Source organism: Cornus florida, unplaced genomic scaffold, assembly GCF_030987335.1.
Source record: "Cornus florida cultivar Cherokee Brave unplaced genomic scaffold, ASM3098733v1 CherokeeBrave_3.0.0_Hap2_Chr02, whole genome shotgun sequence".
Lineage (NCBI taxonomy): Eukaryota > Viridiplantae > Streptophyta > Magnoliopsida > Cornales > Cornaceae > Cornus > Cornus florida.
Window position 1 is genome coordinate 99,191,104 of NW_026775572.1, and position 144,179 is coordinate 99,335,282.

The following is a 144,179-nucleotide window of genomic DNA, read 5'->3' on the forward strand; positions in this document are numbered from 1 at the left end:
AGGTCATGTAATATGCAAGAGTTAATAAGAGAAATAACAACTAAAAGCAGATATTGAAAACAAATATTATTGGCTAGTGACGCAACATATCAGCTAATGCAGTATGCTATTAAGTATCTGTTCTTAACGCAAAAGTATCCGCAGACACTAGTATTGAAAATTTAATAGAAGAATTAGTAGAAGAAAATCTTTGGCTAATTGATATTATTTCTTATTCTTAAAGATTTGGTGTTACTAGAGGAATCAGTGGAGAAAAATCCGTGTCGTGAATGTAGGCCCTAATAGTTGAGCCACGTAATATCTATTTGTGTTCTACTTGTTTTATTTATCTCTTCGCTTTCGTTTTATATTTTTCAACATGGTATCAGAACATAATTTATCTTCCTAAGCTATGGCTCAAGGTATTTGTCAGCTCCTTTGGCTTCAATTGATTTGAGAGTTGGGTTTTGGAGGGAAATATTCTTCAAGGCTTTTTTGAGACAACAAATCAGCCAATATGCTTGCTTCTAACTCTGTGTTACATAAAAAGTCGAAACGTATTGAGGTAGACATCCACTTCATTCAAAAGAAGGTTAGGTTAATTTGGTATCATTAGTCTTATTTTTGTTCCCTCTTCAGAACAAACTGCAAATGTGTTCACAAAGTCTGTTGGCCCTTCTCTTCTTCAGTCTTCCATAGTCAAGCTGGGCATGGTCAACATAATTGCTCCAGCTTGAGGGGGAGTATTGGAAATCATATCTTTGAGTTAACTCGGTGATTGTGACAGATTTATTTGGTTTTCATTTTAGGCGTATATTTAGGCTTTTGTTTAGGGATTTGTTTTTGGGTCTATTTCCATATTTGTAATTTTCTTCATGTATATAATGATTATCAGACTTTCAAACTGAGTATGCCAATTTTACTAAATTACTTTTAATACAAATACAATTCATAAGAATGGTTTATTAGGGAACTCTGAAACTATAAACAATATGTGCTAATGCATGTGATTTGTTTTGATGCGATGTTTTAAAAACATGGTGCTTTTAATTATGAAGAGGAAGCTGTTGTTTGGACTTCTATTACTCTAAACAAGAATAAGAATAAGAATATAACAAAAAAAAAATTGATAAATTGGTTATGAAAAATCTAAAATAACCCTCAATCTTCTTGAACAGACTTGTGCTTAGATTGAAAAAGTAAATGCAAAAAGAAGTTGTTTAATTATGAAGGGAAATCTGGTGTCTAGTCTCCTATATCAGTTACCTGATTTTTTTAATAGTGGCATATCTTTAATCACAATCTGAAGCATTTGTGTGGTCGGTTGATTAGTTGACCTCTTTAACCATATTGTTTTTAGTTAAAGTAATTTTTTCTGATATAGTATTATATCAGGAAAAATTACATTTAACGAGCTTATGGATTTTCATAAAAATTCCTACAAATCCAGGAAAAAGGAAGAACAGAGAATAACAGTTTCAAGATTTTCATCTTGAGTTAAACCTCAATTATTTTTGGCATGAAAAATAATTCACATTTACTCACGTAAGGTAGAAGGGTAGACAATAGCTTTAGTTTCTATAGAAAATACTCCTTCCAGCCAATGAATCTTTGCATGTCACATCTATCAGGGCGGTCCTGGGACAGGGCGACTAAAGCGTTGCCTAGCATCTCAAATTTAGTAGCATAATGTAATATAATAGTATATGTATGATATCATAATTAAACGTAATTAGCTTTTTAATCAATTAAAAGACATTCATTTCAAACCATAATTTTCATAATTAAAAAACCATACACAATCATATATCATGTAAATTTATGGCAATAAAAAACTTCCAAAAAAAAAATAAAATTATGACACAAACACGTACTTATAATATCAATTTATATATGTAATACAATAATTTGTATGGTAAAAATAATTTGTTTCAATCACTTTCCTTCAAAAGAAAAAATAATTTTTTTATATTTAAACAAGAAACTGATATATTTTATTATTATATTAGTTTTGGGCTCACGTGCATGGATGAAAGTTAAGTCCAGCTCAAAATTATGACAGTGATTGGAATATTTTAATTTATAATTTTGCATGTCAAAATATAAGACGGCCATATTTACTTTGATATGAAGTTGAGTATTTTTAATATTTTTAATTTTTGTGACTAAATTGTGTTGAGTATTGTTAATATTTTTAATGTAAATTGGATTGTGCTCTTTATAAAGCACCAAGACCGATTTTTGTTTTGTGTGTTTTCAACCTTAATATATTTTATGTATTTATCGTCTGATTTTAATGTAAATTTTGCACTCATATAATTTTTTTGCTCATGTGAAACTTTATATATAAAGGGCCTTGCATTTGAAAATTCACCTAGGGCCTCTCAAAATTTTGGGAATCTCACGGCCGGCCCCGACAACTACTCATGAGGAAGTACTATATCATACTAGAGAAGGGTAAGCAATTCTACTGGATTGATCAATGCATCACTAGGGACGATAATTTCTTCCAACCCGATGGGTTTTTGTCTTGCCCTACCCTAATGGGGCGGATTTGGTAATCCCTAAAATGGGTTTGTGGTGGATATGATAAAATAATTAAAAATTCGAAACAGGTTTGGAGCGAAGACAGATTTAATGATAAACCCACTCCGCCCCGCCCCGACCTTTAAATTATATATATATATATATATATCATATTTAATATTTTTAATACTCTTGTTACTTTGTTTCAAGTGTCACTTAATATATTAATATTAAATACTTAGTAATTTAAAAGTCAGGCAACCTTATTTATCAGCTCAATTTGAACACATTGGGTTAGTTTTTTTTTTTTTTTTTGGTTAGATAATAAAAGTAGCATAACCCACCCGTTCCGATAATTAAACGGAGTACACGAGGAATAGTCGAGACTTTGTCTGTCGAAATAAGAACGAAAATAATATACTAATTACAAACCCGTCTCAAAATAGGAACGAAGTTAGTATGACGAATTTTCTAACGACTCCGGCCCATTACCATTTCTATGCATCACCTCCTCTTATAATACCACGAATCAAACATCTGTGTTATAGAAAAATAATAAAAACCTTGGACTGGATGGTATAAACTCACTAGATGGGACGTTATGGTTCAAGCCCCACGAATTATGTCGTTGGGCTTCATCAGTCTGTATACAAGTGCATGTATGTATATGAATATAATTATATGTGTGCGTGTGTATATCAAGGTCCAAGAAAGGCTTAGAGATGGACAGATGGTAAGACCAAAAAAGCAAAATTAGAAATGAATACATTCATCAGGTAGTTAAAATGCCACCAATTGGATTCAAAAGAGCAAAAATGGACTAAGATATATGGTTTGGTTATGTACCACGAAAACCAATAAATGCAATAATAGGAAAGAGTGATACTCCTTTACCCTTGTCCTAGTATTTTAATATTTGGGTCAACTTTCTAAATCTCGATACGGGCAAAGAGAGAAGAAAGAAAAATAAATTTAAAAAAAAAAAAAATAGAAAAAAAAGAAGAAAAAGAAATTGAAAAAATAGGAAAGAGTTATGTGGTCCATATTGTGGATAAATCTGGGGAGGGAATATGATAGTGTGTTGATAACTGTGGCTTTAACCCTAGATAGAGTAGAACGACTAATTAAGACTCGTGGAATAGCTTGGAAAAAAGGCTTTGTCGAGTCAAAAGATGAGTATCAAAGGTTTCCAATACACACTTGATTTCCTAAAAACACTGATTTGGAGCAACCATTTAAAATTTCAAAACAAAGAACAAAATTAAAGGACAGAAAATTTAATTCGAATGAGTCAGTGTTAATGCAATGTATATTAGAGTGGCTCCATCCACACCTTCTCTTGTCTCCTCTTTTTCTTTTTCTTTTCATTCAGAATTAACGCGTAATAAATATTATGGAAATCATCAATCTCTTCTAATACTCATATCATTGTTAGGATTTTACACATAATTGGCAAATAGAACAGATATAAGCATATACACAAATAAAAACCAGATTTACCTGGTTCGATAAATTGCCTGCGTCCACGGACCAAAAAACACAAACCCAACAAGAATTTCTTCAATCAAACAACCACAGTACACAGGGATGCTCTGTCAGATTGCTGAAAAAATGCCTAAAAAAGAATGAAATTGAAGATCAAAACATAATTTTCAACGTAACACCCACTGAGTTGGGTACATTACAACAATTTCACTTATATAACGGGATAAACAAAAAAGAGCGAACAAAACTTCAAAAATTTCTAAAATTCCTTTTGCTTTCCTCTGTATTTATCAGCAACCAAACAGAGGGTTGATGATACATACAGTACAAAGGTACATAGCGCTCTCAATAAATATATCAAGCATTGTAAGCAACAAAAGACACAAAGATTATCGCAAATATGCTGTACATTTTAGAGAGAGACACTATCAGTGGAAGTAAATGCAAGAGGAGAGAGAGATTCTAACAAGAGAGCGCAGGGACTTCAACTTTTACTATTATTACACACAAACAAACCCAACTTGAAGCTCACTCGATGTACTAAATATATATCATTAGAGAAACACCGGAGTCTTCGCAAGGAAGTTTCTATTTTCAGAGTTTTATAAATATAAACACACATATATATATGTGTGTGTGTGTTTATATATATATATATATATATATATATATATATATATATATCAGGGACTCGCTATCTTACACTCTTACAGTACATCATTCTTTTGAACTTCATCCAGCCATCCAGTCACTCACAAGCAGACATGACCCACAAAGAGAGGAAATATTTTTTCTACTATGATTAAAGTGGGGTCCCCTCCATAAGTATAAGTAAATATATATACCTAGGAATATATAAAACAGTGTATATTCTAATCCTCGATCCCTAGTCAATCTCTGTCTCCCATTAATACGGAACCCCCCCGGCCCACATTATCTGTATAAAGAAAATGTGAAGTACTTATATATAAGTGTATCACTTTAATTAATATTAGGTCATTTAAAATAAAATTCAAAGACAAAATTGTGCGCCCTCAAACACAAAGAGGACAATATCATACCATCTGCCTGATCCACATCAATTATCCAAAACCATATCCTAAACCATAATTAAAGTGATATCGCCCTCTTTGCCTAATCTAAAACATCATAATTGTATAAAAACGAAATTACCCACATCAATTATCCAACGACGCCAATACCCTCACTTAATATATATCATAATTATAAATATACAAAGAATTAAAGGATCTATTTTTTTGGTTTTATTTATCTATTTTTTTTTATTTTGTTAAATTTATTGTAAAAGTATATATATATACACACATATATTTTAATAAGTATTTTGATCACTTTGTATGGGTCTAGTAGAAGTAGAAATGTCAATTTATACATCAAACAACACTTTAATAAGTCTAATATCTTTTTACATATAAAAAATGGTGTCACACATTTTAAAAAATAACTTTTAAGATGTGAATAAAAAATGAATCAAACATTTACATTGTAAATAATAATTATTTAAAAAAAATATTGTAATATGATATATGACCAAAGTGATTCCAATCTTTATTCTCAAAGTTCATTATCATCATTATCTTCTTTTTGTTTTTAAATAAAAAAGAAGAAGACGTGATTGGCTACAAAAATTTATTTTTCCATACACTAAAAGCTTGACTACCCAAAGTCTATCCTTGTTCACCAAACAGAGGCCGCACGCAAAGTAAGTGGTAATTAACTGTTAAATGCGTTTCATTATGATTGGATGCTTTTGCATTATTGAACTTCTTTTGTCTTTTCATTTAGTACACTTTTTGGAACTTCTTTTGTCTCTTGTTTTTAGTACAGTATAAAGCTGGTCCATTACACATGTTCAACTAGTAACGCGCTTTTCGCTCATTTGGCGTTTATGAATTAATAAAATACGGATTGAGGATTCTGAACACTACTTGGAGGTGGGACCCGAATTCGTTTAATTGCACATTCGTGTCACATTTTTAAATTTTGCATCTCCATAGTGTTACGTAAATATTACATATTTTTCATTTTTAAAATATAGTGTGTAAGTACACAAAATTTCGGATCAAACACTGAGATTCAATTTAAGAATTTCAATGCTCGAACACTCACTCACGAACAATGAAAAATCGCTAAATACTCAAAAATATTTAGAAGAAAAAAAAATACATAATATTATTGAGAACAATTTATGAATGAAAAAGTAGAAATAATGAGATCAAGGAAGAACAAAATCAAATAGAGTTGAGTGTTTCTTTCATTTGAGTCTTACCCTCATATATATATCTGTACAGGAAGATCTTCAAGGGACCGTTACTGATCTTTCCATTCAATGTGCATAGTTGTTCATAATTTCTTGCCTCAACGTTACTTCCCGTAGTGGTGATCAGGACTTTGTTTTGGGCTTCTATGGGCTCGTTGATCTTGGGCTCGGGTGATGCTTGGGATCTTGTTTTTGGCTATTGGGTTCGGCTATCCAATTTGGGCTTCTTTCATTCAGGCCTGGCTCTTTGGGCTGGCCATTTTTACTTAAGTGAATACACGTGGAGTTTTATAAGTAATGGAGAAAATTTTCTCCACACTTTGCCCTCAATTCCGTTTATAAGCCAGGTTCGTGCAAGGAATTGTAACTGACTTTTGGAAATGGAGAGATTTTCTATTTAATGCTCATCATTACCATTTTGGGGTTTCGTGGCTTAGGGTACCATGCTGCCGCCTCTTCATTGCATGCATTGTGCCTTTTATATATTGAACTAATTGTTGTTGTGATGAACTGTGCTTGTGAAAATATTCACCTTTGAAAATTTCGTCTGCGATAGTTCCGGTGTCCGCCCATTGCTAAGGTTAGTCCTTTTATTCTGCTTTTACTTTGTTCATTCTCTATCTTTGCTCCGTTCTTCCGTCATGAGTTATGAAAGTAGTGAGTGTACTTCTACTATTAAGATGTCCAATTCTGAATTGGAGACGCCGGAAGTTAGTGTGAACACTTTGAGTTCTGTTGAGGGCCCTATAGTCCTTTCCGTGGATATTGCGGAGAGAAAATTTATTTCTGCCCGTTAATCGAGAAAAAAGAATAGGGTTCCTCGGTATGTTACCTTAGAGGAAAATCCTCATGATTTAAATTTCAGTATTGGTGAGGGTTTAGGAGAGGACAAAATGCCCTTCTCCGCTGGTCAATTGTTTGCTTTTAGATTTCCCCTAAATCCTTTCTACCTTCGGGTATTTTCTGTTCTAAATTTAGCCATTCTTCAGGTGAACCCTAATTTCTTCCGCATCCTTTCTTGCCTTCTGTTATTGAATTGAGTTCAAAGGTTGACCTTGAATATTGCTGACCTTCTCTTCTGCTATTTAATAAATAAAATAAAGGGCGAAGAGGGTTTTAAATAACAATTATGCCCCTGGGGTCTAGTGCAAATAAATAAAAGTTCTTATAGATTAAGACTTGAACGACGTCATCTTAATAATGACATGAAACGGCTTCTATGTAAAAGTTGAATATTAATTAGGAAACCGTCACCACCACTACCATAACCACTATGACCACCACCACCACCCAAAATTCCCAAATCCACCACAACCACAACCACCAAGAACGACGACAACACCGATCATCAACTACAAAAACTTGAAGTTGCATCTACATCATCAGCAGCATGAGAAACCCTAACCCTAATTGACAAGATGGGCATCTGTGGTAATAGAATCCAGGTGACCTCACACGCAGAAAACCAAATGCATGGATATGCAACATTTTGCAACATAATTCAATAAAAATAATTTTTATTTTTATTAAATTCTAAGTCAACTTATTAAGTAATAAGTAAAAATAATTTAAGTATAATATAGATACAAATTAATACCATATATAAATATGAGAAATAAAAATAGAAAATAAAAAAATAAATCTAAAAAATTCAAAATATAATACAAACCAAAGGTACATGAATCATAACATATATAACATGTATATCACAAAAGTTACTATTTATGAGTCATCAAAAAAAAAAGAAAAAAAAAAAAAAAGAATATTTTTTGAAAAAGTGAGAGCGTCTCTAGAACATTTATTTTTTGAATATAAGATAATTTATCCACATGATGCATTATCATATTAATTTACTATATAATTTAATATTTAATTTTATTTAAGCATTACAAGACTTCCAAACGGATCATATAGTTTCAAATAAAGAAAATAATTGTTCAAAGAATTACAAAAAGATGTTGTGTGGTTGTTATAGCTCTACTTAACCCTTTTCAAATAATAATAATAATAAATTTGATGATTTCTTCTTGGTTAAATAAAATAGTATTACAAATTCAAGCATAAAGGATTGCTGGTTGAGTGGCAAAGAGCTTGCATTTTTTAAAAATGCTCTAAGGGTCGATTTTCAAGTCTTTGTTTAGTATACTTACTCAATCAAATATAACATATTATCTCGTTATTAGCAATTTTAGAAGTAGGTGGACTAATTTTTTTTTGAAATAGTGTATTATGCATTTTTATTGGATGGATTTATCAATGACGTGGTATGCATAGAGCACCCAATATCTATTCCCCAAGATGGGCATAATGGAAGCCCAACAAGCTCGGCTTCACAAACGGCCAAAAACAATCAGCCTAAACATGAATCATAAATCATATCCCTGCAAAATGAAGCTCAAACATTTAGGCCCAACACAGAGATTTAAACTTTGAAATAGCCATTGACAACGTGTACCAAGCTGAACATGGGTGAAACAAATTCACACTCAAACAAGAGATGGGAGTGGAACTCAGAAGTGTTGAACATAGGTATCATTGATTGGTTGAAAAACTTCATCGAAGGCTAATCTTGATGGATTTCCAAAGACGGCGTAGTAATAGCTGTGGAATAAGACAACCCCTGACACACTCAACGTAAAATGACAGCCTTGAGACATTGAAACCGACCATTACAATTTACAACCGGCAAAGTTTCAGGACCGGGAAGATCAAATAACCATAAATACAGTGCATATATAAATGTAATATCCCAGACAAATATACACCAGAGATAACAAGCAAAGGTAGAATAGATATATATATATATATGAACATGCTAAGGTGGTTGAGGAAAACCATACGGTTATCTTCATATGCTTCAAATTCTAAATCAGGGAACTGATGTGATCCGAATTTCTCAACCCAAATTCAAACCGTAACTGAATTGTTGTTCAAGTGAATGCATATTAAGAGCCCTTCTACATTTATCCTTCTTGATGCGGACAAGCTTGTCATAGACACACCATGGAAAACTAAGGAAATGATCCCGATCCATTCCCTCATTATAGCAGCCCCAATAAGTAGGATGATATGTAACAAAGTACCAAGCTGATGCTTTCGCATATACATCATCATCATCGGAGTCTATTCCTTTCTTGTTGAACCAGGTTCTGGCTTCCTTTCTCAAGGACCTCACAGCCAAACCAACTGCTTCCACATCCTTCTCTTGTCAAATGATTTTGACATTTTCATGATACTACCACTGAGTATTTCACCCTCGGTTTTAATGCCATAATAATTCATTAGATTCCCCAACTTGTAATCATATTCGCTTTTGTAATTGAAAGCATCATTAATGTAATCCTCAAAACCATCGATTTCCATGTCAGGATCATATGACCACCTTGCCACTTCCCTGGTGAAGGACGTAAGAGAGCATTTGTCTGGCGCAATGTCTTTCACCTCTCGAAAAAGCTTTCCAATCACACGTGGCGATTCATAGGTGGTCTTGTCAGGCTTTTCCATAAAATCTGGATATTCTTTGACACGTAATTGAGATGGTATCTCAGCTGGAACACCAGTCTTTGGGAAGTCAACCGCGATAGAAAATAGCTTTGCAAGCTCTATACAAGGCTCGCTCATTGCCTTGTCACGCTCTTTATCTGCAAAAACTGTATGAGCATTGGCAATGATTCCTAAGCTGTCATTGACGATATAGTTGGTGAAATACTCCTCGACTTCCTGTAATGCAGAAATAAAATGTGAGAGAGAAGGAGAAGTAGTCAACTATAAGTTTCTGGGAGAAAAAATGGAACAATATAGGGAGCAACTGACATCGCTAACATAAAATTTATATCAACCATCTAAAAGTGTAAATGGAAGTCAGTCAAAAATCAATATTTCAAGGCAATTTTAAGGAGTGTCCGACCAACTTGTCATCTAATGCTATCAAGTCAGCTAGAAGGTTTATAGCATTTGTTTATGTTAGCATATATGATACCACGATTTATGGTATGACTTACCATAATAACAGAGATTTGACTATACTATAGAATATACTTTAGAATTAGTTGTGACTTGATTTTGATTTAATTTAGTTTCATTTCTTGTAATATGAGCATGTGCTCATTTTATCTATAATACTAGAGCTGTGAATGAGTACTTCATATTATTCAAGCATTTACGCAATTATCTCATCTCTCTCTTTTTAAATATATTTCTACTTGGTATCAGAGCCAACACCTTTCCACACCTTTCAGCAGCCTTGCTACTTGTGCGACAACTACCTGAGGCTGTTTGTGACATCGTGTGACGTTGCCTACACATATTTTTCTGTGTTGCTGTTTTGTGATCGAAAACAGGTATTTTTAAGTTTTACAATTTCTTTGTCACTCTTCTAGGGTTGGGTAAATTGGGATAGTTGGTTTCCAACACCTAGAAGGGCTTGGGTAAAAAAAAAAATTACTCTACAAAGAGGTTCCGGATATTAAGAAGGAGATTGTCTGGCTATATGAAAGTGGGCAACGCTCCTTAAAAAAAGTACGTATTTGGATTTTTTAGGAATGGTCTGAGTAGACATTGTTATTGTTTATGGTCTAAGGAGACCCTTTGATTTATTAACAGAATTTGTGGTGTTTTTAGAGTTTTTATTGTCGTGTGACAGATTATAGCAGATTCAGGGTCCTCAACTGTTAATTCTCTTGGCTCACGTTCTGTGGGTGGTGGTGCCATTTTTCCCACCAACTCATCAGAAAATCCAGGACTTCAAATCACCACAGTGAAGTTGGATGGTTCCAACTATTTGATTTGGGCACAGTCTGCCAAGATGAACAATTGGTGGCAAAGGCAAGATTGGCTATATTACTGGTTCTAAGAAAGAGCCAGCTGAGTCAGAGAAGGCATATCCATAGTGGTTTGCAGATAACGCTATGGTTATGTCTTGGCTAGTCAATTCGATGCAACCAAACATAGCTGTTGGCTATATGTTTATGAAGACTGCTAAGCTAAGCAGATTTGGGATTCAGTTCAATACACTTATTCTCAGAGACAGAATAATGCACGAATTTTCCAGCTGGGGTGAGATATCACTAGGATTTCTCAGGGTGACTTGACAGTTTCAGGTTACATCGCCAAGCTTCGTGCTATTTGGGAGGAGATGTCATATTATGATTCCTTCCACTCTTGGAAGGATCCAGATGATGCAATTTTATATGCAGGACTTGTGGAGAAGAATTGAGTGTTTCAGTTTCTTACCAGGTTGAACGAGTTTGAGTATGCTCGTGTTCATTTATTGGGCTTATCTTCATTCCCTACTCTTGAGGATGCATACTCCTATGTGTTGTCAGATGAGAGCCACCAGACTCATCCATTAGGTGTTGCTTCTATTGATCGTTCTACTATGGCAGTTCGGGTTCCCAACCTTTCTGGAACTTCACCATTCCAGTCAGTTCAAAGCACTGGGACGACAACGTGGACAGTGCGACCATTGTGGAAAAATTGGTCACATCAAATCTCGTTGTTATGCTCTACATGGACGTCCACCGCAGCAGAAACAACAGCCTCGATCCTCTGCACATTCTGTTACACAACCAATCTCGTTGTCAACTCCTGACAACCCTGCCTCTACATCTTCTGCCACGGTTAACTTAACTTAAGCTGATTTGGATAAGTTCAAGCAATTCTTCAAACAAATGGAGGCATCATCTCAGCCAACGTCCACTTATGCCCACTTAGGTACTATTGCGTCTGCATATAACGCATCTACATCTTCAACACCATGGATCATTGATTCTGGTGCTTCAGACAATATGACTGGTATGTCCTCACTCTTCAAATCTTATGGTATCTGTGCTGGCCAACGTAAGGTCCGCCTTGCGGATGGCTCTATCTTTCATTGCTGGGAAGGGTCACATATCTGTTACTCCTTCATTAACTTTGTTAAATACACTTCATGTTCCAAAGTTGACTACAAATCTTATTTCTATTAGTAGCGTTACCAAACAATTAAATTGTAGTGTAACGTTCTTTCCCACTCATTGTATTTTTCAGGATCTGGTGTTGAAACGGACGATTGGCAGTGGGCGTGAAGTGGACGGTTTATACCTATTGGATTCTCCTTTGTCACCTCAAGCACATTCAGCTTGATTTTCTAATATTGTTTCATCTAATAAAGCCCAACTTATGCATTGACACATACGTTTAGGACATATTTCTTTTGGTTATTTGAAACATTTATTTCCTTCCTTATTTTGTAACGTGGCAGTGTAAGATTTGTCCTGTGAAACATGTCATATGGCTAAACATGTTCGTTCCAATTATCCTGCTAGTAGTAATAAATCTGCTTTAACACCTTTTGATCTTGTTCATTCAAATGTGTGGGGTCCTTGCCCAGTTACTTCTAGTCTTGGATTTCGATATTTCGTGTTGTTCATTGATGATCATAGTCATGTTACTTGGGTTTATCTTATGAAAACCAAAAATGAGGTATACACCATTTTTAAAAATTTTATGACAATGGTTCAGACTCAATATGGTTGTACCATTAAAAAATTCCGATCTGACCAGGGTACAGAGTACACTTATGGGGAGGTACAACGGTTATGTACAGAATTTGGGATTAAGCATCAGATGGCTAATGTTAAAACTCCTCAATAGAATGGTCGTTCTGAGAGAAAGAATCGCCACATCCTTGACTTAGCCAGAGCAATCTGCATTGGCATAAATGTTCCCCAGTCATTTTGGGGAGATGCAGTTCTTACCGCTGTTTACATCATTAATAGGACTCCTTCTAGGAATCTTAACTTTACAACCCCACTCTCAATCTTACATCCCAATTCATCTCTTTTTTTGATTCCTCCACGAGTCGTCAGGTGTGTGTGCTTTGTTCAGCAGTTGGGGCAGACTCGTACAAAGCTTGACCCTAAGACTTTGAAGTGTGTGTTTTTAGGCTATTCTCACTCTCAAAAAGGTTATAGGTGTTACCATCCTCCCAGTCGTCGGCGGTTTATATCCATGGATGTTTCTTTCTTTGAGCATACACCATACTATAGTGGTTCAGTTGGTTCTCAGAGTGAATGGTTCCCGTTGAATATAATGGATGATCACCTTCTTCCGTCTTCAACTCCTCTACCATTACCTATTTCTTCCTCTATGATTCCTCCTCGTAGAATTGTTCCTTTTTCACAGGTTTGTAGTCGGAGACAACAGGTACAAGCTTCTACTCCCATGATCGACTGCCCTGTTCCTTCGGTAGCAGCTCTGCCTTCTCAAGCTATTGTTTCGCTTGATGATCACCCCATTGCTCTTCGAAAGGGTAAACGTTCTTGTACTTACCCTATTTCTAATTTTGTTTCTGATTATGCTCTCTCACTCTCGTTTTCTTGTTTCTGTTGCCTCGGTTCCTATTCCTTCTAGTGTTGCAGATGCACTAGCACAACCTCAATGGCGTGATGCTATGACAGAAGAACTACAAGCACTTGAGAAAAATCAGACTTGGGACATGGTTCCACTTCCTATTGGACGAAAGGCTGTGGGTTGTCATTGGGTGTTTACAGTTAAGCATAATCCAGATGGATCCGTTGCTCGTTATAAGGCCCGATTGGTTGCCAAGGGTTATGCTTAGACTTACGGAATAGATTATCAGGAGACTTTTGCCCTTGTTGCCAAGATGAATACCATCCGTGTATTATTTTCCGTTTCTCCAATTCGATCTTGGCCTTTATTTCAGTTAGATGTCAAGAATGCATTTCTCAATAGTGATTTGCAAGAGGAGGTGTACATGGTTCCTCCTCTGGGCTTTCGTTCTCCTGCTCATTCTGGTATGGTATGTCGTCTTCGTCGTTCTCTGTATGGCCTCAAGCAATCTCCTCGAGCTTGGTCTGATCGCTTTGGCACTGTTACGCTCAAGTTTGGTTTCCATCAAAGTGCAGCTGATCATACCTTGTTTTTACGTCATTCAGGCGGTAAGACAGTTGCTCTCATTGTGTATGTCGATGATATTGTTCTTACCGTCGATGATACTACCGGAATTGATGAGGTTAAGAGCTATCTTGGCCGTCAGTTTGAGATTAAGGATCTTAGCCCCCTACGGTACTTCTTGGGCATTGAGGTGGCTCGCTCCAAGACTGGCATTTTCATCTCTCAACGCAAGTATGTTCTTGACTTGCTTTCTACTTCTGGTCAGCTTGGCGCTCGTCCTGCTGATACTCCGATTGAGCAGAATCATCGGTTGGCTGATTCTGAGGGGGAGTTGTTGTCAGATATTAGCCAGTATCAACGACTTATGGGGAAGCTCATTTATTTATCCATGACTCGACCTGACATTGCTTATGCCGTGAGTGTTGTGAGTCAATTCATGCACTCTTCTCGTGCCCCTCACCTTGATGAAGCTATTCGGATCCTTCGTTACTTAAAAGGGTGTCCAGGCCGTGGTATTTTGTTTGCCAATCATGGTCACTTACGTGTTGAGCTTTGGACAGATGCTGATTATGCAGGATCAATTTCAGATAGGAGGTCTACTTCAGGTTATTGTACCACTATTGGTGATAACTTGGTTACTTGGCGCAGTAAGAAGCAGGATGTTGTCGTTCGATCTAATGCAGAGGCAGAGTATAGGGCTATGGCTCTTGGGGTAGATGAGTTGCTTTGGCTGAAAAACTTGATTATAGACTTGTGCCTTCCAGTGTCGCTTCCATTCTCACTCTACTGCGACAACAAGTCTGCCATTAACATAGTAGCAAATCCCGTTCAGCATGACAGGACTAAGCATATAGAGGTGGACCGTCACTTCATTCGAGAGAAGATCATCTCTGGTCAAATTTGTACTTCATTTGTCATAAGCTCTCAGCAGCTTGCAGACATTCTTACAAAGGGCGTCAGCAAAATCGTGTTTGTGAATGCATTGTCCAAGTTGAGCGTTTCAGATATCCATGCACCAACTTAAGGGGAAGTGTTAGCATATATGATACCACGATTTATGGTGTGACTTACCATAATAGCAGAGATTTGACTATGCATATGTTAGCATATATGATACCACGATTTATGGTATGACTTACCATAATAGCAGAGATTTGACTATACTATAGAATATGCCATAGAATATGCTTTAAAATAAGTTGTGATTTGATTTTGATTTGATTTAGTTTCCTTTCTTGTAATATAAGCATGTGCTCATTTTATCTATAAATACTAGAGCTGTGAACGAGTAATTCATACCATTCAAGCCTTTATGCAATTCTCTCCTTTCTCTTTTTTTTTTTTTTATATTTCTACTGTTTATGTTAGGACAAACGCAACGAATCCAAGTTGAACCAAGAATCATGACAGAATATTAAACATGTCACACAAAGAACACAAAGATTTATACGTGGTTCGGCAACAGCCTACGTCCACAGTTGGGATCCGGCGAAAGTTTTCACTATGTGTAAAATCGGAGATTACAAGTTTTCAGCCCCTCTGTTTGTGTACAAATTTCAGTCTTTCTCTCTTACCCCACTCCAAACCTTAAGCGCCCTTATATAATAAGCCACAAGAGACTAATTAGGGTCCACGACCCATGAGCAAAAACCAAGTAAAAAAAAATTTCATAGCTCATCCAACGGGTCGTCGAGTCAATAAGAGGGTCGCAACGTTCGGGCCACAATATCACAGTTTATTATTTGTGTACATAATCTATTTCACAGGGCGTCAACTATTCCTCATAATAATAGTACAATACATCATAATGAAGAACCGGGCTTGGCCCAAGAGCTTGAAGTCCATAAAGCTCACACCTATTATTGTTGACGTGGGAAGGAAAGATAGAATTAGGGATTTTGATTTTTATTATAATTATTTGATTTTAGGATTTCTATTTATAGTAATATTTTGATTAGGGGTTTTCTTCGATCTCTATATAATGTTAGTTAAGACATTGTGAAAGATTGCTTTTGATTATTATTATTGACATTGAATTTTGAGATTATCGTTCTCCCTCTATTATACTTCTCTTCTAAATTCTTCTTCTCTTTTGATTTCTCTTCCTCTATTATTCTTCCCTTTCTCTCTCAATCTCGTTCTTATTCTACTTGAATTCTGATTTCGAATCTCCTCTATCCGCTGCTGCATCAATTGGTATCAGAGCAAAAGATTCAAAATTTAATTATTTTAGCAAAGTTTTTACAATAATCTTAAACCCATACTACTGTTCATCAACAATAAGCCCAAGCAACCAAACAAACCCCACTACCACTGTTGCAAAACCGAGAACCACACCACCGCCTCACCGAATCCCAATATCGGCAACCAACACGCCATTAATCCCTAGCCTTTACTGCCACCATCTATAAGAAGAGCCAAGCCAAACTTTACCAGTGCCATCAGAATCTTCACCATCCGTCAAAGCCCTCAACCCACTGTTCATCATCCGTAACCAAACGACCCCAAACCCAAGGCTTCTCAGCGACCCAAAGCCAAACCCCTACCAAACAGCAAGCCAACACAGGCTTGCCGCTACTTCAGCCTCCTTGCCTGAATATTCTTTGCACATCATTGCCAGAATTTGCAACATTTGCTGTCGTTAGAGAATTTCTTGTTTTTTGCTGTCATCTTCAATCTCCACCGGAACCAGCACCTGTCCTAACTGTCAACATTGAAGATCTCTTCGTTGTCACCGGAATATTGCCAGGTCGTCATTGTCCGTCAAGTTTTACTTCTGTTCGTATGGGAAAGAAAGCACAAGATATGTTAGAGGATCAGATTTACACGGTTTGGCTACATGTTCAGAGTTATCCTAATTGTGTACCCAGGCCAGAATTGAACCAGTTTTAGCAGTAAACCAGGCCCAGCAAAATAAATAAATAAATAAATAAAAATTAAAACTAGAATCTCTATTTCAATCTTGCAGCCAGTTTACTGCCTCCTCCTTTACTCGGGATCTACTTAGTACTTCGGTTAAGTGTTAGCATATATGATATCCACGATTTATGGAATGACTTACCATATCAGCAGAAATTTTGTTATGCTATAAAATATGCCATAGAATATGCTTTAGAATATGTTGTGATTTGATTTAGATTTGATTTCTTGTAATATGAGCATGTGCTCTTTTTATCTATAAATACTAGAGCTGTGAATGAGTGATTCATCTCATTTAAGCCTTTACACAATTCTCTCCTTTTCTTTTATTCTTTTAATATTTCTACTTGGTATCAGAGCCAACACCTTTCCACACCATTCAGCAGCCTTGCTACTTGTGCGACAGCCACTTTAGGCTATTTGTGACATCGTGTGACGTTGCATACACATGTTTTTCTATGTTTCTATTTTGTGATCAAAAACAGGTATTTTTAAGTTTTACAATTTCTTTTTTACTCTTCTAGGTTTGGGTAAATTGGGATAGTTGGTCTCCAACACTTAGAAAGGCTTAGGTAAAAAATAAAAAATAAAAAATAAAAAATTAGACAACAAAAAGGTTCTAGATATTAAGAAAGAGGTTGTCTGGCTATATTTAAGCGGGCAGCGCTCCTTAAAAAAAGTATGTATTTGGATTTTTCAGGAATGGTCTGAGGAGACATTGTTATTGTTTATGGTCTGAGAAGACCCTTCAATTTATTAACAGAATTTGTGGTGTTTTTGAAGTTTTTTATTGTCATGCAATAAATTATGGCAGATTCAGGGTCATCGACTGTTAATTCTCTTGACTCAAGTTCTGTGGGTGGTGGTGCCATTTTTCCCACCAACTCATCAGAAAATCCAGGACTTCAAATCACCACAGTGAAGTTGGATGGTTCCAACTATTTGATTTGGGCACAGTCTGCCAAGATGTTCATTGGTGGCAAAGGCAAGATTAGCTATATTACTGGTTCTGATAAAGTGTCAGTCGTGTCAGAGAAGGCACATCCATAGTGGTTTGCAGATAAAGCTATGGTTATGTCTTGGTTTGGCTATATGTCTATGAAGACTGCTAAGCAGATTTGGGATTCAATTCAACGCACTTATTCTCAGAGGTAGAATAATGAACGGATTTTCCAGCTGGGGCGAGATATCACCAGGATTTCTCAGGGTGACTTGACAGTTTTAGGTTACATCGCCAAGCTTCGTGCTATTTGGGAGGAGATGTCATATTATGATTCCTTCCACTCTTGGAAGCATCCAGATGATGCACTTTTATATGCATGGATTGTAGAGAAGAATCGAGAGTTTCAGTTTCTTGTCGGGTTGAACGACGAGTTTGAGAATGCTCGTGTTCATTTACTGGGCTTATCTTCATTCCCTACTCTTGAGAATGCATACTCCTATGTGTTGTCAGATGAGAGCCGTCGGACTCATCCATTAGGTGTTGCTTCTGTTGATCGTTCTGTTATGGCAATTTGGGTTCCCAACCTTTCAGGAACTGAACCATCCCAGTCAATTCAGAGCTCTGCCACCGGTCCTCCTCTGGGACGACAACGCGGATGGTGTGACCATTGAGGAAAAATTAGTCATATCAAATCTCGTTATGCTTTACATGGATGCCCACCGCAACAAAAACCACAACCTCGATCCTCTACACATTCTATTACACAACCAACCTCGTTGTCAACTCCTGACAACTCTGCCTCTACATCTTCTGCCACAGTTACCTTGACTGAAGCTGATTTGGACAAGTTCAAACAATTCTTCAACCACATGGAGGCATAATCTCAGCCAACCTCTACTTATGCCCACTCAGGTACTATTGTGTCTGCACATAGCGTATCTACATCTTCGACACCATGGATCATTGATTCTGGTGCTTCAGACAATATGACTAGTATGTCCTCATTCTTCCAATCTTATAATATCTGATCTGGCCATCGCAAAGTACACCTTGCAGATGGCTCTCCATCTTCCATTGCTGGGAAGGGTCACATATCAATTACTCCTTCATTAAATTTGTCAGATACACTTCATGTTCCACAGTTAACTACAAATCTTATTTCTGTTACTAACGTTACCAAACAATTAAATTGTAACGTAACATTCTTTCCCTCTCATTGTTTTTTTCAGGATCTGGTGTCAAAACGGACGATTGGCAGTGGGCGTGAAGTGGACGGTCTATACCTGTTGGATGCTCCTTTGTCACCTCAAGCACATTCAGCTTCATTTTCTAATTTTGTTTCATCTAATAAAGCCCATATGTGTTGGCACATGCGTTTAGGACATATTTCTTTCCGTTATTTAAAACATTTATTTCCTTCCTTATTTTGTAACGTGACAGTGTCAGATTTATCCTGTGAGACATGTCATATGGCGAAACATGTTCATTCCAATTATCCTGCTAGTAGTAATAAATCTGTTTTAACACCTTTTGATCTTGTTCATTCAGATGTGTAGGGTTCTTGCCCAATTACTTCTAGTCTTGGATATTGATATTTCGTGTTGTTCATTGATGATCATAGTCGTGTTACATGGGTTTATCTTATGAAAACCAAAAATGAGGTATACACCAATTTTAAAAAATTTATGACAATAGTTCAGACTCAATATGGTTGTTCCATTAAAAAATTCAGATCTGACTAGGGTACGGAGTACACTTATGGGGAGGTACAACAGTTACGTACAGAATTTGGGACTGAGCATTAGATGACCAATGTTAAAACTCCTCAACAGAATGGCCGTTCTGAGAGAGAATCGCCACATCCTTGACTTAGCCAGAGCCATCTGCATTGGCATGAACGTTCCCCAGTCATTTGGGGGAGATGCAGTTCTTACAGCAGTTTACATCATTAATAGGACTCCTTCTAGGGTTCTTAACTTTGCAGCCCCACTCTCAATCTTACATTCCAATTCATCTCTTTTTTTATTCCTCCGCGAGTCTTCGGGTGTGTGTGTTTGTTCAGCAATTGGGGCAGACTCGTACAAAGCTTGACCCAAGGGTTTTAAGAGTGTGTTTTTGGCTATTCTCACTCTCAAAAAGGTTATAGGTGTTACCATCCTCCCAGTCGGCGGCGGTTTATATCTATAGATCTTTCTTTTTTTTTTTAGCATACACCATACTATAGTGGTTTAGTTGGTTCTTAAAGTGAATGGTTCCCATTGAATATAATAGATGATCACCTTCTTCCGCTTTCAACTCCTCTACCGTTACTTGTTTCGTCTTCTATGATTCCTTCTTGTAATGCCCCCTCCAGCAGGGGGAATTATTCCTTTTTCACAGGTTTATAGTCAGAGACAACAGGTACAAGCTTCAACTCCCACGGCACCAGCTCCACCTTCTCAAGCTATTGTTTCGCTTAATGATCGCCTCATTGCTCTTCGAAAAGGTAAATGTTCTTGTGCATACCCTATTTCTAATTTTGTTTCTGATTATGCTCTCTAACCCTCCTATCAGAGTTTTCTTGTTTCTGTTGCCTCGGTTCCTCTTCCTTCTAGTGTTGCAGATGCGCTAGCACAACCTCAATGGCGTGATGATATGACAGAAGAACTACAAGCACTTGAGAAAAATCAGACTTGGGACATGGTTCCGCTTCCTATTGGACGAAAGGCTGTGGGTTGTCGTTGGGTGTTTACTATTGAAGATTTAATGGAGGAATCAGTGGAGAAAAATCTTTCAGTAATTGATATTATTTCCTATTATTGAAGATTTGATATTACTAGAGAAATTAGTGGAGAAAAATCCTCCTTGTTTCCTATTTTCTAATTCTTTTCATTCTCATAATTTGTTCTCCTATATAAAGGAGCTCCACCATTGTATTATATATGAGTTGAGTGATTATAATAAAAGTGATGTAGCTCTTTGAGCTCTTTGGGCCGTGGATGTATAGTAGCTTTTTTTTTTATAAGTAACGTGGATGTATAGTAGCTGAACCACGAAATACCGGTGTGCTCTTGTTTTATTTCTCTCTTTGCTTCCGTTTTATTATTTACAACATGGTATTAGAGTCTAATTTCTCTTCCTAGGTTCGGACCCTATTTTGAGGTATTCCCTTAGCATCTGAAATGTTGCTAAGGGTTTCTCGGTGCTATTTGTGACTTGCTTGGACTGCCGGTGTGTTCGGTAGTTTTATTCTTCGCCTTTTCCGTGTCTCCAGCAGTTTGTGTTGATTTGTTTGGACTGCCGGTTTGTTTGGTAGCATTGTCTTCGCCTTTGCCGTGTCTCTGACAATTTTTGTTTGACTTGTTTCGGCTGCCGGTGTGTTTGATAGCATTGTCTTCGCCTTTGCCGTGTCTTCAGGAATTTTCGTTTAACTTGTTTGTGCTGCCAGTGTGTTCGGTAGCATTGTTCTTTGCCTTCCCTCATCTCTCTTCATCATTCACACGTGTTAACGGTGTTATTACTCGTCATCTCGATGGCAAGTTAGGTATTCATGCTCTAACTTGAGGGGGAGTATTGAAGATTTAATGGAGGAATCAGTGGATGAAATCTTTTAGTAATTGATGTTGTTTCCTATTATTGAAGATTTGGTATTACTAGAGGAATCAGTGGAGAAAAATCCTCTTTGTTTCCTATTTTCTAATTCTTTCCATTCTCATAATTTCTTCTCCTATATAAAGGAGCTCCACCATTGTATTGTATATGAGTTGAGAAATTATAGTAAAAGTGATGTAGCCCTTTGGGCTCTTTATGTCGTGGATGTAGGCCCTAGTGGCTGAACCATGTAATACCGGTATGTTCTTGTTTCATTTCTCTCTTCGCTTCCGTTTTATTATTTACAACATTTACAGTTAAGCATAATCCAGATGGGTCAATTGCCCGTTACAAGGCCCGGTTGGTTGCCAAGGGCTATGCTCAAACTTATGGCATAGATTATCAGGAGACTTTTGCCCCTGTTGCCAAGATGAATACCATCCATGTATTATTTTCCGTTGCTACGATTCGATCTTGGCCTCTATTTCAGTTAGATGTCAAGAATGCCTTTCTCAATGGTGATTGGCAGGAGGAGGTGTACATGGTTCCTCCTCCGGGCTTTCGTTATTCTGGTATAGCATGTCGTCTTCGTCGTTCTCTGTATGGCCTCAAGTAGTCTCCTCGAGCTTGGTCTGATCGTTTTGGCATTGTCATGCTCAAGTTTGGTTTCCATCAAAGTGTAGTTGATCATATCTTGTTTTTACGTCATTCAAGCGGTAAGACAGTTGCTCTCATTGTGTATGTCGATGATATTGTTCTTACCGGCGATGATACTACCGGAATTACTGAGGTCAAGAGCTATCTTGGCCGTCAATTTGAGATTAAGGATCTTGGTCCCCTACGGTACTTCTTATGCATTGAGGTGGCTCGCTCCAAGGCTAACATTTTCATCTCTCAATGCAAGTATGTTCTTAACTTGCTTTTTGCTTCTGGTCAGCTTAGCGCTCGTCCTGCTGATACTCCGATTGAGCAGAATCATCAATTGGTAGATTCTGAGGGGAAGTCGTTGTCAGATGTTGGTTAGTATCAACAACTTGGGGGGAAGCTCATCTATTTATCCATGACTCAACCTAACATTGCTTGTGCCGTGAGTGTCGTGAGTCAATTCATGCACTCTCCTCGTACCCCTCACCTTGATGTAGCTATATGGATCCTTCGCTGCTTAAAAGGATGTCCAGGCCGTGGTATTTTGTTTGCCAATCATGGTCACTTACCTGTTGAGGATTGGACAAATGTTGATTATGCAGGATCAATTTCAGATAGGAGGTCAACTTCGGGTTATTGTACCACTATTGGTGGTAACTTGGTCACTTGGCGCAGTAAGAAGCAGGATGTTGTCTCTTGATCTAGTGCAGAGGCAGAGTATAGGGCTATAACTCTTGGAGTATGTGAGTAGTTATGGCTGAAAACCTTGATGACAGACTTACGCCTTCCAGCGTCGCTTCCATTCTCACTCTACTACGACAACAATCTGCCATTAGCATAGCAGCAAATCCCGTTCAGCATGACATGACTAAGCATATAGAGGTAGACTATCACTTCATTGGAGAGAAGATCATCTCTAGTCAAATTTGCACTCCATTTGTCACAAGCTCTCAGCTTGCATTCTTACAAAAGGCATCAGCAAGATTGTGTTTGAGAATGCATTATCCAAGTAGGGCGTTTCAGATATCCACGCACCAACTTAAGGGGGAGTGTTAGTAGAGATCTGATTATGCTATAGTTTATGCCATAGAATATGTTTTAGAATATGTTGTGATTTGATTTAGATTTGATTTAGTTTCCTTTCTTGTAATATGAGAATGTGCTCTTTTTATCTATAAATACTAGAGCTGTGAATGAGTGATTCATCTCATTCAAGCCTTTACACAGTTTTCTCATTTTTCTTCTTTTTATATTTCTACTTTAAGGAACGTATCCTTCGCTTCAAAATTGTTTTAGTACTTTATATCTATTTGATTATTTTAAAAATGTGCAAAAGGGTCCTAAACTCATTTAAATTTTGCCTTTAAATTGCCTTAGTTGCACCTTTTAAAAAAATAATAATAATAAAATAAATAAAAAAAAGAAAATCCATCTTGATTTCTATCTATTTAACCACTTTTATTTTGCTATCATCTCCACCTTATTGCATGAATTTTGGTATAATCACTTTAGGCCACCATTTGTTGTTCTTGAACTTCTCAGTCTACTTGATGAGTTAGAGCTTCTTTAATGCAATGTGAAACAAAATCTATCTGTTGAAATATCTGTATTATTATTATTTTTTATTTTTTATTAGTTGTTTCCAGTTTTTCGGTCTTATGATTTTTCTTTTTAGACTTTAAATTTACGGCATGCTCACCTTGGGTGTGTAAACTTTCAATATTTATGTCTGCTTTTCCCTTCATTAATAACGGCTTGTAAGGATAATAAGTTTCAATGTGAGATTTGTGAGCTTTCTAAACATACTAGAACTAGTTATATTTCTCATATGCATCGTGCACCTAGTACGTTTGATCTCATACATTCTGATATGTGGGATCCTACTCCTGTTACCGCTTTTTCGGGGCATCGTTATTATGTCACATTCATTGATGATTATTCCCGCTACACATGGGTATATTTACGTAAAAAGAAATATGATGTTTTTCCCTTTTTCACTCAATTCCTCCAAATGATCAAAAATCAATATAAAACTGTTGTTAGGAATATTAGGTCTAACAAATGGTCGTGAATATGTTTCCAATGAGTTTCGGTCTCAACTTAACCAACAGGGTATTCATCATCAACTTACTTGTCCATATACCCCAAAACATAATGGTGTGGCAGAGCGTAAAAACCGCCAACTAATATCAGTTGTTCGATGTCTTTTAAGTGGTATGAATGTGCCAAAGTCATACTGGCATGGCAATTCTTACAGCTACTTTTCTCATTAATCTTACCCCTAATAAAGTATTTTAAATGGTAAGGCCCCCTTACAAGTGCTTCAGCCTGATATTACTCTTTTTTCCATCATGCCTCGGGTGTTGGATGTACATGTTTTGTTCAGAATCGTAGCCCTTCTTGTACTAAACTTGATGACAAGGCCATTAAATGTATCTTTTTAGGATACTCTTCAATGTCAAAAGGTTACCGGTGTTATGATCTTGTACATAAACACATGTATCACTCTCTTGATGTCACCTTTCATAAGCATACCCCTTTTTATGGTTCTAACACTATCTTGCAGGAAACTATACTCCCGATCAAGAGGTTTCTCCTCTTGCTCGTCCTCTTCATATTTTTCAAGAAGAGTCTTCTCTTGTGGTTTCCTCACCCACTTTGCAGGTATATTCTCGCCGCCCTCGTGCTCCACCTCCACTCCATTCATCCTCCTTAGATACAGGTTCAGGTATATCTCCTCTCTCTCCTTTACATTTCCCTAACCCTGTTCCTGAGTCTCGGTATCCCACTCGGGACCACAAACTCCCTGATTGATTTGAATTCACTTGTAGTATTGATCATCCTATTTTGCAGTATATCTCTTATGATGGTCTTTTAAGGTCTTATCGAGCCTTTCTAGGCAAACTTGATTCCATTTCCATTCCCAGAAATGTCTCTGAGGCTCTCCAGAAACCTAATTAGATGTCCACTACGATGGTAGAAATGGATGCTCTGCAGCAAAATGAAACATGGGGCTTGTACATCTCCCTTCTGGTGAAAAGACTGTTGGTTGCAAATGGGTATTCAGTGTTAGTAGAAATCTTATAAGAAGAAAAATGAGAGAATTGTGTAAAGGCTTGAATAAGATTTAATAATATGTAAAGGCTTGAATGAGATAAATCACTCATTCACAACTCTAGTATTTATAGATAAAAAGAGCACATGCTCGTATTACAAGAAAGGAAACTAAATCAAATCACAACATATTCTAAAGCATATTCTATGGCATATTCTATATCATAATCAAATCTCTGCTATTATGGTAAGTTACTCTATAAATCGTGGATATCATATATGCTAAAACTCCCCCTCAAGTTGGTGCGTGGACATCCGAAATGTCCAACTTGGACAATGCATTCTCAAACACAATTTTGCTGACGCCCTTTGTAAGAATGTCTGCAAGCTGCTAAGAGCTTGTGACAAATGGAGTGCAAATTTGACCAGAGATGATCTTCTCTCGAATGAAGTGACGATCTACCTCTATATGCTTAGTTCTGTCATGCTGAATGGGATTTGCTGGTATGCTAATGGCAGACTTGTTGTCGCAGTATAGTGAACACGGAAGCGACACTAGAAGGCATAGGTCTATCATTAAGATTTTCAGCCATAGCAACTCACATACCCCCAGAGCGATAGCCCTATACTCTGCCTCGCACTAGATCGAGAGACAACATCCTGCTTCTTACTGCGCCAAGTAACCAAGTTACCACCACTAGTGGTACAATAACCCGAAGTTGACCTCCTATTTGTAATTGATCCTACATAGCATAATCAGCATCTATCCAAGCCTCCTCAACACGTAAATGACCATGATTGGCAAACAGAATACCACTGCCCGAACACCCTTTTTTAGTAGCGAAGGATCCGAATAGCTGCATCAAGGTGAGCGGTACGAGGAGAATACATGAATTGACACACAACACTCACAGCATAAGCAATGTTAGGTCGAGTCATGAATATATAGATGAGCTTCCCCACAAGTCGTTAATACTGACCAACATCAGACAACAACTCCCCCTCAGAATCAGCCAACCAATGATTTTGCTCACTTGGAGTATCAGCAGGATAAGCGCCAAGCTGACCAGAAGTAGAGTTGTCGGGAGTTGACAACGAGACTGGTTGTGTAATAGAATATGTAGAGGATCGAGGCTGTTGTTTCTATTGCGGTGGGAGTCCATGTAGAGCATAACAACGAGATTTGATGTGACCAATTTTTTTGCAATGGTCACATCGTCCGCGTTATCGTCCCAAAGGAGGACTGGTGGTAGAGCTCTGAACTGACTGGATGGTGCAGTTCTTGAAAGGCTGGGAACCCGAACTGCCATAGCAGAACGATCAACAAAAGCAACACCTAATGGATGAGTCCGACGGCTCTCATCTGATAACACATAGGAGTATGCATTCTCAAGAGTAGGGAATAAAGATAAGCCCAATAAATGAACACGAGCATACTCAAACTCGTTGTTCAACCCAAAAAGAAACTGAAACACTCCATTCTTCTCCACAATCCCTGCATATAAAACTGCATAATCTGGATCCTTCCAAGAGTGGAAGGAATCATAATATGACATCTCCTCCCAAATAGCATGAAGCTTGGCGATGTAACCTGAAACTGTCAAGTCACCCCGAGAAATCCTGGTGATATCTCGCCCCAGTTGGAAAATCCGTGCATTATTCTACCTCTGAGAATAAGTGTGTTGAACTGAATCCCAAATCTGCTTAGCAATCTTCATAAACATATAGCCAACAGCTATGTTTGGTTGCATCGAATTGACTAGCCAAGACATAACCATAGCGTAATCTGCAAACCACTGTGGATATGCCTTCTATGACTCAGTTGTTTCTCAAAACCAATAATATAGCCAATCTTGCCTTTGCACCAATGAACATCTTTACAGACCATGCCCAAATCAAAAAGTTGGAACCATCCAACTTCACTGTGGTGATTTGAAGTCCTGGATTTTCTAATGAGTTGGTGGGAAAAATGGCACCACCACCCACAGAACTTGAGCCAAGAGAATTAACAGTCGAGGATCCTGAATCTGCCATAATCTGTCACACGACAATAAAAAAACTCCAAAAACACCACAAATTCTGTAAATAAATCAAAGGGTCTCCTCAAACAATAAATAATTACAATGTCTCCTCAGACCATTCCCGAAAAATCAAAATACATACTTTTTTTAAGGAGCGCTGCCGCTTACATATAGCCAAACAACCTCCTTCTTAATATCCGGAACCTCTTTGTAGACTATTTTTTTTTTTTTTTACCCAAGCCCTTCTAGGTGTTGGAAACCAACTATCCCAATTTACCCAACCCTAGAAGAGTAAAAAAGAAATTGTAAAATTTAAAAATACCTGTTTTCGATTACAAAACAGCAACACAGAAAAACATGTGTAGGCAACGTCACACGATGCCACAAATAGTCTAAGGTAGCTATCGCACAAGTAGCAAGGCTGCTTAAAAGTGTTGGCTCTGATACCAAGTAGAAATATAAAAAGAAGAAAAATGAGAGAATTGTGTAAAGGCTTGAATGAGATTTAATAATATGTAAAGGCTTGAATGAGATCAATCACTGATTCACAGCTATAGTATTTACAGATAAAAAGAGCACATTGTCACGCCCTTGCGTATATAGGTTACGCCACGCAGGCGACACGCAGGCGCTGAGTAAGACACTGTATGGCTAGAGGAGTTTCTAGAGTCTTCCGGAGTTATTTGGAGTTGTGTGGAAGATTCTAGATATGTGTAGAATATTGTAGAAGTGTGTGGAAGGTTCTAAAGTTCTCGAGAGTTGTATGGAGTAGTATGGAGAGTTCTAGAATGTTATGGATACTTGTAGATATATTTGGAAGTGTGAAGAAGGTGGGAGAAGATTCTAGAGAATCAATCTCCACCGTCGGTTAGAATACATCTTAGCCATCTATTAGGGATGGGGGTGCCTATAAATAGGAGTATAACTTCATTTTGAAGCCATCAAGTCCTAAAGTGGATTTTGAAGTAATAGAAGTGTTCTTTTCTTGCCAACTTAAGTGCCTTAGTGTGTGTGAGTGTGCAAGCCAAGTGAAGGTGAGGGTGAGGGCCACTACTACACTAGTAAGCACACAAGGGAAGTGCATTGGCTAAGGTGGGCACGGGAGTTATGCTGACCAAGTACTTGCGAGAGTAGAAGCAATGTCTTGGTGCCGCACGGGAGTAGCTAGAGTGGTGCTGAAACTCTAACCCTGTGACAGTTGGTATCAGAGCAGGTTCTTCAAGGAGCTTTGTTGGAGTAAGACATAGTTAGCGAAGGAGACCACTAGGTCCACGTCATGGAGTAGAGCTTGGAGGAGCAGCTCGCCACACACTTGGTCTACACGGAGACCAAGTTCAACAGGCTCGAAGGAAAGATTGTAGAGCTCTATGAGCTGATCGACAGCATGGCCATCAAGGCGCGAGAGAAGGAAAGGGACTTGCATAATCGAGTAAACAACATGCGCGTGGAGATTGCTGAGTGCAAGAAGTTGTTCTCCCAAGCGCGTGAGGTCGTGGTGAAGCCAAGGAAGAAGAAGGCACTGGAGCCCAAGGAGTATGATGGGGCAAGGAATGCACGCCAGATTAACAACTTCTTCTGGCATATGGAGCAGTAATTCGAGTGCATGAACATCAAAGACGATGAGGAGAAGGTGCAGACAGGCACTATGTACCTCACAAACACTGCCGCTCTATGGTGGAGACAGCGCTTCACAGGTAGGGGCGCAAGAGCGGTTGACACATGGGAGGAGTTCAAGAGGCAGTTCTACCCCAAGTGCATCGAGGACCTCGCTATGATCAACCTAAGGCGCCTGAAGCAGAAGGGCAGCATAAGGGAGTATGTGACAGAGTACTCCAACTTGATGGTGGAGATCCCAGAGATACCGGAGCAGTAACGCATGTGCTTGTTCATAGATGGTGTCGAAACAGACGATTGGGAGTGGGCATGAAGTGGACGGTCTATACCTGTTGGATGCTCCTTTGTCACCTCAAGCACATTTAGCTTCATTTTCTAATTTTGTTTCATCTAATAAAGCCCAGCTTATGTGTTGGCACATGCATTTAAAACATATTTCTTTCGGTTATTTAAAGCATTTATTTCCTTCCTTATTTTGTAACGTAGCAGTGTCGAATTTATCCTGTGGGACATATCATATGGCCAAGCATGTTCGTTCCAATTATCCTGCTAATAGTAATAAATCTGCTTTAACACCTTTTGATCTTGTTCATTTAGATGTGTGGGGTCCTTGCCCAGTTACTTCTAGTCTTGGATTTCGATATTTCGTGTTGTTTATTGATGATCATAATCGTATTACATGGGTTTATCTTATGAAAATAAAAAATGAGGTGTACACCATTTTTAAAAATTTATTACAATGGTTTAGACTCAATATGGTCGTACCTTAAAAAAATTCAGATCTGACCAGGTTTCAGAGTACACTTATAAGGAGTTACAACGGTTATGTACAGGATGAGGGATTGAGCATCAGATGGCTAGTGTTAAACTCCTCAACAGAATGGCCGTTCTGAGAGAAAGAATCGCCACATCCTTGACTTAGCCAGAGCAATCTACATCGGCATGCATGAATGTTCTCCAATCATTTTGGGGAGATATAATTCTTACAGCTGTTTACATCAGAACCTGTGGTTTTTTGAGTTTCGATTTTCCATACAAAATTATCTCGAGTCTCTTTGTTGCTTTGTGGTTATATTATTTACTGCTTATTTGACTTCTTGGTGATGTTTGATTAATCAATTAAAGTGAAAATCGCAACTACATTGTGCATTGAATAATAAGCAAGTTGCAATAGATTATCCACAATTTCATACAATATTTCAGCCTTTCAATATGTATGTTTTATACACGCGCGCGCGCGCACACATATATAATATCACATCAACATAAAAATTTCAAAGGTAATATGCTAATTCTTGATTAAATTTAGAAGGGGCAATTAACAAAAACAAAAAGACAGATACTAATTCATGTGCAGTTAAGATATATTAACCCACATGAAGAACATGTGATAGGAAAGAAATGACTAGCTTCAAAACTGCTTCAAAAATGTAATCAAGAGAAACAGCAATACCTCAATTGTAACGTCGTGATCTAACTCTATACTTGGTGCTGGGGTATAATCCATGGGTTGGATTTGCTGGGGTGGAATCATATCAGGATCCCAACAGACAAAGTAAATGTCTCCATCCAAATCACTACCAGAGCATTCATTTGGATGAGGTCTGTTACCAAAATTGAACTAATGTTGGTCAATATTCAACAGAAAAGAAAACTACAAATAACCATCTGCTAGAAACATGGGAGAAGCAAGAAGAAATCAAATCAATGTAACCGATAGTCATTAAATAACATCACAAAATAATTACAACTAATTTAAAGTGTCCCAATTACGAACATCGAAAATATAATGTTTGAGCCTCTTAAACAAAGAAAATAATTATATAGCCCATTTTTTTTTTTTCCTAGTTGGTACTCACACACACTTGTCTCTTCTGAGACTTGAACCTCTGACCTCCATTTGGGAAGTAAGAAGCTGATACCGCTAGGCCACTAACCCATTGGTAATTATATAGCCCATTCATCATTCAGCTTCTACCACGTTGGTGTTGGCAGCAGAAGCAAATTCAAGGTTGCTAATATTGTTACGTAACATATATTGTAGGATAATCTACGATGTAGCAAAATCCATTTTATTGGACATATATAAAATAACATGTTGTATTCATGTTATTAAAAAAAAAAAAAGAGTACGTGGCGAAAGCTGAAAGGAATTCACAGCAATAATATTCTTTCATTGCATTGCTAATGCTAACAGAAGAACTAATATCATTTGCTTCTTGTGTTTCATTTTTCCTTCTTTTCTTTTTCTTTTTTGCCTAGTAAAATTTTATTGCCAAAAAAAAGTGAAATTTACAGTAAGATCCCAAAGAAACTCGAAAGATTTTTTTTTTTTGACAAGTAAAATTGTATTAGAAAGCGTTCAAAAGGGGAACGCGTCCCAAGAGCTATACAAATACCGAAACCAAAAAAGCCGATGGACCCAAAGAACCCAAAAAGTCCAAGATTTCATCTAAAGATATACAATTTTTCCCCCTAACCCAACTAAAAAGATAACAAATAATAGAAAACTTCAACGCCCCAATGGAGAATTCCTCCCCATCAAAAGATCTTTTATTCCGCTCTTTCCAAAGACTCCACCAAACACAAAAGGGGTCGCCCTCCAATAGTCACGAGCATGAGCCCCCACCCTTTGGCCCCTCCATACGTCAATCAAATCCCATGAAGTCCGGGGCATAACCCATTGGACGCCAAACAGACCCAAAATAAGACTCCAAAATCATGAGCCACGGGACAATGCAAAAGAAGGTGATCCATAGACTCTCCATCATTCTAACATAGACAACACTAGTTGACTATGATTTGTCTTCTCTTTCTCAAATTATCCAAAGTCAAGATCCTGCCCCAAGCTGCAGTCCAAACAAAAAAGGCCACCCTAAAAGGAGCCTTCGAATGCCAAACCGTTTTTCATGGGAAATTGGAACCGTGAAACCCGAAGAGGTAGAGAAAAAAGGAACGGACCTGAAAAGTCCCTTGCGAAGAAGGCACCCAAGTCAAGGAATCCGAACCAGTACCATCCACCTCCTATCTATACAAAAGGTCCAGCAAGCCAGTGACGTCGTCCAAATCCCAATCCTGAAAGGATCGCCAGAACCGCACATCCCAAGACAACCTACCGCTATCGAGTCGATAACAGTCAGCTACCAAAGCATGTCTATCAACAGCAATCCTGAACAACCTTGGGAACATACAAGACAATGGGCGATCCTCGAACCAAGTATCCTCCCAAAACTGGACGTCCCTTCCTTCCCGAACTCTGAATCTAATATGCTTAGAGAACTCATCCCATCCCTCCCCAATAGATTTCCCCACCCCCACGCCGACAGCAGATCTGACCGGCCTAGATGACCATCCCGCTCTCTCCTCCCCAAAACAACATGAAACAACCTTCCTCCATAACCTATGTCTTTCGCTACCGAATCTCCATAACCACTTGCCTAGGAGTGCTCTGTTGAAAGGAGCCAATCTCCTAATCCCAAGACCGCCTAACTTAAAGGGCCTGCATACCTGCTCCTACTGGACAAGATGAAATTTAAACTCCTCCCCCCGTCCGCCCCAGAGGAAGTTCCGTTGAAGCATCTCAAGTCTTCCAACAATAAAGGATGAGATCTAGAAAAGCAAAAGAAAATAAGTTGGAAGACTGAAGAATGTACTTTTCACCAAAGTAACTTTCCCTCCCTTTGAAAGATATTGCTTTTTCCACCCAGCTAACCTTCTCTCGAAACGCTGTATCACCGGGTCCCAACTTCCCACCCTCCTTGACGAATCACCCAACAGCAAGCCCAAGTAAGAAATAGGGAAGGAGCTCATCCCACACCCTAAAACCGCCGCAAGAGAAGCCACCTCCTGAACCTCCCCCACAGGAACTAGCACACTCTTGCCCACGTTGACTATTAAACTTGAGACTACCTGAAAGCAGACCAGGACACATCTCAAATATCTCAGTTGGGACACATCTGCCTCATAGAAAACCAGAGTGTCATCTGCGAAAAGTAGGTGAGAGATCTCCATCTGTTGAACTGAAACTGGACCAATCCTGAAGCCCCTGATAAATCCCAAATCCATAGCCCTTCTCATCAACCTACTAAGAGCCACCATAACAATAATGAACAGGAATGGGGAGAGTGGGTCCCCTTGCCTCAAATCACGAGAACTTCCAAAAAAAACCCGGATAGAAACCCATTCACCAACACAGAAAATCTGACAGAGGAAACGCACGCGTCGATCCATCTCTTCCATCTCTCTCCGAAACCCATCCTCTCTAACAGATAAAACAAAAAATTCCAGCAAACATCATAGGCTTTCTCAATATCAAGCTTACACAGAACTCTAGGAACATCGCTACTGAGCTATAATCCACACATTCACTGGCAATGAGAGCGGAATCTAGGTTTTGTCTGCCCAATGAACGCATTTTGAGATACAGAGATAACTTCGTCCAGAACCTCCCTCAATCTTAACGCAAGGACTTTAAGGATAAGCTTATAGATACACCCAATTAGACTTACTAGTCTAAATCCCTTAACGTCAGAAGCACCACCCTTCTTAAGAATTAGAGCAATAAAAGATGCATTCAACGACTTTTCGAACCTCCCATTAGAATGGAACTCATGAAAAGTGCCAATAACCTTTTGTCTAACCACCTCCCAGCTCTTCAATAAAAACCTCATTGTGAAACCATTTGGACCTGGAGCTTTGTCACCATTACAACTCTTCAAAGCCTTCAAAACCTCCTCCTTTGTAAAAGAACTCTCTAACCCATCCCTATCCACAGTTGATATAGAGTCAAAATGAAGGCCATTGAGCCATGTTCCATCGTAGAGGCTCAGAGTAAAGCCTCTGGTAGAAAGAAACGACCCCCCTACGCACCTCCTCCTCCATACTCAACACCGTTCCGTCCACACAAATCCGCCCAATATGATTACCCCTCCTATGGGCATTAGCAGTTCTATGAAAAAACTTTGTATTACGGTCTCCCTGTTTGAGCCACAAAGCCCGAGATTTCTGTCACCACAAAATTTCCTTCATAACCACAATCTCAACAATCTCTGCCTGACAAGCTACTCTCCTATCATGTTGAGACTCAACAATACCACCCACCCCTTCCAATCTATCAATCTCAACAATGTCAACGAGGGCCCTATTCTTCCTCCACTCTAGATTACCAAACACCTCCTTGTTCCATCCTGAGAAAATAAAAACTCGACGTTCCCATCACCATGTCCTCCTCCCACCAAGACCGCAATTTCCCCCTGAAAATCAACCGCTTTAAGCCACATGCTCTCAAGTCTAAATGGAGGACAACGAGGTCTCAATCCTCCACAATCCAAAACCAAAGGAATGTGGTCCGACATCACCCTAGCCAAAATAGCCTGAACTGTGTCAGGAAACTTCTCCTCCCACTCCCCAGAAATCAAGAATCTATCCAAGCGGGAAAGAGTGGGCACCTTTACCATGTAAAAGTAGCTCCCTCCAATGGAAGGTCAATATGCTGATGTCCATCAATAAACTCCAAAAATTGCATTATAGCCGGAGTCTATTGACCACCTGTAGATCTCTCCGATGAGGACCTAACCACATTGAAATTCCCGGCCACACACCATGGAAGAGACCACAACCCCTTCACCACACTAAGCTCCTCTCGCAGTGCAAGCCTTTCACAACCATCCACCAACCATACACACCAGAAAAGGCCCAAGAAAAGCCATCCTCCTCCATCACAAAAGCAAAAGATAGAGAAACGCCCCCTCCAAATATCCAGCCATCCATCTCCTCTCCCACATGAGAAGAATGCCTCTAAAGGCCCCTAAAGAATCCAAAACCTCCCACTTAACGAACCTACTTCCCCAAAGGCTCTCAACCACTGTTTCGGTCATTGAATCAATCTTCGTTTCTTGAAGGCACACCAAATGAACCCCCATTCTCACTGCCAACTTCACCACCTTCCGCTTGCTCGGGTCATTGAGACCACGGACATTCCAAAATAAAATTCGTAGCTTCATAGGGAATATTAACACCCACCTCTCCTTTACCCCTCCCTCCCCCCATACCCCCCCCCCCCCCCCCCTCCCCCCCAAAAAAAAAAAAATCTTCCTTTCATAGTTCACGTCTTAAAAAAAGATTTCTCAGCTCCCTCTCCCCTCTCCAAGAGGGGGGATTCTTTTTCCTTCTACTCCCCCTTCTAGAGATCTTTTTCATCTCCCCTTCTCTCCCCTCCACCGTAGCATGAAGAATCGATAAGGCCTAATCCCGACTGCCCTTGCAAGAGACACCCAACAGTTCGCTAGTGACCCCGATATTTGCCATAACCCATTCCTTACCAATATCACCACAATCCTGCCTTACAATATCACTGTCCATACCCTCCGGTCTCATAACTGCCGGTGGATCAACCATCCCCAGATTTGGGTGACCCTACTCTGCCCACAAGATCATGTCAAGAGACCTACCCTGCTCCCATCAACATCACCTCCCTCGGGCTCCATCGCCTCATCAACACTGGACATCCAGTCAACTACACTGTCCACCCCTCAGTCAACTACACTGTCCACCCCTCCTTCCTATACATCAAGGTAAGAATCCGGATCATTAGTGAGCACTTCATCAGACAAAAACCTGTGCTTTTGCAATTCCTGGACCAACAAAGTAGTTGATTCATCACTAATGCTGCTTTTGGTGTGCAGAAATAGAATAGAATGCAAGTGGGAATGGAATGGAATGACCATTCTCATTCTATTGTTTGGTTGTAAACATGAAATGTGTAGGAATGGTATGATGATAACCATTCTAGTATTTGGTTGGATCAATTTAAAATTTAGAATGGAATAAATTTCTAATTGAGTTCCCCAAAATATCCCTCTTAGTAATAAATAAATTAAATTAACAAAAAGACATTCTTCCAAAAAAATTTTAAAAATAAATGGTGTCAGTGGCAGTAGTGGATGGTGGTGGAGGTGGAAAGCATGTGGTTTAGGTGGTGGTGTAGGAAGGCAGAGGTGGTGGCAATGGTGGAAGGCGGCGGTGGTGATGGAGGTGGAAGGCGGCAGTGGTGGTGGTGGAAAGCGGTGGTTGTAGTGTGGTTGTGGAGGTGGAAGGAGATAATGGTGTAGGTGACAGTGGTAGAAGCCAATGAAGGTGACTGTGGTAGTGGTGGAAGGCAGTGGCAATGGTGGTGGTGGTGGTGGAAGGTGGTGGTGGTGGTGGTGGAAGGCGGTGACGACGGTGGTGGTGGAAGGCAGTGGCGGTGGCGATGGCGTTGGTGAAAGGAGCTGGTGATGGTGGTGGTGGTGGTGGTGGTGGTGGTGGAAGGTGGTAGTGGTGGTGAAAGGCGGTGGTGGCGGCGGCGGTGGAATGTAGCGGTGGTGAAGGTGGTGGTTGTGGTGAAAGGCGGTGGTGAAAGGTGATGGCGGTGACGACAGTGATAGTGGAAAAAGGTGGGCGGTGGTGAAAGTCGATGGTGGTAGAAGGCGGTGGTAGACGTGGAAGTCGGTGGCGGTGTGGGTGGTGGTGGTGGTGGTGAAAGGCGGTGGTGGTGGTGGTGGAAGGTAGTGGTAACTTTTGGACTTGGAACATGAGGGTTTTCTGGGAAGTTGAATTTTTTAAAAAAATTTACTTGGGAATAGAATGGCCATTCCATAGGTTTAGTTGTGGAATAGATTTTCATTCCAATGGAATGACCATTCCAAGTTTAAATTGCATACCAAACAAAGGAATGGTTGGAATAAGCATTCCATTCCTGCACACCAAACGCAGCATAAGGGTAATACGGATATCCTTGCCAACGCAAACTGTCATCTTTTTGGGTAAAAGAACCATCTGAGGTGTCTCCAGAACATCACCTTTGGGTAAACACACACTTATTCCTTCCTCTCTGCCAGATGAGGCTCGGCCAGCCCACCCAAATCATCCCCAGACGTACCATACTGAATGGAAGAGGAGAAATCAGAGCAAAACTCATCATGCCCTACATAGGTCCGATCAATACCCCCATCAACAAGCAAACTTACCGTCCCATCCCTTTCTGACAGCCCAAAAGCCCCATACCCAATAAAATCCGTATCAATCGCCTCATCTACGGAGTCCACCTCCACCACTGGGGATGACATCCGAGACATCAACGACATCCCATCAAAATCCTACCCCACCTCGCTCCTCAACACCCCACAAGAAGGAGTAGAAGAAAAAAGAGCAGAAAGAGAGCTCCGAGAAAAGGAAGAAGGGTACATACCAGGATCAGAATGAATAACCTTGCGGACGACCCATTTTTGCTTGTCTTTTCTAGTCCATCTTTTACCGAACTGATGCAATTTAAACGAAGATTGACAATCTTCCTTGATAGATGAACAGCTACCATGCTCAACATCACACACAGATCCCGACTAAAGCGGTCCAAATCTATTACTAGAGAGCAAGTTCTAACAGCATTCACCGTGCCGAAACTTCTTCGATATCAAACCAGCACCCTTCTTCTTGTTCACAGTCACTTTTGCCTAATGCTCCTTCTCCGATCATGACCAATACCTCAAGTCCGACTTTAGCTGTGCCGAATCATAGATATGGCCTTGAGAAACCTTACTGGGCACCTTAACAGAAGTTGGGCTGGGCTGCAATCCATTGATAGAAACAGTTAAGCACTTGTTTGGCCCCAACTCACCACCCTGTCTTTTATGTCTTTGTGTTTGGACTTAGCAAGTGAAGGCCCAGGATAAGAAGTTAGCCCAAATGACTTAGGCCTATCACACCCGACCCAACTTTCTGAAGCTCTGTCAACCCACAAACCAATCTGCAAATGCCCACGTTGTCTAGGCCCAATCTCACCAGGCCCATCAGATGCAGAACTCAAATATCCCCTACTCTCACGTGCCTCTTCGCGTGTAGAAGCAACTATCATCCGCTTGCAACGGGAGGCAGCTATCCGCTAACCAAGTGTCCCGCTAACATCCCAATCCCACTCGCCTTTGGAGCGTTCAGCTTCACGCGTCCTTGTCCTTAAGTCCGGCAGTCCTGCAGATCTATCTTCTGAACCTCCGGCACACTCCCAGGCTAGTCCCAGGCCTGCAAAACGGTCGCTTCCTTCTTTCCGACACCACAGGTGGCCTCAAACCTTCACTTCCAGCGCAGGACTTGGACATCTGCATAAGGGAAGGAGCGATTTCTTCTGTTAATGAAATTATGAAGGCCCACCACCTGTCCTCCACGATGATGGACTTGGGGATATCGCCACCTTCAACCATAATAACAACAATCCTCTCTGTGTCGCTAATTTCCTACGCCTCAACATCCCAAAATCCTCCACATAAATCCCCAATTGCAACAAACAGCTTCTGAGCCCATAAATGCAGAGGAAGACTGTACATAACGACTCTCCGGTGATTAATCTTCTTTCTCAACCCAAAACACCCAATCCTGTAACACCATAGGTAGATGAACAGCTGTGCAACGCCCCATGTTTTCTTTCCTCTATCAAGAACCTTCTACTCCTCCTTAATCAAAGAGAATCGGAACAGCAGAAGACCATCGGCCAGAGAAGAAACCCTAAACCCACAAGAGATCCTCCATGCCTTCGTAGCCCACTCTTCAATCTCCTCCAAAGACCCACATCACTGTCAAATCTCCCAACAAGGCAAGACTAAAGCATTAATTCGCGAGTGGAAGTGATGTGATTGTCTACCCTAAACACATGCCCTCTGAATGAAGATACACACTCCACCTCTCCTTGTAGATCCAGACGAGGGAGGCTTGCGACCTCCAAAAACGACAGCTTCTGTCCATCAAGGGCTCTCATGAAAGCAGCCAAATGAGAACAAGGAAATAATAAAAAGCCACTAAAAGCAAAACACAAGAGAGGAAAGAGGAGCGCCAAGAAAAGTAGCAGATGATTTCACCAGAGTTTAGGACTCTGGTGACAGGTTGGAGTAGTGGACTCAGTCACACCCTAAGAGGTTAGGAAAATAAATGACACAGCATCTTGCTTCTCAAGATAAGAAACAACAAACTAATTCGGGATAGCAGGTTTATGTAATCTAACCGAACAGCTTGGTTAAGCAGAGAGACAAGGAAGAAAAGAAGTCCCTTCCTTGGAGAACCCAAAGTTTAAGGCCCTTCGTGGAGGTCGTCAACCAACTCAACTAGATAAGTAATAAGGACACATTGTGACCCTAAGAATTAGGAGTTCTCTCCAATGAGACAATAGAAGTGTGCTCACAATGGCATGAACTAGTTGGTTGCTCTTGAGTAACTGGACTACCTAAATAACTAGAGCTAAGAGCCATCATCCTCTCGCGAGCGGGCTTAAGACTGATTCAAATTCTTATCCACAATATCAATAATCTCAACCTCCTTGTCACCATCTTCCTCATGGAAAAAGTTATCGACATCACTACAAGCCTCCTCGCAACTATCACCCTTTTTTTTTTTTTTTTAAGTAAAGATTGTATAAAGAAGCGTTCAATAAGGGAACGCATCCCTTAGAAAATACACAAGGCCTATAGGGCCTCTAAACTCTCAGAGAGTCTAAAAAATCAACTATCTCCTCCATGGATTTACAATATCTCCCTATAACCCAACAAAACAGAGTGCTAATAATAGAGAATTTGAACTCCCCCATAGGAGTCTCCTTTCCTTCGAAGGACCTCCTATTCTTTCAAGCCATAAACACCACCAAATGCAAAGAGGCGTAACCCTTCAAAAATCACGGACTTGGGCTCCCACTATACAACCTCCCCAAGCCTCAATCAAATTTCTGGGGGATTTGGGCATAACCCACTGAACCCCCCAAACAAACTCAACAGTAAGACCCAGTAATCCCAAGCCATGGGGCAATGCAGAAGAAGGTGATCAACCGTTTCCCCATCTCTCTTACACATGTAACAGCAATTAACCACTACCTGTCTTCTCCTTCTTAAGTTGTCCTGGGTTAAGATCTTCCCTAAAACCGAAGTCCACACAAAAAAAGCCACTTTGAGAGGGGCCTTAGATCTCCAAATAGCCTTCCATGGGAAAGACACCCCATGGGCTTCCGTAATGCACCTATAGAAAGACCGAACACCAAAACATTACCCTTGGATCACAACTATCACCCTTGGGCTCATTAGTTGTAGAAGTCTTAACTAAATCACCGCTAGTCCCTTCTTTATGGTTGGGTGATTCACGATATTCTCCAATAAAGTTTGCACCTCAATAGGAGAGAGAAACTCAAGAGAATTAGATGGCAAAGTGGAAGTATTGTCTTGAACCTTGATTACCTGCTTACCCTTCTTGCTTACCTTTCCCATCAATCCTTTGAAATTTGACAATCCCACCCTTCATTTCCTAAAAATGTTCTTGATTTTTACCTAGACCCTTAAAGGACAAGAGTTAACAATCTATATATTGTCGCGGCTTCCGTGGAGTCTCAAGCCTTAACTCAAAGGGTTCACCATGTTAAAGATCAATAATGAAGGATTTCAGAAGCTCTAGAATCACTTCATTGCATATTCAAGCATATGAAAGTCTAATCTTGAGCCTAATGTGCTCATCAAGAAAATAAACAGTGCCTACAACGCTCTCTAGGGATGGCAAACAGGGCAAGTTTGGAATGGGGCGGCAAATGTGTATGCTTATATAGATTGAAGGGAAAAAAAAAAAAAAAAAAAAAAAAAAAGAGAGAGAAAGAGAGAGATTTACTGATGTTGAAATTGTGAAGTAGAGAGAAGGTTAGAAAGAGGAAGTTTTCTGGACGGATCCACGCATGCATCCATGGTTTTGGACAAAAACCATACAAATCAAGGTCACGAGGGAAGGAAGAGACAATTGATGAGGGTTCAAGGTAGAGGGCATAGTAGTTACTGCCATTGGTGAGGATATCACGAGAAAGGGGGATGACTAGAAGGAGTAAGGACAAATGAGGGCTGCTTGGGGTTTTAAGGGTTTGACCTACAAGAGATTATATATAGAGTGGTATTTTAATAATATTGATATAATATAGAAGCATTAGAGTAATTTACTTATATAATCGGGACAAGACAGGGCATTTTAACACTAAACTCGACCCCATCCCAAACCGGGTTCAAATTCCTTTATACCCAACCTGCCCTCATCCCATTTAATAACTTCCCAAACCCTTCTCATTAGGGGCAGAGCAATGTGTGAACCCTTCCTAAAGCTAGTTATATTGCTAAGGCCATCCTCTCTTCTTTTGACAAGCGTATAGCTAAGGCCATCCTCACCCATAGCTCCAATGGAATATTACAAAAATCCCAACCTGAAATGCATGAAAGATCGCACTAAGATAACTGCATTCTCAGGAACCATTTCTTCACAATTAAAAGCTTGCCTGAAATAGTAAGACTCTCTTCAAGAATTTTCTTCACTTCTTCTTCCTGCCAAATTTGAAGAGAGAAAATTCCATGATCTAAAGTCAAGGCATTCTCAATTCCTTGCCATAGCTTCGTAGCCCAAAATTTAACAAGATCGAGAGACAATCTCCTCTTATCAATAAAATGACCCACTAAACACTAGATATCCAAAGGAATTATGAATTTTTTCCCTTTTGCTGATTCCACATTTTTCTTATGAAACTTAGAGATTGGATTGGAACCACTTTTAGTTAGTAAGGAACTTAAAGAAACAAATTTAGGTTGCAGACCAAAAAACTAGGTTGATAATCTACATGGGTCGGGTTAATTCTGGGTGGTGCTAGAAGACTGAGGTAGCATGGAAAATCCTACAACCCATTAGTATACCTTTAGCAAACTGCACAAAAGACAAGGACGGGAAGCTGTACCTGCTCAAATTTGAGAGTTGATTCTATGCATGCTGTTGAATGATTTAAATATTGAAGTTACAGCCTCTCTAACAACTTAAGCTTTTTGAGTATATTATGATTAACATGGTATCTGAGCAGGTAACGTCATGCGTTCAAACCTCAACCTCACCCTGATAATTAAAATTTAAACATGTGTTAGACCAAAAGAAGGTCACACATGAGGGAGTGTGTTGAAGTATTTATATATTGAAGTTACACCCTCTCTAATAGCTTAAGCTTTTAGAGTAGATGGTGATTAACATACGCGACATGACATTGATTTCAGTACTCCAACTTCCATCTTGTGTACCTAGAGTACCCACCACAAGTGAAGGCATTTGCATCCTGAATTAAAGATGTCACACACATTGAATTAGGCACCTTTCCTCAATCATTGGGAAAAACATAAAAAATTTAAAAAGTAATAAATAATAAAAAAATCTCCTTGGGTGCTTAAATCAACAGAAACCTGCAACTCCATGTACGGTTTGAATATGGAAGACTATTGTTTGAAAGGGCTACAATTACAATCTCTTTGGAGGGACAGTAGGTTTAGGTTAGAGAGATAGTACTTTGAGAAAATTGTTGGCAGCATTACTGTAGGCCAGAGCATCATGACCACGGCTTTCTTCCACATCGAGAAGAGCCATGCTACTGATGCATCATTTCCATGAGGTAGGGAGTGAAACAGAAGCATTAATACATCCATTATTTTTTCTTCCAAACACAAGAGGACCATTAGATTTGTAGATCTGAAACCAAGAGGGGCTGAATAAATCTAATTTGCTCCTTTTACTTAATTTCAGTTTTATATAAAAATTAACACAAAAAAGCAATTACAAAATATTAGGTATATGAGTCATTTGTTGGAAAGTCCTACTCAAAACTAGTGTTGTGATGTGTCGAAGTTTCTTGAGTCATACGAGGACATTCGAAGCAGACATGGCAGACACAGAACTGTAAAGAACACGGTAGAAAATTCGCAACCTTAATCCCTTATCTAGGGCACAGGTAAAGTGACCTATTTTGATCTTGGTTGGCTCATAAATAAGTTTTGAAATTATTTCTGAAAAAAATGGTTTTCAAAACTGGTTTTTGAACAAGAAAGCATTTTGCATCGATTGAATGGTTGGTCGATCGAGAGGTTTTCAGAAGACATCAATCAAATGGTAAACCGATCGGAGATGTTCCAGGAAAAGTATTTATCAAAAACAGAATGTGTTGATAGAATTGCCAAAAAATATTTTATAAAAAAAATAAAAATCCAGTATGCCTCTATTGAATTGTCGATCAATTGAGGAGCGTCCAGTAGACTTCAACCAAAGGCTAACCTAGCAGACATGAATTTTTGTTAACTCTCTCAAAATACAATTCAACTACCTAAAGCGTGCAGGACTCCTATATTCGCTATAAAATATGGGGTTATAGTCGATCTAAGAAAAGGTTGAACATCTCTTATCAAGTAGAGAGAAATTCCTTGTGAGAAAAATTTCTGATTTATTCAATCTAGAGTCTCCACAGATTATACTCTATGTGATTGAGAATTCAGTAAAGAGAAGATCATCCTAATCAACTGATCAATTCAGGGCAGACAAGGGTGAGAAGTCACTGGAGAGGCAGATTCGTGAGGAGCGAAGTAGCCGAGCAGACTGATGGCCAGGCAAATAATACACTTTGTCGAGAAAGAGCACAACTACAACCAATGCCTCTGAAACTGTTCCCCACAAGTCGTCGATTTCAGTACCTTCAAAATTACCTATCGTTGATTACCTTCAAAGCTCCGTGTACCCCAATTCCAAAGCTTTCAGAATCACCACCAACACTGGCCTACGACAATGTAATCACCTCAAGATGATTAGACATCGTTTTTCCTTCCACTAACGCGTGCAAAGAATTTGATAATCTACTAGTCTAATCTCTCTAGAGTCTAGACTTAGGAATGGTGCTCTAAGACCAATGATCAAAAGACAATACACAGAGCTATCACTCACATGTGAAAGTGTGTGTACAAAATCAAAATAAACAAAGAAAAATTCTATGCAACTTTTCTGCAAATTTTTCTTTCTAAGAACCTTACAATCAATGCTTCATTGTCCTTGTCAATGGTGTCCTGGAGGCTTTTTCACTACCACAAGTGGATTGAGATGATATGGAGAACAACGGGAAGGGACCATATGTCAGGTTTTGCATTCAAAGCTTTGGCATTATTTTTGTGGAGCTGAGGAAGATCAGTTTTGATATCTTTTCAGAATTCTTATATGTTTCAAGACGGTGTCAGGTTTGAAGGTGAATATGACATAGACTGACATTAACCCAAGAAGGATGGTAACTTCTAGAACGAGCTATGTCAAACATGCATCAGCACCTACACTTCTCTGACACTACTACGTGCATGAGACATTATTTTTCTATTAATTGACGTTAAGGGAGACCGAAGAAACCAGTCAATAATAACAACCAGAGAAAAATATTATCTACCCAATATGAGGATTTAAATTAGGAAAAAGATCTATTAAAATGTTTTCAACTTATAATAAATCTGTGTTCTTTTTTTAATAAACAAACATTTATAAAATTCTTATTCAGCTAAGGATTTAACATATATAAACTATGTAACTAACTCTATATCAACCCTAGAACAAGTAGACATCAACATAGAATTTCTCATTGTCATCATCAAAATAAAATTTTAGCAGAGTGGTGAAACAATATTCATGGAACCAACCCTTGGAAAAAGGTCTTGTCGAGTTGAGTTTTGATAGTACATAGTGATTCAAATTATCGGGAAAGAGATATTATGAAATGTTTTACCTGATTCCTTTTTGTGGAAAAACAACGCAATCCACCATATGTTGCAAAGCTGGTACATTTACAGCCCTTAAGACACGAACATCACCTGGGTGCAAGCATGGATTTTTAGCAACCACCACCTCTCCCTCGACAATATAATTACACTGGTCCGAATCACTCTCACTGAACATAAAAGTGGAATTTTCATAATAGTGCCTTCGTCCAGATCCAGAAAATTGCACAAAAACCTGCCCATATTCTAGGGTTCTAGTTTCATCTAGACATCCCATCATTGATCTTCCATTTGGAACAAAGATCCTTGTTTTTCTCCGCAGTTCAAGCAATTTTGATGCCCGAAATACTTGCAGCATCATTGAGAGAAATGGTTCTGAATCAGGCTTATAACCACACAAAAGCATTTCCTTTAGAATGTTACTGTTCTCTCCTGGAGACATCAACTCCAATGCTTCCCGTGCCCTTAATGGATCTGTTAGGATAGTATCCAGTTGGTCTACAGCTTCTCTTTGCTTCTTTTCAAAAACACAATCATTAACCCCAAGGGTAGACAAAAGAGTGATCAGTTGGCGATTCAGATAGCATGGCTGATACTTGCTCCAAGCCAAAACATCTAACTTTGTGTTGTCTGAATCATACTTTGACATGCTTTTTCTCAAGGACAATTTCTTTGACGATGTGGGATCAACAGCCACAACACCTTTATACCCACCATACCGGATCTGGAATGCAGATGGCGTATAACTTTTAAGGCCACATTTATTAGCAACTTTCTGCGCAAAGTCAGAAGAAACTTTACCTATTCCATCAGAGAAAACATATTCTATCCCACCTCTTAAAAGCTTTACATCAGGAATAATTTCTCTCTCATTCAAACCAACAGTCAAAGTTTCAGTGGAAGAACCGAAAGATTGACCAAGTCTGGCAGCATATTTTGCCACATTTCTGATCTGACGAAAATCACCCATCCATTCTCTTATGTTAGCAGCAGTAAGACCAGTCCTTGAAGCAAACATCCACGTAGAATTATCCCTCAACTGACTAGATGAAAAGGCAAGAAAATCGAACTTCTTATTGCCAATAACTATGCCATTCCTAAGAATTGACAGTATCCTTTCATATATGGCAGTTTTTCTTTCACCATTGGCTAAAGTTATACGGGAGTATAAATCTGTGGAACGCATTTTATCCAGCTCTTCATCAATGAAAGAAACCCTGAGAAAATTATCAATATCTTCAGAATAATTGCGTAGCACACGATTAGACATATTAACCTCTGGACCACAGAAATAAACTTTACATGGGGTTATTTGAACCCTGCGTACATATACCAACCCATCCTCCAAAGTAATGGCAGTTGGTTTAAGAAGTTTCGTAGACTTGTGGTATTTTACATATTGCTCATTGAGCCACCTTACAGGTTCATAGCAACATTCCTTTAAATTATACAGCTTCTCCAGGGCATGTTCTATACACTGAATGTCTATTCTCTGTGGATCAACCAACCGGAAAAATTTGGTATCAACTGATGGCCCCGGAAGACATCCATGCTGAACCAAGGAACATACCTTAAACAATATTTTAAATGGCAACTCAAGCCCTTGGGGAGGACCAATGACGGGGACAAGTTCCAAATTGTGAGAAAAAGAAAAACCACTCTCTAAGATGAAGGGGCTTTCATTTTCTTTATAATAAGCAAAATTTTCACTGAAGTTTGGAAGTTGAACACCATACGGAAGCTCCAAACATAAGGCAGAAGATTGCCCGACACAGCATGATGGAGTAAAATCAGTTGCCCTGACCCATTGGTCATCAGGAATTTCCTTATGAAAAATGAAAACAGTGTCTTCAACTTTCTCATAAATCCGAGGAGCACCGGCCAACTAGCAATCAGAGGGGAGGAAAAAATGCCCATGATCAAATTTAATTCTCATGTAAAAGCAGAACATAGATTGAACCAATTGTGCACCTTAAGAGAAGAATAACAATAACATGAACTACAGAAAGTATAGAAAGCATAAAAGAAACCAAATTTCCAAGGCAATGAAACAAATCATATCAAATTTTGAGTCAGCACACATAATTAAAATGACATCTGATTATTTCATACACGCATCAAAAATATTGTGAATGCCAACTTCTGTTAGAAACAGATATAATTGTCAAGGAAGGTGCAGTCTCTCTAAGTAATGAGTGGATATAACCAAGTCTTTATTTTCAAGAAGGCTCTTCAAAATAGGTTAATCCATAAAAAATAATATACGAATTAGTAGATAAAGTCCACGTACAATTGCTGTTGTCTAGGGTAATCAGTGGAGGAAAATCTTCAATAATGAGATTGCTAATATTGACAGAAAGGAAGAGGAGGGTAGCATTAATGAGGGTTTGGTACAGAGAAGAGTGGAGTGTCGGGCGGAAATTGCTGAGATTGCTTTATTAGAGGAAGTTTTGTGGAGACGGAAATCCAGGGCTTTGTGGCTTAAGGAGGGGACAGAAACACGAAATTTTTTCATCGGTTGGCAAATGCTCACAGGAGGGGTAATCATATCGGAAGAATCACGATGGATAGGGAGTTTCTCTCCAAGGAGGAGGATATTTGTAGGGGGGTTACCGCTTTCTTTGAGAACTTGTTCACGGAGACAGAGACACGGCGACCTTTGCTTGGTGGTTTGCATTTTGATTCTATCTCTGACTTGGATGGTGTCAAATTAGAAAGGCCTTTCTAAGGAGGAAGTGCTAAGGGCTTTGAAGAGCTGCAATGGGGATAAAGCCCCAGGTCCGGATGTTTTCTCGATGAAATTTCTTCTTGAAAGCTGGGAGGTGGTGAAGAGGGAGGTCATGGGCACTTTCTCTGCTTTTCACTCACAAGGACACTTTGAGAAAAGTTTGAATGCAATATTTATTGCTCTTATTCCAAAGAAGTGGGAAGTGTCTGATGTCAAGGATTTTAGACCTATCAGCTTGGAGGGGAGCATTTATAAATTGATTGCTAAGGTCCTAGCATTGAGATTGAGGGGTGTCTTGGATACTGTCATCTCGGATTCTCAAAATGCTTTTATTGGAGGCCGTCAGATACTCGATTCTGCCCTTATTGTTGGTGAGTGTGTAGATTGCAGACTCATTTGTGGGGTTCCAGGTGTTCTATGCAAATTGGATATCGAGAAAGCTTATGATCATGTTAGTTAGAGCTTTCTTTTCTACCTCTTAGAGAGGATGGGGTTTGGTGAGAGATGGAGGAAATGGATTGAATCTTGTATCTCTAGTGCTTGATTCTCGATCCTTGTGAATGGAGCACCGACAGGCTTTTTTGGTAGCTCAAGAGGATTACGACAAGGGGACCGCTATCTCCTTTTCTTTTCCTTATTGTGATGGAGGCTTTCAGCAGAATGATGTCAAGGGCAATTGATTTGGGTTTGTTGAGAGGTTTTAGGGTTGGTAGTGATGTAGAACAACTCGCTCATGATTATCTGAGCATACAAGATCATTGTAAATCAGGGAGGCTGAAAAGGTAAGGAGAATAGAAGTAAAAAAATAAATAAATAAGGAAAAGTCAAAAGGAGATTTGGTGTAGTTGCCAACAATAAAAGATATTATTCTCCATTGCAACAATTAAGGAGGATTCAGAAAATGAATAAGAAGATTTGGTGTAGTTGCCAACAATAAAAGATATTATTTTCCATTGCAAGATTTAAGAAGGATTTTGCTCCATCAAATCTCAGATTTCCCCTTTAATATTATTTTACGCATGCTTTATTTTTATTTTTTTATTTTTGACTTGCCTATATAAAGGCAAGAGATGTAAGTGTGAAGACATCATTATTATCAATATAATTTCAGTTTCTCTCGTGTGAGTATGTTTTTTGTGCATTACAGGGTTTAACCATGTTCTTTATCGTTTCCGCTACGTTAGTTGGTATCAGAGCAAGGTTCCGAATCCAAGATTCGCCTTTGTTTTGATGGCCGGTTCAAGAGATGGAAGCAACCCCTCCAACAACGGCGATTGTGATGGAGTAGCTCTTTTGAGGGCTAAGTTTACTGAGTTCTAGACCAACCTTAATCGAACCTTACTAGATATGCATGAAACTATGCGTCAAGTATTGGCGAGATTGACAACGGTAGAACTTAACAACGAGAACAACAGGCTGCCCAACGACTATGATCATGGACGTCTTGCTGGTAATCGCAACCTAAACCCACTGAATAGGCAACCAGTTTATGAGGAAAATGTCGATTTTGGTAACAACTGAGACGTACATGTGTTTGGAGATAAACAAGGTCGATGAGAAAAATTGAAACCATGGATCCATGGATCGGCTTGGTAAGTGCTGGAAGTTTGGCATTCATTGGTCTAACTTGATATTTTTTTATTTTTTATTTTTAGCTATTGCAGTCTCAATCGATGTTTTTTTTATGTTCGCGGGGTTTTGCAAAGCGGCTTTTTTTCGTCGTTCGTGATTCTGATATGGTCTACTTTGTTGCTTTCTAGGGTTTGTGTGGTGACTGTGCGGTCGCTTTTTTATGCATCCAGAAGACGGTAATTTTTTTAGTTGAAGTTTGTTTGTTAGAGAGGTGGTTCTCTACGTATTTTATTGCTATTTTTGTTTTTGAGGATTGTATACCCAGAAATTGTTTGATAAAATGTCTGGCTTAGAGGTGACTTCAAAAGAAGCTGGGTTTTCTCCTAGTCTGACTCCAGTATTGGGAGGTAGTAGTGATCACTATCCAAGCCTTTGTATTATGACTGTTAGGCTAGATGAGACGAACTATATGGAGTGGGCTCAATCTGCTCGTATGCATATCACTGGTCGTAGGATGATCGACCATATCGAAGGGACTGTCACGTATCCCTCCAAGAGCGACCCTACATTCAAAGAGTGGAGTGCAAATAATGCACTAGTTATGATGTGGTTGTAGAAGTCCATGCAGCCACAGATCAGCAAAGGGTTTTTGTTTGTGAAAACAGCTAAAAAGCTATGGACGGCTATGGAAGATACATATTCCTCGGTTGGTAATTTTACAAAACTGTATAAACTCCAACAACAAATTTCAAGATTCAAGCAGGAAGACCAAACTCTTGTTATATATTACCAGATTCTACGTGTTAAATGGGAAGAGTTAGATCACTACCAAGACTACATAACTATGTTTGCAACTGATGTTAAAGCATTTCATGCAATGGTATAAAGGAATTGAATCTATGAGTTCTTGGGTGCTCTGCATCCGAGATACGAGCATGCCAGGGTACAGGTGTTAGGCAGGTATCTAGCCCTACTTCTGTTAGAGATGCGATATCCAGGCTAAGAAGAGTAGAATGAAGGCTATGTCTACAACTGTATACACTAAGCCTGAGCCAGAAGTACCATTGTCTGAGAGGTCTACTCTTGCCACACAACAATGGAACAACCACAATCCTCCAAAAGGAGAGAAACAGGATAACAAAAGCAAGTTGAGGTGTGATCACTATGGGCGTACGCGCCACACTAGGGAAACATGCTGGAATCTACACGGTCGCCCTACTCCAGCTCATGCTAATGCGAATGATGGGCCAAGGCCTGGTCCATTTAGGGGGTTATCTACGGCACATACTGCAGAGCTTGAGACTGCTTATACTGGTCATGACTCCTCAAGGCCACCAAGTTTTTTGTCAGGGGCTGAACTTGATGCTCTCTGACATCTACTAGCACAACATTCCTCCGTCTCCACCTCTAACTTCGCTCAAACAGATACCTCTCATTTGGCACATCAGGTTTCCACATTATCTGGTGGACCACCCTAAATCATTGATTTAGGAGCCACTAATCACATGACTGGTATGGCATCTGATTTTTCTGATTTTTCTTTGTACAGTTTATGTTCTGGTAAGGATAAGGTTAGAGTGGTTGATGGCACGTTCACCTCCGTTGCGGGGAAGGGCACTGTTTCTGCCTCTCCTAATCTTACCTTATCCTCCTCTGTTCTTCATGTCCCAAAGTTTACCAATAACCTCCTTTCTATCAGTCACATTACAAAAGGCTTGAATTGTAGTGTAACCTTTTTTCCATCTCACTGTGTGTTTCAGGACTTAGACATGGGAAGACGATTGGAAGTGGACGTGAGGACAATGGCTTGTATTTGCTGAACGCGAGGCCAATTTCTTATTATGTTGCAAATCAATCTATTGTTAGGAATAGTAATGTCAATAAAGATCTGTTAATGCGATGGCATAATAGACTAGGTCATTTACCTCTTCCTGTTTTGAAGCATGTGCTTCCCCAGTTTGCTTATGTTGAATCTTTTGAGTTAAATTGTGAAACATGCGTTCTTGCCGAACAATGTCATGTTTCTTATCCTACTAGTATTAATAAAAATACAGCTCCTTTGCAGCTTGTTCATTCTGATGTGTGGAGCCCTGAATCTACTATTTTGTTACTTGGTTTTCGTTACTTTGTTGTGTTTGTTAACGACTTTAGTCAATATACTTGGCTTTATCTTATGAAAACCAAAGATGAAGTTCATTCCATTTTTAAAACCTTTAATAGGATGGTATGTGCTCAGTTTGGTTGTCCCCTCAAAATCCTTCAATCCTATAATGGAGGAGAGTTTATGTACGGTGGTCTTGCCTCCTTTTTTGCTGATAACGGGATTGTCCATCAAACCTCTTGTGTCGATACACTATAACAGAACGGTGTAGCTGAAAGAAAACACCATCATATTACGGAGGTGACCCGTTCTCTTCTAATTGGGATAGGAGTGCCTAAAAGTTATTGGGCTGATGCAACCTTAACAGCTACGTACCTTATCAATCGTATCCCTTCTAAGGTTCTTGGCTATCAATCCCCCTTCTCTGTCTTACACCATGACACTGCCTTGTTTACTGTCCCTCCGAAAGTGTTTGGTTGTGTTTGTTATGTTCACATTCGTCATCGCAAGGACAAAATGGACCCCAAGGCAATCCGATGTGTCTTTCTTGGACACTCCGCCACTCAGAAAAGGTGTTATAACCCTACCACTCGTCGTCGCTTTGTCTCCATGAATATTACATTCTTTGAGTCTATTACTTTTTTTTCCACTGCTCGGGATTCTCTACAGGGGGAGACTACTATACAGGTAGAGAATCCGTTGTCCATTCAGAGGGAATACCCCCTTCCTTTGCCTGTTCCCATTCAGGGGAGCTTCTTACCGAGGTGCCTATGTCTAGACCTCCTAACACTAATGATTTGCAGCAGGGAAGCAACCAATTGTCTACACTAGGAGGGCAAAACAAGTTACTTACTCACCCCAGGACCAAGAAGTCTCCCTCGAACCAGGTAATTCCTTAGTTAACATTGATACGCCTGATTCTTTTCCCAATAGCATTCCTGTTGATCTTGATGTCCCTGTTGCCTATCGTAAGGGTGTTCGTAGTTGTACAAAGCATCCCATATCTCAGTTTGTATCCTATGATGCCTTATCTCCAACATATTGTGCTTTCACTTCGCGTATCTCCTCTGTATCTATTCCTTCTAGTGTTTCAGATGCTCTTAGTCAAACTCCATGGAAGAAAGTTATGCTTGAAGAAATGAAGGCCCTTGAGAAGAATGGTACTTGGGATATTGTTCCATTACCTATCGGTAAGAAACCAGTAGGCTGCAAATGGGTCTACACAATAAAGTATCATGCAGACGGAACAATTAAGAGAATCTGGTGGGAGGAGAACTGGTGGCGGATAACTTCCAGGAATTTGTCCATTCTTGGTGGGAGGAGAATCTGGTGGTGGGTACATCGAGCCATATTCTTGCCGGAAAGCTTCGAATCCTGAAAACAAATCTTAAAAGGTGGAAGAAGGAGGTGTTTGGGAGCTTGGTGTGGAGGAAGAATAGGGCTTTGGCTGATATTGCGGAGATTGATCGATTGGAAGGGGAGGGTGCTATTACGGAATCTCAACGCAGTAGAAGAGCAGCTTGCCAGGCAGAATATGTGGAGATTGCTCTTTTGGAGGAAATCTCGTGGCGTCAGAAATCTCAGGCATTATGGCTCAAAGAGGGGGATCGTAATACGAAGTTTTTTCACAGAACTGCTAATGCTAATAGGAGGAGTAATCATATTGGGCGGATGTGTGTGGATGGTGCAGTTTTGTCTTCGGAGGAGGAGGTGCGAAGTGCTATTGTCTCTTTCTATCAAAGACATTATTCTGAGCCTCTTCGTTGGAGACCTTGTCTAGATGGTCTTCACTTCGATTCTATTTCTGCCTTGGAGAGAGATGGGCTGGAAAATCCTTTTTCGGAGGAGGAAGTGCTGAAGGCTTTAAAGAGTTGCAATGGTGATAAGGCTCCAGGTCCTGATGGTTTCACGATGAGATTTTTGTTGGAAAGCTGGGAGGTGGTCCGGTACGAGATTATAGGCACTTTTCATGAGTTCCATTCCACGGGGCGATTTGAGAAATCGCTTAACGCATCTTTTATTGCCCTTATTCCTAAAAAGGGTGGTGCTTCTAATATCAATGATTTTAGACCCATTAGTCTGATCGGGTGCATTTACAAGATCATTGCAAAAGTCCTTGCCTTTAGATTGAGGGAGGTCCTGGATGGAGTTATCTCTGAGTCTCAGAATGCTTTCGCTGGGGGCAGACAGATTTTGGATTCCGCTCTTATTGCTAGCGAATGTGTGGATTCTAGACTTCGTAGTGGGACTCCTGGTGTTCTGTGCAAGCTGGATATTGAGAAAGCCTATGATCATGTTTGCTGGAATTTCCTGTTCTATCTGTTGGAGAGGATGGGTTTTGGTGAGAGATGGAGGAAGTGGATTGTTTCTTGTGTTTCCACTGTCAGGTTTTCGGTGTTGGTGAATGGCTCTCCTTCGGGGTTCTTTGGCAGTTCTCGTGGGTTGAGACAGGGGGATCCTCTCTCCCCTTTTCTTTGTATTATTGTTATGGAGGCCCTTAGCAGGCTGATGAGAAGGGCGGTGGATTTGGGTTTTCTTAGGGGTTTCAAGATTGGCCCTGAATCAGTTCAGCAGTTGGAGATCTCTCATTTACTTTTTGCGGATGACACTATTGTTTTTTGTGAGGCTGATGTATCCCAGTTGAGGTATCTGAGATGTGTTTTGGTTTGTTTCCAGGCTGTTTCTGGTTTGAAAGTTAACGTGGGAAAGAGTGTGATTGTTCCTGTGGGGGAGGTTCAGGAGGTGGACACTCTGGCTGCTGTTCTAGGGTGTGGGACGCAACGCTTTCCCATCTCGTACTTGGGTTTGCCGCTGGGGGACTCGGCTAGGAGGGTGGAAGTTGGAACCCGGTGATTGAGCGGGTCGAGAGAAGATTAGCAGTTTGGAAAAAACAATATCTGTCAAAGGGCGGTAAAGTTACGTTAGTGAAAAGCACTTTGTCAAGCCTTCCAACGTACTTTCTTTCGCTTTTTCGTATTCCAGCCTCTATTGTTGGAAGACTAGAAATGCTCCAACGTAATTTCCTTTGGGGGGGTCGCGGAGAAGAGTTCAAGTATCATCTTGTCAAATGGGAACAGGTTTGCAGGCCTATTCGGTTGGGAGGGCTTGGAATTAGGAGATTGGCCCTTTTCAATTGTGCTCTTCTTGGTAAGTGGCTTTGGAGATTTGGTAAGGAAAGACATAGATTATGGAGAAGGGTTATCTCATGTCGCTTTGGGGAGGAGAGCATAGTTGTCAAAGGCGCCGGAGGCGCGCTCCGGAGGCGCAAGGCGCCTCCAGGCGCCATCTCAGCGCCTCTAGAACCTTAAGGCGCATGGGTTGCAGAAGGCGAGTGCCTTTTATCTACAGGCGCAAGGCTAAAGGCGATATAAAGGCGCGCCTGATGGAAGTTGTAATATTTTAACTTTTGTTTGTTTATTGACTTTATTGATTTGTTTTATTATTTTATTGTTTCTATTTTATTACTTTTATAACACATTGTTACCACATTAAAAAAACAAAAAACAAAAGAAGAACAAACACCAAAACAAAGTCGGAGACAGAGGTCACAGAGGCGACGACTTGGACAACAGTTACTCTCGGTCTCGGATCTGTCATCTGTGTCGGATCTGCTGGATCTACGCCGTCGGCGACACCGCGACTCTGCCGGTACGTTCTCTCTCTTCTTCTTCTCTCTCTTCTTCTTCTCTTCTTCTTCTCTCCTTCTCTTCTCGGATCTGTGATCTGTCTCAGTTTTTTTTTTTTTTTTTTTCTTTTCTTCTCTCGACCGACTGTAGAGTCGAGTTTGGCAGTTTTTTTTTTTTTTTTTATTATTCTTCTTTTTTTTCTCTATTTTTTTATTTTATTTTTTTTCTTGAGTAGCTATTAAGGTACAGAGAAGAATTATAAAACCATCAGGAATTCTATATGTATATATATAGTTCTGATTTATAAATTTCAAGGTTAACAAGGTGAATGAAATTATTTGATAACTAAATCGAACCATATCATAATTCATAGCACTGAAGTATCAAGTTAGTTGTTAGTATATAATTGACATAAACAAGAAAGTTGGAACTTTAAAGAGGGAAGTAGATTGGTTAAACCTTTTTGTAAAGAACCTCGTCATTCAGTTACCCCAACAGATTGATTCTAACCTTTATTTTGGGCAAGTGACAATCATTTCATATGCCACTTTCTCAAAAGATCAAGAATTCAAAATGCGATTACCAATTACTCTGTTCAAAGAAACTTTTTACTTTTATAGATTAATTCATATATTAAGTTTTCTTTTATTTAGGAATTGATGACCAATTAAGATCACATGTTTTTTTTTTTTTTTTATGAAAAGAAATTGTTATACATGGATGGAATTGATGAAGGGGCCGGGGAGAGGAGAGTGGAGACTCTGGACTGTGACAAATTTATTATGTTGCTATTTTAATCTTAAAATAACAGTTGCTAAACTTGCTATTTTATTTTTTATTTTTTTTTGGATTGTTGTAGCCTGTATGTGACAGACAGAATGTAATTCTTTTTCTTGGTTACGGGTTACCCAAAAAAAAAAAAAATTTATTGAAATCAGAAGGTATTTAATTGATTTTCTTGTAAAATTTGCAGAGGAATACAAAGCTTCTAATCTATACAGAATTTACATAACACCAAAATACCAAATACAGAGAGATAGACTGATAGAGAGAAGAAGTTGTCCAGTTAACAACTAACACCAAATTGAAGTCAAATTTATTAACATCAAACTTAAGTTACTTAACACTGAAATACTGAATCCATAAAAATTAGCTCCAAACCGATCTATCAGCTCTCTCCACGTAGAGAGTGACTGTGAGTCTGTGACGGATCTATTTCCCAATTTGAGCCAACACATTCTGCAGTTACTTTGCTTAATCACAATTGCAGCCAAATTGTATGCCTGCATTTGTTCCATTGAATCATTCTAACATGTTAAAATGAAATAATTAGTGAAGTGTACTCTAAAGTCTAAATTATAAAAGACAATCGCAAATTGTAAATAGCAACTGTTTACTGTTATATTATTTTCATATAATATAATTAGGTTCTATTATTGAAAGTATGTTTAGTTGTTATAGTTATAGAATGAATCATGGTGCTTATAGTTATAGAAAATTAGATTGATTTGCAGCTTACATAATTTCTATTGAACTTGATTGTAGTTTGAACTTTAAAAGATGCCTAGTGAAGGTTCAAGAAAGGATCCGGCATGGAATTACTCACATTTGGAGAATCCGAAAGATACAAATGCCGTCACTTGTAACTTCTGTGCAAAAGTTACAAAAGGAGGTATTTATCGGGCTAAGCAACACTTAGCTGGAGGATATAGAAATGTGAGTGCATGCACAAGATGCCCATCTAGTGTTAGAGAAGAAATCAAAGAGTACATGAGTAAGAAAAAGGAAGAAAAAGAACAAATGAATTTGTTACCTAGTGATGAGATTAATTTCATTGATGGAGAGGATGAGGATGATGTCATGGAAGTTAGCAATCGGGGAAAAAGGGTAACTAGTGCAGGCAGTGCTAGTGTCAATTCCTCAAAGATGCAAAAGCAAAAGGGACCGATTGATTTATATTTCACTCCCAGACTGGAAATTGTGGTACAAAAAAGAAAGGAAGGGGGAAAACAAACAGCCATTAATGATGCATGCAAGAAAGAGTTGAGAGGAAGAGCGTGTGCTGCTTTTGCAAGGTGGATGTATGATGCAGGAATTGCATTCAATGCTGTTAAGTATGATAGCTTTGCCGAGGTTGTTGAAGCAATTGGACAGGCATGAAACCACCTAGTTATCATGAGGTGAGAGTTCCTTTGCTTAGGAAGGAATTGGATAATACCAATGCTTTGATGAATGACCATAGGGAGGAGTGGTCAAAATTTGGATGCTCATTAATGGCAGATGGGTGGACAGACAAGAGAGGGAGAACATTGCTTAATTTCCTAGTAAATAGTCCAAGGGGAACCATGTTTATTGAGTCGATAGATACTTCTTCTTTTTCAAAGGATGGTGACAAGATGTTTGACTTACTTAATAAATTTGTGAACCGCATTGGAGTAGCAAATGTCATCCAAGTCGTCACAGATAGTGAGTCAAGCAATAAGTATGCCGGTAAGAATGTTCAATGTTTATAACTTTTAGAGTTTACATTCTTTACAAATATATAATTTAAATCAACTTTGATTTACTCATTCTCTTTATATCATTTTTTCTTTTTTCCGTTTGGTTTCAAATAGGGAGGATGTTAGAGAAAGAACACCCACATTTGTATTGGACCCCATGTGCTGCTCATTGCTTAGACTTGATGTTGGAAGACATTGGGAAAATACCGTCCATCTCTAGAACAATGCAAAGGGCAGTGGAGTTGAATAGTTATATTTATATGCGACCAAAGTTGTTGAACATTATGAGGAACTTTACTCACAAAAAGGAGTTGCTTAGGCCTGCTAAGACTCGATTTGCTACATGTTTCATCACATTATCAAGTATTCACAAGCAAAAGAATAACTTGAGAAAGATGTTTACTTCAGAAGAATGGAATCGTAGTAAATGGGCGAAAGAGGAAGCCGGTAAAAGAGTTGCTTCTTATGTTTTGATACCTTCCTTTTGGAACAACATTGTCTTTAGCCTTAAGGTTTCCGGTCCTCTTATTCCAGTTTTGAGATTAGTTGATGGCGAGAGAAAGCCTCCCATGGGATACATTTATGCGGCTATGGATAGGGCTAAAGAAGCCATTGCAAAATCATTTGGGGGAGTAGAAGATAAATACTCAGATATTTTTGAAATAATTGATAAGAGGTGGAATGTTCAACTTCATCGCCCTTTGCATGCAGCAGGTTATTATTTGAACCCAGAATACTTTTATTCAAATTCGAAAATTGAAGAAGATGAAGAGATTGCAAAAGGTTTGTATGCATGCATTGCAAGGTTAGTCCCGGATGTCAAAGACCAAGACAAAATTACTGAGGAGCTGTCCTTATATTCTAAAGCTGAGGGCCTCTTTGGTAATCCCTTTGCTATTAGACAGAGAAGTACACGAGGACCAGGTAAAGTGGTAAAGTATATTAAGTTAGTATAGCTAAGTGTTAAAATTATTTTGACAATAGAGTCGATAGAAAGATGAAGCTAAAGTTGCTAAACATCATTATTAATTTTTTTTTAATAGCTAATTGGTGGGAAGCTTATGGCAAGTCAACAAAACTTCTCCAAAAGTTTGCTATAAAGGTTTTAAGCCTTACTTGCAGCTCTTCTGGTTGTGAACGAAATTGGAGCGTGTTTGAGCATGTAAGTATATACTATTTAGTATTTACTAACTAGGTTTGTAATTTAATTGTTGAAAATTAAAATTTTAATTTTTTATACTTACTAGTTAAAGTTGAATTTATTGCAGCTTCATAACAAGAAAAGAAATAGGCTCGCTCAAACAACGTTGAATGATTTAGTGTTCATCAAATATAATAGAGCATTGAGGCGTCGATATAATATGCGTGACACTCTTGATCCCATTTTACTCGATGACATTGATGAGAGCAACGAGTGGTTGACGGGGAGGATGGTTGATTCTGATGCAGAACATGATCTAGTCTATGAAGATGATTCCTTGACATGGGGTGATGTTGCTAATTTTGCTGGTATTGGAGAGGCAAGCAGGCCGCAACGGTCTACTAGATCAAAATCTAGTTCTAGTTCACGGTTACCAACAAAGGGAGCAGGAAGTTCTTCAGTTCGACTTGTGGATGAGGATGAGGATGATTCAGATGAGATAGAAGAGGATCCTGAGAATTATGAATCATTTAGTGACGATCAAAATGATGTTATGCTTATTGATGACGAGGATGATATTTAGATTCATTGGTGTTGTCTTCTTAGGAAGAATGATGTTTATGTTTGTTTTAGTTTTATCTTATACTTCTCCTTAGTTGACTTTTGCATCTTTATGTTAATATGTTTAATTATTCACTATTTTGAACTCAAGTACTTGATTTACTTGGTTTTGGCATCTTTATGTTGAATATTTAACTTAAGTAATTCATTTAGTTGACTTTTACATCTTTCTATATACTATTGCATGATTTGCATCTTTAATACTTTATTGGGTGGGTTTTGTTTTTTTTTTTTTTCCAACGTGCACCTTGCTTCAGTCGGGCACACGCCTCGCCTTGCGCCTTGTGCCTCAGGCTCCAGGAGGCATTTGCGCTTTTATGCGCCTTGAGCCTTTAACAACTATGGAGGAGAGAGGAGGGTGGTCAGTTAGACCAGTCAGGTCTGTTAGCGGAGTGGGGGTGTGGAGGGCCATTGGTAAGGGGTGGGATGCCTTTTCCAAACATATTAGATTCAGAGTTTGGGATGGAAGAACTGTCTGGTTTTGGGAGGATCCATAGTGTAATGATAGACCTTTGGCCCTATTGTTTCCCAAGCTTTTCAGGATTGCTGTTGACAAACATGCTATGGTTGCTGACTACTATCGCCTTGATAGTGGAAGGTTGTCTTGGGATGTGCGTTTCCGGCGAGCTTTTCAGGATTGGGAGCTGAATGATGTCACTGGGTTTTTGGCTCTCCTTTACGGACAGGAGGTGGAAGGGTCTGGGGCAGATTCCTTGATTTGGGTGCCTTCTTCTCAGGGGATGTTCCAGGTCCGGTCCTTTTTTGTGTGCCTTTCTGGTTTTCATGGTACCTCATTCCCATGGAAGACGGTGTGGAGGTCTAAGGCGCCTCTTAGGTTGGCCTTTTTTATGTGGACTGCAGCTTGGAGTAAGATTTTGACTTTAGACAATTTGAGGAAGCGAAGGCATATCATTGTTAATAGGTGTTGTCTTTGCAAGATTAATAGGGAGTCATGGATCATCTTTTGTTGCACTGTCCTGTGGCTCATGATTGTTGGAGTTTGATGTTTGGCCTGTTTGGTATTCATTGGGTCATGCCTCGGTCATCTTGGGAGTTGTTAGATATGTGGTCTCAGGCCAGAGTTTTTTGGAGGGTGATCCCTTTTTGTATTTGGTGGAGCCTTTGGAGAGAGCGTAATGGAAGATCTTTTGAGGGAAAGGAATCCTCCATTGGGGTGTTAAAATTTTCTATCATTTGTAATTTGTTTTGTTGGGGTCAGGGGAGAGACTACTCCTCTCTTGAGGAGATTGTTGATTTTATGAGCTCTTTGAGTTCATAGGCTCCGTTTTGTCTTTGTATAGTTTGGGACGCGTTCCCCTTTTGAACGCTTTTAATACAATTTACTTATAAAAAAAAAAAGAGATATAAAGCTCGGTTAGTTGCTCCAGTTGCCAAGATGAACTCTATACGTGTTCTTTCTTTGGCAACTAATTTGAATTGGCCCTTACATCAACGGGATGTAAATAATGCTTTCCCTCATGGTGACTTGAACGAAAAGGTGTATATGACTATGCCACCAGGGTTTAAGCTTGCTAATGGTCAGAATTTAGTGTGTAAGCTAAATAAAGCTTTGTATGGGTTAAAGCAGTCGCCACGTACTTGGTTTAAGAGGTTCAGCACTGCTGTGAAAAGAGTAGGGTACATACAGAGTCAGGAGTCAAGCAGATCATACTCTCTTCATCAAGAAGCATCAGGGCTGCACCACTACCCTTATTGTATATGTTGATGATATTGTTATCACTGGAAATGATCTGGAAGAGATTCGTTGAATGAAGTCATTCTTGGGGACAGACTTCGAGGTTAAAGACCTCGGATCATTGAGATACTTTCTTGGCATCGAGGTGTGCAGATCGAAGAAAGGGGTGTTAATTTCTCAACGGAAGTATGTGTTAGATTTGTTGGCTGAAACAGGCAGGCTTGGAGCTAGACCTATTGATATTCCCATTGAGTAGAACCATAGGCTTAATGATGTAGATGAAGCCCATTAGATGATGTGGGAAGATTTCAACGATTGGTTGGGAGACTAATTTACTTATCTCTCACACGCCCGAATATTGCTTACGTTGTTAGTGTGATTAGTCAGTTTATGCATGCTCCACGTACACCTCACCTTGAGGCAATTAATCATGTTCTTCTCTACCTCAAGGGTTCACCTGGTAAGGGGATATTGTTTGACAGTCATGGCCACTTGCATGTTGAAGCCTATACTGATGCTGATTGGGCAGGGTCTGTGACAGATCGACGATCTACTTCAGGATATTACACATTTGTTGAAGGTAATCTTATTTCATGGCGAAGCAAGCTAGATCTAGTGCAGAGGCTGAGTTCAGATCCATGGCACATAGAGTTTGTGAGTTGTTATGGCTACGTACAATGTTGGGTGAGTTGGGTTATCCTATTCGCGAGTCAATGAAGTTGTATTGTGACAACAAGGCTGCTATTAGCATTGCCCACAATCCAGTTCAACATGACACGACAAAGCACATTGAAATCGATCGACACTTCATCAAGGAAAATATCGGGATTACAGCAGATTTGTTTCATTAATTAGGCATTACAATTGTATTTCCATGTATTAGCTGTTTGTATTTGCATTTGAATTATTTTCCATATATAGTTTGTGGTAGGTAGGATCTCTAGGAATTAATTCAGATTTGTATAGTTATTAATGATTCTGTATAGCTGGCAGATTTATTTTTTCTTAGTATAGAGTCTTGTATAAATAGAGGTTGGGTCCTATCCTCCATAAGAATCGAATAATACAAATTATTCATCATCTCTTCTTCTTATTCCGCTAATATGGTATCAGAGCTGGAATTTTGAATCTAATATTATTTTTTTCCCTTCTCTCTTTTATGTACCTCTTGCTAGCCCAGCCTTTGTGCCTCTTCGTGGTTATTTTTTTCTATCTAGTTATTTATTCTAATGGCAGAAACCCTATTCCAACCACTATGGTGACTAAACCTGTCATCCATTTTGATAAACCGCACTCTCCAAATTACCCCTGAGAAACTCAATGGAAAAAATTTCCCTGAGTGGTCCCAATCGGTGCAGCTATTCTTCAAAAGCAAAGGAAAAATGGGGTATCTTCGGGGGACTATTAAAAAATCCAAAGAATCAGATCCTTCTTATGATTCCTGGGAAGCTAAAAATTCCCGGATCATGACTTGGTTAATTAATTCCATGACTCCAAGAATTAGTAAAAACCATTTCTCTTCCTTTCCACAGCAAAAGAAATATAAGACAGTGTGACTCAGAGTTACTTAAAAAAAGGAAGGGCTCCACGAAAGTTTGAACTGAAAAGACAAAACCCCAACACCAAGCAAGGAGACTCCTCCGTGACAGAGTATTTTAATACTCTGATGGAATTATGGCAAGAGCTAGACCTTCACCAATGCTTTGAGATCAAGGACGCTGAAGTTGCTAAACAACTTGCTGAGATTTTGGAGGAGGATCGAGTTTTCGAATTTCTTGCTGGACTCAATTCTAATTTTAATGAAGTTAGTGGAAGGATTCTAGGAAAAGAGCCACTTTGCTCTTTGGAGGAAAGTTTTTCGTATGTTAGTAACGAAGAAGATCGAAAAGCAGTTCTCTATAAAACTGCCGCTCCCGAAGTTTCTGCTCTCAAAACTGAAGGAGTTCAGTTCAATTCTGGGCAGTATAAAAATCAGAATAAAAAAGGAGAGACTAACTCAAGGTGTTGTGATTTTTGTAATAGACCAAGGCATACAAGACAAACTTGCTGGAGATTGAATGGGAAACCTTCCATGGAGACAAAGGAAATCGTCCACAGCAAAGGAAGGCCTTTCAAGAAGTGACTGATTCTATGGAAAGCAATATAGAGGATCTCTCTAATGACCAGATCTTCTCCAAAGCACAACTTGAGGGTTTACAACAGATAATGGGACGTGTTGGCCTCTCTGGTATATCAAATTCTAATTCAATTGCCACTAGCCACTTTGTCTAATCAGGTACTACCCCTACTGCCCTCCTTAGTAGCACCAATAAACCTTCGATTATAGACTCTGGAGCCTCATACCACATAACTGGTAATTCCTATGATTTCTTAACATATAATTCGCATTCAGGCAAAGATAAAGTTAAGGTTGCTGATGAGTCGTTTGTTCTTATCCATGGAAAAGTTTTATTCCTATTTCCAATACTCTGTCTATTTCATCTGTCCTACATGTCCCTAGTTCTCCCTGTAATCTTTTATCCATTAGCAAGATCACAACCAATCTAAACTGCTCAGTGACCTTTTTCCCTACTTATTGTGTGTTTCAGGATCTAACCTCGGGGATGAAGATTGGCAGTGGTGAAGAGAGAGACGGGCTGTATTATCTTCATCCTCGTAAAGAGATTGCTCAGGCCCATACTTCAGTCAGTAATAAAGAAAATCCGATATGGTTGCTCCATTTCAGAACTGGTCATCCAAACTTTAAGTCCCGTAAAGTGTTATATCCTGGTTTGTTTTCGGGTTTAGATCTTTCAGTCTTTCAATGTGAAATTTGTGAACTTTCTAAAAGTCACCATGTTCCTTTTCCAATTAGTAATAAACTTTCTGCAATTCCTTTTTCGATGGTTCACATTGATGTTTGGGGACCCTCCCGTATCCTATCCTTGTTTGGCTTTAGATGGTTTGTCAATTTTATTGATGATTGCACACGTACATCTTGGATTTATTTGCTTCGAAAAAAATCTGAGGTCAGTAATATATTTAAGTCATTTCACATGACGGTTAAAAATCAATTCCATACCAATATTCAAGTCTTTAGATCTAATATTGGGAGGGAATATTTTAATGAAACTCTGGGAACCTATCTAAATGAAAACGGGATTTTACACCAATCATCATGTATTGATACCCCTCAACAAAATGGGGTAGCAGAGAAAAAAAATAGACATTTACTCGAAGTGGCAAGAGCCTTATTGTTTTTTAAGAGTGTACCCAAGTGTTATAAGAGTGATGCTATTCTAGCAGCAGCTTACTTGATCAACCGAATGCCCTCTAAAACACTCAATATGAAAACTCCGATTGACTGCCTTAAATCCTTTTCCACAAATGAAAGTATTTTCAATAGTCTTCCTTTGATAGTTTTTGGGTGTGTAGCCTATATTCACCTTCCAAGTAGAGAAAGATCTAAACTTAACCCTAGAGCACAAAAATGTATCTTTCTTGGTTATTCCCCAAACAAAAAAGGCTACAAATGTTTTCATCCTCCTACGAAGAAATATTTTGTCACTATGGATGTAAAATTTTTCGAATATCTCTCCTACTATCCCAAGTGCAATCTTTAGGGGGAGATTGGTGATGAAAAGGAAGATCTTTCCTATGATCTCTCAATAAATCTTGACCAAATAAATCTCAATTTTACTCCTACTCCTACTCCTATTGCTTTACCAGAACAGCCAAGTCTAATGGAGGATATTCAAGTTGAAAAACCAGAGGGAAACAAAACTATAGTTCAGCCAAACACTCCACTTGTGTACTCACGAAGGAAACCTGGTCAAACTATACAGCCCAACACTCTCACCCCTGATCAATCTTCAACTCCAGAGTTGGAAAATGAGCACTCTGTAAGTCCTCAGTCAGGTAGTTTACATAATCCTTCTTCACCTCAATGTAATACGGATTTAGATATTCCTACAGCTATCCGAAATGGAGTAAGGTCATGGACCACTAAACATCCCATTGCCAATTTTCTATCCTATCACCGAATTAAACCTTCCTTTCAGGTTTTTATTTCTCAAATTTCTACCGAAAGTATTCTTGCGAATATTTCTGAGGCACTAAAGGATCTAAAATGGAGAGGAGCAGTTCTTGAGGAAATGAAAGCTCTACAGTAGAATGAAACTTGGGAAATTGTTAATCTACCTAGAGGGAAGAAACCTGTGGGCTGCAAGTGGGTCTTCACTGTAAAGTATAAATCAGATGGGTCAATAGAAAGATACAAGGCAAGACTCGTTGTCAAGGGGTTCACTCAAACCTCTGGTTTAGACTACCAAGAGACATTTGCTCCGGTTGCCAAAATGAACTCAGTAAGAATTTTGTTTTCCCTTGCTATTAACTTAGATTGGCCTTTACATCAATTTGATGTAAAAAATGCATATCTGCATGGCAATCTAGAAGAGGAGGTTTATATTGAGTTACCTCCTGGTTTCGGAGATGCAAGTAATGAGAAAGTTTGCAGGTTAAAAAAATCTTTATATGAGTTGAAGTAGTCTCCTAGAGCTTGGTTCGAAAGATTCTTAAAGTTTCTCATAAAGTGTGGCTTCTCACAGAGTCAAGAAGATCATACACTATTCTTCCAACATTCCCCTCATCAGAAGATTACTGTTCTTATTGTCTACATTGATGATATTATTATGACTGGAGACAACTTCAAAGAAATTAGAGATATGAAGGCTCAACTGGCAAAAGAGTTCAACATTAAGGACTTGGAAAATCTCAGATATTTCCTAGGTATGGAAGTGGCAAGATCAAAGGATAGTATGTTTGTTTCTCAAAGAAAATACAGTCTTGACTTGCTTAAGGAAACGAGATCTTTAGGAAGTAAACCAGCAACAACTCCAATCGATCCAAATCATAGGTTGGGACTTGATAGTGAAGATAATCCAATTGATAAGGGGAGATATCAAAGGCTAGTAGAGAAACTGATTTATTTATCCCACACAAGACCAGACATTGCCTATGCTATAGGTAAGTCAATTTATACACTCTCCCTTGGAGTGTTATATGGAAGTCGTTCAAAGAATTATGAGGCATCTAAAAGCTACACCAGGAAGAGGTCTTCTATTTAAAAAATCTGAACATCTCTGAGTGGAAGTTTATACAGATGCCGATTGGGCTGGTTTAATCACAGATAGGAGATCAACTACTGGTTACCGCACTTTCGTGGGAGGCAATCTGGTTACTTGGAGGAGCAAGAAACAGAATGTAGTTGCCAGGTCCAGTGCAGAAGCAGAATATAGAGCTATAGCTTTGGGAATTTGTGAGATTCTATGGATACATAAGTTGCTAGAGGAACTTAAACTAGAGTCTACATCTCCTATGAAATTATTTTGTGATAATAAAGTAGCAATTAGTATAGCCCACAACCCCATTCAACATTACCGGACCAATCATGTCGAAGCGAACAGACACTTCATCAAATAGAAGATTGAAAGTGGATAGATCACTACACCATTCGTAACAACTCGTCAACAATTAGCTGATATTCTCACAAAAGGAGTTACAACGGCACTCTTTGAAGATCTAAGGAGCAAGCTGGGAATGGTTGACATATACTCACCAACTTAAGGGGGAGTATTGCGATTACAGCAGATTCGTTTCATTAATTAGGCATTACAGCTGTATTTCCATTTATTAGCTATTTGTATTTTTTATTTGAATTATTTTCCATATATAGTTTGTGGTACGTAGGATCTCTAGGAATTAATTCAGATTTGTATAGTTATTAGTGATTCTGTATAACTGGCAGATTTATTTTTTCTTAGTATAGAGTCTTGTATAAATAGAGGCTGGGTCCTATCCTCCATAGGAATCGAATAATACAAATTATTCGTCATCTCTTCTTCTTATTCCGCTAATAGAAAAGCTTCGTCTTGGGCTGATTTGTACTCCATACGTCACATGATCAGGTTGCTGATGTTTTGACTAAAAGTGTGAGCAAGACTTGCTTGCAAAATATGTTAGTCAAGCTGGGCGTGATAGATATCTTTGCACCAGCTTGAGGGGGAGTGTTGTCAGGGGCTTATTTGTTATTACTTATATAATGTTAGGGCTTATGTGCAATTTCTGAAACTTGTTATTATAAATAGAATGTGGTGGAAGGATGAAAGTATTCTTTCATTCTTTCTCTCTTTCCCCATCTCTCTCTTTTTCTCTTATCCGCTGTCTTCTCTTTTTCTTCTGCTTTATCACTTACTTTCGATTTGATTACATCTTAAAGTCAACAGAAGAGACCACAGTCCTTGAACATGGCAAAGCTCCTCTCAAAAAAGAGGTCGATCACTATCAACCACCGGTCTATAGAACCCAGAAAAAACCCATCTGAAATTGTCCTCTTCAATCTTAAACACACAGGACACGGAGAATCTCCCGATCCACACATTGATCCTAGACAGCCATCTACAATCCCACATAACTAAAATTCCGCCCGAAGTACCTGTAGCATTCAAGGCCTCCCATTCCACAAACCTTCCTCCCCAAAGACTCCTAACAACCCCATCAGAAATGGATGTCAACTTGGTTTCTTACAGACAAACAACCTGGGCTCCCCACTCTCCTTTTGTCCGGATCGTTGAGACCACGAACATTCCAAGTAATGATCCGTAGCTTCATTAAGAACCAGATAAGATTATCTCCCCTCCTCCCCTCCTTATACTCCTACTTCTAGTCCTTCCCCTCTCCCTCACCGCCCCTCTCTTCCCTTCATAATTGACATAAGAGATAAGATTATTGACCTCCTGTTCCCCTTTCCAAGACGATAAAGGCCTCGGATTCACAACCTCATTAGTCACTGCAACCTCTCCTCCTTCCACTATTACATGAAGAATGGGTAATGCCTGATCGTTGTTACCCTCTGATGAGACACCCAACGACTCACTAGTAACTCCTATATTTGCGACCACCCAATCCTTGCCCATATCAGCAGTCGTTCCAAAGCAACCAAGTCGCACAACAGCCAATGGCTCCTCCATTACCAAGCTAGTATGGTCAGTCTCTTGGATGGAAACCAGGTCATCAATCACCTCATCTACACTATCTCTTCCATTCACAGGCGGCTTTGTCTTCGTATCCGAATCTGTAGCATAGTCGCCTATTCCATGACTCAAGAATCTAACAAGCTCATTTGCCTCTACCCGTACAGGTGGCAAACAATTAAGGCCTTTCAAAGCTACATATAGGCGAAGCTCTTTGAGCAGAGCCAAAGCCGAATCACTGGACAGCTGAAAATGGAGATTACGCCCCACAGAGTCCGTAACCCCCTTAGACGAGTCCTTAACTGCACAATCAACTGCGTCAACATGCCTAGAGATAACAGGCCATAGGCAGCCTTCCCTTCCGTAATCAAACCAGGCTCAACTTCAGGCACTGAAGGCACAACTGATAACACACAACTCTTCTTTGTTACCGTCTCAACATCACTCCTCAACACCCCCACAAAAAGGAGTAGAAGAAGAAGGAGTGCGAATCCACTTCTGTTTATCTTTTCTAGACCATTTGTTACTATGGCAATGCCTATGAGAGTCCCGAGATGAAAATCTAGAGAGTCTTCCCTTCGGCAATGCAGTAGAAGGAAAAACGCTTTTAATGTATCAGCGCAACACTGATTATGACAAAAAATCTTCTCGTCTATGCTTACACCAGCCTCGTCTGCACTGATTTTCATCCATCTCCTCTTCTCCGGCAAAGTCCACAAGCTATTTGCAGAAGAGCCGTGAAGAAGACGATGTTATGGATGTTCTGTAATGCTGGGCTCTATAATAATAGATGGGTTGGGGTTGATATTTAGAAAAGAAACGAAAATTAGGTTATTGGCCCCAAGTAACCTTCCTTTTTAAATCATTAAACTATTGTGGCCCATTACATAACTTAGTCCCAACCGTGGGCTTATCTGGCCCAATACGCAAGTCACGCCCAATATACAAGTCACGCCCAAGGTTATTTGCATGAAAGACGCCTGTTATACCTCAATCCCGTCCGCGTGGTTGGCCTCCAACATTTTGTTCAAAATTAGGTGAATCAGATAAGGAATGGAAGGAGGCATTACATGTGCATCTCGCGGTCTTCCTTCCCCCACTTGCGTACGGCACATTGAAAAGCACGCGTGGGTAAACCTGCAACTGCCGTGCATGATGACTTATTCTAGATCTCGTATCGTTGGGTAACTGAGGGGGACCTTCAGTGCCGCGAGTTGACTTCGGAAGTATGAATGGTGAGGATTCCTCCGTCAAGGCAACCTTAAAGGCCAAGACCCTGTGTGCCTCTTCCTCCGATGGAAGTCTGAACAAAAGCAAGCCGTCAAGCAAGGATGACACCACTACCCCGCTCATTATCTTCCAAGTCTTCGTCGCCCACGCCTCAATCCTGTCATTACTTCCCATGTCTCGATTAAAACGTCCGACAAGGTATGATTTCAGAATAGATTGGCGAGTCTTTGTGCTTTGATTATCAATCCTAAACACCCTTTCCTTGCCAGTTAAGAAACTTTTCATCTCGCCGTTCAAATTGAGGCGTGGGAGTGTCGCCACATCAAGGAGAGACTGGCGCATCACAAATTCACACTGTGGACCATAAGATAGCTCCAGTGGGTACCCAACTGCCATGAATTTTGTTGATTGTCTATGGAGAGTACGTAAAGTGTTGGGTTTTAAAAAGAAACAAAAGCAATACTAAGATGGATGATTGGAGTGACTAGAAGAGATAAGATTACTAATAAAAGTGTAAGAAAAAAAATAGGAGTGACAACCATTAACGAGAAAATTAGAGAGTAGACTTGGATAGTTTGGACACATACTCCGGAGACCTACAGATGTGCCAGTAAGATGAGGAACACTAGGTTTTATAGAAGGTAGGAGATGAAGGAACAAGGATAAGGTTATTAAAAATGGCTGTAAGAAAGTTAAACGTGGTAGGTGACACTGCGTGTAACAAAAAAATAATGGAGATAAAGAATTCATGTGGCTGACCCCATTCATATGGAATTAATGCAAGGATGATGATGACTCCCTCAAAATCACGAATGGTGAATCACTGTTTGTGGCCTTGTCATAACTATTTATTATCAAACATAATAATAATAATAATAACAACAACTGTACAGGATCCACATAATTGTTGTTGTTCAATCAATCAAGACACGTAAAAACACCATTAAGCATTGTATCAATTAACAAACGTGAAATTCAATAATCAGAAATAAGGAAACTATAAGCATTGCTGTTGTTCAATCAATTAAGACACGTAAAAACACCATTAAGCATTGTATAAATTAACAAACTTGAAATTCAATAATCAGAAATAAGGTAAAACTTGAGAATTTGGCCATTCACATAATAGTTAAAATACAATAAGCTGTGATGCATCCTAATCTGTTTGTAAATAGGAAAATCATAAATGATTCTACATATACTAAAACCAATTCTCTACATAACCAAGACATGCAAATTATTGAACTATTGGACATGACAATGCTTAAAGAATTCAATTTTTTAACAAGCGAGACTAGTAAGAAAGAAAATAAAGGAATATCAGCAATGATAGAAATTTAATTGTGCAAACCTGAACGATAAGAAACTTTGGCTGACCACATGGACGATGTAGCTCAATCTGCCAGATGTTTTCATAGGATAGTTCAAGCTTGTACTCAACAGACCGACAGGATAGGAAGAAGTACATTTTTCTCGGTCCAAACCCAAATCTCACAGAAACATTTGCACTTTCCCAGAGCACTGAAAACTTATCCCTTGAGATCTGACATCCAAAATGCAGGGTTACAGATTCCATGTCATTTACATAGGTCCGTGGTCTTGGTATGATATCAGACTCTATTTCCCAAGCCCTCAAATAAGAAGTCCCATACCATAGGCGTTGATTAGCCAAAGAGATGATACGCTCAGCACCTTTGCTGGTCGTGAATTGGACTTTAGCACATGCTCTTCCTTTCTTACACTGCCAAACCTCTATAGCATATACCGATCCTCTACCTGTATAGCCCTCTAAAAAACACTTAACATCTTCTGCAGGCTCACGATGAGGGAATCCATACACATTAATCGTCTTACCCATCCAGTTTCAGTTATTTATCTGCAGTTTCATTATCAGATATTCAATTAGCAATTGCAGATACATAAAGCTCCACTCTGAGAATCAGTGAGTGATATTACAATAGGAAGTATAAACAAAAACAAAATATTATGAGAAATCTAAAAGAAAAAAACAAAAAATCCAGAATTATTCACTACCTTATTCAAAAATCATATACTCAGGTTGAACAAATATCTGAAGCCAGAAACTTTCAATTATGAAGACAACACTGAGGTTTAAACTTACAAGTATGGGACCTTTAAGGAGTCTTGAACAATAAAACGATATGAATATTTGCAATAGATTATTGCAGCAGCGGCTGTACCGACCTTTCTGATCATATTGTGGTAGGGACATGTACAATTTAGGCAAGTCAACATCCCCGTTTGCATTTATAGTTTCTTGAATAATAAACCAGAAACATTGCTGCAATACAGTAAAGCAGCAGCGTCTGTACTAACCTTTCTGATCATATTGTAGTAGGTATGTGTACAATTAATGCATGTCAACATCCTTGTATCAAGTTATAGGTTTTTTTTTTTTTTTCCTTTTTCTTCCAATGATCAGAAAGAAACAACAGTAGAGAAATAGCATATTACAATGTCTGAGTTGATACCGAGTACTTTCACAGGATCAAGATGCAAAGAAGGCATTAACAAACACCAATATAGAAAAACATGATTGGGAGCAAAGAAGCATGGATACAGACATGGTAAACGGATACAACACAAGACGGACACATTCACATGGCAAACCTTAAAAAAGTAGACACAGACACGGCTACTACACAGAAGTAAAATATATATCTTTTTACCGAACGTATATAATATATGACCAATTAGTACTCCATGTTTGTAATATGAAGTTCATAGCTTATAAATAATAAAATTATAATCAACTCTTTCACATAGGAAAAGACATAATAAGGACACTATATGTATTCAATTATACATTTATGTAGATTTTTTTTTTTTTTTTTTTTTTTGATAAGTAAACATATATTAACAAAACCACTCAAAGGGGAAAAATTTTAGACTTAATTATTATATATTCTTTTTTTTCTTAGTCGGTACTCACACACACATGCCTGCATGTGAGGCTTGAACTCTTGACCTCCCTTTGGGAACTAGGGGTCTGGTACCGCTAGGCCACTGGCCTGTTGGCACATTTATGTAGATATATATATATATATACACTTCAATTTGATAACTCCTCCATGTCCTACTCGTATGTCCACTCTTTGACCTTTTATATTTGCTTCTATAATATGATCAAACTTTATTTAAGTTTTATATAAACCTTTAAGGTCCATTGATTACATGTTAATGTTTGTTAGCATGTGCCCAACAATATCAGTCATGTGTCCAAAATTAAGAATTTTATTTTGAAGTGTTAGACACGTTCACGATGTTTCAGACACGTGTCTGGTAGTATCAAAGAAGTGTTGGTGTCCAGCACAGACACGGCTCCTTCTCAGAAGTGTCTATGCTTCGCAGATTGGTGCCTCAATCAATTCACTGCCATGAGATCCAGTTACTCCCTTGCCGACTCATTTGTGAGAGCAATCAAGCATGTTAACATTTTTCAATAAAACTTAAGGCATCTATTATTAGCCACATGCATTAAAAGCGAAGACATTGTGCATGACTTCCAATGTAGGACCTATCATGTGATACGTCTCTTTCATCATCTGAACATGACTCCACTGGAAAATTATTCTTTATATTTATGGGAAACTTCTAGATATAATAGATAAAAATAGAATAAATGAATGAGATTCATACATGACTCTCTATTTCCTCCACTAATTTTGAAATTTGACTGTTTTGAGCTACCTAGAAAGGCAGAATTGGCTTTTGGGAGTTTATGGATAGTTAAATGAATCTCTTTAAACCAGAAAACAAAAACAAAAACTTAAAAAATGAAGGATTAAAATTCATTCTTTCTTATATATAATCATGTAATTCCTATTAATCCTAAACACCATGTAGTGTATCGAATTATTTCTTATTTATCTGCAATTTATTTTCAATTTGACCTCTGAAATATGACTTCTATAATTCTTACATCTAGAGTGGTTTAGTATTGACTGAAGTTGTTATTAGACAAACCTAATCCCCACCAATTTGAGGTTTAGGAAAGAGTATCGGAACATCAATTTGAAAATGCTCAGTATCCTTACTGGCGGACTATAAACAAATATTCAACAAATCCTTTTAAATATTAGCGAGTAATTAACTCATTGTTATCAAATGCAGACCTAACATGTTGCCTAATAGATTACACAAACCGTTACCTAATGTAACCTAATCTTTGACATTATTTCCACCAAGTGGAAGCCCCCTCAAATACACAGTCACATTCACAAAGTTGGCAGTCTGAAATTTAAAAGTTTCACCAAGCAATGACCTCTTATTTTCAATCTTTACGCTTTCCTCATAAAATGAATACTTTGACATGCCTTAAGGAATATTAAGTGAACTTTTAATGAGAATGTCATTATCAATCAAAACAGGATCAAAATGTACTTGTAAAATACAGTAAAAGCAATATATATTATGTTACTTCTTTGAACTAATTATCATAAGGTTATTCTTTCTCTTCTTCTTTTTCATTTTCATTTGATGTATTTGAGGTTTAGTATGACATTCAGACTCCAACATTAGTATAATATTTCACATGTCTAAAAAATTAAATTTAGTAGGAGAAATGGCTTATGATATAAAAGATTGGAAAAAGAGAATCTATGTGGTCAACCCCGTTAGCCATGTGCACTAGTGTCTAGCAAAAATCATATAAAATCACCAACGGATTCACTGAACAATAAGATTAGAGTTCTCATGGTTAATCCAGTTCATCTGGGTAAAGATTGATTATCAATGCAACAGAAACTATGATTATCAATGCAACAGAAACTCTGATTATCAGTCTGACATAATCTAGTAGTTTCAATACCAAGAAGGGGATCATAGAATAGGATTGAAAAACGTGAAAGCATCTTGATATTCTGCAAGAACTGCAAACAGTGGCTGCATATGCTAAAAGCTTGCCAGATCTATTAGTAAAACAGACTTTTGAAAGTTAAGGCTTCTCTTGATTCATTTATGGCATTTCATTTCCCGACTTTCTGGAATAACATCTCAAAAGGAATCATAAGAAACACAACCGGGATGTAAACGTGGTAGAACATGCATGGTAAAAGCTGTAATTGTTTTATGGTGCGTGAAAACAAGGAACATGTTAACATTTGAATATTAGAAGACAGACAAGTTTGCAACCATTGTAACCAATTGGTCTAGTTGATCGACTAATAATAGCTTGGAAGTTAGAAGTAATAATTGCATTTAAATTTTTCATTCCCAATGTTAAAGAAATGGGTAACACAATGTGGTCCCCAATATCAATGCAGTTGACAGCCGTAGACTACATACAAACCTAATTTTTGGCATTATTTTCACAAATTAGCTGCTTAGAACCAATATCAATGCAATTGACAGCCATAGACTAGATACAAACCTAATTTTTGGCATTATTTTCACAAATTAGCTGCTTAGAATTCGAACTCGCATTGTCATGCTTGAGAATCCACTAAAATTAACTGTTCAATTGATAATAATTAACCCATCAAAAAGTGATATCCAGGTCCCAAGGACTAATATAAGTTCGGAAGAATACTAATTACAAACCAACAGTTCAAAAATTTTATAAATAACAAAATAAATAAAAATAAAACCCTGAATACAAATATTAGATCAAACTATACCACGGGTATTTATATTTTTCATCAGATTAGAAGTAAAATTTTATGCCTCTAGTGAATAATTACATAGTTAAAAGATGAGTTGTGTCAATCTAAAGGAAAGCTATTCAGCACATCAAAATCTTCCCCTCAATTCTTTCTCAAGTTTCTCTGCCTTGTCCCCTAATTCAAGAATTAATAATATTCAGTGCTTTAAAAGCATCAAACCCATTTTATATTTTTTAGTAAATCTCAAGTTCAAGAAAACAAGTTTTTAACCCAAAAAAAGGAAAAAGAACCCACTCTCACCGATCATATTATAAAATTTTGCTTAGATTATAAGAAAGCAAAATAGCAGCAAACAAAGGAGGTTTGAAAATTAATTATTTCCTTCTTTTTCTTTTCTCCGATTTTCTCAGCAGCCAAACGGCCACAAAGAAGCCATAATGCATACCGGAAAATAGTACAGATCACTCTAGCACCCCCCTCTTCTAGAAAAAATTATCATGTAATGAAGTCAAAATCAGCAACTAAACAAGATTCACATTCTTCTATGTAAAGAGAAAAAATAATAATAAATAAAAAAGGAGCAAGAATCGATCAAATGAAGTAAATTCAAGTGAAGAAAAAAATAAAGAATCTCACCAGAAAGCGCAGAGGCTTCAAATGCTACTATTTTCACACAAATATGTATATATGCAACAATAAGAGTGATCAAAAATGAATATAAATAGATATAGAGAGAGGGGGGACACTTTGATCGTCACTGACTAGTCAATTTCTCTCTATTGTTGTTTTTCTTTTATCGTCAATCCCTAGTCAATTCCTCTTTCAGAAGAAACGGTTCTCTCTTCTATTATACTCATAGGAACGAATTGGAAAAGGCGAAGTGGTCATGCTACTGTATATTTCGCAAGAGCTTCGCATAAACTAATATTCGCTGATGTATATTGCTTACGTTGCTATTTATATCATCCAATCAGATAAATAATAAATTCCATGTTACCTGAGGAAAAAAAAAAAGTTTTCATTAATTACACTTACCTCCTCTACAGTTTTGTCAAATTATATAGGAGTAGAGCATTTGAGGTTTATAATTTTGATCTTTGGTGAGGTTTGACGCGTACCTTTAAAAAAAATATTAAAATATAAAGAGTATTATTGACTTTTCACACTTAAATAGGTCAAAAAAATAAAGGTCAAACAATTTATCGATTTTTAATTTGTCCAAGCCTCATGAGAGTAGGGGTGCACACAATTTCGGTTCTTACGGTTCTTGGCAGAATCGGAACCAGTCCCTACGGTTCCTATAAATTGGAACCGGAACCATTGGGACATGAAAACGGAATTGAGCCGAACTGGTTCTATGGTTTCGGTTCCCTTTTTTTTATTTAAATTAAATGACTTTAAACCCATTCATAGTGCATTTTGATATATAATATTGTACATGAGAACATATTTTTATTATATATATATAAGAAGGCTCTCATGCGGTCCAAAATAACGGACTTTTCAAAGGATCAGAACTCAATTAATTAATTATATTTTATTACTTTATCAGACTTAACCATAATTAATAATGTTAATTTTAATAGTCAATTTATCATAGTTAGGCAATACCTTTATTCAATTCTCTCCTCTTTAATCTCTTTCATCTCATCTCAACCACTACCGTCATGTCCACACCATCACAACCACCATCTTCACCACTAATAATAAAAAAACTTTGATGTAATTTCATTTTTCTCGACTAACAGCTCTAAACACACAAAAACTCCATTTATGACGAGCCCACATATCTACCTAATATAAAGAGGCACCCAACATTAATTAAGAAAAACAAAACAATTATATGAATGAAAGCAAATTTAATTCACAAAATATAAAATGATATAGCAGAGCAATTTTATGAAAAACGAAATAAAAATCAGAAGAAATTAAATAAATGCAAGGCTAATAAATCCACTTAAGCATAAAAAGACCTAATTTAAAAATCCAGGTATTACAGTTTCTTTATATATAGTACATATATTTAGTGATAATTTTACAAGGTTGCAAAAATTTTGTACATTTTGATGTTAGGAATGGTTTGGATTTTAGAATTGATTATGGGATATTAAAACTTCTCATATTTCTACTTTCAAGTTTGATGACGAATTCTTGGAATAGTACAATGGTTTTTATTTATTTTTCCCAATAAATTAATGTAGCTGACTTATGGTTGGTTTAAGAAAATTAAGGTATTTCTATGTCTGGGATGAATTATCTCGGGACATCTCTCTATATATGGTAGTTATGTTGGAGCTGTAGTGGTGAAGATGGTGGCTGTGATGATGTGAATAAGGTGGTAGTGGTTGAGATCGCAAGAAAGATGAAAGAGATTAAGGAGGAGAGAGATTGAATAAAAGTATTGAATAACTATGGTAAATTGACTATTAAAATTAACATTATTAACTATGATTAAGTCTGATAAAGTAATAAAGTGTAATTGACTAATTGAGTTTTGGTCCGTTGAAAAGTCTGGTGTTTTGGACTGCATGAGAGCCTTCCTGATATATATATATATATATATATATATATATATATATATATGCATCAATAAGCATATTGTTAAACAATAATTGACTCTAGAGGGGGGGTGAATAGAGTCAATGGCTAATTTTTCAATTTTGTAACTTCAACTAGAGACTAACAATTATGCAATAAGCAATTAAAATAAATAATAATTCAAAGCATAAATGTAAGAGAGATAGGGATAAGAAATTGCGAACAATGATACGGAGATTTTTAGCAAGGTTCGGAAGCTCCTACTCCTCGGCTCAAGATCCCTCTTGAGACTTTCTAATCCACTAGAGCTTCTCCTTAATGGTGGAGAGCAAATATTCACTTGAAGCAAGCCCTTGCTTCTCTTTCTTGCTAGGAGAACACCTTTCTCCTAGGCTTCTTTTGGGTCACACCAATCCTTACAAGTTTGTAGCAAAGTATGTAATTGAAATACAAGATTGAATCTCTCTCAAGATAGATTTACAATTGTAAGCTCACAACTAAAGTAAGTATATGAATGAAATGAAGCTCAAATCTCTAAGATGATATGAGGGAATGAATAATCAAGTAATGGCCTTGAATGCTCTAGAATGAAGCTCTTGAATACTCTTCAAATTGCTCTCAATAGTTGTATATAATAACACAAGCTGCAGCTCCTATTTATAGAGAGAGGAGGTCAATATAGCTGTTGGAGGTCAATATAGCTGTTGGAGATGAGGTGTCAATAATCCAAGTTCGCAGGTAGCCGTTTGATTTGAAATTAACTATGTATTGGTCGGCTGATGAAGTATCATCGGTCGGCTGAAAGCCTCTCGTCAGCCGGCTGATCCCCAATCGTCAGTCGGCCGAAACAATGGTTAAAAGTCACTGCTCTCTGTACTTCATGAAAGCTTCTTGTCAGTAGGTTGCTGAGTGTTCTTCGGTCGGCTGATACATTTATATATTCTGAGAAACCCTAATCGGTCGGCTGAACCATCATGTTCAGTCGCCCGAAATGTCTCTTAGCCAAAACCAATCTCACTGTTATGGATCTTTGAATGTAAGCCTCCATTTTCCTTCTCTGTTTCTAGGCTTTCAAATAGATTTTGGACAGTATATAATGCCATTCAAATCATGATATGAGAAATGAATGATCCTAGGATGTGAGCTTCATGGCATTCATAAAATACTTTAACATTTGAATCTATGGCGCTCACCAAACCTATCTACCCTATTTGAATTGCTGGTCTTGATTTCTTTTCTTTTCCATGTTTCATCATTGGAGTTTGGAAGTGAATGACTTGTTTTCTTTTGTTTTTGGAGTGCATAGAATGTATCGCGCTAGGCTTTACCTTTTCTTGTTTTCCACTTCACTTTAAGACTTCCAATGACTAACCTGTTGTATGTTCTCAAGGCAAATGTTAATCCTTAAAACACAATTAATGTTTTGTGATCGTCAAAATTAGTCTTGGGGTTAACACATATATATTAGTAATTATATAATTAAAAACATAATATTTATAATTATTATATAGTTTCGGTTCCGTTCCTAACGGTTCCTAAAAATTGAAACCGGAACCAAAGCACCAGTTCTGGTTTCAGTTTGATTCGGTTCTACCGATTCTTTGTGCACCCCTACATGAAATGTGAGTTTAATTTACCCTTTCTTGTTTTGTCAAATTACATGCCTTCTAACATAAATGGTTTACTCCTATTATGGGAAGCATACTTCTATGAGACTGTATCGATATTCTTTGGATATTCATGGATACATGTCCGATACTTCTTAAACGTATTCATAATTTTAAAATATATTTTTTAATTTAAAACACGTGTCCATATTTCAAGTGCGTATCCAATACTTCTTAGATACTTCATAACACATTTTAAACAAGTTTTAAACATTAAAATGTAATTTTTTTTAACAATAATAATATAATATAATTGTTAAAATAAGTTCAAATTTTATTAGGTGGGTGAAAATGAATGATTGTTTTTTGTGTTTTGAAACGAAATCTTATATTATATTAATGATTGCATTTAGATTCATAAAATTACTGATCAAAACTGATTAATGTTTTTATTATTATTTAGGGAATATATATATATATATATATATATATATATATTTTATATATTAAAATTATTTTTATTTTGTCGTATCGTCATGTCCATATCATATCGTATCTGCATCATATTCGTATCCATACTTCTTAGCAAAAAATACACTCACACACCAACATACCCCTATGGAGCTAAGTTTTTAATACAAAATATAAAAAATAAGACTGAGATTTTTATCTAAAAATAATAATTATTTATGTTCATAAGTGAAATATTTAATACTATATTTTTTTTTAGAATGTAAATAAGAAGTTTGAGTGAATTAGATTGTTTAGAGAAAACTTGTGAATTTATTATTTATGTATTTTATTAGAGTTCTAGATAATTTCAAAAATTAATATGATATCAAATATAATTTTAATATTTGCTTAAACTGAAAATTGTGTATTTTTACATGTATAAAAGTTTAAAAGTTTTATATAAAGAATAAACATTTGTACTAATAAACACCTAGTAAAAAATGGACTTTTAATGCATTTTATTAGATATGTATTTAAAGTTCTGGCATGAAGAAAGGTATAAAAGACAAAACAATAAATAAGATGTATCATGTACACGAAAGGTAAAACATGTATATTATAAATAAACACCTATTAAAATTTAGCATATAGGGTACTTCATTTGTTTATGCATATGAAGTTCAAGTATGAAAAGAAGCATACACTATACAGGATAAAGAAATAATAAAAAAAATAAAAAATGATAAAGAAATAATAAAATTGATAATAAAAAATTGATTTATGTAAGTAACTATTCATATAAAATCGATAAATCTAAAATATAAAGAAACAACAAATCAATAATTTAACATTTAAAAAGTGATTTTAGATACTTAATTAAATTTGCATAAAAATGTACCCAAAAAATAAAAAAATTACACACTTCTAATTTTAATGATATCGTTATTATTATTATTTAATAATATTAGTAGAATAGCTATAGATACACTCATACATATCTATATACCAACTTTACGTCAATATGTAATATGTATTCTTGCATTTATGTAATCAAACGGATTTCTTGTAATTCTTTACAAGTTTAATAAATTATTTTTGAAATTAACCAAACATCAAGATAAAAATAAAAAATAATTTATATATGAATAAGAATTTTTTGTGTAAAAGATTTTTATGCTATAAATAATGAGAATGTCTCTAACAAGTCTCTAAAGGGAGAAAAATAAATAAATAAATAAATAAATAAAATAAAATAAAAAATTGGCTTCGGGAAAGGGAAAAGAAAAAAAAGGTAGAGATGGTTTAGGAATATCAATGGGCAGGTAACAAATATGAGGAGAGCGTAATAAAGGATATAACTCCCTGTATACATACATATATATATATATATATATATATATATATATATGGAAATATGGTACGAAGTATTCCCATTTCATTCTATTTCCTCTCGTTTTAGAGGTTGGCTTTCTCATTATATAAAATTTAAACAATTAAATACCAATTTATTTTAAATGAATTTTTTAAACAACTTTTTGAGGCTTCAGAAAGCTCTCCCAAATACGGCTATAATCATTAACAAATCAACTTATAATAAATTATAGGGTAAATTTCTCAAAACCCCCAATACTTTTAAAATTTGATCATAAAACCCCAACTTGTTTTCAAAAACCTTTACACTTTTAAAAAGTGATCACATTGCCCCAATATTCGAGTCCGATCCGTTAAATAAGTTGTGAAATGTCGAATTTGACCTTACTATTTAATGTTAAATTAAAACTTAAAAATTATATTTTTTAATGACGATTTTGCCCTTTCATTCACAAACGACGTCGTTCACATCTCTAACCACCATTCCACTCCATAAACACCACCGTCACTACTGCGAGAAGCCGCAACCACCATTGTCAAATTGGTGCCACAATCATCAAATTTATAATTGGAATCACAGAATTTGAAGCAATTGGGATCGAATTGGGATAAAAGGACCAAATAGGTACATGGTGGCAACGACGAGGGTACTTAGTGATGAAGAAGGTGGGAAATTAGGGTTTCGATGGAAGGGGTAGAAGGAGGTGGTGGTGGAGGCGTTTATAATGGTGTTGGATGGTGACGGTGGCACCGGTGGTGGTTGTGAGGTAGGAATGGTGGTGGCGGTTCCGGCGATGGGGATGGTAGTGTGGTGGTGGCCTTTGGTTTGGCTATTCGAGACTAGTGCGATCTCACATGGCCGTTGACTCAGTCGCTTTCTCAACTTTTTGTTTCCTTATTGAATCACTGTGAAGAAGACGACCTATCAAGCCGACCGCCGTCTCCACAAGTTGCCCCACCATTGCAGAGGTGTAATTGTGTTTTAATTTGTATACTTCGTTGGTATCTATATGAGCATTTTCTGGTTTTAGTTTTCTGGTTTTAGGGTTCGTTTGCGATCCTTCTTGCAACAATCCCCAATTCACCATTGCAGAGGCCACCACACACAGCTAAGGGTTGTGTTTGGTGAGTTTGAGACAAAGTTTGGTGGGAACTGAATTGACCCGAGTGAGCATGGTGACGATGATGAAGATCGCCGGAGAAACTCTAAAGCATCAATGACGCAATTGTATTGAAACTGACGAGAGCACAGCCTTAAACTCCATGACTGCCGACGAGAAGCTCTAAGCATCAACGAGGCAATTGCAGTGACCAAAACCAGTGAAGTCTCCGATGAATCAGAAACAGAAACAAATTATACAATCAATAAAATTTATGGCAATCATCATACAGATCGTGAACTTCCTTGAAGACCCAACTGGTTGGCGAAATCGGCTGTCGGAGTTTGCTATTGGTCAACAGTATACTCGGCTACGGGAGGACGATAGCTTAGAGAGAGAGAGAGAGAGAGAAAGTGGGTAAGGCCGTGTTTGGTGCTAAAATTATTAGTGTAATAATGCCATGTTTGGCAATTGTGTGAAGTGGTTATTATGATAAGTGATGTGTTGTCACAATACTATTGGATGTTCAGATTATTTTTTGCCACGTCAGTAACAATACGTACTTAAACAATAAAACGAGTTCCACTAATGGGTAATTTTGTAATTTTAAAAAATAATTTTTAATTTTTAATTTAACATTAAAAAGTAAGGTCAGATTTGTCATTTCATAGTCCGATTAACGGGTTGGACTCGGATATTGGGGTAATGTGATCAATTTTTTAAAGTGTAAGGGTTTTTGAAAACAGATTGGGGTTTTATGATTGAATTTTAAAAGTATTGGGGATTTTGAAAAATTTGCCCTAAATTATATATAAAATAAAACATTTAACAATTACAAAGTATAATTATAAATTTGTTGATCTTATGAATAAGAATATCAAAAATAATAATTAAACTAAATAATAAATACTAAATAATTAAATATCTATTTATGTGTATTTTAAAATTGAATGGTAAACTCGTGAAATGAATTTTAACTCTTGTTTCCACACACGCTTAACCCGATTCGAATAGGATCCAGGAAGTACATATACGAATACAACATGATACAGGTATGTCGATACGACATGTCTCAGAAAAAAGAATACGGGTACAACAAGGTACAACAATAAAAAATAAAAACAAATTTCATATATATATATATATAAATTATTTTTTGATCAATTTTTTACAAAATACTATGTATCTAAATGCAATCATTAATATAACATAGAAATTCGTTTCACATAAAACAAGCATCTCTAGTCATGTACTTAATAAAATTTAAACTTTTCTTAACAATTATACTGTGTTATTATTGTTTGAAAAGTTATATTTTAATGTTGAAACTTGTTTAAAATATGATATGAAGTGTTTTAGAAGTGTCCGATATGCAGTTGATCAAAGACCTAAAATGTATATGAAAAATATCAAATAAGTTTTATAATTTTAAAATTAATTATAAATAAGCTTAAAAAGTATCAAATATGTATTTATGAATTTTTATAAAATATTAATATTTAACACGTATTCAACACCAATAAATCAGTCTCTTAAAAGTATCACCTCTTGATAAGATAAACCTTCTTTCACCCCCATTTACTTTTATAAAGCAACCCTTCACTAAAGAGTTTTTACATTTAATTTAGGTTAGTGCCATAGGATGAGAATGGGATTCATCATTCATGCCTTTTGCTTTATTGGACTTCTTTGCCATCTTCTAAAGCTTCCGTACAATAGGAGGATAAGGAAGTGTTGCTAAAGTAGCGCTAGTTCTTTTCCTGCTTTTGTCGTTATTCCTTTTAATAATAGGCATTGTGGAGACCAAGGTTCATTATCTCAATTTTTTTTTTTCGGAATGTAAGGTTCATTATCTCATTCCTGCCAAATGATCTATATCTCTGCATAGTAATTGATGTTAACATGTTATCGATAACCTCAGTATACCTTCGGGGTAAAAAAAAAAAGAAAAAAAAAAAAGAAAACAAAGATATACCCTCAATACACTGTAATGGGTTAGATTTAAGAGCACCATTTTCTTAAAGGGTTTGTAGTTAGTTAGAAACGGGTCGGATTAGCCCATTTCAAAGGGCCATTCATTTTGTTCTTTAACTTTAGTGTTATTCCATTCATTTAGAAGGTTAATGATTCAAGTATTTTTATTCTGAGTACATGAGTTTCTTGTAATGAGAAAAAAATAATTCAAAAAAATGTTGATCTATATATTTATATGTATATATATATATTTCACTTGATATTCATTCTCAAATTGGTGTTGATTCTCCAACTAAATGGGTATTAGGTACTGGCATCCGATCCACATAAAGTGGAGTAGACAAGGACATTATATGGGCAATGGGGTACGCTTGTCCCCATCACGGGTATTTGTTTGTTTTTGGGCTGATGGACCCATTCAATCACTTCCGACAACAAAATATATACCAATATTCAAAAACTTAGTCCCCAAGCAATGAATGGGGACTGGATAGTACACTCACTTGTCCAATTTTTCACTGTTCACCATCGTTTCCGCATGGTCTCCTCAGCGATAGAAAAGTTTTAAAATTCATATGCTAGAAAAGAAAGAAAATAAATCTTGGGGAGGTCATGAATATACTGATTGCATAAAGTGTGAAAAATAAAGGGATAACTTCATAAAATCCTTATTATTTTCAAATTTTGATCATAAATTTTTCATCACTGAATTTTCCCGCCATCATAGTTAGTTGACGAAGTTTCTCACGGCGCACAAAAGCATAAGCATTCTGAATACTTGGAAGCGGATCCTGAGCCAATATTTGGCTCCTAATTTGGTCTACACTAGGATTTAAACCAGCCAAAAAATCATATAAACGATCATCCTCAATCTGTTTTTTCATTGTAGCTGCATCTTTTGCACATTCCATGTAAAAAGGACAAAGATAATCCAATTTTTGTCAAATAATTTGAAGTGCAGCATAATACTCAGTTAAAGTCTTACCATTCTGATGGGTCTCATATGCTCTGCAACGGAGTTTATACATCTGTGAAACATCTTTACCAATAGAAAATATTTGAGCAACTACATCCCAAGCATCTTAATTTAATTTAATTTAATTATTGCATTTAATTTAATTTTCTAGTCTTGGTTCATTAGATTAATTCATAAAAACTTGTTTGTCCTATTTCAAGTTAATTTAGGATTTAAGAAGTCTGTTAACAACTCCATTAATACACGTCTCTTGGGTACGACACCTTTACAAGGAAGCCTTATCTGCAAAGATTTGTGCGCTAGCTTGTGGGTAATTATATCTTAGGTTTACAACAAGTTTAAACTTCAAAGTGACTAGGGGGGAGATTGATTTTTCATCAGCAAAATAAATAAAAATCAGATCATCTCATGGTTTCTCTATCTATGACACATCAACTTCTGAAACTGTGAGGGATTACTACTCGTGATTATGCCTTTGGCATCAACTTCGATTATGAACTTCTCTATAAATGATCATATATTGTGATGCCATGAAGTTACACTCACTCTCTCAAGCAACATAACTTGGACGGAACTAGAAGTCTTGTTTGCTGTTTGATTGTGGGCCAGGTCTGTGTCAATTGCTGCTACTAAAAAAATACCTGCAATAAAAGCATGGGTTTAGCGAACCTCTAACGAAATAATCTAGATGAATTTTTCAAAGACACTCGGGTTAGAAACTAGAGTCTCACAATTGGAATTGGTGAAAAAAAAAAAAAAAAAAAAAAAAAATTCAAAAACATTGAACTAAAATTTTCTCCAATTTTACCAATTTTAATTCCAAAACTTCAATTTCATACCGCCGAGCTGTGCTATGTGTCTAGCGCATTTACCAGGGAAAAAGAAGATTTGTCAGCAATTAAAAATGACAGCTTTGAGACGTGACCATTACAATTTACAAACAGCAGAGTTTCAGGTTCAGAAAGATCAAATAACCACAAATACAGTGCATAAATACATGTAATACTCCAGATAAATATACACCAGAGATAACAAGCAAACGTAGAATAGATAAATACACGAACATGCTAAGGTGTTTGAGGAAAACCATACAGTTATTTTCACATGCTTTAAATTCTAAATCATGGAACTGATGTGATCTGAATTTCTCAACCCAAATTCAAACCGTAACTGAATTGTTGTCCAAGTGAATGCATATTAAGAGCCCTTCGACCATTTGATTTATCCTTCTTGATGCGGATGAGCTTGTCGTAAGCACACCATGGAAAACTAAGGAAATGATCCCGATCCATTCCCTCATTATAGCAGCCCCAATAAGTATGATGATACGTAACAAAGTACCAAGCTAATGCTTTCGCATATTCATCATCATCGGACTCTCTTTCTTTCTTGTTGAACCAAGTTCTGGCTTCATTTCTCAAGGACCTCACAGCCAACCCAACTGCTTCCGCATCCTTTCTCCTGTCAAAAAATGATTTTGACATCTTCAAGATACTACCACTGAGTATTTCAGCCTCAGTTTTAATGCCATAATAATCCATTAGATTCACCAACTTGTAATCATACTTGCTTTTGTAATTGAAAGCATCACTAATGTAATCCTCAAAACCATCTATTTCCATGTCAGGATCATATGACCGCCTTGCCACATCCCTGGTGAAGGACTTAATAGAGCATTTGTCTGGCGCGATGTCTTTCACCTCTCGAAAAAGCTTTCCAATCACACGTTGTGATTCATAGGTGGTCTTGTCAGCAGGCTTTTCCATGAAATCTGGATATTCTTTGGCACGTAGATGAGATGGTATCTCAGCTGGCACACCAGTCTTTGGGAAGTCGACCGCAATAGAAAAGAGCTTTGCAAGCTCTATACAAGGCTTGCTCATTGCTTTGCTACGCTCCCTATCTGCAAAGACTGTATGAGCATTGGCAATGATTCCTAAGCTGTCATTGAGGATGTAGTTGGTGAAATACTCCTGGACTTCCTGTAATGCAGAAATAAAATATGAGAGAGACTCAGAGAGAGAGGGAGGGGGATAGAGAGAGAGAAGTCAACTGCAATTTTCTGGGAGAAAATATGGAACATTGGAGAGATTAATTGACATCACTAAACAAAATTTTGTATCAACCAGTATGCAGAAAATTTATAGAAGTAAAGATACTCATGTTGATGACTATGTGAGGCAAAAGTAAACCAAGAGATTTAAAGAAGAATTTCTAGAAAATAGATATAGATACGAGTTCTTTAGTTTTTTTTTTTTTTTTTTTTTTTTTTTCTTCCGCTGGCTTTTGCGGACTTTCGCCTCTTCTTTAACCCATTCGATACAATACATTTCTTATGTACCCATATAGATTGATTACTGGAATTTTGAAAGACATGTTGGTAAGATTTTTTTTTTTTGCAGCAAAAAGTTTTGGCTTCTTGGTAAAAGAGTTACTGGTACGTACAAAGAGATTAGAATCATGAGTTGAGAGATCAAAAGGAAAGACTGGTGTGAACAGAACTTAAAATGTTCGGTTACCTGAGATTAAAGAATAACAAAGTATTTGGGGAACCACTCCTAGAAATCCTTACATATTGCACCTAGCGTTTGAGTTGCATTATATAATAGATGCTACATTTTTCAAGAGTTCTAATAGATGCTACAGAAAACTCTATATTGGTTTCTATAAAATTGAAAGGATTCATGACCGCTTACAGGTTGTTAAGCTTTCCAATTTCCATAATCTAAAACCACCAATAATCAGTGGAGCAGCATTGGAACCTATCATACCTATATTACAAGCCTTTGAGAAGTAAAGGACCGTAACCCTTGGCTCCAACATAGAAAGTGGGCAGGTCTTGCTAATTTGATTAATAAGTTTTATCGAACTTTGAAATTTTAACTAAGTCACCAATAATTTAAACATCAAATTAAAATGATAACTAAAAAATTATAAAATCACTCTATCAATTATGCGAAAATCATATGGCCGATCAAGCTTATATATAAGGTAAAAGCACTAAAAAGTAGACCAATATGGACACGGATTTTTACATTGAATCCTCAATGGAGAAAAACCACGGGATCTAGTCCTGACAGATCAAATCAACTGTTAGAAATAAATTTACACTAGATTAACAATTCACAAACCCTAGAAATCTGAGTTACCTCTTGACACTTACTAAGCTACCAAACTCTGTGATAGAGTACTAGGGGCACAAAGTCATTCTAGGGGAGGTGACAGTTTCCAAGTGGGAGATTGGTAATTTCCGCACTTGTTATGTTGCCTTAGTGCAATTATTCATTATGAACTCTCTGTATCCGCTGCTGATTTGATCAGCATAGTGAAATTCCTGCATCCCTTGGACATAGCCCTAATTTTTGGGTGAATCAAGTAAAATCTGTGTGTACTTGTTGTGTGTGTTTGATCTCTTTTAAGTTTAATTTCGCAACAAAACTAACTAAAAATAAACTACAATTATATTGAGCTTGTTACGTTCTACAAAATTTGCCAATCTAGTCCTATGGACCTAATAGAAGCAAGTTGGAATAGACTATCCACAATTTCATATTACATTTCAGCTTTTCAGTATGCATGTTTTATACACACACATACATAATATCACATCAACATGAGAATTTTGAAGGTCTTATGCTAATTCTTGATTACACTTAGACGAAGCATTTAATTAATGTGTAGCTTGTGTAGAGATATATATTAACCCACAGGACAAACGTGTGATGGGAAAGAAATGACTAGCTCCAAAACTGCTTCAAAATATAATTAAGAGAAATAGTAATACCTCAATTGTAACGGCATGATCTAACTCTATAATTGGTGCTGGGGTATAATCCATGGGTTTGATTTGCTGAGGTGGAATCATATCACGATCCCAACAGACAAAGTAAATGTCTCCATCCAAATCACTCCCAGAGCATTCATTTGGATGAGGCCTGTTATCAAATTGAACTAATGTTGGTAAATATTCAACAGAAAAGAAAGATACAAAATAACTATCTACCATAACCATTGGAGAAGTAAGAAGAAATCAAATCAAAGTAACCGCTAGTCATTAAAAACTTCACAAAATAATTACAATTAATTTTAAATGTCCCAATTACAAACATTGAAAATATCTTATTTAAGCCTCTTCGATTAAATACTAAAAGATATTTCAATTAACAAATAAAACTATAGAGCCCATTCATCATTCACGTAAACAATCCATGGACTAATGAGAATCAAATGATGCTGAAATTTTAGTTAAACCCAAATGGACAGATGGTTAGACAAACGATCCTCAAATTAATCACAATGAAAGAAGGAAGCATAAATTCATAAGAGTTTGTGCATGCATCAAGAAACAAAGTGATAAACAGTTTGCATTATAGCCTTTGGGTACTTCGTAGTTTCATGCTATTTTTGTTGCAAGTACTATGTTTCTCTTCAATCCTCATTCAAATTCTGCCTTGTTCGTGATGGTAGCAAAAGCTAATTCAAGGTTGCTAGTATTGCTACATTTCAGCTATCGAATGATAATCTACACTGTAGCAAAATCCATTATATAGAACAAACACATATATATATTCATATATGTGAAAAAAATTACGTACACAAAAAAATACATGTGATATAAAAATAAAATAAATAAATAAATAAAAAGAGAAAGCGATTAAAGCTGAAAGGAATCACAACAATTACATTCTTTCATTGCATGGCTGATGCTAAGGGGAGAACTAATCATACTTGCATGATTTATTTCTATTTTTCCTTTTTCTTTTTCTTCTTCTTCTTCTTTTTTTTTTTGGCTAAGAATTTTACTGAAAAAAAAAAAAAAAAAAAGTTAAGGATGTACAATAAAGATCCTAAAGGAACTCCAAATTTGAAAAGGGAAAAGGGTTGTAAAAGAACAGTCTCCGTCACACCATGAGAGGTTAGGAAAATAAATGATACAACCTCTTATTTCTCAAGATAAAAACCAACAAACTCATTATGGATAGCAGGTTTATCAAATCTAATCGAACGACATGGTTAAGTTGAGAGACAAGGAAGAAAAAAAAGTACCATCCTTGGAGAACCCAAATCTTGAGGCCCTTCTTGGAGCTCCTCAACAAACTCAACAAAAGAAGTAATAAGGACACATTGTGACCATAAGAACTAGGAGTTCTCTCTCTTGGGACTTGTGTCTCAAATTCCTAGTTTAATTAGGTTTCTATTTTAGAGCTATATTTTATTAGGTAATTTCCTGTTAGACAAGTCTTGGGCTCCAAGGATTTGTAATCCTTGTCTAAAAGGAAATTGGGTTTGGAACTCTATAAAATAGATGTGGAAATTCTCTCTGTAAAATATTCTGCCTCATATATTAACATTAACATCTTGTACAAGTATATATAGGAAAGAGGGAAAGCTATACAAGGAAAAGAAAAAAAAATATTCCTACAAATTTGTTCCTAATTTAAAGCAATTAATCTATCCTAATTTACTGCAATTAATCTGTCCTACAATCTTGTTCTAATTCACCATAGTGAGAAATCAATCAAATCCCTAAAATAATGGGAAATAATATATATCTTCCAACAATAGATGCCTAGGTTATGGGTTGAGACTTATGAGATTTAGAAAGATGTAGTCTTATGAGGGAGTTGATGGGTGGAGGGAGTTTATGGGCTGGTAGAGTAGGAAAAATACTAGTGGTGGCACTGGTAGCGAATCATAGTGGAATATCTTCTAGGTGAAAATACATGTCTCAGTGTTGGTTCTCTTTTGTTGTAATTTCTCTACAAATCATAGTGGAATCTCTTCCCATCCGTGGATGTAGGTCAGTTTTAGTCGAACCATGTTATATCTTGCACGTGTGTGTGTGTGATTGCTTTATTAGCTTTTATTAGATCTTTGTTATTTGAATGCTTCCACTGTCACAACAAATTGGTATCAAAGCCGAAGGTGAAAGAGATCCAGTGAACACTAGGAGTCTTAACAGGTGTTGTAATGGGTTTCAGTTGCAGGTGGAGTCAACCGTCTTGGATGTCACAGTTGGTAGAAAATTGTGATGGTTTCATGGCATGAGCTCGAGTAGTTAAGGTGGAGCCTTAGAGGTTTAATTGATCGAGCAACATATAGTGCGGACAATGACAGTTTTTGCAGGAGGATTTTGACATCTTGGCATGCAATCCGAAGAGGAAGGGGGAACTGGTTCCTTTGGTGAAAAGTCCTTAAATCAGGCTGGGTCGTAAGAAGAGTCTATGGGTCGAAGTTCCTAAAGAGTGATTCGGTTTTGTGATTGAAGTTGCAAAAGAATTGCATGATCAATGCCGTGGAAAGTGATGATTGATTTGATCGAATTTGAGCCAAGGTGAAGATTGTTGGGACTTATGTCTCAAATGCCTAGTGTTAGTTTATGGGAGCCAGCAATCTACCTTTGACTCGAGGAGGGGCTTGACAGCCCGACTCGTTGGCGCTATAATGGCACAGTCCCTCATATCCACCTGCCACTTAGTGTGGGGCTCTGCGCTGCTTGTATAAGGAAATAAAGTTGCACCTTTGCTAACAGCTATAGCTTTTGGCGCAGTGGTAAAGCGCTTGATCCTGAAATCTGGTATCAGAGCGAAGTCACGGGTTCGAGTCCTAGGGTAGTTGCTGGGGGGAAATTGTTGGTTTATGGGAGCCAACAATATACCTTTGACTCGAAGAGGGGCGTGACAGCCCGAACCGTTGGCGCTATAATGGCGCAGCCCCTCATGTCCACCTGTCACTTAGTGCGTGGCTCTGCGCTGCTTGTATAAGGAAATAAAGTTGCACCTTTGCTAACAGCTATAGCTTTTGGCGCAGTGGTAAAGCGCTTGATCCTAAAAACAAATTGAAGCCCTTACAGATTTCTCCTAATGGTGATCTAGTACTTTGATGATAACAAACCATTCATGGTGTTCAATGCACTAATGTTTACATTAAGTTTAATTCTAGATCAAAAAGGAACACTATGAGAAAGGAAGGTTAAGCCAAACACAAGATCACATCAAGGACATTGAAGTTGCAATAAATATTATTCTGGATCATGTCACCAAAGCAACTTAGAACTAGTTCAAGGAAGTCTCGGAAGCCTCAAAGAACAGCCATGCTTACCAATGGGGTAGATAGGTTGGTGAGAGATTTAGGGAACTCAAGTGTAAAGAATCCATGAAACCAATTGAAGCCCATTCGAGGATCATACATCACTCACACACTTCAATCCATCACAATCATGCCATTTGAGATGCTAAACATTCACATAATATTTGTCATTAAGCATCCAAACACAGAGTCATCTTAGAGCAGGCCAAGGCACAACTCAACCGACTCCCTTAGCAACCAAGCCAACTTGGTCTCCAACTGAGCCGACTCAGTCTCAAACTTAGTCGACTCGTGTTGGCCGAGTATTGCAAAAATTGGAACCTCAACATAGCCGACTCGGTCTTCAACTGAGCTGACTCCTTCTACAACTTAGTTGACTCGTTTGGGCCGAGGATCATCATTTTCAAAACCCTGAAAATTGACAACTCAGCCGACTTAGTCTTGAACTGAGCTGACTTAGTTCTCAACCAAGTCGACTTCTTTTGTCAGTTAAACAAAACTGTTGCAGACTCTTCTGTCTTTTAGTCCATGTGTCAATTTATGCTTTTGCAGTTTCTTAACCATGCGCATACTGACATAATTACTGTATTCTAGCTCTGTTGAATTGTTTTAATCTTGAAGTTAACGGCTATTTTGTCTATGAAAGGGCCATATACTTCCAGCTGAGAAGTCTGCCCAATGCACAGAGTTATTTTGGCTAATGAACTCTTAAAGTGTCTTAATCATGAAGGAGATGTTACAACGGCTATGTTGACAAAGGAAGAGTTCTATATATGCTGAGAAGAGATGTCTGTATTGAGTGTGCTTGAGCCCCAATACACAAAGCAATATTCAGACCTTCTCACACAGCAAAAGTTTAGCTATTTTCATAGCTGCACTTCTGCTATTGATTCTCTCACATTCATATGATTTAGAGAGTGAGCTTCACTTGTATCATTTGATTCTCTAGATAGTGTATTCTGTAATATCAAAGCTGAGAGAGTGAGATACTTGTAAACACTTCCATATTCTGTTATAAGCCTAAGAGAAGGTGTTCTCTTAGCAAAGCTATTGTAAGGGCTGATTTGGCCCTAAGCAAGACTAAGAGAGGTTCTCTCTTAGCAAGGAGAAGTAAGGAGTTGTTTCTAATCAAGGTTTGCTCTCCACTAGTAAGGAGGAGCCATATTAGATTGGGAAGTCTCAAAAGGGGTCTTGAGCCGAGGAGTAGGAGTTTCCAAACCTCGCAAAAATCATTGTCCATGTTTGCAATTTCTCTAAACTCTACTCTCTACATTTCAGTTTGCTTTTTCTGTTATTTGCTAAATTTGTTTAGCATATATTTGTTCAACTGAAAATTGCATATTGTTCTTCTAACTAGTTTTTAAATCAGCCATAATTAGACAAGGACTCTATTCAAACCCTCTCTCCCACCCCCCCCCCCCCCCCCCTAAGTCCATTCTTGGGCAACACCTAGTTTAAGTAGGTTTCTATTTTAGAGTTGTATTTTATTATTAGACAAGTCTTGGGCTCCAAGGAATTGTAGCTATTGTCTAACAAAAAATTGGGTTTGGAACTTTATAAATAGATGCCTAGGTTATGGGTTCATGTTACAACAAATGTAGCGAACCAAAGAAACAATGCAGAAACACGATAGAAAAAATAAACACGCCACAAACAAAGAACATAAAGATTTATGTGGTTCGACAAAGCTTACGTCCACGGTGAAGATCCGGTAAAAGAATTCACTATGTGAAAATATCTGGAGATTACAAGTTTCAGCCCCCAAAACCTAGCTCTCGCTCTCCCTCTCTTCTATGCCATTTTCAGTGTCTCTCAATGTCCCACTCCAAACTCTAATCACCCTTATATATCGCGCTACAAGAGAGTACCAAATGGGGTCCATGACCCGTAAGCAAAAACCAGGACAAAATCAACGGGTTGTCGGTCAAAACAGGTCGCAACACGACCCAACAACAAATTCAGGCCACAACATTAGATTGAGAGAGATGTAGTCTCACGAGGTAGTTGATGGGTAGAGGTAGTTTATAGGTTAATAGAGAAAATCACCGGTGGCACTAGAGATATGCTCATGGAGTGGTACACGTTGAGAAGACATACACGCAATGTTGATACTCTATTATTGTAGTATCTCTACCAATCATAGTGGAATCCCTTCTCATCAGTGGATGTAAGCTGGTTTTGGTCGAACCACATTATATCCAGAAGCTTCCACTTCATTGCATATTCAAGCAAATGAAAGTCTAACATTGAGCCTAGTGTGCTCATCAAGAAAGAAAGGAAAAAAAAAAAAAAAAAACAGAGACTACAATGCTAGCTAGAATGGCAAAGGGGAGGGTTAGGAAAGGGCACCCCTCGCCCAACCCCATCTCCCGACCCCAACCCTAATAAAAAATTGTTAGCGGAGATAGGGTAGCCATAAATCATGGGATATGACTTACCATATTAGCCGAGATATGATAGCCACAAATTATGTTTTTTGACTTTATATACACATATGTTTAGGCATACAATATGCACTAATTTTATTCAGTTTCCTTTCTTGCAATATTAATATGTGCATTTTTTAATATATAAATACTAGAGCAGTGAATGGGTGTTTAAGAAGCCTCATTCAGCCCTTTTCTTAAATAATATTCAAGCCTTTTACATTTTTCTCTTCTATTACTTCCATCTTGTATTATATTTGGTATTAGAGCTAGGGTGGTTCGACCGCAACGAGGGTGTTGCGAGTTTGGCACCACGCATTTGGGAATGGTTTGAGCAGACATTATTGATGATTTGTGGTCGGAGACATTGTTGATTCTTCTATCTACATATTTTAAACATATGCATGAAGGAGAATGGTCTGAGGAGAAATTGTTGATTCTTCTCTCTACATATTTTAAACGTGTATAAAGGAAAATGGTATGAGGAGACATTGTTGGTCATTTACGATCTGAGGAGACATGGTTGGTTGTTTATTGTCTAAGGAGACATTGTTGATTGTTTATCGTCGGAGGAGACACTTTGATTTTTTGATCGACACTTCATTTGAGAGAAAATCATCGATAGTCAGATTTTGCACTACTCAGCTTGTAGACATTCTGACGAAGTGTTCTAGCAAGACCATGTTTGAAGATGCATTGTCCAAGTTGGGTGTCTCAGAAAGACCTCATGTGACTTACTTTAATCTTGGTTGGCTCATAAATAAGTTTTGAAAGTGATTGAAAAAAATGGGTTTTCAAAACTTAATTTACATATATTTTTCAAATCTGGTTTTTGAGGAAAGTAGTTTACATCGATCGAATGATTGATCGATCAAGAGGCTTTCAGAAGACATCAATTTAATGGTCAACTAATTGGAGATGTTCCAGGAATTGTATTTATCAAAAACAGAATGATTGAAGTTTTTAACCAATGTTTTTTTTTTTATTTTTTTATTTTATTTTATCCAGTATGCCTCGATCAAATTTTTGATGTATCGAGGAATGTCCAATAGGCTTCAACTGAACGCTCGATCGATCAAACCTGTCGGACATGAATTTTTTATAACTCTCAAAATACAATTTAACAACCTAAAACCTATAGAACTCATATATTGGCTATAAATATGGGATTATTGTGATGTTTCACAATTTTCATTTTTCCAGTATTTTTCGAATTTATTTATTTTCTGCCTCATTTTGCATGCCATGCACCGTTTAGCATGCTACGGGGGTCCCAAGAGTGGTTTGGGGCATTTATTTAAGTTTAGAACTCTTAGAAATGTATTTTGAGTCATTTTGGCATTTTTTGGGTTTTCAGGTCGGGAGGTCCCGTGTGGGTCCCACGCCCGGATTTTTTGTACTATGGGATTATTTTTCAGGGTCATTACATTTCATATATTATTATTTATAGCATATTTAATTTACCCAATTGTAGCATGTGTAGTATACATATATATATATGTATATAAGGGCCTATTAGTCATTTGGTGGGTCAAAGTGGACCCCACCTTGACTTAAAGAGTAACTAAGAGGACTTAGGGCCTCAATTCTTCTGCAAATTCCTCCTCCACCATCCGAGCTTCCCTTTCTCTCTCTAAACTTCTTCTCTCTCTAAAATCTCAAGTTTCAAGCTTTGATTTCATCATCTTCCCTTTGGAATTAGCCTTTGCCATTGAAGGCAAAGTTAACGAGCTCGACGAGAGCTTTATATTGATCGGAGCCGATTTCCATTTGGTGGACATTGGATTTTTGAAATTTGGGGGAAATTTGGGGCTTTTCTCTCTTCTTGAGATAGAGGTCTCTAAAGCCTACATCCTTTGGTTTTTGTGAGTTAATTCTATTGTATTTGTGTTATAGCATGTGTAATTTGTGATTATATAGCATGAAATGTTAATGTTGTAATTGTGGTTGATGATATACATGCTATATGTGCCTATAAAGTGTTGGATTGCATGCTTATGTGGATTATGTGATGGTTACCTTGTTATATGCTTTTCATGTTTAAAATGCTATGATTCACAAGTTGATTGTATGAGAATTGTTTGTGTTAAATTACTTCCAAAGCATGCAAATATGGTTGTGGTTTAATGCATGAATTTCATGTTGGCATGATGTAGAAATCCTAGAGCATTCATGCATGGGCATGGTGTGGGAGAAAAAAGGGGAAAGTTGTTTTCTTGGAAAAGAGGCTTTGACTTTTAAATTGAGAGTTTTCAAAGGAAAGTTTGCAACACCAGACGGCAAGGAGTCACTTTGTGTCTGTGAGGTTAATGGAACCGAGAGGGAACGTAGAGAGACTGCCCTATGCGTTGTTGAGTTAACTAGGCCCCAAATGATGCTAAGGAGTTGCCTCAAGTCAAGGATAGTTAGCCAATCCTTCTCTCATGGCGCTGGGGAGTCACCCCGGGCCGGGCTACATTAACGGTTTGACGGTTGTTGCGTTAGCAAAGATTTTTAGAAAATGGGGAGTGACATTGACATTACATTGACCTTGCATTGCATGTTATCAATTATGTTCGGATTTGCATGATGATGGTTGTTTGATCTATCTCCCCCAAAGTAAGCATGATCCCTCTTCTATACCCTATTCTTTGAGTGTAATTCACAAGATCATTAAGGAGTGCATTTTAGGCACCACGTACTGAGCCGTTGTGCTCACCCTTTATTATAATTTTTCAGGTCACAGCAAGGACGTAATTGACGAAGGACCCTCATAAGTGTAATTAGGGTCAATGAACATAATTTTTTTAGACTTTGTAATCAATACTTAGTCCTAATTATTCTTTTGTAAATCATTGTTTTTAAGGCGTTGAGAGCCTAAACTTGTATCTTTTAGGAACCATCTTGATGTAAATTAAATCATGCAATGACATTTAAAAGTAAGCTTTAGCTATGTTGTTACCTTGCAATGACTTGGATGTAAAATGATTCACACAATGATTATATAGATGCATAGATATTAATCGGGGTTGTATTCAAGTAAATTTATATTTTTGGGACATATTTGTATCATATTTAAGGTTGCAAATGGACTAACAAGGGTGCCGGGGGGTTAGATCACCAAAAGCAGGACTTAAAGGCCTTCTCAACTCAAACAGGTCGACATGTGGTATCCTATATGTTGACCGGTATCTCGGCAGAACCATATTTCATGTGCAAAGCCAAACCGGTCGACGTCTAGACCGATTCCGGTTGCTTCCCCAATTGTTATTCTTTTCCCATTTTGTCCAGTCTTGACCTATTTCACGATACAAAGGTCTACTACAAAGAAGGGGAATGCGTACTAATTATACTTGAACCTTGGAAATGACCGTATGGCCCTTAAATGACCTCGGGTTCGGTTAAGGACCGGGATAATGATTCAGACACCTGGATTCGGGTCGCTACAGTTATATTCCATCTAAGTAGAGGTTGAACATCTCTAATAAACTAGATATAGAAATTCCTTGTGAGAGAAAAAAATCTAATTTACTCAAACTAGAGTTTCCATATATTATACTATATGTGATTGAGAGTTCATCAAAGAGGAGATCATCCTATTCAATCGATCAACTTAGGACAAACAAGGGTGAGCAATCACTAGAGAAGCGGATTCATGAAGAGCGAAGTCTATAGACTAGCAGACAGACGACCTGAAGATTTTCAAGAAAAAGTTTGGCATCATTTATGTCTAGAGGTAACTATGGGTTCAAGGGTGAGTGACACATTAACCTAGTTGTAATCTATTTCTTGTATAGTGGAATGTACCATACTGGACTGGGTGCCGTTGTTTTTCCCTTTTTGGATTTTCCAAGTAAAAATTGTGTCTTTGCATTACTCTACTCTACTTTCTGTTTATTGCTTGATTGTGAATCTAATTGAAGGAATTGAAAATTAATCGGATTTTGTTTTTTACCTGGCAATGGTTAAGAGAGTTAGGAGTAACACTTTGACGTATCAGAGCCTAGGGTAACAGTCGTACAGATTTATCACGAAAAAAAAAAAAAAAAAAAACTAAGGAGACTATGTTGTTTCGGCCAAACAATACACAATGTTAAGAAAGAGCCCTATGAGAACCAGGGCCTTTGAAACTGTTCTCGACTAGTCGTCGATTTCAGTACCTTCAAAATCACCTATTGTTGATCACCTTCAAAGTTCAGCCTCCCTAAATTCCAAATCATTCATAATCACCAACAACCTTGGCATAGGTCACTGCAATCACTTCACGATGATCGCTTTTCACAGTGATTAGACAACTTTTTCCTACCACTAAATGCCTGCGAAGAATGTCATAATGTCCTATTCTAATTTCTGTAGATGATCTTAGAGATGATGCTTAAAGATCAACGATCAAAAGACAATACATAGAGCTGTTACTTACGTGCAAAAGTGTGTATAAAATCAAAATAAACAAACCAAATTCTAAGCAAATTTTCTGCATTTTTTTCTTTCTTTCTAAAAACCTTACAATCAATTCTTTTTTCAAAAATTTTATGCCTCGCTAGAATAAAAACAATAGCTGACTTTTTATGCGAAAGAGCCCCCTTTTTTTCAGTTAGATAAGTACCCTGAAAGTATTAGAAGACATTTCTCAGAGATCAAGTAGAAGTTGGGATGTGAAACTGATAATAATCAGTCCTATTATCAGTTTTATGGTTTTAAAAACAATTTAAGGCAGTATGGAGTTAGACCAATGCATGCACAAACTTCCACCAGTCAAAATCTGGCTGTTTTGATTCCTACAAATCCAGTGGCCTCATGGACAAGTGCAAGTCCTTGTCAATGGTGCCCCGGAGGCTTTTTCACTGCCTCAAGTGGATAGAGATAAGATAATCTTCTTGCCCCTTTCTTTTTATTATGGTAATGGAGGTATTGAGTGAGATGACATGCAGAACAACGGGAAGGGACCATATTTCAGGTTTCGCGTACAAAGCTTTGGAATTAATTTTTCCGGAGCTGAGGAACATCGGTTTGGATATCTGTTCAGAATTCTTATACATTTCTAGACAGTGTCAGGTTTGAAGGTGAATAGGACAAAGACTAAAATTAACCCAAGAAGGATGGAAACTTCTGAAGGAGCTGTGTTAAACACACATCGGTACCTACAGTTCTCAGACACTACTACGAGTATGAGACAAATTTTTTTCTATTAATTCATGTTAAGGAAGACTGAAGTCAGACAATAATAACAACCCGAGAAAAATATTACCTACCCAATATGAGGATTCAAATTGGGAAAAGGAACTAATAAAAGGATTCAAATAGGAAAAGGAACTAATAAAATTTTGTCAACATATAATAAAATCTAAATAAAAAACAATTATAAAATTCTTATATTCAGCTAAGGATTTAACATATATAAACTATGTAGCTAGCTCTTTATCAATCTAGACTAAGTAGACAACAACATAAAATTTCTCATCAAAACAGAATTTTAGCAGAGTAATGAAACAATATCCATGCAATTGATCCTTGGAAAAAGGCTTTGTTGAGTTGAGTTGAGTTTTTATAGGACTTCATGATTCAAAATTTCAGGAGAGAGATATTATGAAATGTTTTACCTGATTCCTTTTTGTGGAAAAACAATGCAATCCACCATGTGGTTCAAAACTGGTACATTTACAGCCTTTAAGACACGAATATCACCCGGATGCAAGCATGGATTTTTAGCAACAACCACCTTTCCCTCAACAACCAGCTTTCCCTCAGAATCATTCTTATTGAACTGCCATTGTCCAGATCCAGAAAATTGCACAAAAACCTGCCCATATTCTAGGGTTCTGGTTTCATCTAGACATCCCATCATTGATCTTCCATTTGGAACAAATATCCTTGTTTTAGTCCGCAGTTCCCGCAATTTTGTTGCCCGAAATACTTGCAGCATCATTGAGAGAAATGGTTCGGAATCAGGATTATAACCACACATAAGCATTTCCTTTAGAACTTTAGTATTCTCTCCTGGAGACATCAACACCAATGCTTCATGTGCCTTCAATGGATCTGTTAGGAAAGTATCCAGTTGATCTACGGCTTCTCTTTGCTTCTTTTCAAAAACACCATCATTAACCCCAAGGGTAGACAAAAGAGTGATCAGTTGGTGATTCAAAAAACAAGGTTGATACTTGCCCCAAGCCAAAACATCTAACTTTGTGTTGTCTGAATCATACTTTGACATGCTTTCTCTCAAGGACAATTTCATTGACAATTTGGGATCAACAGCCACAACACCCTTATACCCACCATACCGGATCTGGAATGCAGATGGAGTATTTTTAAGGCCACATTTAATAGCAACTCTCTGAGCAAAGTCATAAGAAATTTTCCCTATTCCATCAGAGAAAATGTATTTTAAAAGCTTCACATCAGGAATAATTTCAATTTCATGCAAACCAACAGTCAAAGTTTCAGTGGAAGAACCGAAAGATTGACCAAGTCTGGCAGCATATTTTGCCACATTTCTGATCCGGCGAAAATCACCCATCCATTCGCTTATTTTAGCAGCAGTAAGACCAGGTCTTGAAGCAAACATCCACATAGAGTTTTCCCTCAACTGACTAGATGAAAAGGCAAGAAAATCGAACTTCTTATTGCCAATGACGATGCCATTTCTAAGAATTGACAGTACCCTTTTATTTATTGCAGTTCTGCTTTCACCATTGGCTAAAGTTACACGGGGGATAAATCTGTGGAATGCATTTTTTCCAGCTCTTCAACAATGAAAGAAACCCGAAGAAAATTATCAATATCTTCAGAATAATTGCTTATCTGGACCACAGAAATACACTTTACATGGGGTTATTTGAACCCTGCATACATATACCAACCCAGCATCCAAAGTAATAGCAGGTGGTCTAGGAAGTTGCCCAGACTTGGTGAAGTATTTTCCATATTGCTCATTGAGCCACCTTACAGGTTCATAGCAACATTCCTCTAAATTATTCAGCTTCTCCAGGGCATGTTCTATACATTGAATGTCTATTCTCTGTGGATCAACCAACCGGAAAAACTTGATATCAACTGATGGCCCCGGAAGGCATCCGTGCTGAACCAGGGAACATACCTTAAACAATATTTTGAATGGCAACTCAAGCCCTTGGGGTGGACCAATGATGGGGACAAGATCCATATTGCGAGAAAAAGAAAAACAACTCTCTAAGATGAAAAGGCTTTCATTTTCTTTATAATAAGCAAAATTTTCCCTCAAGTCTGGAAGTTGAACTCTGTACGGAAGCTCCAAACAAAAACCGGAAGATTGTCCGATAGAGGATGATGGAGTAAAATCAGTTGCCCTGAACCATTGGTCATCAGGAATTTCCTTAAAAAAGCTGATAACAGAGTCTTCAGCTTTCTCATAAATCCGAGGAGCACCAAGCAACTAGCAATCAGAGGGGACAGAAAACAAAGATGCTCATGATCAAACTTAATTCTCGTGTATAAGCAGAACACATATTGAACCAATTGTACCACTTAGACAATAACATGAACTACAGAAAGCAGTAGAAAGCATAAAAGAAACCCAAATTTCTAATGCAATGAAACGAATCATATCATATTTTGAGTCAGTACGCATAGTTAAAATGATATCTGACTATTTCATATACACATTAAAAACATTTTGAATGTCAACTTTTGTTAATAAGTAATGAGTGGATTTAACCAAGTCTTTATTTCAAGAAGTCTCTTCATACATGTGGAAGGATAAAATAAGTTGATCCATAGAAAATAACAAACAAATTAAGCAGATAAAGTCAATGTATAATAGCTGTTGTCTAGGGTAATGGTTCAAATCTGGTGAAGGGTTGTACAAGACCAAAAAAAAAAATGAGAAAAAAAAAAAGAAAAAGGATTCAGAATTTTATTGGGTTTAGAATGACAGAGAAGTTTTAAATAACAAGTACAAAGAATTAAGGTAGAACTTAAATTTAAGAACACAAGATTGGTGTAATGAACAGTTAACCTGGTATTCTCAAAATCCATAAAGAAATCCTGATAGATCCACCGTCAAGACACAAATATACACCAGTCGAAAATTAAAGAAACTCAAATTCTTACTGCTTGGATAAGTAGGATGGGAAAAAATTAGAAAGAATAACATTAATTAATGAGAGAAAGAAAATAAATAAAAGGATAATGATAACCATACTCTTGTTTGGAAAATATTAAGGAAGGAAAGGAAAAGAAACCACTGTTTCAAAGGATAATGATAACCGTTACCCTTTCGCATTTATATAACAAATTCTTGTCCGGATCATCTCTTTAGGTCGAACTTAAATTTAAGAACATAAGATCTGCGAAACGTATAGGATCAGCGGGGAACGAACGGTTGGACACGAGATTGTTGTGGTTGCTTAAATTCTCAAAATTGTGAAGTTCTTTGGTACACCACTTCATATATCTTTTATATAACACACACACACATATATATATAACCTTATCGTATAGACCCTGATCAAACGGCAATCAAAGCAAAATGGTTTGAACAATTTGCAACTTCAGTTCATGTGTGTGTAAAGATAAATGCATAAATCTATAACACAAGATAAAGAAAAAAAAAATTCTGGACTGCCTGGAAGACGATGAGCAAGGTTGATTTGTTCCCTTTGTTTAGCACAGCAACCTTTCAAAAGTACGTAAAGAATACTAGTTCAGAAAAAAATAGAAAGGGAAAAACAAGAAGGGAATTCTAGGACTCACGAATTTTCTTCTTCACAGTTTTCAGGGTAGAACTGTAATGTTACTCATTTTTAATTTTTCTATTTTCGGAAATTTTTTAACTTTCTGGATTATTATTGAGGTATTTCTTTGAGTGAAGAACTCTTAAAAATGCATTGTTGGTCATTTCGGTGTTTATCAATTTAGGTCTCAAGCGGGACCCGCAACCAACCAGTCCTCTCCTCTAAATATCTCAAATAATAATTGGAAAAAAGTCCATAAGACAAAATATCTAGAAAAGTTAATTACACAAAGTACCCCAAAAAGTGAAAATGTTTCCGAAAAAACTATGCATCCATACCCCTACGGAAATGAAAGAACAAGCTAGCATGCTTTCCTACAAAAGTGAAACAATGCATTTTAGGGAAATAAAATAAGGTGAATGCATGCGATGCCGGAAATCGAATCCGAACTCAAAACCCTATCTCGGGTCTCCAAAACCCTAAGATTACACGAAAAAGAATTAAACAAATAAATAAATAAATAAAATAACATAAAAAAAAAAAAAGAATGACGGAAAAATCGGAAAAGGAAAAAGAAGACTCGGTCTTCACTTATGAAATTTCTATATTGTCATGGCATTAAAGGACTTGCATAATTCATGCATTACCATTGGGAAGGAAAAAAGGTAAGATGTGTTTTGAAATGAAATGAAATTGGTTTTGGGAAAATATTTTGAAATGATTTGCGAAAACCCGGGCGCCTAGAAGTTGCTTAGTGGTCCGTAGCGTTAATGTGATCTAAAGAACACTAGGGAGAGACCCTAGTGTGGTTGAGCTACCTAGGCCCGAAACGACGCCTTGGAGTTGCCGTGTGGTCAGGGATAGCTAGCCAATCCTTCTTTCGTGGTGTCATAGAGCTGCTATGGGTCGGGCTGCATTAACGGTTTGGAACGATGAAACGGAAATGTTTTGGAAATGGGGAGCAACATTAGCATGTCATTGTATTACATTAGCATGTATTGTATACATATGGTTGGATGTCTTATATTGTAGTTGTTACTGTTATTGTTGTCATTGCTGTGTTTTCCCTTATGGCATGTCTTGTATATCTTTATTCTATACTTTGTGTGGATTCATTGGAGTCATGCCAGTGCTGGATGACCGATTGCAGGATGTGGTTCATTTTGTGATCTTGTAAGAGTCTGTTTTAGAGACTGGTTTGTCGAGGAGTGATTCCCATTTCGGACAGCTACAGGAGTGTGTTACGGGTGATTGACTCTTGAAGAGTTGATTGTATGGCTCGGTTGATGAGCGGGGTGCACGGTTGTCGAGAAAGTCTCGAAGTGGTGTGTAATGGTCAGTTTTAGCAATGTAGTGTAGGATTGCACGATAAGGCAAGTAGTATGGGGTTATTGAAGTGCTTGGTCGTTCGTAGATGAAGTGAGATAGATGACGGGTACTGCGTTACCAAATGAATTGTGTTTTAGAATTTGAAATATGTGGACTGGAGTTGTATGTCTGGAGTATCAGGAGGTAGTACTTGTTGTTTGAGGATCTGAAGAGATAAATTGTTGATTAGAATGTTTGGGATGAGGGAAACCTTATAGGTTTAGCTTGTAGCCCCATTTGATTTTTGTTGGGGCCAAGAGGAATGGTGAAGAGGAGAGGTATTGATGTTGAACCTAAGGCATGAAGTTTTCTTGTTTAGGCACGTAGATTGCCTTAAGAAGAGTAGTTCAAGTAATCAGTTAAGCGTTAGTGATTGATTGCATCGTTGATGGTTTTGAGAAGACAGTTGGGTGTTGAGCATTCTAGGTTTTGTGCTCATTTTTATTTCTTTTGAATTTTGTCGTCTTGGCATTGCAGTATAGAGGTTCTTTTCTGGTGGTAAATAGTGGTTGCTGTGGAGAGTATCGAGAGTGGGGCATACTCTCTTGTTATGATGGTGTCATCGTAGGGATGCTTAAGGGGAGATCGTTTGGCGGTAGCTTGTTGAGTCGATAGGACGTGAGTTTTAGTTGTCATTCGAGGATGATAGTAGTAGAGGCGTTATGGCGTGATGTTTAGTACTGATGAACAGAATGGTTTAAGGTATGATCTGAGGGTGGATTAGGAAGTATAAGTTGTTTATTGTATGTTATCAGGTAGGTGATGGAGCTATGTGTACGGTTGAAGCGATTGTGGACGGTTTAGTTTCTAGAGCCAGTGAGGGCGATGTTGCCATGTAGGCACCTTTTTCTTTTGACAAGTCAGTGGGTTGCTGTGACTGAGGTCATCGGTCTTGTGTGCACGGTGTTCCAGTGAGTATCGTCTAGAAAGGTAAAGATGGAATGGGTGATCTAATGTCATCGTATAGCATAGAGGTTGTCATTTGGGAGTGACGGGTTCCAGATGGAACAGGACGCGGTGTCCGAAGGGCTGTGGTTTTTTCTAGTGTTGGTATATTGTGAGCGTTGATACTCTTGTCCGATGGTCGTATTATGGGATATACCCTAGTACTCGATTAATGGGTAGTATGGATCTAACTTGTTTTGGTTAGTATGGGTATCACGGTGTAGCTTATGCGAGGTTCCAGGTGTATAACGGCCTGTTAGTGGCGAGATCGCCTAGATTTGAGTTTATAGTTCTGTACGGGTATCCGGTTGGTTCTCCTCCTTGTGTAAGGAGTTCATTTCATCTCAGGTGAGATTGGGTGTCCACGGTTGGACGATTGATGAGTAGCGTGTGACAGGGTGTCAAGTGCATTCGGGTACGAGTTGTCAGTCGCTGGTGAGTGCGGGCTTCATTACCCTTCCATTTGTTCTGGTCCTGACAAGGACGACGTTGTTCTCCATGAAGAAGTTGTGTACGTCCGCGGATGGGCGAACCCGTGTGTGGTTTGTTGTGCTGTTTGAGGTCTCTGGTAAGGGTTTGGTTGGTTTGGTCGACTCATTTCCACGGAGGGAGGTGGGGTCTTTGGTTTTAGTAATGCTTATTGTAAGAGTGGTTTTGACCGATGGTGTGTGAGACACGAGTTGCCAAATAGGGATTGTGTGTTTCCAGTGTCTGGTATTAGCGATGATGGCTTGGGGATGTGTTGTGAATTGTAAGTTTGAAGATGATTAGGTGATGTGATGTGAGTCATGTACTTGGATGTCATTACAAATGTTTGGTTGGAGTAGTGTCTTGAGGATATGTGTTGGTGTTATTTGAGTACTAAGCAGCTAGAAATGTGAATGTGGGATTCTGTAGAGGAATAAGGGGATGATTGATTTTGGTTTTGAGATTTCAGGCATGAGATAGTCGTATTGTGTGTTTTGACGAGATGTGAATTGAATCAAATAATGTTAGGGAGTTGCTTTCATGGTATGGGTGTTATAAAGAGATCGGAGAGCCTTTATGCGGGTCGATGATTGTGGTATTTGGTTTCGTATTACTTTTAGCTTGTTATGGTTGTGTGATTGAGGTATGATTGGGATCTTTAGAGCAGGTGCATGACTGTATGGTTGTTGAGGTTATGTGGAGAGATGGATTGATAATGAGTGGATCTCATGGTTGTCTTGTGGATTGTGTGAGATTGTGTTTGAGGGTTGGACCTAAGGATAGGAACAACGTTTATGTTAAGACTAGATCGATGATGAGAATGGCCTGGCTAACCATTTCTCCTGAATTAATCTTTCTTTAGCATGATGTCTAGTCAAAGGTTAATTATTGTTTCGATTTGTCAAGGACAGTGAGAGCATGCATGGTACTGCTAGTGTGTGTGTGTGTGTGTGTATATATATATATATATATATATTAATGTTAAAGGTTGATATTTTAATAAGTTGTGGGACCCGCAGATGATATAAGTCATTTCAAATAACTTCATAGTCATTACCTGACTATCATTCTTCTCTTCTCAGTCACGTTGTCTCTCTCATCCTCTGTTCTCTATTTTCTTTTTCTTTTTGCCACACTTAAGCTTAGATCTAGGCTTTGTCCTTGAGATTTTGACTTTGCCATTGAAGGCAAAGTCAACGAGTGCGACGAGGGCTTCGCATTGATAGAAACAAAGTTACATTTGGGCCACCTTGCAATTTTTAAAAATTTGGGGTTTTCCTTGATTCGTTCTTCATTTATGAGGTAGGGGTTCTCTGAGTCATACTCTCTTTGATTTTGGTGAATTTTCCTTTTTACTGGACTAAAAGCATACTAAATTGTATAGTTATTTTATGACTATTATATTTGTGTATGTATAGCAAGCATGAAGAGGTGTTCTATGTGTTGAATATGTCAAATTACAAGTTTAATTGAGTTGTGGTGATGATACATGACTTGATTGAGTTATCATTATATGCCTTCTTATTAAATTGCCATGATTTATAAATATGAGAATGTGATGTTGTGTGGAAATTCATGTTTTAAGTATGCTTAAATGATGTTGATGATATGTATGAAAATTTTATATTGTCATGGCATTGAAGGACTTGTATAATTCATACATTACCATTGGGAAGGAAAAAGGGAAGATATGTTTTGAAATGAAATGAAATTGGTTTTGGAGAAATGTTTTGCGAAAACCCGGGCGCCTAGGAGTTGCCTAGTGGTCCATGGCATTAATGTGATCTAGAGGGAACTAGAGAGAGACTCTAACGTGGTTGAGCTACCTAGGCCCAGAACAACGCCTTGGAGTTGCCATGTGGTCGGGGATAGGTAGTGTTGGCCTAAGGATTTTATCTAAAGGTCAATCTTATGTTTTGATGATTAAAAACCATTAATGATGTTTATGTACTAATATTTTCATTGAGTGAAGTATAGTTGATCAATCATTCAATCCTCAATGATGAGCTAGAAGTTCCATTTCAAGCATTCTAAACACTCAAGCAATGGATTCAAGGAAGCATTAAAGTGCAAGAAATTAAAGAACTCGGACTTCAAAGATCACACAAAGCATTTCAAAGAAAGAAAGAAAGTCTTTATCAAGCCTAAACGATCATGGTCAAAGAATGAAGAAAAGGGTAGATAGGATGGTGAGAGCTTAAGATTCAATGTCAAAGTCTTTATGAATTCATTTGAAGCTCATCTCTATTGGACCATGCATATCATACATCATTTATATGCTCCTATATCATTAGCATTAGACTAGGAACTTCATTTATATATATTGTCATATGAAATCTTTGCTAAGAAAGAGTTAGTTCAAGCTTGATAAGCTTTGAAAGAACTCATTTTTTAAGCTAGAAATTCTAGGACCATGCACATTAATCATTATATTTATTTTGGTATCTAAAAAGAAAAGGAAAATGCATTGAATTAATTTTTCATCTTTAAAGCATTTGTTGCCAAAATTTGGTAAATGACTCTAGGACACAATGTACTTGAAATTTATCATCTTCATATGTCCCTAGACTCTTAGAAACAGGCCTTGAGCTTAACTGAATCATTCATCAAAGTCCTAGGTGCTAGAAAGATGGACATCTCAAAAGAAGCTATTTTCAGCCTAGAAAATTTCAGACCAGCTTACACTAAAACTGCTATAACTATTTGTGTAGTTGGAATTTTTACACAAGGCTAGTGGCATTGGAAAGCTAACTTCGAGCCCTTGAGTTTAGACTCAAATTTCACCTAAATTGGATTAAAAATGACTAAGATATGAGCTTCACAAAATACCTGATTCTGCTTTGTGAAAATTCTGACCAGGTTGCACTTAAATGGCCATAACTTTTTCTATAGTTGGAATTTTTGAGCAAGGCCGGTGGTTTTAGATAGCTGACTTCAAGACAATAAATTTAGACTCAAATTTCACCTCATTTGGAGTTTCATGGACTGAGTTATGTCCATTTGAAGTCATGCACTTTTTTCTGTCCAATTTAGCAGCAGCCTTCATAAAGCAAGAGCAGCCTCTATAAGAAATAGAGCTAGCTCTCTCAAAGAATAGAGAAGGCTCAATGAAAAACTAGAGAAGGCTCTACAAAATTAGAGACGGCTCAGGAAAGTAGAGAAGGCTCAATGAAAAACTAGAGAAGGCTCTACAAAATTAGAGAAGGCTCAAGAAAGTAGAGAAGGCTCTACAAAACTAGAGAAGGCTCCATTTTTCTATTGAGCCGTCTCCATTTCAGAAAAAGAGCCTGCTCCACTTTTTTAATGGAGCCGCCTCCATTTGAAATTGAGCCGCCTCCACTTTTGCAAAGAGTCGGCTCCTTTGAGGGTTTTGAATTTCAACGGCATTTTTTTTTCTGCATTTAATTCCTATAACCACTTCTAACAGCTATATTGAGCTACGAATTTCTATATATATACAGAGGGCTTGTCTGCAAATACATACACCAATTAAGAGACATTAAATCACATTGCAATCAGAGCTTTTGTTCTCAATCTTCTCTTCATCTCTCTCATTTTCACTCTTATTCTATCTTGAGAGATTCCAGTAAAGATTAAAAGGGCCGTTGCTCTTGTTTTAATCTTTATAGAGTTTTTGCTCTATTATACTACTTGAGAGAGCATTCAAGAACATTCATTCAAGTGCATCAAAGAGAGCTTTTGGCTCTACCATTATACAGAGCTTTTGTTTTGGTTATACTCACTCATAGAGCCTCTGTTCAGACATCGATCTTTATCTCATATACAAGCTTCCATAGTTGAATTAGAGTGAACTTCAGAGAGCATTTAGTGAGCATTTGCTAAACTTTTGTTTTAGTATTTCATCAGAGCTTTTGTTCTGTATTTTCCTCATCATCTCTCATACATTTCACATTTAGAGTTTGAGCTTCACTTGATTTCATATATACTCTATTGTGAGGTTTGATTTGTATCAGTTCTTGAGAGGATTTCTTGTATTACAAATTCTATCTACAAATCTGCTGTAAGCCTAGGAGGAAGAGTTTATCTTAGCAAAGAAATTGTAAGGGCTGGTGTGGCCTAGGTAAAACTAAGAGAGGTGGTCTTTTAGCAAGGATACTGTAAAGGGTTGGTGTGACCCAAAAGGAAGCCTAGGAAAAGGGTGTTCTCCTAGCAAGAAAGAGAAACAAGGTCTTGCTTCAATTGAAGGTTTGCTCTCCACCATTAAGGAGAAGCTCTAAGGAATTTGGGAAGTCTCAAGAGGGATCTTGAGCCGAGGAGTAGGAGTTTCCGAACCTCGCAAAAATCGCCGTGTTATTGTTTGCAATTTCTCTTCCCTTATCTCTTTTACAGTTATGCTAAATTGATTACCTTCATATCTTGTTTATTACATAATTGGTTATATTGTTGATTAGAAATTGTACTTCTATAATTTGTGAAAATTGGCCATTGACTCTATTCACCCCCCCTCTAGAGTCAATTCTTGGGTAACATGTAGGATCGTTGTTAGACCAATTATGCTATGTAGAATAGAGTGTTGGAATTTAAAAAAGAAATAAGAATAACGACTTCATATAGCTGAAATGAGAGTACTAAGATGGATGATTGGAGTGAGTAGAAGGTATACACTCACTAATAAAGTGTAAGAGAAAAATTAGGAGTGGCGCCCATCAATAAGAAAAGAGAGAGAGTAAACTTAGATGAAGGGGGCGACCAAAAATACGATAGGATGGGATTATTAAAAATAACTTTAAAAGGCGAAACATAGTAGGTGAAATGGTATGTAATAGAAAAGAATGGAGACAAATAATTCATGTAGCTCATTTATATGGGATTAAGGCAGGGATGGTGATGACGACTTCCTCAAAATCAAGGAGCAAACCTGTCATAACTATTTACAATTTTGTGGCCTTGTCATAACTATTTACAATTCACACTTATCAAAAATAATAATAACAATAACTTTATAGGATCCATATAATTGTTATTCTTGAATCAATTAAGCCTCATAACAACACCATAAAGCATTGTATCAATTAACGAAAATGGCATTCAATAATTAGATACGGAAGACTATAAAACTTGAAAATTTGGCCATTCTCATAATAGTTAAGATATAATTTATCTACAATGCATCCTAATATGTTTGTAAATAGGAAAGTCATAAAAGATTTTACATATATTGAAACCAATTCTCCACATAACAAAGGCACAAATTATTAAATCTTGTATTGGACATGAAAATGCTTAAAGAATTTATTTTTCTAATGAGCAAGGCTAGAAAGAGAAAATGAGGGCATGTCAGCAATGATAGAAATTTAATTGTGCAAACCTGGATGAGGAGAAACTTTGGTTGACCACGTAGACGATTTAGCTCAATCTACCAAATGTTTTCATAGGATAGTTCAAGCTTGTAGTCAACAGATCTATAGGATAGGAAGAAGTATATCTTCCTCAATCCAAACCTAAATTTCACAAAAACATTTGCACTTTTCCAGAGCACTGAAAACTTATCCCTTGATATTTGACATCCAAAATGCAAGGTTACAGATTCCATGTTACTTACATAGGTCCTTGGTTTCGGAATGATATCAGTTTTTATATCCCAAGCCTTTAAAACAGAAGATCCATATCGTAGGCGTTCTTTAGCCAAGGAGATAATACTCTCAGCATCTCTATCGGTCGTGAATTGGACTTTAACACCTCTTCTTCCTTTCTTACATTGCCAAACCTCTATAGCATCTACCATTCCATTACCCGTATAGCACTCTAAAAAATGCTTAACTTCTTCTGCAGGCTCAAGATAAGGGAATCCATGCATCCAATCTCAGTTATTTATCTGCAGTTCCATTATCAGATATTCTGTCAGTAATTGAAGATACATAAAGCTTCACTCTGATTATCAGTGAGTGATATTACAAAAGGGAATATAAACAAAATATTATGAGAAATCTAAAAAAAAATAGTTTTCCAGAATTATTCACTACCTTTTTCAAAAATCAGTTACTCAGGTTGAACAAATATATGAAGCCAGAAGCTTTCAATTATGAAGAAAACATTAAGGTTCAAACTTAAAAGTATGGGAGCTTTCAAGAGTCTTGAACAATAAAACAATAAGAATATTTGCAGTAGATTATTGCGGCAGCAACTATACTGAACTTTTTGATCATATTATGGTAGGAACATATACAATTTAGGCACTTCAACATCCCGTATGCATTTATAGTTTCTTAAATAATAAACCATGAACATTGCTGTGATAGGGTAATTCAGTAGTGGTTGTACTAAAATTTCTAATCATATTGTAGATGGAAAATGTACAATTAATGCATGTCAACATCCCCATTTCCAGTTATAGTTTTTTTTTTCCTTTCTTCCAATGATCCAAAAGAAGTGAGTGGATCCTCTGCGATACAACACGCAGAGGAACATGGCTCTAGAAAGAAACAACAATATAAGAAAGTCTATTACAGTGTTTGAGTTGATACTGAGTCCTTTCAGAGGATCAAGATGCAGAGAAGATGCATTGACAAACACCAATATAGAAAAACATGATTGGGAGCCAAGAAGCATGGTTATAGACATGGTAAATGGATACAACATGAGACAAACACATTCACACGGCAAACCTTAAAAAAGTAGACGCAGACACGGCTAGTACACGGAAGTAAAATAAATATTTTTATAACTAACTTATATTATAGTGACTGATTAGTACTTGTTGGAGTTGCAGAAGCGTATGTATACATAAAGCCAATGAAAGCCAACAAAATAATCACACACAAGCACAAGGTATATATGGTTCAGCTAAAATTGACCTACGTCCATGGATGAAAAAAGATTTCACTATGATTAATAGAGATATTACAATAATATAGTACCAACACCACACGTCTTTTCACCATGTACCACTCCACAAGCCTATCTCCTCGCTACCAGTGTCACCGGTGTTTTTCCTACTCTACCAACCCACATAATACATCTACCCATCAACTCCCTTATGAGACTACATCTCTTTTAATCTCATAAGTCTGAACTCATAACTTAGGTATCTATTTATAGAGTTTCAAACCCAATTCCTTGTAAGACAAGAATTACAATTTCTCATAGCCCAAGATTTGCTTAATTACAAATTTCCTAACAAAATAAAACCTTAAAAATAGAAACCTAATTAGAATAGGAATTTGAGACACACTTTGCAACAGTACTCCATGTTTGAAATATGAAATTTATAGCTCAAAAATAATAAAATTATAATAAACTCTTTCACATAGAAAAAGACATAATAAGGACACTATATGTATTCAATAATTATACATTTATGTAGATATATATGTATACACTTCAATTTGATAACTCCTCCATGTCCTACTTGTATGTCCACTCTTTGACCTTCATATTTGTTTCCATAATATAATCAAAATTTATATTAAGTTAAAGTTCATTGATTAATGTTTGTTATCATGTATCCAAGAAGTGTCGGCCATGTGTCCAAAATTAAGAAGTTTATTTTTAAATTTTGGACACTTTCAAGATGTGTCAAACACATGTTCGGGAGTGTCAAAGAAGTGTTGGTGTCCAACACAAACACGACTTCTTCTTAGAAGTGTCCGTGCTATTTAGATTGGGAGCCTCAATCAATTCACTGCCATGAGATCCACTTATTCCCTCACTGTGACTCATTTGTGAAAGCAATAAAAGACATAAAGCTTTTTCAATAAACATTGAGGCATCTACTATGAGCCAGAGGCATTAAAAGTGAAGGCATTGTGCATGAGTTCCAATGTATGACTTACCATGTGGTACATCACTTTTATCATCTGAACATCAGGTATCCAAGCCGTGAGAGCATGTCTCCATCAGAAAATTATTAATATTTATGGGAAAATTCTATATGATAGATAAAATAAGAATAAATGAATGAGATTCATATCTAACTCTCTCTTTTTCCTCCACTGATTTTAAAATTTTACCGTTTTAAGCCACCTAGAAAAGCAGAATTAGTTTTTTTGGAGTTAATGGATATCTACACGATTCTCTTTTAAATAAAAATAAAAAAATAAAAAACCTTTAATGATTAAGGATTAAAATTATTTCTTTCTTATTAAGATTCATGAAAATTCATTACTCCTAAACCCCATGCAACGATTATCGAATGATTTATTCTTTATCTATAACATATTTTCAATTTAATCTCTAAAATCTATCAACTTGACTTCTCTGATCCTTATATCTAGAGTGTTTTAGTGCAGACTAGGGGGAGGAGGACTCGAACATGGGCACACTAGCTCAGGGAGATGGGCACTCTACCAACTAGGTCACTGGGTAATGCCGAGAGTGCTTTAGTATTGGCTAAATTTGTAATTAGACAATCCTAATCCCTACCAATTTGAGGTTTAGGAAAAAGTATTGGATACGTCAATTTGAACATGCTCATTATCCTTATTGCCAAACTACAAACAAATATTTAACAAATTCCTTTTAAATAGTAAAGAGTAATTAACTCATTGTTATCAAATGGAGACCTAACATGTTGCTTAATAGATTACACAAACCATTATTTAGTGTAAACTAAACTCAGACATTGTATCCACCAAGTGGAAGCCTTCAAATTCATAGCCACATTCCATTAGTTGACAGTCCAAACTTTAAAAGTTGCACCAAGCAATGGCCTCCCCTTTTCAATCTTTACACTTTCCTCATAAAATTAATACTTTGACAATGTCTTAAGGAATATGAAGTGAAATTTTAATATGAATGTCATTATCAATTCAAAACACTACCAAAATATACTTGTAATAAAATACAGTAGAAGCAATATGTATTATTTGACTTCTTTGAACTAATTAAACATAAAGTTATTCTTTCTCTTTTTCATTTTTATTTTCTTTTGATGTATTTGATGTTCATGCTCTGTTTGGTAGGAAAGAAAAAAATTGGATGGAAGGAAGAGAAAAAGGGATGAATGAGACACCCCTAGGGAAGAAATTATGTATTTCATTATTTTTGTTTGATTAGATAGAAGAGAAGAGTATAAACTCATAATTTACTATGTTCATTGAGAGAGAAGGAAAAAGAAAGTTTTAATTGTTTTTACCATTATATTTAATAATATTTATAATATTGTAATATTTAGAGGATAGTACTGTAATTTAAAACTTATATATAATTTAGGATCGTATTTATTTTAAAACTTCTATAATATTTCACTTGTTTCCCCTCCTTTCTTCTGCTTATTTTTCGGTGGATAAAAATTTGTAAAGGAGGAAGGATGAGTCATCCTTCATATTCTCATTTCTTTCCCTGTATCATCTACCGAACAAAGGAAGTTTATTCATTCCTTCCTATTTTCTCTCCACACATCTTCCTTCCTTCCTATCGAACACAATATAACAATCTAACTCCCAACATTAGCATTATATGTCAAGTGTATAAGAGAAATTTAATTGTTACAAAAGATAATTTGTTCACATACTCTTCTAGGCTAATGACATCCTAAAACTCACTATTTTTCAGCAAAATCTATGATTATTAGTGTGACAAAATCTAGTAGTTTCATAGAATAGGATTTGAAAAAGTGAAAACATCTTGATATCCTACAAGAACTGAGCAAAAAACAGTTGCATATGCTTAAAGCTTGCCTGATCTATTACACAAAATTGGCTTTTGAATGTTAAGGCTTCTATTGATCTGTCTGATAGCATTTGCTTTTCCTAACTTCCTAGAATAACATTTTAAAGGAATAGTAAGAGACACAACTAGGATGTAAATATGACAAACCATGGCTGGTAAAAGCTAGAATTTTTTATTGCATGTGAAAACTGGTGTTGCCATCGCACCAACGTCTAAAAATGTGCAAAAGAGTGTGAGTGTGCAATGTGGCCAAGTTTTAAATTTATAAAAGCCACTACTACCTCTAACTAAAAATATAGCTAGGGTGAGTAGGGATCGTCCCAAAGGATTATAGGCTTGCTTGTAATGGAAATAATGTATAGGGTTAGTAGGTCGAGTGATCAAAAGGTAGTGTATTTGGTTGATTAAACTATAAACTAAACTAAACAAGTTCAATGTAAAATAAGCAATTTAAATGAAATTAGAGAAAACAAGAGAGTGAGGTCTTGGGGTCTAGAGGTCACTACTAAACATCACTATTTTAGACATTCAATGTATAATTAATGAGGGGAAACATGTGTTGCAATTTGAGAGTGTGTGATTGATTGTTTCAACAAGCATGGATGACCAATTAAGCATATATCGTCAAAGCAACCTAGTGAATAGCACAATACATCAAACTAAGCCATTAATCCTTCTTTTAAGCTCACAATCCAAACACATCACATGGTTAAAGAATAATACTGCTTGCATTTATAAGCATGGAACATCAAACAACAAGCATAGATTGTCCTCCCATCTAACAAATAAGGTAACTACATTACAACTAAGCTAAGGGCATGAAAATTAAACTAAATAAGCTAAGGGAGAGGCATAATCCATCAAGACATGAGTATGAACCATCAAATAAACTACAATAGTATTCTATTAAGTACTATGCCTTGATAATCTCTAGATCTATAGCATCAACACACATAGACATGCATCAATAACACAAAAACTAGAGATAAACACATGAACATCTATTCTAGCATACATAGACATATGAATAGAATGAAATGATCAATTGGAAGTATTAAACCACACAAATCATTGAATAAATAAGATTCATATATAAAATAAGTGTCAAGACAAGATTACAACACAAATCCCCTCAAAATACAAAGCATTAGAGTCTAGAAGGCATGCTTAAAGCTAACTCTAGCCCCAAGAAGATGTTTAGCCACTTATTGAAGTAGTCATCCAACCCTCAAGGGCTATCTCCATGGTAGGAATGACCTCCTTCTTGATGAAACCCTAGAAGAATGGAAAAACTCCCAAGAATGTGTCTTTAGCCTCTCCTCCTCTCATTTTCTTCCTTTCTAAGAATGTTTCTAAGTATATGTGTCTTGAAGATCTTCCAAAACTCTATGTAAAAATGGCTCAAAATCCTTATATAGGAGGCTCAAGTGTCACACCCAATGGTCTGAATTCTTGCACTAGGGTCCTTGCAATGATTTCACCATGAGACAACTTTTAATGAGCTGGAATTTGATTTAATTCGCAGTTGAGAAGGTTTGATCGATCGAACATTGGTAAGATCTATCGAATGCTGTAGAAATCGATCATCCTTGCTGGTACCTTTTTGAATAAAGACAAATCTCTGAGATATTTTGGGATATTTTGGGAAAGAGACAAGAGTGGTAGGTGGGGTGGTAGGTGTGGATAAGATCGAATATTTTCGATCGATCGAAGAATGGTTGGATCGATCGAACATGATAGAATCTTTTAGATAAGGACAAAGGCTTGGATCCATCTTGAAGTGTCCAGATTGATGTTGCTCTGATCGATCGAAGGAATGTTGAGATCGATCGAACTTGCTGATTTTCACACTTTGCTTCATTTTGCTTCCACTTTGTTCCTTTCTTCCATTCAGCTTGGGATTGCTTCTTTTAAGCTCTTATTTGGCTGAATTAACTTATTTTTGGGATAAGTACCTAAAAAGGACAATAACATGAAATTAGTCTAAAACGGGAAAGTAAGATAGATAAATGTTCTAGAATACCTAAGGTTAAGGGGTTTAATTGCGCACTTTTCAGCGCTCATCAAAAACAAAGAACACGCTAACATTTGAAAATCAGAAGTTAGATGAGGTTGCAACCATTGTAACCAATCAATCTATTTGATCAACTATTCATAGTTTGGAAGTTAGAAGTAATAATTGCATTTAAAATTTTCATTCACGATGTTAAAAGAAATGGGTAATGTAATACCCCTAATTTTCAGAGAATTCATTTTATTTAATTTAGTTATTTTAATTAGATTACTTGACTTTTATTTTAGTTAATTGTTAATTGTGTGATTATTTAATTATTTATTTAATTTAATTGGTATGTTGGTTTGATTATTTAATTAATGTTTTAATTGTTTATTTAATTTAATTGCTTGTGTGTTGAGTGTATTAAATTATTTTTAATTAATTGTTAGGTTTATTTCATTGTTTTATTTAAATTACATTGGGTTGGATCAAAGGACTAAGTAGTGGGCCAAAGGTTTGGTCTTGGATTATGGAGAAGAAGGCCTAGATAAGCTAAATAGTCTTAAGTGTTGTCAGGGGCTTATTTGTTATTACTTATATAATGTTAGGGTTTATGTGTAATTTTTAAAACTTCTTATTATAAATAGAATGTGGTGGAAGGATGAAAGTATTCTTTCATTCTTTCTCTCTTTCCCTATCTTTTTCGCCTTTTCTCTTATCCATTTTCTTCTATTTTTCTTTTGATTCTTCTTTATCACTTACTTTTGATTTGATTATATCTTAAAGTCAACATGATATCAAAGCATGGTTTATAAAGCTCTAGGTTTGTAGTTAAAATCCAGGGTAAATTTGTGTAAACCCTAGTGGGTGTGAAGGGTTTTGAAGAGATTCCAAGATGGGATTTGTTTGCAAGAAAGTAGTGTTAATCACATCCACATGTACCGCAGATTTTATTTTATTTTTTTTATCTATTGCAGTCTCGATCGATGTTTTTTTGTGTTCGCACGGTTTTGCAACAACGGCTTTTTCTTCGTCATTCGCGATTCTGGTATGGTCTACTTTGTTACTTTCTAGGATTTGTGTTGTGACTGTGTGGTCGCTTTTTATGCATCTCAGAAGACAGTAATCTTTTTAGTTGAAGTTTGTGTGTTAGAGAGGTGGTTGTCTACATATTTTGTTGTTGTTTTTATTTCTGAGGATTGTATACCCATAAATTGTTTGATAAAACATCTGGCTCAGAGGTAACTTCAAAAGAAGTTGGGTCTTCTCCTAGTCTAATTCTAGTCTAATTCTAGTATTGGGAGGTAGTAGTGATCACTATCTAAGCCTTTGTATTACGACTGTTAGGCTGGATGAGACGAACTATATAGAGTAGGCTCAATCTGCTCGTATACATATCACTGGTCGTAGCATGATCGACCATATCAAAGGGACTATCACGTATCTCTCCAAGAGTAATCCTGAATTCAAAGAGTGAAGTGCAAATAATGCACTAGTTATGATATGGTTGTAGCAGTCCATGCAGCCACAGATCAGCAAAGGGTTTCTATTTGTGAAAACAGCTAAAGAGCTATGGACGGCTATGGAAGAGATGTCTTCCTCGGCTGGTAATTTTGTAAGACTATATGAACTCTAACAACAAATTTCAAGATTCAAGCAGGAAGACTAAACTCTTGCTACATATTACCATACTCTATGTGGTAAATGGGAAGAGTTGGATCACTACCAAGACTATATACCTGTGTGTACAGCTGATGTTAAAGGATTTCATGCTATGGTAGAAAGGAATTGAATCTATTAGTTCTTGGGTGGTCTGCATCCGAGACACGAGGATGCCAGGGTACAAGTGTTAGGCAGGTGTCCAGCCCCTACTTTTGTTAGAGATGTGTTTTCATATATCAAGTCTGAGGAGAGTAGAATGAAGGCTATGTCTACACCTGTATACACTAAGCCTGAGCTAGAAGTACCATTGTTTGAGAGGTCTGCTCTTGCCACACAATAATGGAATTAGCCAAATCCTCCAAAAGGAGGGATATAGGATGACAAAAGCAAGTTGAGGTGTGATCACTGTGGGCAAACGCGCCACACTAGGGAAACATGCTAGAATCTACACGGTTGCCCTACTCCAGCTCCTGCAAATGTGAATGCTAGGCCAAGGCCTGGTCTATTTAGGGGGTTATCTATGGTACATACTGCAGAGGGTGAGATTGTTTTTACCCATCATGCCTCCTCAGGGCCACCGAGTTCTTTGTCTAGGGTTAAACTTGATGCTCTCCAACATCTACTCAGATAGGTACCTCTCATTCGGCACATCAGGTTTCCACATTATCTGGTGGACCAGCCTGGATGATTGATTCAGGAGCCACTGATCACATAACTGGTATGGCATCTAACTTTTCTTCGTACAGTTTATGTTCTAGTAAGGATAAGGTTAGAGTGGCTGATGGCACCTTCACCTCCATTGCGAGGAAGGGCACTGTTTTTGCCTCTCCTAATCTTACTTTATTCTCTATTCTTCATGTCCTAAAGTTTACCAATAACCTCCTTTCTGTCAGTTACATTACAAAAGGCTTGAATTGTAATGTAACCTTTTTTCCATCTCAATATGTGTTTCAGGACTTGGACAAAGGGAAAACGATTAGAAGTGGATGCGAGGACAATGGCTTATATTTACTAAACGCGAGGCCAACTTGTTATTATGTTGCAAATCAATCTAGTGTTAGGAATTGTAATGCCAATAAAGATCTATGAATGTGATGGCTAATAGACTTGGTCATTTACCTCTTCCTATTTTGAAACATGTGCTTCCCCAGTTTGCTTCTGTTGAATCTTTTGAGTTACATTGTGAAACATGCGTTCTTGCCAAACAATGTCGTGTTTTTTATCCTACTAGTATTAATAAAAATACAGCTCTTTTGCAACTTGTTCATTCTAATGTGTAAGGTCCTGAATCTACCACGCCGTTACTTGGTTTTCGTTACTTTGTTGTGTTTATTGATGACTTTAGTCGATATACTTGGCTTTATCTTATGAAAACCAAAGATAAAGTTCATTCCATTTTTAAAACCTTTCATAGGATGGTATGTACTCAGTTTGGTTGTCCCCTCAAAATCCTTCGATCTGATAATGGAGGAGAGTTTATGTATGGTGGTCTTGCCTCCTTTTTTGCTGATAACGAGATTATCCATCAAACCTCTTGTGTCGATACACCACAACAGAACATTGTAGCTGAAAGAAAACACCGTCATATTACGGAGGTGAACTGTTCTCTTCTAATTGGGATGGGAGTGCCTAAAAGTTTTTGGGCTGATGCAACCTTAATAGCTACGTACTTTATCAATCGCATGCTTTCTAAGGTTTTTAGCTATCAATCCCTATTCTCTGTCTTACACCATAACACTGCCTTGTTTACAGTCCCTCTGAAAGTGTTTGATTGTGTTTGTTATGTTCATATTCATCATCGCAATGACAAAATGGACCCTAAGGCAATCCGATGTGTCTTTCTTGGATACTTTTTTTCCCCCCCCTAAATGGGGGGATTTTATTTATAAGAATGTACATTACATTAATTTTAAGGAGGCATACCTCCTTTCACAAGACATGAGCTAGAGTAAGCCCATTTCCAGTAGTCACAAAACAACCTCAAAGACATCATAATGTAAATACAATTAGCAAATCATCTATCTTAATATTTAGATACTTCGCCACTCAGAAAGGGTATCAGTGTTATAACCCAACCACTCGTCGTCGCTTTGTCTCCATGGATGTTACATTCTTTAAGTCTGTTCCTTTCCTTTCCACTACTCGGGATTCTCTACAGGGGGAAACTACTATATAGGTAGAGAATCCGTTGTCTATTCAAAGGGAATGCCCCCTTCATTTGCCTGTTCTTATTCAGGGAGAGCTTCTTACTGAGTTGCCTATGCTTAGTCCTCCTAAAACTAATGATTTATAGCAGGGAAAGTAACCAATTGTCTACACTTGGAGGGCAAAATAAGTTATTGACTCACCCCACAACTAAGAAGTCTCCCTCGATCCAGGTAATTCCTTAGTTGACATTGATACTCCTAATTCTTTTCCTAATAGCATTCATGTTGATCTTAATGTCCCTATTCCTATCTTAAGGGTGTTCGTAGTTGTACAAAGCATCCCATATCTCAGTTTGTATCCTATGATGCCTTATCTCCAACATATCGTACTTTCACTTCGTGTATCTCCTCTGTATCCATTCCTTCTAGTGTTTCAAATGCTTTCAGTCAAACCCTATGGAAGAAAGCTATGCTTGAAGAAATGAAGGCCCTTGAGAAGAATGGTAATTAGGATATTGTTCCATTACCTATGGGTAAGAAACTAGTAGGCTGCAAATAGGTCTACACAATAAAGTATGATGCAGATGGAATAAATGAGAGATATAAAGCTCGGTTAGTTGCAAAAGGCTTCACTCAGACCTATGCAATTGATTATCTGGCAGTTGCCAAGATGAATCTATACGTGTTCTTCTTTCTTTGGCAACTAATTTGAATTGGCCCTTACATCAGCTGGATGTAAAGAATGTTTTCCTTCATGCTGACTTGGAGGAAGAGGTGTATATGACTATGCCACCAGGGTTTAAAGCTTGCTAATGGTCAAAATTTAGTGTATAATCTAAATAAAGCTTTGTATAGGTTAAAGCAGTCACCATGTGTTTGGCTTAAGAGGTTCAGCACTGCTGTGAAAAAAGTAGGGTACACACAGAGTCAGGTAGATCATACTCTCTTCATCAAGAAACACCAGGGCTGCTGTGACGGCCCAAGTTTTTCAACCCGGTGCGTCGGTGATGAACTGGAAGTTGATCCGATAACGGATGCGAAAGCAAAAGGTAAACCGAGATCTTAAGAGGTATGAGTCACTCCTAAGACACAAATGTAACCCTCCATGAGTTCACAAAGCTCAAAGAGAACAAAGACGGAAACAAGGGTCAAAAGGGACAAAATTCGTCATCTAAGGGGTAAAAAGGTCAACTCATAATTAAAAGGAGAAACTTGACTCTAAACAAGTCAAACAAGGTGAATACAACCTAATCTAATCATTTTGAAACATTCCAAGAGGTTCCATGAACATTGGCTAAGAATCCTACATAATGCCCTATCCCGGTTGGAGTGAAAGCTGACACTATTTCACTAAAACATAAATAACTCCCACTATGTTTGGAATCTAAGGATAGGATTGGTATCATTGGAAAGCTGACTCAAAATCCTTGAGTTTAGGCTCAAGAATTGCTCCATTTGGATTAGAAACGAAGAAGTTATGACCATTTGAAGTTGGAAGATCAGTGTTGAAACTCAACAGAAGCTAGGCTCGGGATCAAGCTATTTTGGTCAACCGAAATGAAGTTTTGGATGACCAAAATGAAGATGTTGAGAGCTGAAAACATGAAGAAAAGGTTTACGTTGCTTCTGTAGACCGAAATAAAGGTTCGGTCGACTGAAATGACACTTGAACAGTACATTTGGTTACTGGAAAGTGATTTTTCTGTGCATTGACAAACCCAAATGCCATCAGTCGACCGAAATAGAGTTTCGGTCGACCGAAACACCACAAAAATCTGCTAAAAAAGCTTCTATGAGGCTAAGGTGTTAAGGTTCAACCTCAACTTTGAATCCCATGATGTTTTGGTTCACAATGAATATGTAAAATTGATTTTTCATGAGTTTTGAGAATGTGAACATGTCAACAACTTTGATATGAGTACTTGAATATAAAATAATGGCCCATGGCCTCATACACTTCATTTATAAGATTTTCATGTGTTAAACCTCAAACTTTGGTTTATATATATTTTTTGATGCAAAGATTGATACCAAAAGTGTCTAAGTACAAAAGTAGACATGCTTGGCCCTTGGCCTTTTTACATACATGTTTATAATGTCAAGAGCAAATGTTTGAGTGTCATTACATATCAAGAAAGCTACTAAAGCTCCAAAAGTACCATACACTTATGGCATTCAAAATATGATATCAAACGAAAGGCATGCTAAACACTTGCATGTCAATATACAAAAATGCTTCATTTAGCTCAAAAGCTTCTAAGGATGATGAGCCTCCAAGAACATAGTCTCTTTACCTGAAAAACAACCCAAACCGCTAGGGTGAGTAATCAAGTTACTCGTAGGATGTGGTGCATGCGCATACCCTATAGTTTTAAGTATAACGTGAACCAAATATAGACCATCACAAGGGTACATTCCACCTAACGTCTATGTTCCCATGGTGCTCTAAGGGATCATCTCAAGCTATACAAATGTTGAAATGGTAAACACGTAACATCCAAGTATACATAAGCAAGTACACTAACCACATTAAAACTAAGATTTACCAAATCACAAGCTACAAGAAATCCGTGATTTACAACTTGGAAAGTAATGCGAAATCAAGTAATGGAAAGACTAGGATATGTGGCCACGAGACCATATAATTTATTTTGGGTTATTATGACCCATAAAGTACTACCTAGTGCGCACTATGACTTAGGAGAATTCCTATCCTCCATACTAGAGCCAAACTCTAGCTATCAAACATTTCATATCCTTACAAGCTTCCAAAAATCAACAAGTTCATAACATTTATATAATCTTAATGCATGAACTACCTACCAAGCACAAGTAGGGTAAAACTACACAAACCATGCCTTAAGGTTTCATGTCTAAAGTGACAAGCTAATGATACTACACATTATGCCACATGGATTTAATATTAATGTAGGCCACAATTACTAATTATGTAATATAGTAATTTACCTACAAGTAATTTCAAGTGATACGTACAAGACTTTCAATGAAATCTATATTACTTAACAACACAAGAGTAATTTCAAGATATTCATCATAAACCCTCAATGAAATCGCAAGTATTAGGAAAATCATTAAACAATAACCTACCTATACAATTTAATAGTTATATACATGCTTTAATCCACAAATCCTAAGTCAAGCATATAAAATCTCTATTTATATGCAAATACAAGAATTTTAAAGCATGTAATTAATATATATCAAGCTCCAATATATTTAAAACCCAAAGAGGATAAACATACAACCACCCCTACCTCAATAGAGAATTGAATCTCTATAATCCAAGCTACCAAGCACAAAATGGAAAACAAGCTTAGGGTTATCGAAGAGGAGAGTGAGAGGAATCTTTTCTCTCCCAAGGTTTTTACTCTAAGGTGAATGGAAGTGAGCCAAATTGAAGGGATAAGCTATGAACTAAACTTTCTTCCAATGGTGGATTGGCTAGGGTTCACGAGAGACAATGAAATGAAAAAAGTAAAGTGTAAAATGGTGAGTGGAAGGGCTAGAAATCCTCCACTCACTATGTGCTCTTGCACTACCTCTCTCTCACACACAATGCAAGACTAAATCTTGATCCTACAGTTGTCACTAATCCAATGCCTCTTGCAAGACTAAATCCCAAGCCCACACTTGTCATAAATCAAAGGCCACATGTGCACCAATCCTAGGCCAACACATGGTTGACTCTCCACCTTCCAATTGTCTAGAAACTCATGGTGCTAAGTCTCTTCACCCAAATGTCAACAAGTGGCTCCATTGGAGTGTGACACTTGTCACACTTTCCAAAAATTACAAAATGGTCCTTTTTCAAAATATCTTCTTAAATAAATTGTAAAAAGGTCCCTAAAATGAAAAATAATTATTTTACATAATTACACTAAAACCCCAAAAGTTATGAATAATTACACTAAAGTATGCATTCATGCCATTTACAATAAAAGTAAGTAACTAACATGTTTTTCTACAAAAGTAAAAATAACAATGTCATGGAATTCAAATATCATGAATGCATGTAAAATCGGAATAAAATATGAGTACGACAAGTGAGGTTATGCAAGGAAAAATGAAAAACGACAAAAAGACGAAATAAAGAATAGACAAAATAAGAAAAAGACGAAAAAAGAAAATCGCTAAAAATGGAAAAGGAGGAAAAAGACCGGGTCATTACAACCTACCCTCCTTAAAAGGATTTCGTCCCCGAAATCGAGTCGTACCTGAAAGAGAGAACAAATGGGGATATCGAGAGCGAACCTCCTGTTCGAGCTCCCAGGTAGCCTCCTCAACGCCGTGATGTCTCCACAAGACCTTAACCAATGGAATGGTCTTGGTCCGCAAAACCTATTCCTGTGCATCAAGAATCTGGACCGGACCCTCCTCGTAGGTCGCGTCCTCATCAACAATAACATCTGTCTACCGTAAAACATGCAATGGATCCGACTCGTACTTTCTTAACATAGATACATGAAAGACGTCGTAAACCCTATCCAGGCCTGGCAGCAATGCCAAATGATAAGTAACTTCACTGACGCGCTCCAAAGTCTGAAATGGTCCAATGAACCTAGGAGACAACTTGCCCGTCTGCCGAAATCTCAGAAGTCCCTTCCATAGAGAAATCTTGAGAAAGACGTGGTCCCCCACCTCAAAAGGCAAAGATATCCTCCTCTTATTAGCATAACTCTTCTGTCTGCTCTGAGCTGTAGCCAACCGCTGCCGAATCAACTTAATCTTCTCTGTAGTCTCAAAGACAATATCGGGACCCAAGGCGACTGTATCACCTACCTTGGTTCAACAAACTGGAGATCTGCAAGGTCTGCCATACAACGCCTCAAAAGGTGCCATTCCAATACTGGTTTGGTAACTGTTGTTGTAGGCAAACTTAACCAAGGGTAAGTAGTCTTCCCAACTACCCCCAAAATCCAAAATGCAAGCCCGTAGCACATCCTCCAATATCTGAATGGTACGCTCCGACTGACTATCAGTCTGAGGATAGAATACCGTGCTGAAATGAAGCCCCGTGTCAAGAGCCTCCTGAAAACTCTGCCAAAAGTGAGACTGTGTTAACAAGAGCCGGCTGAGTCACAAGGCTAAACAAAATAGCCGTTGAAACATCCTCATACAACTGCAAACCAAGATCTACAAGCTCTTCTAGCATATTCCATCTGTGAATGGAAATGCTAGCAAGAGTACCCCGTGACTTCCTACTCAATGCATCGGCCACCACATGGCCTTTCCTGGATGATACTGTAACTCAAAGTCATAGTCCTGTATGAACTCAACCCATCTACGTTGTCTCAAATTCAAATCCTTCTGAGAGAAGAGATACTTGAGACTCTTGTGATCGAAGAAAACTTTGAACTTCTCCCCGTACAAATAATGTCTCCACCCTTTCAGGGCAAAGATAACTGCTGCCAACTCTAAGTCATGTGTCGGATAGTTTAACTCGTGAGTCTTCAACTGTTGAGACCCATAAGCAACTACCCATTCTGTCTGCATCAAGATACAACCCAATCCTTCTCGCGAAGCATCACAATAAACCACGTAACCCAAACCACGTTCAGGTATGATCAAAACTAGAGCTGATGTTAATCTGACCTTCAACTCCTGAAAAGCAAAGTTACAAGCCTCATTCTATATGAACTTGACTCCCTTGCGAGTAAGTCGAGTCATATGTGCCGCTAAATGAGAGAAATCCCGAACAAACCTCCTGTAATAGCCGGCTAGGCCAAGAAAGCTCCAAACCTCAAACACTGTCTTCGGACACTCCCAATCCATCACAGACTCAATCTTTGATGGATCCACTGCAACACCGCCCCCTGACACAACATGTCCAAGGAACCTCACCTCTGGTAGCCAAAATTCGCATTTCTCGAACTTGGCATACAATTGGTTATCCCTAAGGATCTGCAACACTGTCCTCAAGTGATACCCATGCTCTTCCCTCAAAGCTGAGTACACGAGAATGTCGTCAACGAACACCACCACAAATTTGTCAAGATAGTCACTGAATACACGGTTCATCAAATCCATAAAAGCTGCTGGAGTATTGGTCAAACCAAATGGCATCACCAAAAACTTGTAATGGCCATACCGTGTGCGAAAAACGGTCTTAGATATATCCTCTTAACCCTTAACTGATAATATCCCGACCTCAAATCAATCTTCGAAAAGCATGTCGCTCCTTTCAACTGATCAAACAAGTCATCAATCCTAGGCAAAGGATATCTGTTCTTGATCGTAGCATGATTCAACTTGCGATAATCGATGCAAAGTCTTAAAGACCCATCCTTCTTTTTCGCAAAAAGAACCGGTGCTCCCCATGGTGAAGCACTAGGATGAATAAAGCCCTTAGCTTTCAAATCATCCAACTGACCTTTTTGTTCATCAAGCTCTGCCGGTGCCATACGGTACGGTGCCATGGAGATGGGTGCTGTACCGGGAATGACATAAATGGCAAAATTAACTTCCCTTAAAGGAGGTAACTCTGTTAGTTCCCCTGGAAAGACATCAACAAACTCCTCAACAACTGCCAGAAGAACACAGCCCAAATTGTTATCCTCATCAACTAGCAAACTAGCCAAGTAGGATCTGTGGCGACTCCAGTCACCAATGCTGAAAACCATCGCAGGGTGGGAATCACTCCGATCTCCCACAAAATGGAAACAATCTCCCTTGGGAGTGCAAACGGACACCCTCCCGCGGAAGCAATCAATCTTAGCCCGAAAGAATGACAACCAATCCATCCTGAGAATGACGTCAAATCCCGTCATGTCGAGAACAACGAAATCGAACTCTAAAGTCCGCCCAACTATCTCAATAGCACAACCTTGACAAACACGATCCAAAGACACTGGACCCCCAACTGGTGTGTCAACACAAAGAAGGCTGTTCTGAAGTGTGACCTCCAGACCCAATGAATGTGCAAATGATGCAGAAATGAAAGAATGCGATGCACCCGTGTTAACAAGAACCCGTGCCCAAGAACTGAAAACTGGAAAGATACCTCGAATTGAAGAGGTGCTGGCAGAAGCATTCCCCTATGGAAGAGCATAGGCTTGTCCTTGAGTTTCTGAGCCCTGCTGTGAACTGCCCTGATAGCCTGACTGATGTGTAGAAGCAGTAGGTGTAAAACCTCTACCCAGATAAGAACCAACTGGCGGTGCTGCTGACTGTGGTACTTGAGGCACCCTGAAACCTGATTGCACAACTGCTGACTATGCCGGTGCGACCTGTGAACCTATGCCACTTTGTGTCCAGCCTTGCAATTTTGGACACTCTCTTCTGAAGTGACCTGGTTGCTTGCAATAATAACAAGCTCTGCGAACGCCCTTCGTCGAAGCTGTAGGCTTACTAGCCTGTGGCTGAAGTTGTGGGTAGCGAGGCTTGATATGCCGCGGCTGCTGACAATGGTGACAAATCACTCCTCGGGTTGACCCAGAAGATACTAGAACTGTAGATACAGACCGAGCCTACTGTGACTGTCCTTGAGTGCCGGAACTGTCCCCAGCCTTAGCCTTCTTCCACTGGCTCCTGGAAGATGATGGAGTGTCACCGCGAGGCTGCTTGTATGAACCCCTGATCAGTAACTGATCCCGTTTCTTTGCCTCTGTTAGCATAGCCCTCTGGACCACTTCTCTGTAAGTCCTCAAATCAAGAATTGAGACCCGTGGCCTGATGTCAAGATATAGCCCATCCTGAAACTTCATTGCCTTGGCCTCGTCGGTCGCTACCATATCCTCGGCATAATGAGAGAGAGAAGTAAATCGTGTCTCATACTCAATGACACTCCTAGTGCCCAGATAAAGACTTGCGAACTATGTCCTCATCTCCCGCCTCATAGCCCTAGGAAAGAAGCGCTCGAAGAATAAACCCCTGAACTCATTCCAAGTCATCAACTCAACATTGTGAACATTGGCCATAGACCTCCACCAAATATCTGCATCTCCCATGAACAAAGAAGCAGTCAAGGAAATCCTCAACCTGTTCGTGGGTACCACCATACTGTCTAACTTGCGAACCATAAGGTCCAACCAAGCTTTCGAGACTAGCAGATCTGAACTCCCCGTAAATGGATCAATCTTGACCCTCTGTAATCGCATAAAGTATTCTAGTGCCTCATTGACTACTGGTGCCGGTGCCGGTGCCGGTGCCGGTGCCGGAGTTTGTATCCCTGCCACCCTCGTATCAACTCCTGTAGGGATTCAGCAATCCCCTGATTGATTCCCTGAGCAACCCGCTCCTCATAAGTCGGTGCCCGCGGCGGATCAGCATCCGCGCCACGAACTGGAATCCTGGGCCTCCCTGGACCCCTCGTAAACTCGGTGTCAGCCACCTGCTCCTCAGTGCCCTGACGTGAGGACTCTCCACGTGTAATGACCATGGTGCTAAACGTATAAAAGAAATGAGGTCAACAATAACACAAGTTATTATGACCAAGTGCAACTCACCCTATGAATGCACGAAACACAAAACAAGACAAGGCATGCAACATGCTATCATGCTAAAGCAATTAAAGAAAGCTCTTAAAACAATTAAGTACTTAAGCAATTAAGCATATATGTCAAATAAGGATGCTCTTAACCACATAAACATATAAGCATAAAGACATGTCATACTACCAAGCGTGTTATCAGGAAACACCTAAACATGTTATAATGCCAAAACATGTAATTAAAAGCATGTGAATGCATTAAAGTATATCAACAAAAGCATGATATGCACCCAAAACCCATTGTCCTAAGGTATTCAAACCTAGGAGCTCTGATACCACTTGTGACGGCCCAAGTTTTTCAACCCGGTGCGTCGGTGATGAACTGAAAGTTGATCCGATAACGGATCCGAAATGTGGAAGCAAAAGGTAAACTGATGTCTTAATAGGTAAGAGTCACTCCTAAGATACAAATATGACCCTCCATGAGTTCACAAAGCTCAAAGAGAACAAAGACGGAAACAAGGGTCAAAAGGGACAAAATTCATCATCCAAGGGGCAAAAAGGTCAACTCACAATTAAAAGGAGAAACTTAACTCTAAACAAGTCAAACAAGGTGAATACAACCTAATCTAATCATTTTGAAACATTCCAAGAGGTTCCATGAACATTGGCTAAGAATCCTACATAATGCCCTATCCCTGTTGGAGTGAAAACTGACACTATTTCACTAAAACATGAATAAATCCCACTGTGTTTGGAATATAAGGATGGGATTCATATCATTGAAAATTTGACTCAAAATCCTTGAGTTTAGGATCAAGAATCACCCCATTTGTATTAGAAATGAAGAAGTTATGACCCTTTGAAGTTGGAAGATCGGTGCTGAAACTCAACAGAAGCTAGGCTCGGGATCAAGCTATTTCGGTCGACCGAAATGAAGTTTCGGATGACCGAAATGAAGATGTTGAGAGCAGAAAACATGAAGAAAAGGTTCATATTGCTTCGGTAGACCGAAATAAAGGTTCGGTCGACCGAAATAACCCTTGAACAGTAAATTTGGCTACTGGAATGTGATTTTTCTGTGCATTGACAAACCCAAAAGCCATCGGTCGACCAAAATAGAGTTTCGGTCGACCGAAACACCATGAAAAGCTGCTAAAAAAGCTACTATGAGGCTAAGGTGTTAAGGTTCAACCTCAACTTTGAATCCCATGATGTTTTGGTTCACAATGAATATGTAAAACTGATTTTTCATGAGTTTTGAGAATGTGAACATGTTAACAACTTTGATATGAGTACTTGAATGTAAAATAATGGCCCATGGCCTCATACACTTCATTTACAAGATTTTCATGTGTTAAACCTCAAACTTTGGTTTATATATATATTTTTATATAAAGATTGATACCAAAAGTGTCTAAGTACAAAAGTAGACATGCTTGGCCCTTGGCCTTTTTACATACATGTTTATAATGTCAAGAGCAAATGTTTGAGTGTCATTACATATCAAGAAAGCTACTAAAGCTCCAAAAGTACCATACACCCATGGCATTCAAAATATGATATCAAAAGAAAAGCATGTTAAACACTTGCATGTCAATATACAAAAATGCTTCATTTAGCTCAAAAGCTTCTAAGGATGATGAGCCTCCAAGAACATAGTCTCTTTACCTGAAAAACAACCCAAACCACTAGGGTGAGTAATCAAGTTACTCGTAGGATGTGGTGTATGCGCATACCCTATAGTTTCAAGTATAACGAGAACCAAACGTAGACCATCACAAAGGTGCATTCCACCTAACGTCTATGTTCCCATGGTGCTCTAAGGGATCATCTTAAGCTATACAAATGTTGAAACGGTAAACACGTAACATCCAAGTATACATAAGTAAGTACACTAACCACATTAAAACTAAGATTTACCAAATCACAAGCTACAAGAAATTCGTAATTTACAACTTGGAAAGTAATGCGAAATCAAGTAATGGAAAGACTAAGATATGTGGCCACGAGACCATACAAGTTATTTTGGGTAATTATGACCCACAAGGTACTACCTAGTGTGTACTATAACTTAGGAGAATTCCTATCCTTCATACTAGCCAAACTCTAGCCATCAAACATTTCATATCCTTACAAGCTTCCAAAAATCAACAAGTTCATAACATGTATACAATCTCAATGCATGAACTACCTACCAAGCACAAGTAGGGTAAAACCACACAAACCATGCCCTAAGGTTTCATGTCTAAAGTGACAAGCTAATGATACTACACATTATGCCACATGGATTTAATATTAATGTAGGCCACAATTACTAATTATGCAATATAGTAATTTACCTACAAGTAATTTCAAGTGATACGTACAAGACTTTCAACGAAATCTATATTACTTAACAACACAAGAGTAATTTCAAGATATTCATCATAAACCCTCAATGAAATCACAAGTATTAGGCAAATCATTAAACAATAACCTACCTATACAATTTAATAGTCATATACATACTTTAATCCATAAATCCTAAGTCAAGCATATAAAATCTCTATTTATATGCAAATATAAGAATTTTAAAGCATGTAATTAATATATATCAAGCTCCAATATATATAAAACCCAAAGAGGATAAACATACAACCACCCCTACCTCAATAGAGAATTGAATCTCTATAATCCAAGCTACCAAGCGCAAAATGGAAAACAAGCTTAGGGTTATCGAAGAGGAGAGTGAGAGGAATCTTTTCTCTCCCAAGGTTTTTACTCTAAGGTGAATGGAAGTGAGCCAAATTGAAGGGATAAGCTATGAACTAAGCTTTCCTCCAATGGTGGATTGGCTAGGGTTCATGAGAGACAATGAAATGAAAAAGGTAAAGTGTAAAATGATGAGTGGAATGGCTAGAAATCATCCACTCACTATGTGCTCTTGCACTACCTCTCTCTCACACACAATGCAAGACTAAATCTTGATCCTACACTTGTCACAAATCCAATGCCTCTTCCAAGACTAAATCCCAAGCCCACACTTGTCACAAATCAAAGGCCACATGTGCACCAATCCTAGGCCAACACATGGTTGACTCTCCACCTTCCAATTGTCAAGAAACTCTTGGTGCCAAGTCTCTTCACCCAAATGCCAATAAGTGGCTCCATGAGAGTGTGACACTTGTCATACTTTCCAAAAATTGCAAAGTGGTCCTTTTTCAAAATATCTTCTGAAATAAATTTCAAAAAGGTCCTTAAAACGAAAAATAATTATTTTACATAATTACACTAAAACCCCAAAATTTATGAATAATTACACTAAAGTATGCATTCATGCCCTTTACAAGAAAAGTAAGCAATTAGCATGTTTTTCTACAAAAGTAAAAATACCAATGTCATGGAAATCAAATATCATGAATGCATGCAAAATTGGAATCAAATCCGAGCATAACAAATGAGGTTATGCAAGGAAAAATGAAAAACGACAAAAAGACGAAATAAGGAAAAGACAAAATAGGAAAAAGACGAAAAAAGAAAATCACTGAAAATGGAAAATGAGGAAAAAGACCAGGTCATTTCAGCTACACCACTGCCCTTATTGTATATGTTGATGATATTATTATCACTAGAAATGATCCAGAAGAGATTTGTCGAATGAAGTCATTATTAGGGACAGAGTTCGAGGTTAAAGACCTCGAATCATTGAGATACTTTCTTGGCATCTAGGTGTGTAGATCGAAGAAAGGGGTGTTCATTACTCAACGGAAGTATGTGTTAGATTTGTTAGCTGAAACAGGCAGGCTTGGAGCTAGATCGATTGATATTCCTATTGAGCAGAACCATAAGCTTAATGATGTAGATGGAGACCCATTAGATAGTGTGGGAAGATTTCAGCGATTGGTTGGGAGACTGATTTACTTATCTTTCAAGTGCCCGGATATTGCCTACGCTGTTAGTATGATTAGTCAGTTTATGCATGCTCTACGTATACCTCACCTTGAGGTAACTCATCATGTTCTTCGCTACCTCAAAGGTTCTCCTGGTAAGGGGATATTGTTTGGCAGTCATGGCCACTTGTGTGTTGAAGCCTATACTGATGCTGATTTGGAAGGGTCTGTGATAGATTAACAATTTACTTTAGGATATTGCACATTTGTTGGAGGTAATCTTGTTTCACGGCGAAATAAGAAACAGTCTGTAGTAGCTAGATCTAGTGCAGAGGTTGAGTTCAGATCCATGGCACATGGAGTTTGTGAGTTGTTCTGGCTACGTATGATGTTGGGTGAGTTGGGTTATCTTGTTCACGAGTCAATGAAGTTGTATTGTGACAACAAGGCTGCTATTAGCATTGCCTACAATCTAGTTCAACATGACAGAACAAAGCACATTGAAGCCGATCGATACTTCATCAAGGAAAAACTTCGTCGTGGGCTGATTTGTACTCCATACGTCAATACACATGATCAGGTTGCTGATGTTTTGACTAAGGGTGTAAGCAAGACTTGTTTGCAAAGTATGTTAGTCAAGCTAGGCATGATAGATATCTTTGCACCAGCTTGAGGGGGAGTGTTATCAGGGCTTATTTGTTATTATTTATATAATGTTGGGGCTTATGTGTAATTTTTGAAACTTGTTATTATAAATAGAATGTGGTGGAAGGATGAAAGTATTCTTTCATTATTTCTCTCTTTCCCCATCTCTCTCTTTTTTTCTCTCATCCGTTTTCTTCTCTTCTTCTTCTTCTTCATCACTTACTTTTAATTTGATTATATCATAAAGTCAACATTAAGGCCCATGGGTGCATATATATGTATATGCACATATATATATATATATATATTATATGTGTTATTATTATTATTATATACATATAACAAACAAAAATATATATAATAATAATAATAACACATATAATATATATATATATATATATATATATATATATATATATGTAATATTTGAGTTTTAATGTGAATTATACAGAGAAGCAGAGAGAGATATTGTGAGAGGAAGATAGAGACGGCGATGAGGTTTTAGAGAAGGGGTAGCCGAGAGTAAGGAAGAAGAAGGAAGAGGCTAATCGGACCAGAAAGAGTAGACGACGGCAACCCGAAGGCTGCTAGCGTTAGAGAAAAAGATCGGAGAAAGAATAATTGGTTTTTTTATCCAAAAACCTTGAAGCAAGTTCTATGTTCTACTCTTGCCCTTAGTTCTCATGATCTATGCATCTTTAGCTAGGCCTTAGGGTTTAATAACAAAGAAACTAAACCTATTTTAATGATGAAATTTAGATTATATTTGCTCTATAAATGTGTGTATAGACAATGTTTAATCTTGGATTTCAATGTGTTAAATCCATATTTTTGAATGCTAAACTGTATATATATGTTATATGTGAATTATTAGAAATCAATTAGGACCCAGAATGAGGAATTTCAGACCTAGAACAGACCAGCCAAGCTTGTTCCAACGAACCAGTGCTCGAGTACTGACCGTTTTGGCCTAGTGCTCAAGCACAGTAAAGGTGTGCTCCAGCACTGGGGACCTGTTTTGCCCCAAAAGAGTTCTGAACGGCTTCGAATTGATTTTTAAAGGTCCCGAACATGTCTTAGGGCTTCGGGAGCAGTGGTTCATGATTTAAGTGCATGAAATTTATATTAAACTCTTATGTTTTGAGACTTGATGAAAAATATTAAATTAGCTTGTAAGTTACGAATTAATCTTTCATGATGTTTAAACTGTGAAATTAAATGGATTAGTTGGAGTTTCGACATTGAAATCAATCTATAGGAATTAATTCCAGTTTTCAGAGCGAGGCATTTCATTAGAGCAATTTATTAGTATTTTCTGAATTTGGATTACTATTTAATGGTCGCGCCGCCTCCCTGGACTACCCTAGGCTCGACCATTAAACAGTTTGCGTAGGGGTCTCATATTAATGGGAGTTTGTAAGGATAAAAGATTGAAGTATAAATTATGTAATATGAGTTTAGGATGTGGTTAAGTTGATATGATGGTATGATTTGTTCTATCAAATGATATTAATCATTTTGAGGACATTGGTGAATGTACTAAATGACATTAAGTAAAAGGGAGTTTTAATTATGATTCATGTTATTAATCGATAGTAAATTGTGATTTATGATATTAATTATGTTATTTATGGTAGTAACCACAACGGAATTGTAGTTGAGATTTATGATACTAATCATATTAGAAGAAATATAAAAAGAAGAAAAGTGAGAGAATTGTATAAAAGATTAAATGAAACAATCACTCATTTACAACTCTAGTATTTATAAATAAAAAGAGGACATGCTCATGTTATAAGAAGGGAAATTAAATCAAATCTATATAAAATCACAACATATTATATGGCATATTCTATAGCATATTTTATGGCATATTCTATAACATAATCAAATCTCTGCTAATACGGTAAGTCATTTAATAAATCATGGCTATCATATCTGCTAACACCCCCTCCCTCAAGTTGGTGCGTGGATATCTGAAATGCCCAACTTGGACAGTGCATTCTCAAACATAATCTTACTAACGCCCTTTATAAGAATGTCTGCAAGTTACTGATAGATTGTGACAAATGGAGTACAAATTTGATTAGCGATGATTTTCTCTCAGATGAAGTGCCAATCAACAAATAAAAAATGTCTTCTCAGACCATAAACAATTAACAATGTCTCCTCAGACTATAAACAACTAATCATGTCTGCTCAGACTGTAAACAACCAATAATGTCTCCTCAGACCATTTTCCTTCATATACATGTTTAAAACATATAGATGGAAAAATCAACAATGTTTCCTCAGACCATTCCCCTTCGTACATATGTTTAAACAATATAGATGAAAGAATCAACAATCTCTTCTCGGACCTTAAAAAGAAACAACTATGTCTCTTCAGACCATTTCTAAATAGGCGGTGTCAAATTCGCAACGCCTTCATTAAGGTCAGATCACCCTGCCTATCCGACACCTCCTGGATAAGCGATGTCACCTTAGACCATTCCTGAATAGGTGGTGCCAAACTCGCAATGCCTTCATTGTAATCAGACCACCCTAGCTCTCATACCAAGAAGAAATATAAAAAGAAGAAAAAGGAGAGAATTGTGTAAAGACTTAAATGAGATAATCACTCATTCACAACTCTACTATTTATAGATAAAAATGGCACATGTTCATATTACAAGAAAAGAAATTAAATCAAATCTATATCAAATCATAACATATTATATGGCATATTCTATAGCATATTTTATAGCATATTCTATAGCATAATCAAATCTATGTTAATACGGTAAGTCATTCTATAAATCGTGGCTATCATATTTGCTAACAATATTGGATTACTATAGGCTACAAAATGGAAATGGATTAAATCAACTTATAAGTTATTTATATGATACATGTTATTTTCTTAATTATTATACTAGTTGCAATATATTGTATTATGAGTTTAATCACGATTTTACTGTATTTATGATCTTAGATTTGATCTATGACTGTTTATATTTTGGTGACATTGTTAGATATGGCTATGATGGGATTGATGAATGTAAGTGATGTTATCATTGAGATAGCTAATAAGCTAGGGTCCATGATATTTTAAGTCTAAACAAAGTTGGAATGCTCTAAGACTTTATATTTAGTAGTTTTTATTGATTAGGTTTCTTATTTTTATTTTTTTAGAATTTTTATATAGAATTTATTTTTAGTCTTATTTCTAGGATTGGTTTCCTTATGTTTTTAGTTTTCTTCTAGTATTAGGTTTTCTCTATTATAAATATGCATATACTGCAAGAGAAAAATATAACTTTTGATATTAATAATATTTCAGATTGCTTTGCAATTCTTATTCAACTATGTGGATTCAAAGTAACCTTTGTTCCTTGTGAACGCTTTTATCATTTCCGCTATGTCAGTTGGTATCAGAGCCTTGTCATACCATGGTTTGATGGTGAATGATCGTTTTGGCAGCAACCGTTGTAGCAACGTTGATTGTAGAGTGAAGGCCACTTGGGAAGCTATACATACTCAAGAATGGTTTGTCGCAACTAGTTTCAGGATTGGTGGCAACTAGGTTCGTGGTTCAGTTTGAGTTCGCGCTGATGATGTGTTTTACAGCCAACCAAATATGGGTTATGTTCCTGTTTATCCACATAGGCCTCCAGCCTATGCAGATTATTCCGATGAGGAGATTGGATTCAGTGATCGAGATAGGTGCAACAAAAATTGTAGATATCCGCACAATTATGAGTTTCAAGCAAAACCTTGATATACTTACTTTCAGTGGAAGTGTTATTATTGAAGATGTCTTGGATTGGCTTGAAGAAGTTGAAGAATTTTTTGAGTACTTTGATGTACCTGAAAACAAGTAAGTTCCGCTTATTGCCTTCAAGCTTAAAGGATGGGTTTCAGCTTGGTAGGAACAAGTAAAGACTAGCCGTAAGAGGCAAGGTAAACAGCTTGTACAATCATGGTTCCTAGATTTTTACCACAAAATTATCAGCAGATGTTGTATCACCAATACCAAGCTTATAAGAAAGAGAATTGTTCTATCAAAGAGACACAGAAAATTGTAGTGCAAGCAAGGATAGTGATGATTTTGAAGAAGCAACCAACGATTTTCTAGAAACTGGTTGTAAGCATAGTTCTATTGCTTCTCCTATTGTTGTTGAAGTTGTTGGGATTTATATGCCTTGGCATAGCAAATTCTTATTTGGATAATAGTGACATATGTTCCTGACATTTTTGAAATATTTATGCTTTATACAATTGGTGAATTCAATGTATTATGTTTCAATTCATTATAGAATTGATAGTATCCACTTGATTACAAGAGATATTTATATATGTATGTGATGGCGATCAATACATGAATATAAATAGTAATCATAAATTGTTTATAGTCGATAATTATAGATGGACTCATAATTAATTAAGACTTGAACTGGATCCGCGTTAGGTTGAGATATATTCCGAGAGCCGTCGTATGCAATTGCTGACTTTTAAGCATGAGAAAAGTATAAACTCTTTTATTAATTAATGATTACTTTGATTTGTTCGGCGGATACTTCGGGATCCTTAGACCGACACTTTGGGTAGTTATGTAATTAATAGTTAGAGGGTTATATTTTCAATATTTGCATCATTGCTACTTGTAATTATTTTGTATTGATTATGGTTGATCACAAAGTAAATTCGAAGGCTTTCGTGTGTTTTTTTAGACAAAATTGATTTATTATATATTTATTTATTTAAATTATTATTTTTGTCAAACAAATGTTTTATTATGATCGAGCCAGAAATAATCAAAGGTACCAAAATAAATATATTAATTAAGTAGTCAGATTGATGGCTTTATTTATCCGATAACTAATTATGCATAGAGGGGTCAAAGTGCAACATTGACTTAGAGGTTATTTATTATTTAATTGGAGTTCAATTCATTTCTTTTAGTGGAGTAGAAATTAATTTATGAATTAATTAAATTGGGTCCATGGATCGGGCCAATTATTAATTCATTGTAGCCAATAAAATAATAAGCCCAAAGGATTCTCACTCATAACCCAACTTGATATTAGAATCCTATTAGATTTGAGACATGTGAATTAGAGATTGAGAAGGATTTATTGTTTCCTTTTCTTTATCTTTATGTTGCCTATATATATACATGGTTTATGTATATTTTAGGGGTGATTTTTGGAAGAAGGAAAAATCAATATATTTTCTCTCTCTAGAAAATTAGGGTTAATGTTCTCATCTAATAGAGACTCCCACAAGCCTAGTTTTCAAGGTCATTCATGGAGGCTTATTGTAACGACCCTAGATTTTTCAACCCAGTGTGTCCTGTGATGACCCGAACCAGATCCAAGATGCGGAAGCAAAAGAAGCAAAATGGCCTCAAGAGATGCACGCCATCCCTAGGCACCACAATGACTCCCTATGAAGCCACGGAATTCAAATGAAGAAAGTGCGGAAGCAAGACAAAGACAAGTCCTTAAAGATGTACATCATCCCTAGGGCACAAGAATGGACTCTCAAGGAGTTTCAAGACTCAACGGAAACAAAATGATGAGAAGGGCATTAAAACCCTATAAGAGAAGAGCCAGGGGTAAAATGGTCATTTTACCCTAAGAGGAAGGAATTTAACTTTCAACAAGTCAAATTAGATCTAAAACATCCTAAAACACCCTTTGGTAACTTCACATGTAGTCCTAAGACCAAAGGAAGAGAAATCCCAGATGAACCCTATCCCGGTTTAAACCAAATCCGACACCCTCTCACTAAAACAAGGATATCTTGAGCTATGAGAAAATTATGAAACTGAAACTAATACCATTGGAAAGACAACAAAAATTTAATGAATTTAGACTCAAGAATCACTTGATTCGGAGTCCAGACGGAAAATATATCAAGTCTTGAAGTCGAAGGAAGGGAAACCCTATCCCGGTTCGAACCAAATTCTGACACTACCTTACTAAAACTTGAATATATTGAGCTAAAAGAGGAATCTGAAGCTCTAATTGGTACCATTGGAAAGCTCATTTCGACGCGGTCAATTTAGACTTAAGAACGGACCAATTCGAAGTTAAAACAAATGAGATATGGCCCGTTGAAAAAAAGTATCTGGAGTTGGAACAGTACCCACGGGGGCCAGCCAAAAACCTGCGGGGGCCCACCAAATATGGTAGGAAGTCGCGGTCGCCCGCCAAATGGGGCAGTGGCATGGGCTGGAACCTTAAAAAATGCAGGAACAGTGTTTTTAGCAGCAAATTGAACTTGAAGCGTGGTTTATGAGGTCAAGATGACATTTTTCGGAAAAACACAAAAAGGAAACTCCCCCTAAAATCATATTTTCTATGTGATGGAGTTAAGAACAGAATTTATTTCCCAAAGGAAATCCCCAAAATGCCTTTAGATCAGTTTAGGCTCAAAACGGCGAAAATGCAACTTTGCACCAAGCATACATTTGACCCAAATGCCCTTCTAAGCTGAAACAAATATGCACGCACACGTAATAAGTGATTTTGAGCGTACGGGAATGGTCCATGGCTCCCAGAAATGGCCGAGTCAAAATTCGACCCCCCAACGGCCAAAAAGGCGAAAATGAATCTAAAATGGAAACTTTGAAAACTAAAATCAACAAGTGACTTCAAATGACCGTTTGGCCCTTGACCACACTTCATACATGACTAATGAGATCCTACGGAAGAATCAAAATGGAATTCCCACACCCAATGCAAACATGGTGAAACAAAAACTTGACATTTTTTAATATTTTCACGAAATCTCATGAAGTCAAAAATTTCATAGGATACAAAATACATGTCATTGGCTTCCGGCCTCATGTCATACATGTCAAATATATTGTAAGGAGTGCACTCATGTATACATTACATATATGGAATCAAATAGATACATTTTGTCAAATAAAGCTACAAAAGGCATCTCATGCTAACATTTGCATGAAATGGAAACTTAAGAACTACAAGCCATCCAAGGAATGATGAGCATCACGAACCAAGTCTTCGTACCTGAAAAATGTCCCCACAACGTGGATGAGTAACATAAAGCTACTCGTAGGAGATGAGCATGCATCGACCTAACTTTTTACAATTTTATCACCTTAGGGTGAAACATGTTAAAGGGCTCATGCCACCTAGCGTCTATATCAAAGTGTGACCCAGGGAGCATCCTAAACTACCCACGATCATTTCTAGCACAAATCACATCATTCATGCAATTCAAGTAACATGGGAGCATGCTAAACAAAGCAACAAGAAGCATATTCTCAAGGTCACTAACTTGAAATCTAAAATGCTAAAACAACTATAGTGGATCATGCCACCTAAAGTCTATGTTCCAAATGAATCTATAGGATCATTCCAAAGTCACATTTGAACAATATAGCATTGATGTACTTAACAACATCAAAATTTACAATGATTCATTAAAATCACAAAGTTCGGATGTACTTAAAAACATCAAAATCGCCAATAACCAAAACCACAAGTCACAATTAAACATGATTGTCAACTTGGAATTGAATGCGAAACCAAATAGTGGAAGACTTGGACATCTAAGCTCAGAATTCTGCCGAGACCTCAATGGTTATTCCGAGCACTAACCCATAAGGAAGACCACCCTAAGTGCGCACTATCTCAATTGGGGAGAACTCATACCTCCCGCACTAGAGCCAAACTCTAGCCATGTTACTAGTAACCATGTCCCAAGAGAATTCAAAATAAACCAAATAAGTTCACAACTTATACATAATTTATATAATGCATGAAAGCACCTTCCATGCACAAGTAGGTTGAAACCATACAATCCATGCCTTAGAGTTTCAATTCTAAAATGACATACCTAATGTCAATTACAAAGTGTACAATTCATTACACAAGGCAACAATATATTCCATAAAGAAAACATGTTCTCATGAACATAAATATAACAACAATGTTGTCCAATACTCAAAACACAACAAAGTGAATACATAACAAGTTCAAGTCCATAATTTGAATACATAAACAATTTCTAAAATACCAATAGATCCATGGAGCCATTAGATAGAATTCAATTAAACAAAATAATTAAATTCTCTAGATTTCAAATCAAATTCAAATAACCTCAAATTAATATATGTTAAACAACATAGCATGCTCATTACATATATCAAATCAAAAGTGTCAAATGAGCAAGATACCATCATATAGAATTTAATTAATTTAAATTAATCAAATCTCTAAATTTCAAAAGTTATTCAAATGATTCCAAATTAATATATATCAAGCACCAAATCATGGTCATACCATATCTCAAGTCTAAAATGGAATACGAGTAAAATACAATTTACTAGAATTTAAATCAAATTAAATCCATTTAATCTCTAGATTTGAAAACTCATCTAAATCATCCCAAATTAATATATATCAAAGATCAACTCATGGCCATGCCATTTACCAAGTCTAAAATGAGTTATACGTAAGATATGATAAATCACTAATTTTTCAAATTAACAAAAGACATGTATATAACTTATATAAGCATCAATAACATGCAAGAAACAAAAAAATATAATACTGTAACATCCCCTACCTCGCTAGAGAAGAGTCTCTCTAGAATCCAAGGCAAATCAACACAAAATGGCAAACCCTTCAAGGGTTATGTAGAGGAGGATGAGGGGAACAAAAAGTGTTCCAAGCTTCATGGTCTAAGGTGAGTGGAAGGCCATAAAAAATCAAGGTCAAAGCCAAAGGTTTCAAGCTCCATCCATGGAGGCTAGGGTTCTAATGAGGAAGAAAATGACATAAGGTGAAAAATGGGTGAGTGGAGGAAATAGAAATCCTCCACTCACTATGTGTTCCTACACCATGGTCAACACACACAACTATGGTCAATTGCACAAAAACCCTTCTTTAAAACCATAATCCCAAAGTGGCCCAAAAATAAATTGCAAGACTTAATTTGGAGCATACACTTGTCACTCATCCAAGCATCCATTGTAGGCTTAATCCTGTGATACCCCTCGGATCCGAGACACGGGTTCATCAGGCCCAGGCCCAAACCCGAGGGATATCAAACAATTAATATGTAACTGAACACCGAATGCAAGACAAAATAAGAAATAAAAATAATAAGCTGAAAGAATCTAGAAATAAAATCCTTTATAATTAAATACTTAAAACCTGATAATCCAAAACTCCATAAGCTTACAACTCGGGAATCCATCCATTGGACCCCTTATTAAAAATCCCAATTGAAATTAGAATATCTAAAATAGAAACTTAAGGTAAACATAGAAAAGATTCATACGTAGTCGGAGGAATGAATGTTTGTATCTGCTCCGCACATCTAAGCTCTAACCCTGGAACTGACGAACACCTGAAAAATAAGAGAGTGGGTCAGGCCCACATGCAAGTCCTATTCTACTACGATCCAAACAGTAATTCGATACGTAGATACATCCTAGGAAGACTCAATAATATCTAGAGTAGTCCATATGTATATATATAGTACACACTATAGGACGCTCACTAGTCCAGTAGGTCTGTCTCAGCCTGAGTAGAGATACCATGCAAATCGCACAATAATGTGGTCATGTGTACCTAGACCTACCAGGGACCAACACCTATGTCCAGTTATCCATCCTAGGCGATATACGCGCCCTAACCATGGTCCTTAGACTCAAGCTCATACCGTGGTACCATATAATAAATATATAAAGTCCGTACTCCTCCTAATACAAAATACCATCCATCTGTGTAGTGGTCTAGTATATATATAATCATCCGTCTTGAAACCATATTAAGTCATCCAACTATTTTGTTGACATGACACAAGTAGGTAATGGACTTAACCTATATGGTTAATCTATACCTTAATCCAAATTAAGTAGGACTTAGGGTTTGATCCAGTCCATACCTAGTATGTCATCGTCCCATACTGGTACATACAATCCTCCTGTTTACACGATTGACCAAATAGTGATAAGTGCAAATCAACTATACTCCAGAATAAGCACACATACAAATCTAATAAGTGTATGATCAAATTATACATGATCTAGAAGTCACATTCTACTCCTTTAAAATGTTAGAGTAAAATACAGCATCTACCTCATTTAAAACAGTACCATAACTTGATGCAATAAATAGTATAGTTAAACATCAATTAATTTCCATTTAAGCATACCTATTTTTCCAGAACATATAATACATGCTTATACAACAGTTTAACCATGAACAACAGTTTAAAATATACTAGAAACCAAGTGCTTTATAGAAACAGTAAACAATGTCAAGGTATAATTCAACCTTCCACATGCAGTGTATTAATTAACTGTAGGTTATTTCATGCTTCAAAATTAATACTAAAATGCTTCCCAATCCTTTTACATCTCTAGAATAAAT

The 144,179-nt window shown here is 37.4% G+C and overlaps 2 protein-coding genes and 1 pseudogene across 2 annotated transcripts; 1 reads left to right on the forward strand and 2 right to left on the reverse strand.

Annotated features, from left to right (window-relative positions):
- Positions 1-8,901: 8,901 nt before the first annotated feature.
- On the reverse strand, positions 8,902-75,298 carry LOC132295496 (probable RNA-dependent RNA polymerase 1). Its single transcript, XM_059793784.1, is given in 6 exon segments — positions 8,902-9,472; positions 9,475-9,991; positions 30,387-30,537; positions 44,529-46,405; positions 70,098-70,622; positions 75,007-75,298. Coding segments are annotated over 5 exon segments (3,357 nt in total). The 5' UTR covers positions 70,605-70,622; positions 75,007-75,298; the 3' UTR covers positions 8,902-9,167.
- On the forward strand, positions 56,527-59,065 carry LOC132295497 (uncharacterized). The gene is made up of 4 exons (XM_059793785.1): positions 56,527-57,037; positions 57,163-57,972; positions 58,092-58,210; positions 58,317-59,065. Exons 1-4 carry the CDS (start codon positions 56,704-56,706, stop codon positions 58,770-58,772), a joined length of 1,719 nt encoding a protein of 572 aa, XP_059649768.1. The 5' UTR covers positions 56,527-56,703; the 3' UTR covers positions 58,773-59,065.
- A 9,673-nt stretch (positions 75,299-84,971) lies between the features above and the next one.
- On the reverse strand, positions 84,972-101,173 carry LOC132295498 (RNA-dependent RNA polymerase 1-like; annotated as a pseudogene).
- Positions 101,174-144,179: the final 43,006 nt, after the last annotated feature.

Coding starts and splice junctions, on each gene's coding strand:
- LOC132295497 (XM_059793785.1), top strand. CDS start 56,704: ATGAAACCACCTAGTTATCATGAGGTGAGAGTTCCTTTGCTTAGGAAG. Junction 57,038..57,162: donor GTCAAGCAATAAGTATGCCG/GTAAGAATGTTC, acceptor GGTTTCAAATAG/GGAGGATGTTAGAGAAAGAA. Junction 57,973..58,091: donor GAGAAGTACACGAGGACCAG/GTAAAGTGGTAA, acceptor TTTTTTTAATAG/CTAATTGGTGGGAAGCTTAT.